Here is a 144179-nt window from a genome sequence, read left to right as displayed (position 1 = left end):
GATAAATGATTTTTGTAAGTGAAGGAGACAAAGGAGGAGAGACATCAAGCTTGTTCAGAAACTACTTATGGAATAGCCACTGGTTCTAAGCCCAAGAACAGTGTCTTAGGGAAATGCAAATATTAACTAAAAGAAAAATATAGTCTTAATTTCTAACCTTAAAACAAATACACACACACAAACAAAACACAGGGATTCTCCTATGTCAAAAATCCAGGTGGTTGTTCAGCACTGTATAGAAAATAAATGTTGGGGACCGATATTTTCCCCTTAGTTTTGTTCTTCAGATTTCCATCCAGTATGTGGTAAGCTATGCTATTTGGAATCATCATCTAATTATTGGTTTATGCAGCAGTTTAGATGTTTATCTGTGAACTTTATTTCAAAGAGTTTAAACTGCAGAGTGATGAAACCCTCAGCCATTGTTAATGGTAATGACTGCCATGGGGGAAAGAAGCTGCTGAGAGGAACTTTTACAATGCTTCTCCTACAGCTTCCCTGCTGAGAGCGGAGGAAGCATTAGCTGATCCCCAGGGAGAATCTCAGATAAGCCGGTTGGGGTAAGGGTAGGCAGTGCAGGATTTTCTATCTTATCTTTTCTCTCAGATACCTCATCCAACTCCTCATCAAAATGTTCTCTTTGAACATTTCCTCACACAAAAAGGAAATGACAGTTGCTTTCTTTGTGGGAGTAGATTTCATAACAGAGACATGGTTTGATTATTTGTCATGGGTTTTTATTCTCTAGCCTGATGGAAAAAATGTGCAAGTTTTACATTTTCATAAAACAATAGAACTGGGAGTTTTGCAAATTACATGGCAGATTTTATGTAATTTTTTCAGTTCTATTAGATACTTCTCAGCTCTATTTTTTTTTTCCTTTAGAGTCCATGAAGGAGAAAAGAGAGACATTAAAAGAATACACTCAGAGCCTAATAAGGCAGTAAAATAATGGGAAATTGACACAAGAAATGGTGGAGAGAACGCACTACAAATGGTCCCCAACTTACAAGGCTTTGGCTTACAATTTTTTCACTTTACAATGATGTAAAAGCAATGTGCATTCAGTAAAAACCTCACTTCCAAGTTTGAATTTTGATCTTTTCCCCAGCTAGTGATATGCATACGATTCTCTCTCCTGACACTGGGCAACAGCAGACAACCCGCTAGTTTGCCACATGAGCAAGACGGTAGACAATGGATGCTCTTATCTTACACTGTCTTTTTTTTCTCTTTCTCTACACCATTCTATGCCATACAGCCATTCTGTTTTTCACTTTCAGCACAGTACTCAATAAATTGCATGAGATATTTAACCCTTTATTATAAAGTAGGCTTTGTGTGGTTTTGCCCAACTGTAGGCTAATTATCAGTGTTCTGAGCATGTTTTAGGTAGCCTGAGCTAAGCTAGGTGAGTAGGTTAGATGTAGTAAATGCTTTTTTGACTTATGATATTTTCAGTCTACGGTGGGTTTATCAGGATGTAATGTCACCATAAGCCATGGAAGATCTGTATATACATACAAAAAGTCTAATAAGAGAACAGAAGAGTGAAAGAAATTTTAAAAAGATATGATTTTTCTTGTTATCTGCTTTTTTATATATATGTTATTTGTTTTTGCATTTAGTTAGATATCTGTTCCCCAATTCTTTCACGTTTCTACAAGATAAGGGAGGAGAACAGCTCTTTGCTGCATGCTAAAGTGGCTATGATTTTTGGAAGGAAGTAAAGAGAAATACATCCCTTCATCCCTCTTGTTCAGATAATTTTTAATTATTGGGAAAATCAAGCAAGTAGATAAACACAAGTTTTAGGCTTCTACCTGCCATACTAACTCAAAATGTGGCCCATAGATGAGTACCATCAGTATCACCTGGGAGCTTATTAGAAATTAAGAATCTCTGGGTCCACCCCAGACCTAATGATTCAAAAGTTCTGGAGTGGACCCAGAAATCTGTTTTACCAAAGTCTCCCTGGGATTTTGATGCACTTTAAATTTTGTAAAGCTCTGTTTAGATGTGTAGGAGCCCAAGATTCTGCATTTCTAACAAGTTCCCAAGTTATGCCAGTGATACTGGTCCATATGCCATATTTGGATATTAAGGTTCTAATGGATGCATACTAATTCTGGGATTTTACTCCTCTTTTTTTCCTCTTCCCCCCCCCCCCATTATTGGTTTTCTACTCCTCACACACAAGTGTCCTCACTCCATATATGTGCAGCTAGTTTATTGAACGACTGGAAGCCAGCAGGCTACAAGTATAAAATAGTTATGCTTTTTCATTAACTGCTGCCTTCAGATAAGCTCTTCTGACTCTCTCTTTCCTGGATCCATAATGGCATTCTGGCTAGCCACTGTAACTTTCTAGTCATTTTCAGCTATTAAAATGACCACTTCAAGACTACTTAAAATTTCATTGTCATCTCTCACCCTCCCAGCTCATACTTGACCTGTATCTTGGGTCCAATGTTTAGGAGAATGAATTTGATTGTCCATTCCATTTTCTAATTCTCTGGCATTGGAGACTAGGATGAGAAAATAGGCAAAATGGACTCCTATAATGGGGTTCCTTTCAGTAAGGTGAAAAAATCTCTGGTCTCATGTGTCTCTGTTGAGGGCATTTTCAGAGAGGGGCGGTCATTGGACTGCTGAGCCTCTCTTCTGTGCTCTTCAAAGTAACCAGGTTTCTTAGATGATGTGGAGAGATGCTGATGTCTTCTTCCCAGACGTATGATAACATGGTCCCTTACTGCTCGACTGGTGTGGCCTATGCCAACTGGCTTCCTCAATACTTTCCTGGAGGGAAACAGACATGAGAACTCTTTGTGAACCCAATTCTAGGACATACACATCTCAGGTACACAATAATTCTCTTCTGTGCAGTGTTTTGTCATTAGAGCCTTGGATAATCTGGGGTTCCACAGCGTGGCCAGTATCCCTCTATAGAGTGAAACACCTCATCTCTCCATCTCTGACTATCTGGAGACCCCTCTGAGGTTGAGGGTATGTATATAAATTCAGTGATTACTTTTTATTCTTTTTCCTGTGCCCACTCAGATTATATATACTGGTGTGGGGTCAAGAGGATGGGGTGATGGTTGAAGACAATCAAACTCATGCAACAGCTTCTTAACAAGCGTGGAGGGATTCAAGAATGTCCTTGGAAGCTCTCTATAGAGAATATGGTGACTTTATACCTGATATATAGACGTTGACTGCCAGATAACTGGGACTATCCTGTTATACATATACTGTTTTCTTTCCCGATCTGCTATTAGCATATAATACTCATCTTGTCACTTATTCTGGGGATAGCCTCCACCTTTACTTAAGTTTCATTAGTTAAAGAGAAAATTATAATGGAAGGAGCCACAGTAATGAACCTTACCTTGAGGCACTGGAAATTCAGAGGACTATAAAGGAGACAGTGGCAGAAAGAATTCTGGGGACAGAAGAAAAAACCAATTACAATCTCCCTTCTTTGGGAAATTATTCTGCTTCTAGCAGGATGAATCACTGTGCATAATTTCGGTTATACACTGTAGGAATCTACTTCCTTTTGAGCATTTATAGACAGCATGTGAGAATAGAAAACTATTAGACATTAAGTCCAATCCCTTTATTTAAAATAGAAATTAAGTGTATTCATATATTAATTTAATGGGCATTTATTCAGTGGCTTCTATTGGCAAGAGACGCAATTTTAAGAGGCTTTACCCAGAAATCTTAGTGGTTAATGAATGAGTTTACCACATTGACTCTGCCTCCTTTGTGGTTTCAAGTTTACAGAATGTTCCCAGATGACACTCCATAAAATAGAGACCCTTGCTTGCAAAGCAGATATAACCAGGAAAATTAAACAACACAACCTAAATATTATTAAGTGAATAGCTCATGTAAATTAGTCATCTAAAAAATGCCATTTCATTTAGAAAGAATAATGGGCTTAAATTGGAGTTGATATTCGTATTTCAAAATGCACCAGATTATTTCCAAATGTGCATTTATCACATCTTAGTAAGTCACATTGAGGCACCATTTCTCACTTGATAGCATTTCTAGTACAATTGAGGAATGCTGCAGCCATTATGCAGAGCAACCCACATTACTCTTGACAGGTAGCTGTACCTTCCAGGAACCAGGGCCTTCGCTGCCCCTGAAAGTGGCCACAAGGGCGCTCACTGTGATGTAAACACCTGCCCACCATGCTGGTAATGAGAGCTTATCACACCTGGCATCCTTTTAACAGCTGTAGGGTGACCTGTCAACCATGGGCCAAATCCAGACTGATTACCATGAGGTGAAAAGTCTCAAATCCAATCAGTCATCCCATGAGGTATTCAGCCACCTGTACATGGTTAACATCTGCTGTTTGAAGTTTGTGGTTGTTTTCTTTTCAAGCGATGCATTTTTTTTCATTGACCAATATGAAAAATGGAAGGTGATGATCAATGCAGAGAAACATTATTAAAACATCTCTAACAGAGTGAAATTCTCACTGTAAATATTGCTGCTTTTAAAGTGCACATTTGGCTAGAATATCAACTGTTCAATAATAAAGATTTTGGTAAGCATTGCATGGGAAATATTGAAGGGTAATTGAGTGTAACATAGAGTGACTGAGGAAATATTACAAAGTTATAACCATGGTCTGTAACTTAGTTTAGTCAAAAGGAAGAATTGTAATACAAGGGAAAATAAAGAGTTGAAGATTAGATTTGTGCTAATTGAAGATACCACTGCTTCAAAGTACAGTATAATGTTGTGAGCTGACATGGCTGATGAAGGCATTTTAAGGACAAGGGTGATTTGAATTAGACCTGAAAGGGCAGATCGGACTCTGAGTGAAGCAAAAAGCGAACAGGGCTGAGCAGCAGATCGACATAAGGGAAGCTGTGGCATGAAGAATTGCTTGGTTATTTGTGGGCATGAAGAGACGGGCCTCAAGAAAAAAGCTCTTGCTCAAGAGCAGTGCAAAGACCATCTGTGTAGGGGAGGGGGTAGTTAGAGGCCTTCAAAATTAATACAACTAAACGAAAAGTCATTGTGTGCTCCCAACAAATATGATGCTTCAAGAAAGATGAATACAGAAAGGGGGTAGGGATGAAAGGGAAATCAGTGGCACACTTCTTAGTTCTTCAGTTGAGAAGGTGGTAAGCAATATTTGTAAAGCACTGTAATGTTTCCCGTCTTGTAAGCGGCCATCTAAACCTGTCTACCAAAATACTTCTAGAAGCAAAAAGATACCAGGGTATGACTTGTTCCAAATGAGCCTGGAGATATGGCTTGAAGCAGCATGTCAAAAGCATGAATACATTTAATGTCTCAGATTTTACTGTAAAAATATACCAGGTTTTTTTTTTCTGATCTATAATGTATCCTGGCTGATCTTTTAAAATCTGAAAGTCTCAAATAAGAATGCAAAAATTAACCCCAAAACCTTATCTTTATCATAAATTCTGTATGATAAAGCATAAATATGTTCCTTCAGGACTTGGTTTCACACCTCACCAGCATCTTACCATCTAAAGCAGGTTTGGTGGTTGATCCCTGTGTGGTAATGCCATTCTTCATAGGTGGCTACGTTATCTCAATGCATCTCCCTGGCATTGAGAAGGGAGAAACCTCTCTTGGCTCCCATGCCTCAAGCAAGCCTTAGCCGTGATATCTGTAGTTAGACCAAACAAAGCAATGGGGATCTACTACTATGGATTAATTTACCTTGAACAGTGATTAGACTGGGGACGGGACAAGGGGCTATTGGCCTGTAATAATCCAGATTTTTTTAAAAGTATTTTTTAAAGTTTTTAATTTATTTTGAGAAAAAGAGAGAGAGGGAGAGGGAAGGGCTGAGAGAGGGAGAGCCAGAATCCCAAGCAGCCTCTCTGCTGCCAATGCAGAGCACAATTTGGGGTTCAAAGTCACGAACCATGAAACCATGGCCTGAGCCAAGATCGAGTGGGACGCTTAACCCACTGAGCCACCCAAACGCCCCAGATAATCCAGATGTTCTTAAGCACACATATGAAGTTTTGGGGAAACTAAAAACCTCTTTTGTCATTATGGTTGTCAATATTGCCTTTCTGATTCTATCCTAATTTCTTACCAGTGGCTGTCCTTTGAGTGGTCTCATACTGTTGCCCATTTCCATTTACAAATTACAACATTATATCCTCTTTATATGGTCATGTTTTTGTAACTGAGTGTCTATGTTTCCTTGTTTGTCTCCTGTGCAGTCATTCCCTGTGAAAAAGCTAATTATAATTTTTTTCCCCATCAGGGAAGTGAAAATCATACTGTGTTTTTTGCCCAAAATATATAAAGAGTCGGCATTTTTATTTTCAGTTGGTATTAAATTGATCTATGTGTGTTTTAAGGATCCTGGTGCTTGTGGTTGTGTTTTTGATCCAAGCTCGTATTCCTCCGATGGACAAGTCTACTTATTTCTGCAATACTACTTGAACTCCACATTTATAACCTCTTTTATTTTAGATTATGGGATGAGAGCATGAGCACATTTTAGAGGACATTTCCAGGTCAACCTCCAAAATGTTTACATCAATTTACAGTCCATGAAACAGTGTAGGAAAGTGAGAACAGTGTAGGAAAGTGAGAACATTTTCCTAAGTGTCTCTTCACTGGATATCATTTTTTAAAAAGTTTTTGCAAACCCTAGTGGTTTGCAAAAGATACTTAATTTATATTTAACAACTGGTGAGTTTTCATGCGTTTATTTAGCATTTAAAATTCTTTTCCTATAAAAGTTTCATTAGTAGCCTTCATTACCTTTTCTAAGTGATGCTTGCCATTTTCTTTTTGGTATATCGGGCCCTACATGACTATGGGTCAAGGAGATTTTCTGTCATATGTGCTCGAAATATTTTGTTTCTGTCTATAGTTTGTTAATTTTGTGTATAGATAATTTTTGTCATATGGATTATTAAAAACTTGGCTATTTTTTAAATTTCTCCTTAATGTTGGGTCTTGGTCAGATTTGTTATCCTTGTAAAGATATTTTAAAGTCATGTGTTTTCTTCTAATTAATATTTTATTTTTTCAAGTTTATTTATTTATTTTGAGAGACAGGGAGAGAGAGGGGGAAGTGGAGGGAGAGAGAGAGAGAGAGAGCAGGGGAGATGCAGAGAGAGGGAGGGAGAGACAGAATCCCAAGCAGCCTCTGCACTGTCAGCACAGATCCCAATGTGGGGCTCAAGCCCACGAACGCTGAGATCATGACCTGAGGCAAAACCAAGAATCAGATGCTTAACCAACTGAGCCACCCAGACACCTCTTAATGAAAATATTATTTATTTTAAATATTTACATATTAATTCCATTTGGAATTCTTGCTCATGTAAGGGCATTAAAGGGGCCCATATACAACATACACAACACTCATTGAGATATAATTAGTGAATAATTGATTGTATCAACATTCTATTGAAAAAAATAATCTCTTCTAGGAAGATTTGAGTCACCTTTATCATATCTTAAATGATCATATGTGCATAGTTCTTTTTTTATCTATTTGTCTAGACCTGGTAGAGTTTCTAATATCATTGAAGCAGATACCACTGTCTTATTGTTGACTTAATGGAAATGTTTTTATACTAGAAAAAACAAATGATATTTGATAATGATTTCATATAAATATGTCTCATAATGTTCAGAAATATTTCATTTATTTTAAGTTTATTACCAATTATGTCAAGAGTATTTGCTATATCTTATAAAGAACCTTTTAATATCTATTATATATTCAGTTTCTTCCTTTAATGTATTAAATTGGTGACAATTATTTATTTGTTTTCCCCCACCTTTATTGAGGTTTAATTGACATAGAATTCTGTGTAAGTTTAAAGTTGAAACATGTTGACTTGATACATTTATATATTGCAAAATGATCATCACCATAGCATTACCTAATACCTGTATCTTGTCACATAACTACTATTTCTTCTTTGTAGTGACAACATATAAAATCTACTCTCTTAGCAACTTTCATATATATAACAGCATTATTAGCTATAGTCACCATGCTGTACATTAGATCCCTAGACTTTGTTAATCTTATAATTGGAAGTTTGTACTTTTTGACCACCATCTCCCATTTCCCCCACTCTCCAGTCCCTGGTAACCACCATCTACTTTCTGTTTCTCTGAGTTTGGGTATTTTAGATTCCAAACATAAGTAATATCTTATATACAGTACTTGTTTTTCTGCTCTGGCTCATTTCATTTAGTATAATGCCATTGAGATTTATCCAAGTTGTTGCAAATGGCAGGATTCCTTCTTTCTCATGGCTGAATGATATCCCATTGATTATATGTACAACATTTTCTTTATCTATTTGTCTATTGATGGACACTTACGTTGTTTCCATGTCTTGCCTATTGTGAATAATGCTGCAATGAATATCAGGGTGCAGTTATTCCTTCAAGACAGTGATTTTATTTTCTTTGGATATATACCCAGAAGCTGGACTGCTGGATCATATGGTAGTTCTATTTTTAATTTTTTGAGGAACCTCCATACTGTTTTCCATAGTATGCATGTATGTGTGTATAAATGATTTATATATAATTTAAACAGAATAGTTATCAAAGGAAATAGATTAATGGATGAATTTTGGCAGAACATGACTCTCCTAAAGTTGTATAAAACGTGAAATTTACTTGGGAACATGCATTTTAAGGAATAACAGTAAGAAAAGCATCCTAAAGTATTAGCTTTGTGCTTAGACTATTCCAAAAAGGAAATATCCTAAGTCATGTTTCTTTGAGATTATGTTACAGTTGCGAGCTCTATTCACTTCTAGAATGCTTGATGATACTCCTTTCCTAAATAAGCCCTCTGAAAGGAGCTGAAACTCCTTGTCCTTGTCCTGCACCTGACTGCTTGCCTTTTGTTTATAAAATCGTTTTTGCTTTAGTAATCTGATTCTGATAAGTATGACCATAGGCAGTAATCAGACTGGACTCTAACAATAGGTTGTGAATAAGACCCATTTGAAGCCAGTAGAATGGGTTTGAAGGCCCATTTTGGGATCACGATGTCCTGTCAGAAAAGAAGGGCAATTGTGCATGGTGAGAAGAGTCATGACATAGGAGGATCTCTTTTAGGGCAATACTGGGCAAGGAACATGATCATCTTGAAGCATCTCATGACAGTGATCTGGTGTTGTTGGTAAGTTGGCTTACTTATTGTCCATTGGATCAATTTCCTTCTTCATATAGGCTTTAAACGCCTGATTCCTGAGGTGGTAGCAGACATGATCAGGGTTATATGCTGTTTCAATTCTGTCTCTTGAGATCCTTTGTCTTACTGTAGAAAATTTCACCCAAAGAAGAATAAGACATTTTTAGAGTATGGTAGAGGGCTAGACTTTTCTCACAGGAAATTACTTTTCTCTTTTCCAATTTTCACCACTGAGTTCAAGTGCTGAAAGTGTCCCCTTGTCTTCTAGAAAGAAACTTTTACCAGGATACTAGTCCTTTGTGTTTCACTGCTTATTCTTGAGGCTTCTGGGGATTCTGAAATCCTGTAGATGGTCAAAATAACTGTGATAACCTGATTCCATTCAAATAGACCACTTTCTTCTTTTTCAAAAACAATATGCAAAGATAAATTTATGCTTTTTCCATTGGAAGGCAATTTAAAGTAAAATAATAATGTTTTTACATTCCCCTGAGAAAAAGTATATTCCTAAATGTATTTTCTCTACCTTCTCTTTTTCTTTCTTTTCCCTCTCCTCTCTTTCTGCCTTCACCTCACTTCTCTTGTTTTTTTGTGTTTTTGTTTTGTTTTTTTCTCTTCTTTTCTTTCTTTGCTATAGTTGTAATTCAGCTCCTTGGGTAAATTATGATAATATGTATATTAAAATTTAGCTAAAATTTCAAATTAATCATTGTGAAAATATATCACAACTATTTTTATGATTACTTAACCTCATTCATTGTCCTTCACTCTGAATTCCATCATATATTCATTTTCTATTTTTTCCTTAAACAAATTGGTCAGCTACGGCTGTTTTATTAATACTTTGGAAGCATTGGAATTTATTTTATTTATTAATCGGCATGCCTTTTATTCTCTATTTTCTTAATCTTTCTTTTATCTTTGCTTCTTTCTTTTATGTTTTCTTTGATTTCAGTTTGAGTTTTATGAAGTGTATTAACCTCAATGTGTAATTTATTTTTCATCCCTTAAAAAAATGATTCTAAGACTACCAGTATTCCTCTATGTACATATTAACCGATTGTCAATGATGTAATTTTTTCAGTGTGTGTTCCTTGAACAACCTGGATGTTGTTCAAAGAGAGATGACTGGGAATCAGTTAAGAACTGCTGCTTCAGGATTTCGGAAGATAAACAATAGATGGTTTCATTAAAAAATACAATAGTTAACTAGAATAAAATCCTTATATATTTTGAGTTTAATAATGTCCATTATTTTCCAATTACTTGAAATTTCAGTTTAGATTTTTGCCTAATATTAATTTTAACAAGTGTTAAATAATTAAAAATGGTTAAAATTTCACTTATAAGACAATTTGGTGTAATTTACCTTTCTTTTTTTAAATGTTTATTTATTTGCTTTGAGAGAGATTGGAAGAGAGAATTCCAAGCAGGCTCTGTGCTTTTAGCATAGAGCCTGATTTGAGACTAGACCTTAAGTACTATGAGATTATGACCTGAGCCGATATCAAGAGTCAAACACTTAACCACCTAAGACACCCAGACACCCTTGTAATTTACCTATTATTAATTTATTAATAAATGATTAAATTATTAATTTATTTATAATAAATTTATAATAAATATAATTTATAAATTTATGATAAATTTATAATAAATAAATTTGTAATAAAGAATTTTTATTATTAATATTTTATTTGGAAAGAGAATACAAAAAGAAAAAAACTTTCTCTTCTTTTAGCAAGTATATTGTAACTAGTTTTATTTATTTAGCTAAAAACTTCTATGCGTTGATATTTTCTATTCACTGTCTAGCGCCAGGGGCTATTGGAAATATTTTTCAGAAAATATTTTATAAATTCAAATATGTCATTAAAATTTTTATCTTAGAAATATATACTATAGAAACACAAATAAGGAAGGGTTCCACAGAGATGACTGATCTGGGGCATGAAGAATGAGACACTGGAAAATAGTATTTCAGGTAGAGAGATTTGTATGGATGAAATAATAATTTTTTCAAGTTTTTTTTTAATGTTTATTTATTTTTGAGAGAGAGAGAGAGACACAGAGTGCAAGTGGGAAGGGGCATAGAGAGAGGGAGACACAGAATCCAAAGCAGACTCCAGGCTCTGAGCTGTCAGCACAGAGCCCGATGTGGGGCTTGAACCCACAAACCGTGAGATCATGACCTGAGCTGAAGTCAGACGCTCAACCAACTGAGCCACTCAGGCGCCCCTCAAGTTTTTATTTAAATTCCAGTTAGTTAACATACAGTGTAATATTAGTTTCAGGTATGCAGTATAGGATTCAACACTTCCCTACATCATTCAGTGCCCATCACAGCAAGTGCACTCCTTAATCCCCATCACAATTTTGCCCATCCCCTCTGATAATGATCAGTTTGTTCTCTATAGTTAAGTCTGTTACTTGGTTGGATCAATATATGAGTGTTTGCTGAACACTAACTGTGGTGTGGCCAGAATAAGACCTACCATGTAGGATGAGTCCAGACAGTAATGAGCTCTGAATGGCACACAGAGTTTGACTTTTTGAATGTAAACTATGAGGAATCTGCAGAATATAATTAAGCATAGGAGTGACATGAAGAGATAGATTTTGAGAGAGTGAGAGAACACTAGCAATATTGCGGAAGGTGAATAGAAGGAGGGAGAGATGGAAGATGATGAGACACACTTGGCAATAAAAGGAGGTTTTAGCTATGAGAGACATTTGCTTAAGTTAGAGCACAAATGATTTGTTTGCCTTTTGGATATTAAGGATGAAGGACAGACAAGTATTAAAATAAATTTGATTGATTACCTACTTAAGGATTATTTCTTAACACAACCATAAAAAATAGATACCATTGTCATCATTTTATGAAAGAAGATCCTAATTCTAAGAGAGCTGAGGTAAATTGTTCTGGTACACATTGCTTGTAAAAGAACTGTGGTTTCTCTCGGCAGTGTTGTGTCAAAACCTCACCACTGCAGAGGTAGGTGGCCTTGGAGTGCATGGTAATTCCTGAACCAGCTTGGGAAGTAGAGAAGAGAGATGTGCTTGATAGTGTTGGGAGGAGGAGGATATATATTTCTACAGATAAATTCTAATCTTTAACTCTCATAAATCCAACAAAATGTTTGTGAATTGTTTTTGTTTTTTATTTCTTTTTTTGAATGCTAGTAGAAAGCAAATTGACCCTCCTCTTTATACACATAGAGTAGGAGGAAGTGAAGAAATATAAACACATTAGTTTATTTCCTCCTCTGAACTAAAACTGTCTTCATTATATGAGTTGGCATTTTCAAAAGCTTATATTTTTGTGACAGGCTTTCTACTCATTCTTTGACAAGAGTTTCTTTACCAAAGATCAAAAATTATTGTGCTCTAAATCATCACTTGCATGGTGATGAAATATACAATCCTTTTTTTTTTTAAGAAAATGGAGAACTCTTAAGTGAGATTGACAAAAGAAAGATTTTTTTTTAACTTCTCAAATCAAAATTTAACTCTAAAAACATACCAGAAGTTATAGTTACACGCACATCACTCTGGGCTGTATCACTATGAAGTAAAAATCATTTTAGCTTGAAGCTGGTAATTCATTTTTAAGAATCCATAATTTATGACACAAAATGGTTTAATATTTATAATACTTTTAATTAACAAGAAAGCTTATCTTTCCCTTCCCCCCAACTTTTTTTTGCTAGGTTTGAAAATGTTTCATTGAAAGGACATTTTGCTATACAAGAAAAGTGCACTTTCAGAGCTTTTGCCAGTGTAATTAATGTCATTGCACTTAAATTTATCAACAAGCTCAAATTCATAGAGCTTGTACTATGAAAATGGAACATTTTTTATTATCAGCCACTTCCTTGGGTAAAAAAAAAAAAAAGAAGTGAAGAGTTATGAGTTAAATGTCCCCATATAAATTAAATGTATTTATCAAAGGGCTTGGCACAATTTAAAATTGATCTTCTGCCTTCAATATAAGCAAATAAAAAGACAAAGCAATGACACCAAAGATGGGTGATGGACATTCTCTTTGATTAATGTGTTAGTGTTGGCAGTTCCATTAAAACTGTAATGGTCTCTGGTTAGAATAGGTGGTGATCTACTTTTCTTTTTTAACATTTACTTGAGAGTTTTTAACAAGGCAAACTACAAGTTAACATATTTAAGCACATTTCAAATGACCTATAACTTTATCAACAGAGCATGACTAAAGTTCTTATACCTCCAATGTTTTATCCATTTGCCTATAAAATTTCATATCATTAAAACCATAGCATGTGTACCATGTGATAATTTAATATTTTGTAATAAATTAAAACTTCATTCACATTTCTACACATTCTTCATATGTTTTAAATTCCTTTTTAGCATACGAGTAATAAAAAAAGTAAGTTTAGGAGAGGAAGAGAGCTAAACTGTAAGCAAATTTGCGGACTTTGTTGCTATTGTTAAAGGATAGTTTTACTCAATGAAATATCTTTAACCTAATTGTTGGATCAATTTTATGGTTGTCACTGGTTTTGCCTAGTTTGTCAGAGCCATGACTCACATTGAAACTTTGATCTAGTGAGAATGACCCTGTTTCACCTTCAAATCCATTTTACCCATTCCCATAAAACCTTAAAATTTGTAGCCCAAAGTCAGTTTTTTCCCAACCATTTGCAACATATGTACTGTCTAATTACAGACAAGTTATATAAGATAGATTTGAGCACATGTATTTTGTGTTTGCCTAAGAAAACATGTACATTATTCTTGGAAACTTCTTGGTGAATTACTAGGGAAGTGGATTTAGTTCCTAAATATATGTGAAATCATAAAGGACTTCACGTGTCTTCACATACATATGCAATCACATACCCCTTGTGAATCTTCTTCCACCCCCACACACATGTTCCACCTTTTTTTTTTATGTTTTGTTGTTGACTCACTGGTTATTTTGTGTCATCTTAAAAAGGCTAAATTGCTTGGGAAAGTCTAGGATGTTATGGTTCATCTATTTGAGTACCTTAATACCAAGTTTGGGAAACAGTGGCCCAGATGAAATATGCAGATGGAAATTTCTCATTAAATCTCCTCATTTAAATTCATTGTTCAATTTAATATCATTTTATATTCATTAAGATTTACATAATAAATTAGACCCTGACGACCAACTTAATATTATTTCTAGTGCCATAACAATGACCCCCCACACCCACAATGCCATCAAATGTGTTCCCAAACCCTTCAATTGTCTCGTGCCATTCTCTAAAACAGATGGTCACACTTGGGGAGTAGTGATATTCATTATTCATTCTAGACAGGTTAGCAGAACATCTTCTAAATACTTAGCATTTTTCATGGCAGCATGGGAAATGCAAAGAAGATGAAATCGATGACCTTAAGGGACATAGAAATTAGTTGAGGAGGCAAGACATATTGACAGGAACACTTATATAACCAGACAGGGCAACAAAGTGAAGTGTCAGATCTACAAAAAACAAAAAAATAAATAAAAATTAAAAATTCTGGAGAGTCACCAAAAAAAGTATTGAGGTTCATGCATTCTAATGGAAGAAAGATCTAAGGGCTGGCTTGACCCCTATAATAATAATCACTCTGTTATGTGCTATGTAGAAACACCATGTATCTCAATCATCCACTAACTCTATAGATCAATGATTGGCTAAGTGTGAAGATCTATCACAGTCTTCAGAGGCTTGCTGTCCCATCAGTTTATTCATTTGCTGCCACTGCAGACCTTTAGATTACTTCTAGAATAGTGAGAAGAATATCTGACTCCTTTTGAGCTTCAAATGATAGCCTAATTATCATGTAGTGTCCTGCCTGCATTTGGTGTCTCGAGGCTCTTGCTCCAGCTACTTCCCTAGATCCTGGCTTACCCTACTTTTCCATTAAAAATAAAATTAGTCTTTTCTTTGATCTACATCTTTGATTTGCTCTCAAGTGACTGTGGTCTCACTCTGCTCACTCTCTTCCTCTATCTGCTCAATTTACTTTGTGGCTTTTCCGAAGAACTCTGATCGATTGAGCTCAGTGACTTGATTGACTCTCAGGTTTCCATGTATTCTCTGCTCTGTGCGTAGGTCTCTATTCTTAGCTGTTCTATTCTGCAAACTCTAAATGCCTTGGTCTCTCTGGAACCTCAGCTCCATCTCCTCAACTCATGAATTCCAGGGGGCCCTGCCTGACATCTTCTCCTTGCGCTGCAGTTGGGAGGCTTTCTCTGGGCTGTAAGTTCAGGCAATAAGTAAGCTGGTTGTCATACAGGGGAGAGGGGAGGTGCTGCTTGCATGTAGTGTAAAGTGGCCAGAAATGTTGCTAACCATTCTATAATATACAGGACAGTCCCCCCCACAACAAATCATCCAGCCTGAAATGTCAATAGCATGCTGAGGTTTTAGAAACTCTAGCTTAGGCTTATGCAACAACCAGAGTTTGAGAGCAGCAATATATTTATTCAGTTTTCCTTCTCTTTCTGTACATCTTAGTTCCAAGAGCTGATTTTGTGTTTGGTTTCAGTTTAATTTCTGCATATTTTCTGTTTTATCTGAGGGAAAAGTAAGAGTACTTTCTGTTCATGGTTGAATAAAGATCACAACCAGATCTTAGAGGAAAAAGGTAACAAGAGGGGAAAATCAGCAAGATACAAAGACACGGACAGTGAAAACTTCTATTAATCGAAAGCAAAAAATTCATTAAATAATGAGATTTACCTAAATTACCATATTTTAACGCTCTATGATGACTCTACAAGACTTACCAGGTAGTACTATGTTCATTGTGCAGATGAGGAAACAGAATTTGAGGGACTTGCCTGAGGTTATATGAGTGAGGAACAGAAGAAATAAAATTTGAACCCAGATCTGTCTGGTCCCATGCATTTGTCTAGCACTTCCCAGGCTGTGTGAAACAGCAGAGACAGGCTAATGGAAAACATCAAGCTGTTGATTGAAAATATTTCAAATTACTGTGTCACAGTTAAGATCTTTGTTGGCAGTAGGTGTTGCTCTGTTCTGACCTTGAGAAGAATGGAACGATATGGACCGGGCACTGAAAAGCCTGGAAGTAGTTTTTTTATCTCAAGGGTCTGTGCCATTCTCAGTAGAACATCTATGGGGAAATAAGCCTTATGAAGACAGCCTTTAAAAGATGGGCAAACTGTTTGAATTTAAGTCTATATTCATAGTTACAATCTGAAGAGCCACGTGACCCAAAGATGACAAATAACATTTTCAATGGCCAGTTGAAGGTGGGGAGGGTGGGATTTTATTTTTCTGTTTAGGGCTTTTTTTTCCTTCTTTTTTTTTTTAAGTTTATTTATTTATTTATTTATTTAGAGAGAGAGAGAGAGAGAGAGAGAGAGAGTGGAGGGCAGAAAGAGAGGGAGAGTGAGAATCCCAAGCAGACTCCACACTGTCAGCACAGAGCCTGACACGGGGCTCCCTCACAAACTGTGAGATCATGATCTGAGCCAAAATCAAGAGTTGATCAAGTAACCAACTGAGCCACCCAGGCACCCCGTTTAGGACCTTTCAATGCAGAAAAAACATAGCCTTGTGAGTAACTGAGCTTTCATTATTCTAAATTTGATAGTTATTTGAAAAAATAAGGTTAATATGCTAAAATGAACACAAAAGGATATGCTTTGGATTGTGATATTTGTCTATTCTTTTTTTTTTTTTTCTTAAATGAAATAATGGTGGTTTGGAGTGATAGAGGCGAGACACAGTCTGTGAGTGTCTTGCCTGCCCTGGTTTCATCTCATGGATTTCAGGTTCCTTGTATTTGTTTCTGGCTGACTCCTCCTTGATACCATCTGGAGCTAATGAAGTGTCCAGGTTGTGCTTGAGAGCTTTACAACCAGTCCCAGAGAGATTTTGGACTTTGCTTATGCCCTTGTGTAAAGTCTAATCTTATGTAAGACCTTGTCATTAACAGATTTATGGGGGAATATTTTTCTTCCCCCTCAAATACACTCTATAAAACCCTGCCTGCTTTATGAATTAATGAGATAGCTATTTAGAGCTGTGATGTTGGATACCTCTGTCTCCAACTGGAGTACCTTCTTTGAGTTAATTTTTGTTTCCTTTGTTGTCTGTGTGCTCCCTGGAATACCAAGACAAGATCATTTTATCCTGGTTTTAAAATAGAGAATACTTCCATATTAGAATAAATCACTTGCCAGATATAGTGGGCTGCTGTTTAACAATTTCACACGTGCTATGCTGTAGACTATAATGACACAGCCAAATATAAATCTGTATTGTTTGGTTAAAAAAGTATCACACTTGAAGGAACATCAAAGTTAAACAAAAGAACAGACAGACACACAAACAAAGAAACAAGAACAATTAAATTTCCTGTCAAAGGATATGGTCTAAGTATTGTCACTCATATGAACATGAGCTGAAATCCAGGTTATTTTCTCTGGTAACAGTCCTGTATAGTGTTCTATTTCCCAAAATCCTTTAGAATTTTAGAAAGATGGAATCCCATTCACTGATAACAAAGAGCAAATGTGAAGGGGAATGGTCATTTAAATTCAGTCTGACAGTTCTTGTGAAGATAAAATAATTTCATGTACTTGGCTAGGCAGGGAGGGGAAGTGGCAGTAAATTAATAGTGAATATATAGGTCAGTACTTTTCACACATTTTTTGATCATGAGCCACAGTTAAATATAATTTAGTACACATTTACTAATATATTCTGATTTTTTCCCTTCCTCTCCTCTCCTCTCCTCTCCTCTCCTCTCCTCTCCTTTCCTCTCCTCTCCTCTCCTTTCTTCTTCTTCCTTATCCCATCCCATCCCATTCCATTCCATTCCATCCTAATTTATTCTATTCTGTTTCATGTTGAAAAAGATGCTAGTAGAGTAAACAAACTATATTGATATTGTGACCCAGAAATGAATTGCAATCAATTGGTATAGATTGATTTATACACTTGCAGTTATTTTTAAGAAGCAGTTAAAAGTCAATATACTCTTGTTGCTAGCAGGTTTTTTTTTTAAAACAGCATTGTTGAGGGGTGTCTGGGTGGTTCCGTTGGTTAAGTGTCTGATTTATGATCTCATGATCTCATAGTTGATGAATTTGAGCCCCACATGACAATGCAGAGCTTGCTTGGGAGTCTCTCTCTCTATTTCTTTTTCTCTCTCCCTCTCTCTGCCCTTCCCCAACTTGTGCTTTCTCTGTCTCTTAAAATAAATAAATAAACTTAAAAAAAAAAGAAAACAGCACTGTTGAAATATAATGATATGCCACAAACCTCCCCTATTTAAAGTGTGTAATGAACTGGTTTTTAGTATAATCTTCAAGTTGTGCAGCCATCACCACAATTTGATTTTATAACATTTTCATCATCACCAAAAATAAATCCTTTATTTATTAAGAGTCATGCCATATCCAACTGCCTTTCCTTGTGCCAAGGCTGGCTAACCACTAATTTAGTTTCTGACCCTATAATTTGGTCTCTCATGGACATTACCTATAAATAATCTATAGTCTTTTATAACTGGCTTTTTTTCATGTCAAATAATGTTTTCAGGATTTAACCATGTCATAGCATGTACCAGCACTTCATTCCTTTTTATTGCTAAGTAATATTTTGTTTTAACTATATACCACATTTTCTTTATGCACTCATTAGTGGATGGACAGTTGGGCTGCTTTCAATTTTGGGTTATTATAAATAATGCTGCTAGGGACAATCATGTCCATCTCTGTGTGTGTGAACGTTTTTTTTTCTTCTTGAGTATATACCTAGAAGTGAAGTTTCTAGGTCATATAGTAACTCTTTGTTTAACATTTTGAGCAGCTGCCAGACTGTTCTCCAATGCGGCTGTCCCTTTTACGTTCTTACCAGCAATGTCTGAGTGCTCCAGTTTCTCCACCATTGTGTCAACATTTATTATTGTCCATCTTCTTTATTGTAGCCATCCTTGTAGAGTTGTTTTGACGTTGTGGTTTTGATTTGCAATTTTTCTAATGACTAGTTATGCTAAACATGTTTTCACACATTTTCATGTGATTATTGGTCATTGGTACATCCTTGGATAAATGGCTATTCAGATACATAACCTATTTTTTAAAATGGATCATTTGTCTTTTTATTACTGAGTTGAGGAGCTATTTGCATATTCTGAATACAAGTTCCTCATCAGATATGATTTATAAATGTTTTCTCCCATTCTTTGGATTGATTGCCTTTTCACTTTTCTAATGGTATCAAATGTAGCACAAAAGATTTTAATTGTAGTAACATCCAATTTATCTCTTTTTCTTGCCATTTTTTTACTGTTTATTTATTTTCAGAGACAGAGAATGTGAGTAGGGGAGTGGCAGAGAGAGAGAGAGAGAAAGAGATAGAGATAGAGAGAGAGAGAGAGAGAGAGAGAGAGAGAGAGAGAATCCCAAGTAGGCTCCACGCTGTCAGTGCAGAGCCCAACACTGGGGTTGATCCCATCAACCATGAGATCATGACCTGTGCCAAAATCAAGAGTCAAATGCTTAACAAACTGAGCCACCCAGGTGTCCCTTGTCATTTGTATTTTTAGTGTCATATCTAATAAATGATTACCCAAAAAGATGACAGTAAAAAACTTATAACTGACTGGAGAAAGAGTCGCAAGCTGATTAGGATAGTTGGGATTTTCCTATTCAGGGAGAGAGAAGCGGAGAGGAATGATCAGTGCTTCCAAGTAATCAGGATTGACCTCCCTTAGAAAGTAGCTAAGTCTTAAGGTGTTGAACAGAATGTTCAGATTTGACTGCAGTGTATTAAAAGAAATAACTGCTTCTTAGCTGTATGCAAATTTCTAGCCGTGAGCCATTGCTGTCCTTAATCCGCACTAGTTTTTGTAGTTGATCTCAACTCCTCCCCCTTCATCATATTACCCTGGCTTTCAAATCTGAAATCTAGCAGTCTTGTAGCAGCTCTTTAAATAGAATTCTTCAAACTTAGGAAGCTAAACCTATTCACTTTCAACTGTATCAATTCATTCTCCCTTCTGGTTAATAGACGAGTCGACAAGTGGCAGGAAAACTTGTAAGAGTTCTCCTTGTATTGAATTAATCACCAAAAGCAAATGACTCAGTGAAGTCTTCCACTTTCTCATGTTCTGATACGAAAACAAATGCCGCATTAGCAAACTGTAAGCCAAAGTCAGCAGCCCAAAGGATGGTGAGGTGGCGCACTCACTGTCCGTCAAACATGATCATGCTTGGATCAGTACAGCAGTGGCACTCCTTTGTCAGAACGTCCCAAACTGTGACCTGATTAAAACGAAAAGCCTAATGAACAGATTCTATGCAGCAGCCTCCCTTCATTATTCTCTCCTCACAGAACGTCACAGGCAGCATCTGGTGTCAGGAACAAATCATATTCTGACTTATATCCACACTAAACACTTTTGCAGCCATAAAACATGCTGCAAACTGGCTCAGAGGCATCCATTTTTAAACAGCTGACATTAATGATGTATAGAGAGAGAGCAAAAAAGCCGTATTTTGCCCATCTCAGTATACTATATTTTCTGGTGAAATTCTTTTGGAAGAAAAACTTGTGCATCAAACTTCCTTTTAAGAAGAAATGGCCCCTCTGGAATATGGAATGCTCTTAGAGTGATCTTTCCTTATTTAAGAGCCTGAAATGTGCCATAAGGTGAAATGCAATTACGTACCATTAACATTTTTTTGTAACTAGTAAACATCCCAAAATGTGGCCTTTATGTTTTACTGTACAAAGCTTGATTAATTAACTTGCCATGCAGCTTACTACTAGTGTTCTTAAAATATACAATGAAAAGCATGAGTGCAGAAAGACGCAAAGTGATATGAATTTTTCTCAGAAGCAAAAAAATAAAACCAAACCCACAAAAAACAATAACAAACCAACACTTCATGTATTGGGCACCAATGAACAAGCTGTGAGTTTATCTGAAAATGTGGCAATGATTTCATATGTACCCAATGTAAATGAAGTTTATCAAAAATAGAGAAATTAATTCAAAATTAGCTAAAATTATGGTAATTGTGATATTTGAGCAGTGTGTCAATAACAACCATGTAATATTGCAGAACATAAAACCAGTCCCACATATGTGTAGGACTTAGTATAAAAAGGACTATGGGGATTTCTTTATTATTTAACACTTATCTGTCTATTATACTCACAAAGTTTAGATAAAGCAAAATAAAGTTTATTTTTAAACTCAGCATTATTATCCACATGCTGTAAAATCCAGTTTGCATAAAACATGACATTCAAATGTGTTATATAAGGCAACGTTAGTTTCGTGTAACAGGAAAATACCCTAAGGAAAGTTTGGTTTTTGATATAAGCACACTTCATTTGTATTCCTATATTTGTTATTCTCTATTGTACCAGATCACATGCCTTATGTAGCACAGAGGAAAAGGATTTAAGAAATGCTCTATGGAGAATGAAATTAGCATTGCTTGGCCCAGGCTGCCTGCCTTTACAAGCCTAGAAAGATGCATTACTGAGAAGAGAACATGCGTTTGTGGTCATAGAAACCTAAAATTAAGTTCAGATTGCCAGTGTTTTCTAGGTATGCTGTCTTAGACATGTTAGTTAACCTTTTTATGTCTTCATTTCCTCATATATTCAATGGAAATAATAATATGTAGCTTATAGCATTATTTCGTGTTTTAGTCTTAGTTTATTTGAATACAAATGTTGAACCACTAAGTTGTACACTTGAAAGTAATAAAATATTGCATCTCAACTATACTTCAAAAATAAGTAAGTAAATAAATAAATGGCACATAATAAGTACCCAATTTTTTACTTTTAATTTTTAGTATTTGTTTATGGCATTCATATTTTATAACCCCAAATTGAGACTCATGATCTGATTGATATCTCACAAATGGTACAAGATTTGAAATGGTGGCAGTGCCAAATTATTTTGGGTATATATTTGCTTCATATATAGCTGTAGTCCAATAAGAAATGAAATCAAATAATGTCAAATAGTTCTGATACTAATATCAGATTCTAATAATACTGGCAAAAATCTCTTTAAAAGTTTTCATTGTGAGACCATTGTTCCAGATGGACTGTTAAATGAGATAGAGGTTTTTGCATTGCACGAATATAGGATCCCAGGGACAGAGCTGGATGGAAAAGATTCACTTTGGAGTATCAGAGGGTGGAAAACATGGTATCTACCCACTTTGTCCCCTAACGTGAGATAAAATTTGGGGGTCAAAGTTGCCAGGAAGTCTTTGATATTCAAGTCTGGAGCTCCGGGAAATATTCCTGGGAAGCCCTAAATCATGAGAGATCAACAAAAGAGATTTTCTTTTAGTTCGGATCCTTCTAAGCAGTTCTTGTGTTCTTATATATTTATTCTGTTATTTTATTCTTCAGATTTCTAGTCCTTTTTAAAAACCCTATTCCAATTTAAGTATTCATTAATGGTTTTATCTTGTTTTATCTTATTCCTCTCTTTTTTTTCTCCTACCTTTTAGATTTTTTTTACATTATTTTTTAGGATTATGAGACTAGCCTAGCTAATTAACTTTTTATAACTATAAAGTTTTGTTTGAATTCATTTTCTTTTTTAGTCTAAACTTATTCTTATTCTTCTTCTTCTTGTTTTTAATAATGAGGTAAGTAGAACACCTGGGCATGTTCAATTTAGCCCTAAGAGTTAAACCATATCTTGAACAACAAGACTGGTGTATTTTTCCTTCCTTCAATTATTCTTTTAGGATGCTCCTAGTCTCCTAGTCTTCCAAAGCTAAACCATTAATTCATCTCCTAATGAGATTGATAATGTAATCAAGTACCTGACCAAAATTCTCTCTGAACTAATAGTAAACTCAACCAAAACATCATTTTATGAGATTTGTTGAAAAGTTTCTTAATTCTCACATATTAAAACATTTAGTCATTTACACAGAGCTATGGGATTAGATCCAGTTTGTACCCAGTGGAATTACCCATTGTTCTTTAATACATGAAAACAGATGGCTGCACAATTGAGCAATGATTCAAAGGTAGATTTCTATTCAGGAAAATTCATTATAATTTTAGAACTCATTGCATTATAATAAACAATGACTTTGACAGAACTTCTAATAAGAAATGATAAGGAATTATCACGACCACTGAATTAGGGGGACCTGGGTGGCTCAGTCAGTTAAGCATCTGACTCTCGATCTCGGCTCAGGTCATGATCTTAAGGTTCATGGAGCCTTCTTGTGATTCTCCCTCTCCCTGTCTCTCTGCCCTTCCCCATGCTCTCTCTCTCTCTCTTTTTCTCTCTGTCTCTTTCAAAGAAAACAAAAAACAAAAAACAAAAAAAACAAAAACTACTGAATTAAAATTAAGGTCTTCTAAGTTATGATTTCAGAATGTGAGGAACTTGTTAAAATGTATGTTTTTGGTGTCTACTTCAGATAATTTACTTGGCCTTAATGTCCAGGAAACTGAATATTTAATAAAAAAAAAATGTCTCTGTGAATCCAAAGTAGGTGGTTCACAGACTTAAATTTAAGAAACACAGCCTGTAACACCGAAGGGAATTTTTCAATCTCCTTTCCCTAATTCTGAGCATCATGGAGATTTTATCCAGGTCAGAGATTTTGACAAGTGGAGTTTGTAAAAAAAAAAAGAGGCAGCCAGTTAGTTATCTAAGCAAAATGTCGCCTGGATTTGTCCCACAGGTTGCCATTCAGCTGTATTTGATTCTATCTATTGATCAACAAGACCTGTTGTTTTCCTCTTGGATTCACATAGCGAACACTGAGGCGAAGCCCTTGGGGAAACAATAGTCCCAGTCCAGATTGTCTATGAGCAAAGCTTTGGCAGTGACTTAATCAAGCTTGGCATCTAAATCCCCAGAAATCATCAGATGAGCCAATGAATACAAACACTATTTGAAAGACAGAAGTTAAATTGGGAGCAAACAACTCTATAGCATGTTGAATATTGGTACTCTTAATACTGAACACAAGTAGTGTGTTCAGACTTTCCCGATCACTACAGTATTATTTTCTGTGGAGTCAGAAGGTGAGGAGGGCTAAACCACAAATATGATAAAATTCCTATTCTAAAAGTCATGTATCTTAGATCTGAAATGAAGTTTATTCTAAGCAGGTCTTCACGTTTAGAACTCCCTCCTTCCAATTCTTGGATATAAACCTTACTTTAAGTTACTTAAATACAAGTTTCGGTCACTCTACTAAGTCATTTACTCTTGTTAGTTTCAGGTAATTCTATGAGATTTGGGTGCCTTTTTCCTCTAAATTCATAAATATTTGCATACCAGTATTTTAAAGTTGCTGCATTATAAATAATCTTCAACAAGGCACAATTCTTTGGGAATGAGTCGGCTTGGCACCTTTCATGCTATTGCTCACATAATGACCATCACTACATTATGCTTCATGGTCAAGACGTTGATAATTATCAGACAGCACTATAAGAACCAGCATTTAACATCATCTATCATAATAATCCAGATTTATTTATAATCACATTGCTATCCAAAGTTTGTATTAATTTTGAGTTCCATTTCTTTATGCTTTGGAGGTGTTAATGAGAAAGTGTCCACCCATCCCTATGGTATGAGCCCATAGAGCATGCATTTCTTAGAGTTTATTCTGAGGAGGGACCACTGTAGCCACTTTTCTAGTTATAAAAGCGTGGAGAATCACATATATCACTTTCTTTGCCAGTGTCTCCTAGAAATGGCAGTCAATGTGTTATCATTGGTTTTCCTTTTTTTTTTTTAAATGAATCTGCCTATGTATGTATGTATATATTTCTATTTTGTTAGTTTGGGGTTTGGTTTCTTTTTGTCTTGAGGCACCAAGCTCTAGATGAGAAGGATTGCACTGTTTTAATCAATATTCCTTAGTTGGTAGCATAACATCTACACTGGTCCAAGAAATGCCCCACTTTTTATTTTTGATTTTTATGTGCTTTATCCCTCATTCCCAGTTCTTTCTCTTTCTTCCAACAAACATCCATTATAATATATCTAAAGTAAATGTTTCTTATCCTTTCTCTGGCTGTTACTTATATGTGTGAAATCCACAAACCATGAATAATAATACTTAATGTTTAGTCTAAGATGTTATATTAAAATGTATCCCAGCACATGTTTCCTTTGGCAACTTTTGTCTTCAATATCATATTTTTTTTAAATCCATGCATGTGCTATTTACAAGTCAGTTTATTATTTTAACGGTTTATATCGCATTTCATCATACTTTTGTCGATTTATCTCCTCACTAATGGAAAGGAGGCTCTTTCTTTTTCTTTTTCTTTCTTTTTTTTTTTTTGCTATTATGATTATTGTGAATATCTTCTTATATTCATTTGAAAGTCAAAGTATAATAATTAGAAGTGAAGATATTTTGTTTTGTTATTTCCAGATTATCATCTATGTAGATAATCCAAAGAATAAATGGGTAAATTTAGGTAAATAAGAATTATTTTTTAAACAGTTTAACAGGGTAGGGCAGCTGGGTGACTCATTAGGTTCAACATCTGACTTTGGTTCCTATAATGATCTCCCGGTTCCTGAGTCCAAGCCCCACATCTGTCCCTGTGCTATCAACACAGAGCTCACTTCAGATCCTCTGTCCCCTCTCTCTTTCTGCCCCTCCCTCACTTGCACTTTCTCAAAAATAAATAAAACATTGAAAACAAAAACAACAACAAAAGTTTAACAGGGTATCTGAATACAAGATCAATATATTAAAAGTAGTAGTGATTGTATTAGTAATTCCTTTTATACTCTTTCTTTTCTGTCTTTAAATTCCACTTCCTGAGGTACCTGGGTGGCTCAGTTGGTTAAGCCTCTGACTCTTGGTTTAAGCTCAGGTTATGATATGATCTCACAGTTCCTGGGTTTGAGCCCCACACTGGGTTCTGCACTGACAGCGAGAAGCCAGCTTGGGATTCTCTGTCTCCTTCTCTCTCTGCTCTTCCCATGCTCGCTCTCTCTCTCTCTCTCTCTCTCAAAAGTAAATAAATAAATAAATAAATACTTAAAAATTTTTAAAATAAATAAATTCCACTTCTTTACCTTCTTCCTTCTCATGTTTATATTATACTTTTCATCTCACAATTCCTTTCTGATATGATACTTTGAAAAGTAATACCTAAATCCAAATTTGGCTTTGTCTGCTGTTTAGCACAACTACTGATTAGTTTTTAAACTAAAATGTTATCATTTTCTCAGGGCACCTGGCTGTCTCATTCAAAGGAGTGTGCAACTCTAGTTCTTGGGGTCATGAGTTTGAGCCCCACAATGAGTGTAGAGATTACTAAAAAAAATAAACTTAAAATGGTATCTTTTTCTTGTTTAAGATCTCTGAAAAGTTTGTATATTTATTATTTACTGTTGCTGACACTTCCTACCGATGTTCTGTTGATTAAGTACTTCTTCTCACCTTTCTGATATCATTAGTTTCATTTACTTTGACTCCTATTCTGGCTACTCAGTCATCTGTTTCCTTGGATATGATGTCTTCTGTCTGTTTTTAATTTCTTTAGGTGCTGGTGTTTCTTGGATGTCTGTTGGTCTTTTCTTCATTAATGTTTACAGTTACGAAATCGTTCTGTATTTGGGGTGCCTGGGTGGCTCAGTCAGTTAAATGTCTGACTTTGACTTGGGTCAGATCTCACAGTTCATGAGTTCAAGCCCTTCATTGGGCTCTCTGCTGTCAGCACAGAGCCTGCTTGGGATCCTCTGTATCCCTCTATCTTTGCCCTTCCCCTGCTTGTGTGTTCTCTCTTTCTCCCAAGAAATAAACATTAAAAAAAAATAAAGAAAGAAGTCCTTCAGTACTAAGGCCTCACCCAGGTGTCAGCAAGAGTCCCAGGCTGCTTTTCTCTTCCTGTGTCAGACCGCATTTGCCTGCAGTCTCTCGTGTCCTTAACAACACCTGTTGCTCAAGACATCCCCTTTTACTTATAGACATTTTCACATTTTCCCTTTTTATCCTCTATGTATAGTAATGTGGAGAAGAAAGACAATGAATGGAATCATCTCCCATTTGTGTTTTGATATAGGAAGAATTAATAGTGGGGTGACCATATGATTTATCATCAAACCATTCTGAAAGTTAAAGGTGACACTGTTAATAGTTAGGACTGTCATGTGCCCAATGGAACATATGGTCTGCTTTAACCTTTCATGGAAAAAGATTGGCTGTCAAAAGGTTTAATAAGTTTGTAAAAGCGTAAATCATTCTATTTAATGATTTACCATGTAACTATCTAGAATGTTTTAAAATAATCTTTTATATAAAAACATGTAAACTTATGAAGTTTAATTTTAAAATGATTTAATTTTAGCAAAAACTATATATTTAATGACATTTGGAGATCGTTTTGCCTTTTACCTTTTTTGCTTTCAAATGGGGTGAATGATAAATGAGTATCATTTATGGGGTGAGTATAAATGATTAGTGTATCAATGGCATGAGGGTGGCTTGAGGTTGGGAAAACTGCTCTTCTATCATCACAATTTCTTCTTCAGCCCTGTATTTCAAAGTTTCTCTCACATTAATTAAATCTATGGAGGAAAATGTTTTTGTTCCTCAATGATTACCAATATAGCTAATTTTCTTTATGTGCCTGTTTGGGAAGAATAAAACCATAAATTGGTATAAGAATTAAATTAGAAATGACTAATTGGGTTTTCCAAAAACCTCATGTTCTCTAAGAAGACATTAGATTTTGCTGTAAGATGCCAAATATACACCTTTGATTCTGATCAATGGTTTGTTATGAGGGTTATGCACTGTGCTCTGAAGTATACTGAGGTAGAATGGGCCACCAAATATGCCTCTTCTCCATCCCAGAACCTGTGAGTATGTTAATTTAAATGAGAAAAGTGTTTTTCAGACTTTGGAAATATTGAGATAGGCAGATGATCATGGAGCATGAGGCTGAGCCTCCAGGGGTCCTTGTGAGAGGGGGGCAAAAGGATCAGATTCAAAGGAGATATGACAATAGAAGCAGAACTCAGAGAGTGACAGAGGATTTGAAGAGGCTAAGCCGGGGACCTTGAGCATGAAAGGAATCAGTAGCCAAGGAATTGGACTCTCCCCTGGGGCCCCCAGAAAAAATGAGATCTTGCTGATACCTTGACTTTAGACCTTCTGACATGCCAAATAAATATGTGTTTTAAGACACTAAGTTTGTGGTCATTCATTACAGCAGCATTAGAAAACAAATACATGTAGCTATCCTTGGAAAACTTTCACAGAATATATTCTTTGGTCATTAGACACAAGTCCTGACAAATTATTCCCTTGTTTCTGTCACCCAAAGTGAAAGTATAATATCTGATAGGGACTTAAATACATATAAATTTATATTATAATATAATATAATATAATATAATATATAATTAATTATACTTTATATAAGATTTTATATTTATATATTTATTTTGTGTAGTAATAGGTTTTTATAACATTTTATAATTTATATTAAATATTCTATATTTAATGTATTTAATATAAATATATAAAATGTCATGCAAACATATACTTAATTATATATTAAATATAAATAGGTATATCATCCAGAGTCAGGTGTATTTTGGAAACTTGTTTTATGTCACTATAATTAAATTCAGACTAACCTGTGAGGCACTATTTAGTCCAATGACAGATAATTTTGTCTTCCCATTTCCATTTTTTGTTTTTTTAATGAAATTTTAAACAAGGTTTCAAGTACAGAGAACACATCGGTATTGATACAACTCCCTAATTGGTTTCTAAATTCTTTACCTCTTATCACTCAATCTTACTGAGTCACCTCTCTATGCAGAATCCTGAAGAGATCTTTAAAGTATCATTTCTTCGCTTGAGGTTGGGAAAACTGCTCTTCTATCATCACAATTTCTTCTTCACTCAACAACTTTTTCTTTCTTCTTTATGACATCATTTCAAAACTCTAACTCCTTTAGAATGTCCTCATAATACTCAAAGCCACATTTTGAGAATTCCAAAAATCTTTTACTCTATTAAAACCAGGCACTTGCTAATAAAAAGTGCTGTGACTTTTTTTCCCTATGCATTCAAAAAAAGTCGACTGCGAAATTACTGTGTCCTCTATGCTGTAAGCTGATGTACACTCCAATTTGAGGCAATAATACCAGTGGATGGAGTGTTCGGAACAACAAGCAATGATTACTTTCTCAAAAGATCCTGCTGTACTACACATGACTTGGCTCACTTACCCCACGAAAAAAGGCTCAACCCTGACATGATGATGTCCCTTCCCGATGAATTCTCAGAACTGAGGAAAACAACTGAGGACATGTCTCAGGGACCAGGAAGCTTCACGGCCTTTTCTCTGTCATCTCTTGTCCTGAGAAAATCTCTGCTTAAGCAAGTAAGCTGCTTCTTTATAGTTTGAAGCTATTTTCTTTTATTATAAGAGCTTTGTGAAACTATTTTTGTGTTTGCAAATGAAGCTATCAGCAGAAATTGCCTGTTGATCCAAAGTACTCATTGTCAGGTCTTAATATCTAACACTAACACTCCCTACCACCAACACCATCAGCACTTCAGTATTTTATTTTCGCTTTTCCATATAATCAATTTCTGATTCCCAAATGTGTGGAGCAGCCTCTCTGTTATAGACTCAGAGCCCTGGGAATGAGTTCCCTGGAATCCAACAGCTTTTTGTCAATCTGGAATAGTCATTATATATAAACCATGCTGGAGGTTTTCCCAGGAAGGTGTGGATCCAAATGTAGGGATTATAGAAAGATGAGGAGTATTTGTCTATAGAAACGGATGCAAATATTGCTGAAAGGCTGCTGAAATAAAATTCTCCACCAGGCTGTTCTATGTGGCTCAGTAAGATTAAGCTGTCACACAATGGGTATATAGTGAGAGAAGAGCATAGATTAAAGAGGGAAGTTTTGTCAGAAATGACACACTTAATCAAAGATCAGGCTTCGGCAATGCCAAAGATGGTAGATTATGAGAGTGGCAAGTCTTGGTTTGCTCAGGGGTTACACTAGACTACTCAGTATGCGGTGGAGGGATTGATAAAAGAGAAAAATAAAGCTGTTCAGTGAAGGCTGGAGAAATCCCACATTTCAGGCATCCAGTTGCTCTTCAAGCATTATGGGTTTTGATACGATGTGTTCCCCTAAAATTATAGAAAGGAAGCACACCAACACTAAATTCTCAAAGGTTATCAATAGTGTGGAAATGTTTTGTCATGAGCCTTCTCTAGGGACTGGATAACAATATGGATTGCAACTAATACAGGTTAGAGTCAGGAGCTCAGCTGAGCTGTTTGGTGTCAGAGTAGTGAAACAAGCCAAAAATGAAAGAGCCTAATCACTTTAATCATTTAGTATGATGGTATAAGAAAAGGTCTAAAACCAGAGATGACTCCAGCTTCTCCTCTTCCATTTTCTCCTATGGAATGAAGCACCAGGTGAGGGTCAGCGGATCAGCACAGACACAGGGTAGTCTCGCTGTAGAGGGAGCCACAAACAGAGGTTCTGGCTGTTTTAAAGACCTTGAGGTGGGAAATAGGGGGAAGAGGGAAGGCTAGAAGTGGGAAAATAAAAGGTAATGGTCAGAGTGGGGCAAGTGTCTTCAAGGTTTTCTTTTTTCTCCCTCACCCCCATAAGGAGATCTCAGCAGAGGCACCTGAACAGGACCCTTGCCAAAAGCTTCAGATAAAAAGACCTAGAAATGAGGACCTCAAGATTAAGAATGCAAATACAGTTGGTCCTTGAACAAAATAAGTTTGGGCTGCACAAGTCCACTTATATCCGGTTTTTTTTTTCATAAACACAATGCAGTACTGTAAATGTATTTTTCATATAATTTTAATAACATTTTGTTTCCTCTACTTTATCATAAGAAAATAGTATATAATACATATACAAAGTATGTGTTTATCTACTTTTTATGTTATTGGCAAGGCTTCCAATCAATGGTAGGCTATTAGTAGTTAAGTTTGGAGGAGTCAAAGGTCATCCAAGGACTTTTGACCATGTAGGGCGTTGGTGTCCCAACACCCATTGTTCCAGGGTCACCATATGTGTCGGAGTGTGACTGGCCGAGAGGTCCTGTGCCTTTTATCGTATCTCCCTTGAGAGACTGCAAAGCACTGGCCCACTGGCCATGCACAAAGTCTGTGTAGGGAAGAAAGCTTTCCATCGTGAGATCTGTCAGGTAAAGCCTTTGTACTTGCCTATTGTCAGGCCTGAAAAATCAGGGAAGGTTTTTAACCAGGAACAGAACTCCTCAAGTAGAAGGTGCCACTCAAACTAGTTTAAATTATCCCTTTGAAAGTCACTTAAAGTAAGTAATGTAAATAATTAATACCTTTTAATTTTATTCCTCTGGGTTAGCCTGGGAACGGTCTATGGGCTAAGAAGGGTGACACTTGATGCTTATCTTAGAATGCTACAAATTGCAGAGTCTCAGAGGTGTCTTTTGATGGGAGACATTTGAATGAAGAGAGACACTAACACAAATATTTTCCATACCTGGATTGAGGGATTTTGTAAACATTGCTTATAATGTTTCAAATTTATTTTTATCTCCATGAAAACATATATTTTTACATTTATTATTTCTGGAGTTGCCACCTCATTTCAAGCACCATTATAGGCAGTATGCTAAGTGTTCCCTAAAGTATATGCAGGAAGGAACATTAAATATTAAATGAACATACATATTGTCTGCATTTGCCTTTGTGTCATTCAGATGAACACTGTTCAAAGGAGGATAGTCAAGGGCAATGGTTTATTAGTTTAGGCTGCAAACTGCAAAGATTAGAACTGACAGAAACCCAAGTCTCAGTAGAGGACATTTTCTCTGTACGAACTGTTGACTTCAGTTGTGATTTATCTTTAAAGATTTTATTTAAACAGAGGGAGTGAGACTTTCATAACCAAGGGCTTTTTACTTGCTGTAGATCACTAAAACCCATTTTAGAAATACTTCTAGGAGAAAAACATTTTGCAAAAGTGGTAGTTGCTAAAGATGGAACATTAAGAAGGAGCAAAGTTCATATAGCTTTAACTGACATATTGGTCTTTGCAATATATACCTCAGTGGGTGAGCATTTTTTGGATCAAAAGCTGGAACAGTTTTCCTCATTTCTTTTAGTTTTAATGTAACATTGTATTGGTAAAACTCAAAAGCTCTCTGCTGTGCAAAAATCTGAAGAAATGTGCCATTTGAAATACCCAGGTTTCTGAATAATTAGGAATTGATGTCTTTAGTCAAGCTATAGTAGATATATATTTCAATCATTACAGTTGGGATTTTTTCTTTTTTCCAGATATAGGATCTCTGGTTGTTTTGTGACTCCAGGACGTACTGTGATGTGGAGCATTAGTGGTTATGCAGGGCCTGGGTTTCGTGGCTTTTGTAGGTTTCCCAATTCCTTGATTGCTCTTGGGTGTCATTTCTCATGGCAATCAAATAACCTGTATAAAACATCACCCCTTTCGCAGAAGTTGTAAATCTGAAAACGAGATTTCCAAACCTGTCAGAAGTGTGTGTAAAATAAGAATACCTATTTTCTGAGTGAAGGCTTGAGGGAATCCTCTATGACTAAGCGACACTATTTTGACTACCTAGAGGTCATTTTCGCTTTTCTTTGTCATATTTGTTAGACAGGTGAAGCTGCTTGGGATTTAGATTCTAGCCAGGAGGAATGTTACCATATTTCCTTGGATCGCCTTTCTTATTTCACGTTGAGATGAAAGGTTTTAAATGCCACAAGAGAGTTGGAAATAGGTGAACAGTTCCATTTCCTGCATTTGCATCTGATTTTTACCAACTTTCAAGACAGAGATTCCAGATTCTTGTGGCCCACTAGAATTATCTAGGAAGCTTCAAAATATAGCTTTACACTTGGCTTCATCTCATTTTCTCTAGGGATATGGCCTAGGCATCAGATGTTGTCAAAATCCCCAGGTGATTCTAAAATTCAGGAGGTGGAGAATCACTGGTCTAAGGCAAGTTACTTATACTCTCCAAAATCAAGTTTCCCATCTATATAACTAAAATGTTGGTTTACATAATGGTTTTCAATATTTTGGGGGAGAGAGACATAAATCTCAATTTATTCTTCAAATGCAATGTTAAATTTGTGGAAATAAACAAAGACCAATCAAATGGAAAAATCAAAGGCTATTTATTCTGAGCTTGCCATACAGCAAGGTAGTCAGCCACCTTCACTTGAATTCTGGTAAAGACTCAAGAGCAGGCAGAAGAGTGGGAAAGCTTTAGAGTGAAAAAGGGAAGGCTTCAGGTGCAGTCTAACTGTAGGCCGTTGTTCTGGAGAAGCTATAGGTGGGGTTAACTAGAAGTAGAGCATCATATGTGATTGGTTAGGGGTACAAGTTGATCTTGAGTTGGATACAGAGACAAAAATTAGGGAAGCTGTTAGTCATTAATCAAGTCCTGGACATTTGGGACCAATTGTTACAGAAGTTGTGGTTTAGCTTCTTGGATTGTCATTAGAGATAACAATTTGAATTCCTATAATTCTCATTTATAGCTGCCTGTAATTCTCATTTATAGCAGAATGCCTTCCTGGGTTGTTTATTGTAGATAAGGAGGTCGGTTTCCTGGTCAGGTTGCTACAGGTTGTGGGTCAGAGTTCTATTTTTATATATAATATGACCATTTTACCTTTGTATATTCAGTCTCTCACATTTACGGTTCAAAATCCTGTCACCTAAAAAAAAAAGAAAGAAAATAAAGAAGCAAAAATGAAGGAAAGGTTTAAGGTTTGCCCCACATAAAATTAGGATCTATATTCTCTATCTCAACTCCCATTGATTATCTTCTTCTTTGCTATCCTGGGAGAAAAGTGGACTTGCCTGGAGTCTACCTCCTGAGTGTCTGCAGTTTACTTTTCTGCAATTGCCCAGCTCATAGACACTGCCTCAACACCTCTGAAATATCCACTCCATACATCCATTTCACCCAAATTAGATCAGTTGTAACTTCTTTTCCCCTCTAACATAAATGTGGCTGTTAGAATCAAGCTATTATTGAAGTTTTCAGATCATGGCTGGTGGTGGTGGGATAATTTTAGCAAAAAATTGATAAAAAAAATAACATGAGTTTTTTGTTTTTTTTTTTTTTTTAATTTTTTTTTCAACGTTTTTAATTTATTTTTGGGACAGAGAGAGACAGAGCATGAACGGGGGAGGGGCAGAGAGAGAGGGAGACACAGAATCGGAAACAGGCTCCAGGCTCCGAGCCATCAGCCCAGAGCCCGACGCGGGGCTCGAACTCACGGACCGTGAGATCGTGACCTGGCTGAAGTCGGACGCTTAACCGACTGCGCCACCCAGGCGCCCCAAAAATAACATGAGTTTTAAAATTAACTGACCATTTCCACCACCAGGAAATTATTGGTCAACTTCTGAGATTCTACTTGGTTCTACTTGATACCTGATGTCGCGGAGTAAACTTCCCATGTCTACCCGTCCATTTATCCTTTTATTCTCTTTATGCACCCTCCCCCCCGACCATACTGGCCACATTCTGTTTCACAGCCATCACAGAAGGAAACTGAACACTTCTTGTATTATATAATGCAGTGTAATTTGCATATTTTGTATAAAACTCTCATTTAGATCAGGCCCAACCGCCCTCACTTTGTCAACCAAAATAACTTACTAAGGTATTTTCTAAAATAAACACCTTCTACTTCTAAGGCAATTATTACAATTCCTCTTGATCATGGAAGCAAATGTAGTTTACTTTCTTTTCCCATATTTTTTCCTGTACTTATATATTTAAATCCAATATGTAAAACAGATAAAATCACCAAATATGAGTGAAACTGAGTATAGGTCACAGGTGGGCAAAGCTCTTCTGGGCAGAGACGAGTTGTAAACATTTTTGGATTTGCATATTGTTGATTTCTGTTGCAAATGGTCTTAGCTGCAACTTTTCATAAGTACTGCTGAACCATAAGGCAGCCACAGACAGTATGTAAATAAATGAGCATGGCTGTGTTCCAATAAGAGTTTATTTACAAGAACTTATAGCTGGCTGGATTTAGATGACAAATCTTGGTTGTCTAACCCACTATCTAGATGAAACTGACTACAACTCCACCCAATCCTCTACCCCTTCTTTCCACATTACCCTTTCTAATTAATTTAGCGGACCTTGGAAGTTTCCCCCAACCCAACTAATTCCAAAGAGAATGATTTAGAAAAGCACATTAATAAGTGAGACACAGTAGAATTTAAAATTTTCAGTCACAAAATTCTAATGAAAAATTAAGACCAAAACTATTTCTAAGTCCCACTTTTCATAGGTCTGAATTTGAGATTGATGGAAGTAAAAACTTTCTGCAAGGCTTTTTTCAGAAGAAGAGAAGTTTGTAGCAGAGTTATATGTGTATATTTCTTGCCCCCACCTTGGATTGTGAGCTTCTTAAAAGTATATGTTTATCTTTCTTTTTCCAATACCAAGCATAATACATTGTATAGAATGTAGTTAGCTTATACAGAATTAGTGCTTTCAAAAATTTTTATTCTTCTTTATTTTAAGATTGTCAGGATTTTATCTGAATTATCAGGTTAGTTTCTGATAATAAAAGCAATTAAAGCAGCTATGAGACCTCATGTTCTATTAAAGTCATTGACATTCAGAGGAAAGATAGTTGCTTGCTTAATTAAATCTTAAATATGTTAGAAGTATTCCATGTCTGAAAAAAAGCCCAGAAAGCATTTAAAAGTAATTATTTATATAGCCATTTACATGCCCCAAACTCACTGAATTTTGTTTTCCTTTGAAAAGAGAGGTTGACTGCCAAGTTGACTTCAGTGACGGTAACCCAGCCTCTTTTCTTCTGATGAATTTTGCTCATGAGTGACTAGGGACTCAGGCTGATTGACAGACTTCCCCTTACTGAACACAGACTAGAGGCTCATGTCAATTTAGAACTTCCCCAAACCTCAGTTTTTAGTGTGCACCTCTAGCTCTTGGTAATTTACTTAAAACCAAAACAAATGAATTCCCAGAATTATCCATTTTCTGGTTGCATAAGGCATGTTTTCATTTGAAAGCAAGCAACAGAATAAAAAAGCAAACTTGAAAAGCAAAGCTGAAATACAGTTCTCCCACCGAGAGTACTTTTTATTTATTTTATTTTATTGCACTTTTGTTGTTTCTGTTCGGTAAGGGACAGCTTCATAACTGGGCACGAAAAAAGTCAAACCAAATCATGAACTGGCATTAAATATATGCCAACATTTGGGGCACCTGGCTGGCTTAGTCTGTGGAGCCCATGGCTCTTGATCTCGGGGTTGTGAGTTCATGCCCCACATTGGGTGAAGAGATTACTTAAATAAATACCAACATTCATTATTCTAAAAACTGAAGTGTTTGAAAAAGAAAATCAAACTGAAACTTCTATTTTAGGGTGAAAGAACAAGTTAGAAGTCTTCAACCAGGAAGAATTTGTGGTGTAATTTCATTTAGCTCATCGTCCCACATTTATTATATACAAAGGCGTACACACACATGCACTCAGTAGCAATATATGTAGTTTTTCTGTGGATCATTGCCACCAAATTAAAAAGTAAAAATATTACGGCTTGCAGCAAGCACTATTGGTTAATTACTGAATGTTTAAGCTTTTAATTTTTTTTTAATGTTTATTTATTTTTGAGACAGAGACAGAGCATAAGAAGGGGAGAGGCAGAGAGAGAGAGAGAGAGACACAGAGGCCAAAACAGGCTCCAGCCTCTGGACTGTTAGCACAGAACCCAACGTGGAGCTTGAACTCACAAACCATGAGATCATGACCTGAGCCAAAGTCGGACAACTGACTTAGCCACCCAGGTGCCCCTGAATGTGCTTAAGCTTTTAAAGAAATGACTGAGGGGCTCCTGGGTGGCTCAGTTGGTTAAGTAGACAAGTTTGGCTGTGACAACTCAGAGCCTGGAGCCTGCTTTGGATTCTGTGTCTCCCTCTCTCTCTCTGCCCCTCCCCAGTTCACACTGTGTTTCTCTCAAAAAAAAAAAATCAAGTTAAATAAATTTCTTTAAAGAAATGGTTGAAAGGTTAGTCCAGTGGGAGTACAATTTAAATAGAATGAATACAACTTTTGTGCACTCTTTATAATTTTTTTTCTTAGAAATAATTTTTAGAGAGCCAAGAAGGATGCAAGAGGAGAGTACGGTTAAAGTGGTAAAATTGCGGCTTCTGAGTCCATTATGAAAGCGGGGGAATAGAGAAGTGCCCAGAGATAATGGGTGCCTCTACCTCTCTCCAGCAGGGGGCAGAAGACTAAGCCAGGAGTATGATGCCTTCTGCTTTGCAGCAGGAACCAAGTATCCTCTCAGTAATGGGAAGGTGTGCTGTTACTACCTGTGGTAGACGGCTTCTGAATGGCTCCCCACCATCCCTGCCTCCATTCATTCATATCCTGTGTAATCTATCCCATTCCTCTGGCTATACATAGCATATATTAGTCTCACTATTAGAATTCAGTAAAAATGATGAGATTTCACTTCCAAGATTAGGTTATGTTATAGATGGGGTATTTATGTCCCCCTAATATCCCCAAAGTGGTGGTGTTTGCAGGTGGGGCCTTCAGGAAGTGATTAGCTCATGTGGACATCACCCCTTATAAAAAAGATCTCAGAGAGTACTCTCATCCCTTCTTCCCTGTAAGAACACATCCAGAAGATGGCCATCTATGAACCAGGAAGAAAACTGTCACCAGATACTGAATCTACTAGTACCTGGGACTTCTCAGCCTCCAGAACTGTGGCAAATGAATGTTTATTGTTTAAGCCACCTATTCTGTGTTATTTTTTTATAGCGGCCCGAACAGATGAAGACAGGTTATAACAAGACTGTGGTCTCTCATTGGGGCATCCTCTCTCACTTTCTCATTCACTCACTCTGAGGACAAAAGCTGCCGAATTAGAAGCTGTCCTATGGAGAGGCTCACCCGACAAGGAAATGAGCATCATCTTAGATAACAGCCCCCATGGACCTGAGGCCCTCATTCCAGGAGCCCATGAAGAATTGCATCCTGCTAATCAACACATGGGTGAGGCTAGGAGCAAATCCTCCCCAGGACAGTCATGTGACCACAGCTGGCAGCCTTGTGAGTGACCCTAACCAGCTAAGCCACAAGATCCCTTACCTACAGGAACTCTGTGAGAAGGAAATGCCATTAACACAGGACTTCAGTTGCATAAAGTTAGAGGGTAAACACTTAGTGAGGCCAGGGACAAATACTGTATGGTGTCAATATGCTTGTGCCATGTGGTCCAGAAGAGTCACCCAGACAAGCCTTAGAGAAGAAAGAGTATCACCTTCCTACTTCCATTTTTTACAACATTTTTTTGGAAGCAATGCAAAAGAAGGAATGTAACTTTGCATCAACAGTACATTTCACTGGGTGTTCTAACAGAAATATTTAACCACGTCCATATAAAGAGTCTTTCAAATTTCACTTGCTATAAGCTTCTGGTGTTTGGAAGACAAAAGTGAGAATTGCTATTCCCTAAGAAGTACTACAAAGTGAGAGTGGCTTGGTTTGAAAATTTTCTTGTACTCAAGAAGCAATTGCTCTTTGCAGGGAATTTCTGAGGAAGTGATAAATACATAATCCCATACTTAACCTCATCTCATTTATTTGTCACTCTTAATGTTTCAGAATAAACCCAAGGATCAACAAATTCCTCATAGTCTCACTCAAAGTCTGTTTGCACTTATTTAGATATGATTAAAATTGGTTCACAGTTGATTTTTCCACATTTGAGTAATACAGGGCTGGTAGGTGGAGGCAAGTGGAAATCATCAAAATGTGACAGCTTAAAAATGGAATATATATTCACATATATATCTCCCCAATATACTTCGAGGGTCTGGGGGTGTGGTAGACTGGAACTTTAGAGGTAAGCAAGACTGGCACATTTTCTATCCTAATGATGTTTTCCTTATTATTTAGTAAAAAAAGGGCACACGTTCTTTGACTCTCGTTCTGTTTTCTGAGCATATTATTTTGACTTAGGGCAAGTTTCTTAAGCTTTCTAAACTGTAATTTCTCCTATAAAATGAAGATAATAACAGTACTTGTCCCATGAAATTGTTAAAGAGAGATAACAACAGTAAAGTTCCTTATAAAAGTTCCTTTAAAAAAAGGGTAAGTACTATACTGTTGTTGTTCTTCTTACTGATACCTGTATCACCAAAGGCATCATAGTTAGTGAAGGAGAAACACCTTTTTACTTTGTTCCTAATTCCTAGAATTAGGAGTTGTCCCCGAGTACATTGTATGGAGATTTTACTCTCTCCACTTTTGGGCAATTGGGATGATTTATTGTTAAGTCAGAAATTGTGACAAAAGGATAAAAAAAATCCCTGGATCAGAGAGACAGACCACTTATTACAGAGAAGAACATCCAGAGCAGTACGTGTTCCTCACACCCTGGTTCCCAAAGGTCAATGTGAGGAAGGCAGGAAGTGCATTTCAGGACAGGAACCTTGCCGTGAGGAGGCTGAACTTGCATGGGGCTGGTGGCACATCCACCCTTTTCGGCCCTTGAGAGAGAATACTCATCACCCTGGAATGAAAAAGAATGGCTCTGGGAAGGGGAATGAGGAAACATTATAATTATTATCCTGGGATGTTTCTGGGGAAGTACGTCTTCAAATTCTTCTGGAAGAACCTGACTTCCAAAGCTGTTTGTTATTCAAACATGTTTTCTCTGAGGAGTCCCTAACTATTAAGACACATGAAAAACCCATGGAGAATTATTTCCCAACAGCTACCTATTGGTAAACTGGGGGAGAATAATTTACCATGTTGGGTTCAGCTTTGTCCTTTTTCTCAGTGTCGTTTCCAACTGGGAGCATTGAAGCTCTAGAGAAAATCCTAGTTGAGAGAGTTAATAAGCACGCCAGATTCTGGGGGTCAGGAAGTAGGTTCAACTGGCTCTAACACAAATTGACATCAGATACTTTAGCAATGATTGGTCATAAGGTTGATATTTCAGGCTTTCTTTCATGTCTCTGCTTTCTTACTCAAGTTTTTAGGACCTTGTCAAGAAGGAAGAGTAATAGTTCTTGGAGGATCCCTAAGAGATCCTATCAACTATTAGTATTCTCTATAACAGTTCATACTGTAGCACCAAATTACTGCAGCAATTAATTTTGCTCAATATGGTTTATTTTAAAGCACATGCAGTATAATTTAATTTAAAATGTACTCCATCCAAAATTATGAGAATAAAAGTCTGTATCATGTAAATCAACAAGTTGCAAAGGTTTAAAATGTTTGCCTATGTGTTACTTTGACTGATTTCCGGAGATTGCTCATTTTATTTAAAAAAAAATTTAAGTTCATTTATTTATCTTGAGAGAGAGAGAAGCAGAGAGAGGATCCCAAACAAGCTCTGCACTGTCAGTGCAGAGCCCAACATGGGGCTTGAACCCACGAACTGTGGAGATCATGACCTGAGCTGAAATGAAGAGTCAGATACTTAACCAACTAAGCCACCCAGGAACCCCCAGAAGTTGCTAATTTTAACAAGGGCTTTGGTATTGGATAACTGTCATATTAATGTTTAAGTCCATGTCACTTGCTTAACTAACTTTTTTCTAGTCATCTGAATGATTGCAGGGCCTATTATTAAAGCAAATGCCAGTGTGGCCTTGCCTTTTGTGTGCAAACAGGAAGTGCTCTCTGAATGTGTGATAATTAAACTGAAACATGACAAGTAGCTAAGGATGGCCACGCTGGTAGGGGTGGAGTGAGAAGAGGGTTCTAAGAAAAAGAAGAGTAAAGGTATAAGGCCTGAAGTGGGAAAGAACTTGGACCCATCTCAAAAACACCAATTTGTTTTTTGGTAGAATTTGGCAGAACTTAGGCAGAGGGAGCAGCTGGTGGGCATCACAACAAGGCTAGAGAACGAGGTGGGAGCCAGATACTGCAATAGCTCAGAGTTCAGGTAAAGAACAATACTCTTTATCTTAAGAACCATTAAAATGTCTGAAAGAGGACTTTGTGATTATTGGATAATGGATTGCAGGAAAATAGGAATTGGTGAGCCCAGTTAGCAAGCTATAGCAGGTGTCCAAGCAGGAAATTAAATTGTCCTGGGTAGAGTAGTTGCCAGGAGAGACAGGAAAGTGAGTAGATTCCAGATGTATTTAAGAAGAAGGATTGTACTTATTTTTGTTGCCCACACTGACTCCTGTGTCTTGTATACCTAAGAAGCACCAAGAAATGTTCATAGTCAGGTGAAACCCAAAATGCACAGAACATTTTTTTATTTACATAGCCTGCTGCTTTTTTAGAACGCCAAGAAGAGACTGCATAAAACATTATTTCTGCAGGAAAACATAAGCTCACACTAAATCACACAAAACAGGTAACTAATTAAGAAACGATTATTTAGGCAATTATTGTAAATCTACACTTTTCCCGATTAACAATCAGATGTGGAAGGCAGGGCATTTATTTTGATATGGATAATGTTTCCTGTGGGGAAAACAATAAAAAAAAGTGTCTGGAAGTCGTAAAGTTGTGTACCATTCGATGCTATAAGAGACACCGTTTCAACAATGCAAATGATATCCATATGACTCCTCCATTAGCTAACAGCTGTCGGGAAAGAGCCTAAGACTTGCTTTCCAGCACTGAGTCCAATTAAGTTGTAAAATCCTAACTTACTAAATTTGTCTATGGCCCACATTTTGAAGAGTTTAAATAATTACTCATTCCTGCTGGAGAAGCTTGGTTTTAGAGACATTTGAGTGATTTAATTTTGTGGCATTCATCCTTGCACTCAGAGTTCCTACAGGGAGCTTTGTGGTTGTGATAAATCCATTATAAGTTGATTCTACAAAGACAATTCTTAATAGTTCCTCTGAAGCTCCAGGGATTCACACCCATAGCTTGAGGAAGTGACCAGAAGTTGGAGCTTGGAATAATAAGATTTTAGCAGAAAAGGGTGTTAAATGATCCATTTATATATTATTTAATCACAAACTCTCATTGAGCACCCACTGTATGCCCGACATTGTGCTAGGAGCTGAGACTATAAGAAATTCAAGAACCTTATGGTTAGATGTATATGGATGGACATATTTTTAAACATCATGACGATGGTTCAAGAACAAAATCAGAAGTGTGTTGATGAAGTGTGCCACAGTAGTGGCACAAAAGAGGAAGTGGTCATGTACCTCTCAGGTAGAAATAAATATTTCTGGTGGTCTGTGATGTGAGCTGAGCATTAAAATGAGTGCATATTCCTTAAATATGAAAGAGAGTCAGGATGCATTCAAAACAGAGGGATCAGTATATACAAAAGCATAGCATTATGAACTGGTGTATACTTTTGAAGGGAAATGTAATTTTGGCTTGATTATAAAGTATACCAAAAGTGAAGCAATAGTTAGGACTAGGCCTAAGCAGGGGCAAAATCACAAAGGGTTGTAAAGCATACTGCCAGTACAGAGCTGGGTGAATGAGGTCACTGACTGAATACATTCAAATCCAATATTCTTAAAAAGCTAAAGGATGCCAAACGAAATGTATCTGCAGAACGAATGGACAGAAAGACTTCAACTCCTAACTGTTCTTAAGGAAAAAAATAATTTAATAAATAATTTCAATTAGAGGAGTGACATGGTCAGATATAGTTTTAGAATAATCACCTTTGTTGTAGAGTGAGGAACAAAATGAAGTGATGCATCCATGGAGGAAGAGAAACCATATCCTGTATGGTTAGTAGAACTTATTTTATTGTTTTCATTTTGCTATTTTTTTTAAGTTTATTTATTTTGAGAGAGAGAGAGACAGAGACAGAGACAGAGACAGAGAGTGCATGTGCATGCATGAACTGGGGAGGGGCAGAGAGAGAGGAGACAGAGAATACCAAACATTCTCCATGCTCTCAGCGCAAAACCTGATGTGGGTCCCGAACTCAGGAATTATGAGGTGATGACCTGAGCTGAAGTCAAGAGTTGGACACTTAACCAACTGATCCCCCAGGTGCTGGGGGGATTTTATTTTATTTTTTTATTTTTATTTTTATTTTATTTTATTTTTTAACATTTGTGTAAATGTTTTTTGCTTATTTATTTATTTATTTATTTTGAGAGAGATTGAGAGAGAGAGAGAGAGAAAGCACGCACACACGTGTGCACAGTGGAGGGGCAGAGAGAGAGACAGAGAGAGACAGAGAGAGAGAGAGAGAATCCTAAGCAAGCTGTCACTGTCATTGTGGAGCCCAATGAGGAGCTTGAACTCACGAAGTGGAAGTTGGACACTTAACCAACTAAGCTACCCAGGTGCCCTGTGTATGTGTGTGTGTTTGTGTGTGTGTGTGTGTGTGTGTGTGTATATACATATATATATATATTTATAGATATATATACATATATATATACATACATACATACATATATATACATTTATATATATTTATACATATATATACATTATATATATTTATATATATAATATATTTATATATATATACATTATATATAGATTATACATACATTATATATACATTATATATATAATATATTTATATATATATATTTATACATATATATACACATACATACATATATATATTTATACATATATATACATTTATATATATATTTATATATATGTATATATAAATTTGAAGATGTAATTGGCTTAATTAAGTGAGTCACAAATTGGGCAGCATTCCATCTAGAAAGTAGAGAGATACCCCTAGAATGATTTTTTAAAAATAGTACATATCATAATGTGTTACTATATAATTTAGAAAAGAAAAAGTGGTAAATTGAACTGAAGTAGGTCAACAGATAAAAAAATAAGTAGATATATTCAAGAGCTACTTAAAAGATAAAAGAATTTGGTGATGACATGGTTGGATGTTGTGGTGGGGAAAAGGAAAATTAAAGATAACTACCTGATTTATAGGTAGAATTCAGTCTGATATAGTATTTTTTTTTCTCAAATAGGCAATACTAGATTAGGATATTTGAGAAAAAAGAACATTGCCATAGGTTAGGTGTTTAAAATCAATACCAAATATACTCAGATAAAAACAAGAAAGTCAGATTTTAATTAACTTCTTTTTGGGGGATTTTTAATGTTTAAATGGTGTCTAGTTTGTTGTATCTAGGAGTGTGGCTTACAGAAGGAGGGCTAGGGTTGCTTGGGTGGCTCAGTCGGTTGAGCATCTGACTGTTGATTTCAGCTCAGGACATGATCCCAGAGTTATGGGATTGAGCCCCAAATGGAGCTCTGCGCTGAGTGTGGAGCCTGATTAAGATTCTCTCTCTCTCCTTCTGCCCCTCTTCCTGGCTCTCTCTCTATATATAAATAATAACAATAATAATAATAATAATAATAAGAGAGGGCTACATGGGGAACTTAAATTTGGAATTAGTGGGTTGCCGGGGTGGTGGTGGCAGTTAAGTGTCCAACTTTGGCTCAGGCCATGATCTCATAGTTCATTGAGTTGGAGCCCCACATCGGGATCTCTACTGTTATAGTGTGGAGCCCACTTTGGATCTTCTGTTCCTCTCTCTCTCTCTCTCAAAAGTAAACATTACAAATTATTTTTAAAAATTTGGAATTAATGGCATGAATACAGGTTAAGCCGTGAAAGTGGATGAGCTTCTCCTAGGCATGTTAACCAACTTGGACTGTGAAAGAGCTTAGTAGAGAAACTTAAGTAACAAAAAGCTAACGTGATATCTGGAGTAAAAGAACTCACAGAGCCAAGGAAATATGGTTCATTGAAACCATGGCAAACCAAGGCCATAAGGAGGCCAAGAGACTGCAGCTTCTACTAAAAGAGTATTCATAGTATCAAATGTTTGAGTCAGATTGAAACGTATCTATCATGCTCAGTAGCAAGAGAGTATGGAAGACTTCAGCAAATTTAGATTTCTGCAAGTGGTAGGGAAGTAAATCAGATTGTAATCCAAATGGGAATGGCAGGTGTGAAAAAAAGGATGGCAAATATCAGCATCTTCTGCAAGAAGTTTGGATGGACAGAGAAGAAGTTAAGACAGGAACAGGAAAGGATATGAAGAAGAGGCTTTGAAAAGATGAGATCATTAGTGGGAGGGAAAATATACAAAAAGAAATCAAAACCACAGATGTGCCTAGACCTGTATTCAGCTATTGGCTTCTTCTTTTTTTTTTTTTTAATTTTTTTTATTTTTATAAATCTCATGTGTTCCTCTTAGGAAGCAATAAGAACTGCAAACTACTCATTGTGAGATTAACTGAATCTCAAAGCCACCCTGTGGAGACTCTTCTACCATCATCACAGCACCAAAAAGGCATTCACATAACTGGGAGGGGATAGGAGGCTTTTAAGACTGTGATCACTGTATATAACACAGTACCTAGAACAACGCCAAAGTTTGGGTAGTTTACATCAGCACTGAATATACACAGCTGATGATTAGAAAGTCAGATTTTAATTAGAATCCTCATGGATTTGTGAAAATTCTTAATTATTGTTGCTGTTTTATCCTTAGCTAAATTTCACTCCATTTAAGCAAAGTTGAGCCTAAATCTCCCTGTGGAACGCATGTAACCCATGCGATTCATTATAAAGCAGTTTCTTACCGAGAGCTTAGAAGTGTCAGAATTTATGAACATCCAAGCCCATTTGATTTGATTTTGTCTCTGGAGCATGTTTGCTAATGCACAAATATTATTCATTAATGTGCTAAGGGGTGTTCACTAAAGCTGAGTTGTGGAATTACCTTGACTTTAGCAGAAAAGTCATCACTCTTCTCAGGCAAAGAATGCTGATGAGGAAAAGTCCTCCAAAGAATTGTGACAGCAGAGAACAGCCCCAATAAATAAAACACACTATTCTGCTTTTGTGCATGTACATGAGAAAAGAATTAAATCTATATATTTCCTATCAATCTGTTTAGGAGATTTTATCTCTAAGGGAAATGGTCGAGACATTCAAGAACGAGTCTGCAGAATGGTTAACTTTCAAATTCCTGTTGTTACTTATTTCTGTCATGAAGTTTATCCAGCCAAAACTCTTTGGTAGTATGGGCACTAATTTCATCATATTGTTTGGTGCTCAGGAAATGACCGTGCTTTACTTTGTAAGAAGATCGAATACATTTCTCATGTAAGAGAAGCCCAGAAGTGGTCAGTTTTGGGCTGGTGTAGCTGTTCCATGGCATCTGGGATATGGAGCTCCTCTCTCCTAATTCTGCCCTCTTGAGAATGTTGTCACATGCCTGCTGGCTTAAAACAGCTGCCTGGCCTCCAACCATCATATTTACATTGCAAGTAGCAGGAAGGAGAAAGAGGGAGATTGCTTGTGTAACATCTTCCTTTTTCATTTGCAGTTTATTAGAATATCACATACTAGGTAAACATGCTCATATCATAAAAATACAGCCTCATAAATTCACACAAAGTGAAGAAACCTTGTAATCAACACCCAGATTAAGATCTGGAATACGACCAGCATTCTACAAGTCCCCCTCATGCCTGTTCCTATCATTATTCCCCTTTAGTGACAACTCTTATTCTGTATTTTGACATCATAAATTAATTTTGCCTACTTTGAAATCTTTATAAATGCAATCATAGAGTATGTTTCTACTTTGTTTTTCTCAGTATTACATTTTTCAAGTGTATCCATCCTTGGTTCTAGCAATAGTTTGTTTTTTTCTCACTAATATATAGCATTGCATTATAAGAATATATCACAATTTATCAATCAGTTTTATTGTTGACAAACAATGGGTAATTGTTATAATTAAGGCAGTTTACAAACATTCTTTTATGTGTCTTTTTGTGAACATATGCATGCATTTCTGTTGCGTATATTCTTAGGAGTAGGAAGGTCATTTTATAACTTTTGCCTATGATCAGCTTTAGGAGACAGTACTGCACAGTATCAAAAGATGCATCATCTCCATAAGTGTATGGGAATTTCAGTTTTTCCACAGCCTCAGCAACACTTCATAATGTCTGTCTCTTTAATGTTTAGCAATTCTGATAGGTATTTCCCTCTACTGTTAATTTATATTTCTCTGATGTCTAAGGCTGAGCATTTTCATGTATTTAATAGTCATGAATATCTTGAATGTGTCTGGTAAAGTTTTTGCCAGTTTTTATTTTGATGGTCTGTACTTTTCCTACAGATTTGTAAAATTTTTTTTATAAATATACTGGACATGAGTCCTTTGTGAGGTATATATATGTGTGGTATATATATATATATCTCCACTCTCACACTGGCTTGAATTTTTATGCTCCCAGTGTTGTCCTTTATGAGCATAAGACTTAGTCTTAGTAAAGTTCACTTAATCAATATATTCCAATATAGTTAGTACATTTTGTGTGTCGTTTAAGACATTTTTACTTTCTTCAGACACAGGATGATGTTATCCTATTTCTATCTAAATAGCTCATTGTTTTACCATTTAAGTGTAGATCTACAGTTCAACTAGATTTTCATAGATTTTCATCTATGGTGTGTGGTAGGGGTAAGGACTTACTTTTTAAATTACTTTTCCATGTGGCAATCCTTTGTTGTTGTTTTTTTAATGTTTATTTATTTTTGAGAGAGTGAGACAGAGCGTGAGCGGGGGAGGGCCAGAGAGAGGGAGACACAGAATCGGAAGCAGGCTCCAGGCTCTGAGCTGTCAGAACAGAGCCCAACATGGGGCTCAAACCACGAACTGTGAGAATATGACTTGAACCGAAGTCGGACACCCAACCGACTGAGCCACCCAGGCGCCCCATCCATGTGGCAATCCTTTGTTGAAAGGTCATCCTTATCCCTATACAATGCAGTGTTCTAATACAAGTGACTTTATCATAAAACAAATAACTATATCTATGTGGATCTGGGTTATTTTTCTGTCTCTCTCTCTTCCCTCTTCCCTCCCTCCTTCCCCCTTTCCTCCCCATATCTTTGTTCTACTGTATTTTTTATGTGCTAATATTTTACTATCTTAATTAATGTAGCTTTATGATACATCTTGATTTCTGGTAGCATAAGTGCTCCAGCTTTGTTTCTTTTCAAGTTTGTTGTGGCTGTTTTTAGCTCTTTATATTGTCACGTACATTTTAAAGTAAGCTTGTCAATTTCCAAGAAAATGATGTAGGGATTTTGATTGGCTGTATTGCGTTTATAAATAAATCTGTGGGATTTTGGCATCTTTACAATATTGAACCTTCCAACCTGTGACCATGGCACTTCCTTTCATGTTATTTAGGTTTTCTTCAGTTAATCTCAGTTATATTTCTGGCTGCATTTTTGTTGTTGTTAGTTTGTTTCAGTGTAGATGGCTCATACTTTTCACTGGAAAATTAGTAGTCTTATTTCTTTTGGCATTATAAGTGATATCATTTAAAAGTAAATTTCCTTTTTGTGACTGATACATAGCAATATAATTAATTCTCTATTTTAACAGTGTGTCTAATGACCTTTCAATATAGTCAAATTAATTCTGTTGGCTTCACATATGCATCATTATGTCATTTATAAACAATTACAGGTTTTAGTTCCCATTCCAATTATTACTTGTTTCATATTACATTTTTTTTTAAATCTTGCCTTACTGCATAGACTTAAGATCTCAAATTCAAGGTGAATAGATGTGCTGATAACAGGTGTTCTTGACTTATTCCTCATGTCAGAGAAAAGTTGCTGATAGCTCACCTGAAGTTTGCTGCCGATTTTTCATAGGTCCTATTAAACAGATTAAAGAATTTTTTTTAATTTAATTTGATAAAAGTAGTTATCAGGATTTGGTATTTAAATTTTTCAAAAAAATATTGGTTATTTGTTAAGATAATCATGTGATTTTCTACTTTAATCGTTTACTGTGATAAACCATACTGCTCACTTTTCTATTATTAACCAAATCTAAAATTCTTCAAATTAAGTTGTAGTTTTTGTAAGTCCCCAATTTACCACTGGTTTGCTCTGTTCTTAAAATTCAACTTTTCAAGGATCCCTGCAGAGAGCTTAGTGTGCTTAATAGAGGCTCCCTATTTTTTGTAGATCCTGAACTTCAGTTTTTGCCTCTTTCATATCATAAGAATAAAGAAAAAGCTTTTCTGTTTCAACAGTTTTCCATTTAACTTCTTAGCTCGTTTCTATGCCAGCAGATGCTACAAGGAGAAATAAATGAATGTTGGACTCATTCTCTATTCCTCCCTTCTCACCAATGTCTTTGCTTCTCATCTGTTGGCTTCCATCGCAGTGATAACCTTTAATTTTTGATAAGAAAATTCCATGAGATTGGCAAAAGTGCTCTCTCCCTTGCTTCTACCTGGGCTCTTATTTTTTACATCATGGCCAAGAAATATGAAATCCCCATAGAGAGAAAGTGACTGACAAATTATTGACTCACTTCTCTGTGTTTCTTGTCTCTTTGAAATCTTGATTTTTCCAGTTTCAGTTGCTTTGGCAATCCCCTCTTCCCATCTCTGGGCAACCACTAATTTACTTTCTGACTATGAACTTGACTAATCTAGGTATTTTCTTTAAGTGGAATCAACTGTATTTGTCTTTTTTGTGATTGAATTATTTAATTTAACATAATGTCTTCAAAGTTAATCCTTGTTGTAGTATGTGTCAGATGTTCCTTTCTGAGGTGGGATCATATTCCATTGTATGTCTCTTAATTTTTGACTTGAAGTATATTTTGTCAGATATTATTATAGCCACTTCAGTTCTCTTTTGGTTATTTCTGCATGGAATATCTTTTTCTATCCTTTCAATCTATGTGTGCCTTTTGATCTAAAGTAGTTCTCTCTCTCTTTTTTTTAAACGTTTATTCATTTTTGAGAGAGAGAGAGAGAGACAGAGTATGAATGGGGGAGGGGCAGAGAGAGGGAGGCACAGAATCCAAAGCAGGTTCCAGGGTCTGAGCTGTCAGCACAGAGCCTGATGTGGGGCTCAAATGCAGGAACCATGAAATCATAACCCAAGCCAAAGTCGGTCGTTCAACAAATTGAGCCACTCAGGCGCCCCTAAAGTAATATACGCTACACAACTCCTTTATTTTTTATATTAATTTTTTCAATCTCTGTCTTTTGATTATGAGTTTAATCCATTTCCATTTAGAGTAATTTCTGGTAGGAAAGCATTTACTTTGCTAGCTTGTGTGTTTTTTCTTTTTAATGTCTTATTCCTTTTTGATTCTTATATCTTCCATTATGGCTTTTTGTGTGTGTTTAGGTGATTTCTTTAGCAAGATGCTTTGATTACCTTCGTGTTTCTTTTGTGTATAATCTATAGATATTTTCTTTGTGATTACCATGAGGATTACTTATAACATCCATAATTATGACAATCTCTTTTAAATCAATACCCAGTTAATTTCAAATGCATACAAAACTGTACTCTTTTACAACACAGACACCCTTACTTTTGGTAACTATGTCACAAATTATATTTTTATATATTGTAATCATTAAGATAAATTTATAATTATTTTTCTGCGTTTACATTTTAAATCCTGTAGAAAATAAAGTAAAGCAAACAAACCAAGTTTATAATAATAATAACATGAGTCCTCTGTTGGTACCTGCTGTTTCACACTCTGTTATTTTTTTTAAAAATGGTAATTTTTTATTTTCATTCTAAAAGATAGGCTGCTCTATTTAACAAACCTCCACTTCAGAATCCCATATTCTTCTACTGTTGACTTCTCAACCTTTTTTGATTACCTCCCTACATAGATGAAAATCATTATTCCTGAAGTCCTTATCAAGTTCTAATTACCTGCCAAACACTCTGCCGATTTTCATTAGTCCTGTGCCTGAATACACTACAGATATAAAATTCTTCCCATCGTTGTATCTGTTCTACCTGTGTCAATCCCAATACAGAAATTAAGCCTAGTTTTACCTATTTGCATCTTCAACTACCCTTAGTCTATTGTATTTCCTAGACTATTTTCTATCCTGGTCCATTAAGATTTCTGAAATCATACCACAAACAACATACTACATACTAGATACCCAAGTAACTTAATTACTTATCATTAGTTACCATTAAAAATCTATTTTTGCATTTGTAAACTTCCCTCATTAATTCTTCATAAGATGATGTGAGGAAGAGTGATTTTAAAAAATCTGCAATACAATGAGTATTGTTAGTATAATACAAATTGCAAGTTAATTAATCATACTATGACCAAAACCAATAAAACGACTAAATTCCAGATTTATTTTTACTTTTTTGCTATTGACCTGTTTCTAGCAGTTTGCACTGCTTCCTTATTTGAAGTTACAGTTTCAAGAAGCCAAAATGTAGGGGCATTCTGAATTAACCATATAGGTAATTGTACATGCAGCTAACCACTTTTGCTGTTGATAGGGTAAGTGGCCAATCATGCTGATAATTGGATACATGCAAGCACAATTAGGCAATTATAAATGCAGTAGCTTGCACAATACAATTTTTTTAGATGTCTAATTATGTTCACAAGTAATAGTATGCTATGCAAATTTACTCACTTTCTGGAAATAAGGGTGAACCTAGAAAAGAATATATTTTACTGAGCTTAAGGTCAATATTTTATGACAGTTAATATTAATAACGTAACAGGTTATTAGGCAATATTTGAATGTGGGATGAGGCTGGTTATACAGGCAGATAGATGATATAGATAGATATAGATGTATATCTTCCCTGCCCAGATAGATCAATGTGCCAGAATTATAGTGAATTGAGTGAATTAGAACCATGAATTTCATTTTTGTACTGTGTCTTCCCACTGTGGGAGTCGGAATCTGACAACCACCACTCACACACACACACACACACACACACACAAACACACACATCTGGGGCAGATACATCCTAAGCAGCATCTCAGTAGTCCCTTCAAAACAAAGTTGGCTTCAAAATATGATTTAAAAATCAAAGTAGAGTAATGAGAACTGAATGACAGATTAATGCATTTTCCAGAAGAATCTCATTTTTTTAAAGAATCTGAGTTATAATTATAAAAAAGAAAAAGAAGATGCAATTGATCTTTGAATAATAGGACTTTTCACATTTCATAAAAAGTGAAATACTCTAACTCTAAATTAGTTTTGAATTTGAATTTGTGAGTTTTGAAGACCAGAAAAATTCTCAATATTGTTCTAATATTGTGCCCCTGCCACTTAACAGTTATGAGGTTTTAAGAAGCCACTTTCTTTCCTACCATTTCTTCATCTATAAAACATGAATTATGTTGTCTAACTTTCAAAGAATTTTAGAGGCTTGGAAGCAACATATATAAAGTCTATCACAAAGCCTGGATATAATCATTACTTTATAAAGTGGTGGTTATTATTCTTATTATTCTTTATTTTAGGTATTTTTTTTTCATTTTTATTTATCTCTCCATTTCAACTTTCCACATAAAGAGAGAGTCTCTTCCAATTTATCTCCTCCTTGCTTCATCATCCCCAAATGATGTCTCTCTCATACAAGGTATTAGAAGGAAATAAAGAAATAACTGTGGTAGGCACATTTCTAAGATGGTTCTTAATAATTCCTCCTTGTATTCACTCCCCAGTGTAATCCTTTCCTCCTCTTAAATATAGGTAGGACCTAGTGGCTGGCTCTAAAACATTGAATATGTCAAAGTTTTGAGATGTCACTTTTTTTTTAAGCTTTTACTTAAATTCCAGGTGTTTAACACACAGTGTAATATTAGTTTCAGGTACGGTTTAGTGATTCAACAGAGATGCCACTTTCTAGATTAGGCTACAAAAGACTGGTGAATTCATATTGTCCCACTCTCTCCTTTCTTCTGGCTTGCTCATTCTGATGACATCAATTCCCATTTTGAAAGCTACTGTTTGGAATATCTCAACCCATAAGGAACTGAGGTACCCTTATGACCAACAGTTCATGAGAAACAGAACCCTTAGTCGAATAAACTATGAAGATCTATATCCTGCCAACAATCACTTGACTGAGCTTGGAAGCGAACTCAACGCCAGTTGAGCCTTAAGATGACTCTAGTCTCTGCTATTTAAAAAACACAAAGCCAGAGATTCTGAACCAGATTCCTGATGAAAAGAAACTGTGGTATAACAAATGTTACCGAGTTTTTGGTTAAACCACTAAGTTTGGGAGTAATTTGTTATGTAGTAATAGAAAACTAATGCAAACTTATCCACACCACACTTTTTTTTCCCAAACAGTTCTATTTGAATGGTCCTTCTCCAGGATATTTAAAAATACATTAGTTTCTGTGGTTAACGCATGTCTTCTTATTTACAAATGCCTTCTTACAGCTATTTCCTCTCTACCTCCACATCCTAGAGAGAATAATCAGGCAGTAATTTTCTTCAGGCAGAAAAAAAAATCTAATGCTGAAATGGAGATCTAAATTACTGTATTTTAATAGATCAATTATATAATAAAGTAGTAAGAAAATAGTCTTGAACATCTAATTTTGAAAAGCAACCCGAGAAATGCTAATAAGAATAAAATATTGTTCTGTTCCTGAGCAAGTTACAATCTAGTTTAAAAAAAATAGGACCTACACAGATTTAAAGCCTAATACACCAAGGTAATAAATGATAAATGGGTTGCATAGACAGTAAGCTATCTGGAAATAAAGACAAGAAAGTAGCTTCCCAGAGGGAGGCATAACATGCTTTAGTTCTTTAAAGTGATTAAAATTAGAAGTTAGCCCATTTTCCAGTCTCTACTAATCCTAGTGCCTCCTTTCTTGATAATTTATTTTATTGTTAATTATCTACATGATCATGAATAGTATTTCATTTTACTTATAAATCTAGAAAATAGTACAAAAAGGTTAAATATTTGCCACAAGGCTAGCGGCAATATTGGAATTAAAACCAAGGTTGTAAAACCCTGGAGGTAGGTGAAGAAATGCAGCCAACCAATGTAGTTATAAAATTTCTGAAAAATAAATAAAACAATCAAAATGCATCTATCTTATTGTTTGTAGGCTATTACATAAGCACAGTGTCAAAAATCAAAATTTATATTAAAAGAATTTTTGGTTTTCAATAAATTCTCTTATATCATGTTTCCATTTTAAACTCCTAGAAGACTTTTAGACTGTCTGATTCTATAGATATTTATTTAATGGTACTGATGAGATGCTTCTGGTAAATTACTTCTTAACAATTACAAAGGCATTGACATTCTAAGGGAAAGTAATACCTAAAGATCACAAAGAAGACAAAGAGAGTATGATGCCATGGAAGTAAGAAAGTATGACATTTTAAACAAAAAATAAGTAATTAAAAAGAAATTCAGTGAAGAGATCACGTGTGATAAAGACTTTGAAATGCCCACTGAATTTGGAATTTGAAAGCTCCTTGTGATTTTAGTGAGAGATAACTTTAACAGAGTCATGGGGCAGGAGCTGGAGTTTAACAGATTGCAAAGCGAATATGGGGTGAAAAAGTGGTATCAATGAGAATAGATGGCTCTTTTGACAAATTTAGATGAAAAGCGTGGAACAGAGATTCAGTTATTGGAAGATGACTTTAGCTCAGGGAAGGACAATTTTATAGGATGTTTATAAATTGCAATGAGAGAGAGCGATCTAAAAGCAAGACCTAGGAAGTGGAGTCAGGTGCTCTAGATAGAGAAGGGTAGATTGCCTTCAAATAGCAGGAAGACAATGTCTGGGAATGGAGAAAAGGGTTAAGAAGAGAAAAAATAGGGGGACCTGGGTGGCTCAGTTAGTTAAACAACCGACTCTTGGTCTTGGCTCAGGTCATGATCTCAAGGTTTGTGGGATCAAGTCCCCCACCTCAGGCTCTGTGTTGACAGCACGAAGCCTACTTGAGAGTCTCTCTGTCTCTCTGTCTCTCTCTTTCTCTGCCCCTTTGTACTCACACTCTTTCTCTTTCTCTCAAAATAAGTAAATAAACTTAAAAAAAAAGACGAGAAAAAATATAGTCTGGGAGAGGCTTTGTATTTGAGAAACATGATACATGATTGATTCAGTTTTCTGTCTGCTGTGTAGGAGGGTGGGGAAATAGAAGTCTAGAACACAAATGAAGAAATATTGGAGAAAACAGGCCAAAGACAAATAAAGGGCTTGACTATGGCCCACAAGGCACACCATCATTAATATTTTCTTAAAACCTGAAAAAGTGATACTATTAATGCTTTGATTTCTTGTTTCTATAGTTATTTGTGACATTCAGGTCTTTTGTCTGGAAAAGTTTGCTAATCATTGGCCTAGAAAGAACTCTGGGAAATCAAAGTCAGAAAATTAGCTGTATATTGGCCACTGAGCAACTTCTTTTGATTAAAGTTATACCATTTAGATCATGTAAAATTAATTGGCTGTTTTTATCCTCTGTGGCACAAGCATAAGGTGATGCAGATACAGAAGTAATTAATTAGCAGGACCCAAAATACATGCCTTATATGAATTTGTTGGAAGATAATTTCTGTTTTGGCTTAGAGGTGAGTGGGTGTAGTTAACATAAATGCCTTATATAAGACTGAACTTTGTCAGTCATGAAAACGTACACTCACCTTTACTTTTTGTCTTTCAGCCTCTTTGTAATACTCGTATTATTTTTTGTGATACACTATTTTAAATGAAGCAATTTTTCAATTTAAAGGCAAAGCAAATCGTTTGCATATAGCTGATGATGAAAAGCATGCTTGCCAACTAATATTAAAAATATTTTTTTCCCAAAGAACTTGTCTCAACATTCAAGTGAAGTCAGAGGCTATACTTGTAGTGCAAGACAATATGTGCAGAAAAAGCATCTTAGACCCTGAGTTATAAAGTGGGGATTTGAGGCTCGAATCTGACATTTACTAAATCTTTGGTTCAGGGCAAATGGTTTAAACTCTCTGAGTCAGAATTTCCTTATTGTAAAACAAGGAATAGGTCTATTTTCCAGGAAGATTATGTGGAAAAAAAATGATGTAATATTTCTGAAAGTATATGGTATAGTATAAAGTACTATAAGATACTGGTTTTTATTTGAGAAGCTCTGTAAAAAAAATTCCATCTATAATTATTTAAATCCTTTTTGTTTTCATACATTTCTTCTAGTATGGAGGCATTTGGTCCTAGCTTATAAAAAATTCAATGAAGGCAGGTCAAGACTAAGGTCATGTGAGGCATAATACTCTGATATTTTATTATATAGAAACTTTAAAAGTTTGGAGAACACAGAAGAGAAGAAATTTTAAAAGTTTTTTGTTGTTGTTGTTTATTTATTTTTAAGATGGAGAGACAGAGTGTAAGTGGGGGAGGGACAGAGAAAGAGGAAGACATAGAATCCAAAGCAGGCTCCAGGCTCTGAGCTGTCAGCACAGAACCCAACACAGGTCTCGAACCCACGAACTGTGAGATCATGACCTGAGCTGAAGTCAGAAACTCAACCAACTGAGCCACCCAGGCACCTCAGAGAAGAAATTTAAAAAAATAATTCATTGATCTGTAGACCTATCAATTAAAGATAATATGGGTTTTTTCAATCTCTCTTCCCATTTGCTATATTTTGGATTTTAAAGATAAAGATGATAGATAGATAGATAGATAGATAATAGATAGGTGAATTAGTGTCTATATATTAGTTGGTATTATTTACAAATGAAATATTTGTTTGTGTTATTCTAACCTTCATTGACATGAGTTCAAAAGGCTCCATTTTATGGACTTATCACTATTATTTGTCAGTTAGTAGTGTATTTCCAGTTTTTTACTATTATGTATAATGTCCATAAATCTTTGCTGTACTTAGCATTTTTTAAATCCCCATGGGACCATTTCTTACAGTTGAATTATTGGAAAGATTTACATGTTATTTAGGGGGCTCCTGGGTGGCTCAGTCGGTTAAGATTTACATGTTATTTTTATTATTATTATTCAGAAAACTGTATTCTTCGTAAGGCTTAGGCTATATCCTTCACCTTTGAAATCCTCCAGGTTACTTAGCATAGTATTTCAGACAAAGTTGGCACCTAATATTTGTAGAGTGTTTGTTAGTTTCAAAAGCTAGTTTGTTAGTCTCATTCTCTAAGCTGAAGCTTTTGGTCTCTTCCAATGGCTATGTAGAGAAATGCTGTCATGCAGCGCCTGTAATGCTTTGTCATATGAGAGTGATCATTTCAAGGCTAGTTGGGCAAATGATAATGTAGGCAGAGCACATCCACAAATTAGATAAACAGATGGGCTTTTATTGCCGGAAATAATTTGTTCTTGGAAGGAACATCTAACACTGGTGACTGTCATATTCTGACAGCAGAGTGACATTTAGAATTGGAGTCAGAACTGACCTGGCACATTTCTGAGGGATGGCATATTCCTGAAGCAAATGGGTATCAATTATTTATTAAATGGTAAATTTAGTCAATTATTTATCTTAAATCACATTTACTTAGTTATGTTATTTATTCCTGAATTTGGTCTCTTTATATAAGCAATGAGTACCGGAATGCTCATCGGTGCTAAAATTGGTCTTAGTTTATAGACAATTCTGTTATTTCAAATAACTATAATCAAGAGCATTTCATTACAGTGAAACCCAAGGGTTGTAGCACAAATCTGATGTGACTTCTTCATACTTACTTAAGAGTGGTCTAAAAGCAAGGAATGCCCTGCAGTCCTCAAAATTCTGGATAAGTGATGCAATGTTTATATTTGTAAGTATTATGAATAATTTGCTGTAAGGAACTACTTCCCATGTATTTTATATATTTCATTTGTATCTTTCAAAGCCCAGTACTAGTGACATAAACAGGTTCTCAATAACTGCTTGTTGGTTGATTGCTGGATGGATGGCTGGATGGATGGATGGCAAAAATAATCATTCCCCTATCTCTAGTTATTGCTAAACTTGTTACATGTTTTCTTTAGTGCCTGAGCTTCTTTGAATTCTGAAATCCTACTAACAGATAGATCATTCTTTAATTTACTTCTCCATTCACTCAATAGCTACGTTTTGAATGTCTATCGTGTGCTCAATAGTGCAAATGGGCTCAACACAGCAACATCACAAAATTTCAATCGCTGCCCTATGATTTTATATATAGATATAGATATAGATATAGATATAGATATAGATATAGATACTGATATAGATATATAGATATATAGATATCTACCAGAGTCATGGCATTGTGCCACTGAAATTTTAGTGCTACCAAAATACTTATCATGAATACCTAATTTGAATGGAAGAGAAGGGGGGGGAGGAAGAGTAAACAAGAAAGAGACAGAGAGACAGAAAGAGAGAGAACTGAATAAGGAGTGCTAGCTATGTGTCAGGCACTATTAATAGATCTCAGAGTAGTAACCATGAATAAGACACAGTTGTTAGCCTTGCAGACTTCACCATTTAAAGGGAAAAACTTATGCTCTGGTTTGACTAAAAGATTGGTTCGAGTAAGTTAGGCAAGGAGTGGTGGGCTTCAGGGGATAGAATGCTTGGATGTTGAAATGAATGGAATACTGATTGATATAATTGGAAATCAGTCTTTTCCATGTCCTCAATAAAATCTAATTAACCTGAAATAAATCCAACCAGAAGAAAGGAAGTTGAACATAGTGAGCATCTACAATATGCCTGACATTTTCTCAGGACTGTCTTTTTAACCCTTTTTGAAGTGACTGTATGTTTTATTTGCAAATGAGGAACCTATGTTAAGAAATAAGTTTTGCCAAAGTCACACTACAAGTGTATGATTTAGTAAAGGTTCAAAATGAGATTGCAAAATTCTGGTCTTGACTGCTTGTATTTATAACAAACCCTTTTAAACCAAAATGTTGTCCTGACTAGGATCCTGCAATTCAACTTTCAATTACAAACCTAAAATGCAATAAAACAAAGCAGTGAAAGTGAGAACTCAAGAGAAAATAAAAATACATTTACAGTTTTAAGAAAGTATTTATTGTTTCTTTCATTATAAATGCTTGACCTGATTTTCTCAGCAAACTCTTCTTAGTTTCCTATTAAACATCCCCATTCTCAGCATAACTCATTACACACCCTGTGCTTACTATAATTTATAGATGTCCATGATTCCAGGAAGGGAATGACCTCTGCCAATACTATATAAATAAGACATAGGGTTTCTAGGATTTTCAAATCAAAGGAATGAAATTCTTTCAGGGTTTATGTAGAAAGAGCGACAGATTAAAGATGTATTTATTAAAGCAACAATAGTTTGAATAACATGTTATCAACATATTGTCTGTAAGCTGAAATCAATGCTTAGAGTAATATTGCAAAAAAAAAAAAGAGCAGCACATTTGAACATTATGAAGAAATATCTCTGCCAGTTTATGTTGGGAGAAAGTCAATAAAAGTTCAAACCATAATGTGCTACTAAATCTCAATTACTCTTTGTGGTACCATTAAAACTATTATGTAGTTTCATTTATTTGAGAAAACATATTGATGGTTCCTCTCTTCTTGGTTCTGGTACCTAGCTAGTAGGGTAGATATAGAATAGAAAACTTTGTAGGTTATTAATTATTTCAAGGGTTTTGTTTAAAGCATCTTTGCCCTCATCAAATGATGAATTTGTCAAGCACATAATAGGAACTTATAGCTTAGCTCTTTGTACAATAAAATGCCGAGGCTATGAACAAATCATAGAAGGTCAAACACAGCATGAATCAAATTAGTATAAAAGGGTAGGTGAAAATTTAAGAACTATGTATTAGTACAGTTCTTTCTTACCAGCTATGAAAGGCCAGAAGAAAAACATGTTCCTGTGCTCACATGTCTGACACTAACTACCTAGAGTTAGCATAGACCCCCCCACCCAGGTTAAAAGCTTAGTCTCATAGGACTGCCCCCAGTTCAGATGCTAACCTCAACTCTGAGCCTCCTATACTTCTGCCTGATTGGTTATAAATCAGGGGTTCCCACGACCCCCTCTTAAGAGTCAATAGTTTGCTAGAGTGACTCACAGAACTCAGGAAAACACTTTTCTTTTTTTTTTTTTTTTTTTTTTTTTTTAATGTTTATTTTATTATTTTTGAGACAGAGAGAGACAGAGCATGAACGGGGGAGGGGCAGAGAGAAAGAGAGACACAGAATCGGAAGCAGGCTCCAGGCTCTGGGCCATCAGCCCAGAGCCCGACGCGGGGCTCGAACTCACGGACCGCGAGATCGTGACCTGAGCCGAAGTCGGACGCTTAACCGACCGAGCCACCCGGGCGCCCCAGGAAAACACTTTTCTTGATATGACTTATTTATTGTGAAGGATGCAACACAGAATGAGTCAAATGGAAGAGATGCATAGGGCAAGGTATGGGTGGAAAACGTGGCACTTTTCTGCCTTCTCTACACAGCTGTCTTCCCAGCACCTAGACATGTTAACCAACACTGACGTTCTCCAACCTGTCTCATTTAGGGCCCTGATGGAAGTTCCATTATGTAGGCATACTTGGTTAACATCTCTGGCCTTCAGTGATACACTCAATCTCAGCTCTTCTCGCCTCCGAGAAGTCAGGAAGTGGGGCTGAAAGTTCTAACCCTCTAATCTCACGGTTGCTTCCTCTGGAAACCAGTCCCCAATCTCAAACAGTCACTTCATTAGCATTCACTCAGATGTGGTTAGAAGGGGTTCATTATGAATAAGAAAAAATATTTTTCTCACCCCTATCACTTAGGAAAATCTAAGGATTTTAGGAGTTTTGTGGCAGGAACCAGAGACAGATACCAAACATATATGTCTTTTTATGTCACAGAGATTATTCAATTTAATCATTAATGAATGGGTATTCATGAGTTCCAGTAACCAGATTGTACATATAACTGAATATGAGCTTCTTGGTTTTCCTCTAAGAGTGTGACTCAAAATATTGACGCCTTGCCGTGAATATGAGATTTTTAAACTGCAGAAGAGAAGAAAAGTCCACGTAGATAGAGCCCAGAAGAAGGTAAATAAATGTTTTCATGATTAAAAATGTTTTTCTTTATTGGATATGCATATATTGTAGATACAAAGAATAAAGGGAGAGGGAAATTTAGGTCTTACTCTGGAGAGGTGCTTACATGCTACATCAATATAATGCCTACCATATGGTTAAAAATTCCCCATGTATTAATATGTATAAAATGTATGGGAGAGCAGAAAAAAGAGAAACATGGTCTCCAACCTTTAAAAATAGGAAAATATATGAGAAAGTAAGTAAAAATTGCAATATATACTCATGTCATCAGGATCATTTAAGAACTGTCTTCATCTATCACACAGAATTATAATTTCTTTTTAAACATCCAGAGAAACGGAAGTCTCTTATAACACTCAGATTTTCTTCATTTAATATCTATCAGAAATGAAAAATTGTGGGGCGCCTGGGTGGCGCAGTCGGTTAAGCGTCCGACTTCAGCCAGGTCACGATCTCGCGGTCCGTGAGTTCGAGCCCCGCGTCAGGCTCTGGGCTGATGGCTCTGGGCTGATGGCTCTGGGCTGATGGCTCTGGGCTGATGGCTCGGAGCCTGGAGCCTGTTTCCGATTCTGTGTCTCCCTCGCTCTCTGCCCCTCCCCCGTTCATGCTCTGTCTCTCTCTGTCCCAAAAATAAAAAAATAAAAATAAAAATAAAAATAAAAAAAATAAAAAAAAATAAAAAAAAAAAAAGAAATGAAAAATTGTGTCAGTAAATGTATCTGTCTTCTATGTTACAAGAAGTATTGTATTTCAGTTTGTGGTTCTTTTTTTAAATTGGTTGTTTTAATTATCAAAACATCATCCTGAACACAGAATGGAAAGTAATTAAACAAAAATACATTTCAGAGTTCACTGAAAAAAGGAAAGATGGCTATCTTTGTATCCCTCTAACTTTTTTAATACTTAATTATGTTACTAATACATTTTCATTATATAAAAATATGAAAAATATTATATAAAAATTTACATAAGCCAAGAAAGAATTGGGAAATTTATGTTCCTTTCTAGAGATAACTATTATTCACATTTAGTAAAGTTTCTCGCAGATTTTTTATTACATATTATTAGTTAAATAAATATTTTTATAAGATTAGGAAAGATTACTTTCTTTCCACTAATCCGTATGTCAAGAACGTGTTTTCTTATTACAAAAGTGCCCTCCATTATTGCTTGTAATAGTGTTTTATTAATCTGTTTGTGAATTAATAATGAGTTATTAAATTGTTATATTAAGAAAGAAAATTTATTTTCATTTTTCATTTTTAGAGGTAGAGAGTGAGCAAGGGAGAGAGGCAGAGGGTGAGAGAGAGAATCTTAAGCAGGCTCCACGCCCAGTGTGGAGCCAGACGCAGGACTCCATCTCACGGCCCTGGGGTCATGATCTGAGCTGAAATCAACAGTCAGATGCTTAACTGACCAAGCCACCCAGGCGCCCTAAGAGAGAGAAATTTAAATGCCCAAGAGGGCCCAAGCAAGTAATTTAAATCTCTGAATAAGACAGTAGGGGCCTGGGAAGCAGAACACAAGCCTAGCCTAATGGATTTTAACTTTAGTTTAAAATTAAAACAGTGATAAAAATCACAATGCCAGACCACCAAATTCATCACTGGTTAAATGTTGCCTGAGGACTATTGCTTTGTCACCCTTTAAAGTGACTAATGAACTAACTATAGAAATTTATATGGATAAAAGACAATTGAACAAAATTAAGCAAGTATAGAATGCCCAGATACCCCCATTTTACCCTAAATAAGAGGCAAAAAGAAATGAGTATTTCCTAAGACCTAAAACTGTTTTTAGTCTATTAAATTTTTTAGAGTTGCACAATTACTACTGAAATACATCTTTACAAAAAATAATAGGGGCATGGGGGTGGCTCAGTCGACTGAGTGACCAATAATTGATTTCTGCTCAGGTCATGATCCTGGGGGCCATGGTCTGTGTTGGGCTCTGCACTGAGTGTGAAGCCTGCTGAGGATTGTCTCTCTCTCTCCCTCTGCCCCTCTCCCCTGTTAGTGAGTGATCTCTCCCTCTCTCTCTCTTTCTCTCTCTCTCATATTAAAAAAATTACAAAATACAAAATCTATGAGAGGATATATATATATATATATATATATATATATGCACATGACACGGTAAAGCAGTTGGTCTCCAGGAGGAGAGGTGGGTAGCTATGAGACACAGTTTTCACTTACACTATTATTTTGGACAATGAGTTTAATCATTTTGTTTGCCTAGATAAAGTTTTGTTTAGTTGTCTATAGTTTTTTTTCTTTTTCTTTTTTTAATTTTTTAATGTTTATTTTTGAAAGAGAGAGAGACAGAATGCGAGTGGGGGGAGAGTCAGAGAGAGAGAGAGAGAGAGACAGAATCTGAAGCAAGCTCCAGGCTCTGAGCTGTCAGCCCAGAGCCCGACATGGGGCTTGAACCCATGGACCTCAAGACCATGACCAGAGCTGAAGTCAGATGCTCAACCAACTGAACCACCCAGGTGCCCCTAGTTTTCTTTTTCTTTTCACTGTCTAACATTGGTTATGTTTTTGAAATCTGAGAGTTGATAGTTTTAAAAAATTATTTCATTAATTTTGAAAAATTCGTGATCAGTGCACTAGTTTCATAGGGCTGCCATATCAAATTACCACAAACTAAGTGTCTGGAAACAATAGAAATATATTCTCTCACAGTTCTGGAAGCTGGAAGTCTGATGTTAACATATCAACACATTGGTTTCCTTTGGAAGCTCTCAGTGAAAATCTGTTCAATACCCCTCCTACTTTCTGGTAAAGCTCAGGAATTTTTGATGTTCTGTGGCTTGTAGAGACATCACTCAAGTTTCTGCTCTTGTCTTTGCGTGGCCTTCCTCTCTGTGTCTACTTGTTTTCTGTGTCTTAGAAGGACAGCCATCATTGGATTTATCGTAATCTAAAATGATTATCTCTCGAGATCCTTACCTTAATTACATCTTCAAAGATCCTTATTCCAAATGAAGTCACATATTGAGATTCTGAGAGGAATTATCTTTGGGACAGGGAACATGATTCAACCCAATGCAAGTATTATCTCTTCAAATATTGTCTCTTTCTTATTCTATTGCTTTCCTCTGAAATTTCAGTTAAATGAGTGTGAGATCGTTTCAGACCATCTTTGAAGTCTCATGGCCAACCTCATATTCTCCCTCTCTACGTCTTCTTGTCTCTGTGCTACACCTTGTGTAATTTGTTCCCATTTGTGTTAGTTAGCTTTTACTGTTGATCAAAGTACCCTGAGCTTGGAAGAATAATGTATTCAACTCAAGTTTCTGTACCTTAGCAATTTAGTGTGGACTCAGCTGGTTGGTACTACTCACATGGGATGGGCTCAGCTGATTGTGTCTATGCTTGTTCATGTGGCTGCAATCAACTGAAGGGTCAATTAGTGCTGGCCATTTTATGATAGCCATGGCTGGAACAGCTAGCATACTGGGGCTTCTCCTCACTCTAGTCTCTCACTGTCCGGCATCTTAGCATGGGCTTATTTGTGCTTTTGAGGCAGAATTCCAAGATTATGAGCAGTAGAATTGTAAGTTCTTTTTTTTTAACATGTATTTATTTTATTTTTATCATGTTTAATGTGTATTTATTTTTGAGAGAGAGGGAGACAGAATGTGAGCAGGGAAGGGGCAGAGATAGAAGGAAACACAGAATCCGAAGCAGGTTCCAGGCTCTGAGCTGTCAGCACAAAGCCTGATGCAGGGCTCAGACTCATGAACTATGACATCATGACCTGAGCTGACGTTCAACCATCTGAGCCACCCAGGTTCCCCAAAAGTAATTTTTGAAGATCATAAGTTCTTAAATTTAATGAAGTCTAATTCGCCATGTTTTGCTTTTGTGGGTCATAGTTTTGGTATCATAACTAAAAAATATTTGCCTAGCCCAAGGTCACAAAAATTTTCTTATGTATTCCATCCAGAAGTTTTATTATTTTAAGTTTAAAATTTAGCTCTCTCTTCTGTTTTGAATAATTTTGTATGTGATTCAAGTTATGGAGCAAATTTTATTTTTTATTATTGCAGACAGATATATTAGTTTGCCATCTGTTGAAAAGACTATCATTTCCCTATCGAATTGACTTAGCATCTTTGTTGAAAATCCATTAACCATTTAGGTATGAGTTTATTTCTGATATTTTATTTTATTCTATTGACCTTTTTAAATGTCTCTTGCCAATACTAAACCCTATTGATTACTATAGCTCCATAAAAATGTCTTGAAATCAGACAATGTAAGTTCTCTATTGTTTTTTCATGCTGTTTTGGATATTCTGAATTTATTTGAAATTCCGTATAAATTCAAAATCAGTTTGTTAATTTCTACAATAAAGCCTTCTGGGATTTTGGTTGAAATTAGTCTGAATTTATCTACCGATTTTGTGAGAATCAATGTTGTAACAATATTATAGTTTCCGGTCCAGGGATATACTATAACTCTCCAACAATTTTGGTTTTCTTTATTCCCCTTAGTAATGTTTTCTGGGCTTCAGTGTATAGGACTTGAATATATTTTGCACAGTTTATCTCTAAATATTTCTTTTTTGTTGCTATACAAATGGCATTAAAATTTTTAATTTCTAATTGTTGGTAGTGTATGAAAATACAATAGACATTTGTATATTAACCTTATTGCAACATGACTAAACATACTTATTATTTCCAGTAATCTGTTGATTCCATAAATTTTCAACATCAATGATTAAATTATCTACTAATAAAGAGATTTTTACATTTTCCATTCTAATGTGAATGCCTTTTATTTCTTATCCTAACTGATCATACTGTTAGAAATTTTAGCACAATATTTAATGCAGCTGGTGAAAGACAATATTTTTTCCTATTCCTAAACTCATGGAAAAATCACTTAGTTTTTCACCATTAAGTGTGATATTAGAAATAATTTGCGGTTTTGTTTGTCTTATGTGCTTGTTTTGTTTTTGTTTTGCTTTTCTAGCTGTAATTTATCAGCTTTAAGAAGTTCCCTTCTTTCTTAGTTCTCTGCGACTTTAAAATTAGGAATGTAGATGAATTTTCTCAAATTATGGAAGAATTCCTTTTATTTCTAAAAATGTTCTTTGTTTTGTTCTGAGATCTAATTTCTCTGATTTTAATATAGCTTTCCTTTACTTAGTGATAATATGCTATATCTTTACTAGTTCTCTTTTTTTAAACCAATTTTATTTTCACATTTAAAATAGGTCGTTCATAGGTAGCATTGAGTTTGGTCTCCCTTATTTATCCAGTAGGACAATATTTACCTTTTAATTCAAGTATTAAGACATATTATATTTTATGTGGTAATTGATATAGGTGATTTTAAAATACTGTCTTACTATTTATTTTCTATTGGTTCTGGGTTTTTTTTTTCCTTTTTTTTGTATTTTATCATCCATATTTTGGATTAATTAAATATTTTTTATGATTTTATTTTCTTCTTTGTTAGGTTACTAGCTGTAACTTTTTGTTGTTACTTTAGGTTTGCTCTGGGTTTTGCATCTTTAACTTCTCATCGTCTACTTTTAAGTTATATTATACTATTTCATGGACAGTATAAGAACCTAAGAATTGTATACTTGTATTTCTTCTCTCCTAAACTTTGTGCTATTGTTACCATATAATTTATTTCTGTATATGTTATAAACGCCAAAATATATTTATATAAATTTCATTTAAATTGCCCATTCTTTTAAAGGCACTTATATAATTAAAAAGAAAAAGAAAGTCTTTCGTTTACTCACATAACTACCATTGACAGTGCTCTTAAGTCCCTTTTGTAGGCCCAGATTTCCATCTAATACCAATTTTCTACTCCCTGAAGTATTTTCTTTAATATTACCTTGTTATAAAAGCCTGCCAGTAATGAATTATTTAATTCACTAATTCATTAAAAAGAAATAAAATATAAGCTTTCATATTTCTGTATGTCTTTATTAATCTTGGTTTTAGAAAGATATTTTTATTGGGTATAGAATTTCAGGTTGACAGTGACTTCTCCCCCACACACGTCCGTTTGAATATTAAACATATTGTTCCACGGTTTCCTGGCTAGTGTTTTCTCCCAAAGGAAATTTGTTTCCATTCTCATCTTTGTCTTCTGTATAGAATGAGTCTTTTTCTCCAGCTCTTTTTAAGACCTTCTTTTGATCACTGATTTTAAACAATTTGAATATGATGTAACTTCATGTCATTCCTTGTCCTTTGAGTTTGTGGAGCTCCTTGGATATGAAAGTTCTTAATTTTTGTTGAATTTGAAACTTTTTCTGCAATTTTTAAATATATTTTTCTTTTTTTTTAATGTTTATTTTTGAGAGAGACAGAGACAGAGCGTGAATGGGGGAGGGGCAGAGAGAGAGGGAGACACAGAAGGTGAATCAGGCTCCAGACTCTGAGCTGTCAGCACAGAGCTCAACATGGGATTTAACTCACGAACTGAAAGATCATGACCTGAGCTGAAGTCGGATGCTTAACTGACTGAGCCACACAGTCCCTCTAAGTACATTTTTTTCTATCTCAACTACCCCTCCAGTTGTGCACTCCAATTACACATACAGTTGGCTGCTTGAACTTATTGCACAGTTCATGGCAGCTTTTATCTTTCTTTCTTGCCTGCTTGCTTTCTTGTTTTCTTGCTTTCTATCTCTTCTATGTCTCTGCTTACCATGCTCAATTTTTCCTCTGATTCTTGAATATATGAAACCCCTTTCTAACAGCTGTTTTAATGTTCTGGTGTACTAATTTTATTACCTCTGTTATTTTCTCATTATAGGTATTATTTTCTTGCTGCTTTACATGCCTTTATATTTATTTATATTTTTCCACATATGTTTTCTTTCCTTCCTTCTCTCTCTTTCTGTCTCTCTCTGTTTCTTTGTCTTACTCCCCCTATACATATAAGTGATATCTTGGCCTGTGGTTTTCTAACCTATTCATTTTTAATAGCACCCAATCTTAATTTAAGCCAAGAATTGCATATACGTTCCCTCAAATGTTTTATTTAAAGCAGAAAAAAAAATTCCTTATTATCTTACTTTTCTGTTTTGTTTGTTTATTTTACTGGTAGATTTTTTTTGAATTACACTTTTTACTGAAAATATAGGGGTTTAAGGATTACAGATATATGTAGGATCTCATTTCTGTTGGCCAAGCCCTTTTCTCCTCTCCTTACGTGATGATCAATACTCACAGTCTTAGGTTCGTGGTATTATCATATGTCTATAAGATAGCTGTGGTTTATTTTTTGTATATCACCTTGATTCCAACTTTATTTTCATCTTTGCTTTCTTTGAATCTTACTTTAGCCTATGAGAGCTCTTATACATTTAAAGATATGTTTGTCAAAATTTATTCTGCACTTGTAGATGTTTAATAGTACATACTTTTCTAACATCGAGGATGCCATATTGCCAGAACAATTCTAAATAACAGTTTCAAAGTTAACATTTTCAATTATTCCTTCAAATATAATTTGCATTATTTTCTTTCATGAATCTAGAGAATAAAAATTAGCAAGAACTTATCATTCTTATTGTTAGAGACTCTTCTTCCCAAAGCACTGATGAAACCAATGTATCTCAATTTTTGTAATATGAAATAATTGATTATATTGCTCTTCTTTTCCACTGATTAAATTGAGTATTTCCTCTGAAATTTTGAAAACAAATCTTATGTTGGGTATGCAGATATTTTGTTGTTTTCCTAACATTCAAATACATTACCACATTTTTTAAATGTTTCTTGTGATGTCATGCCATTTTTTAGACAGAACAAATGACAAATAATAAATGTTTGAACAACATATTAAAGAAAATGAGTGTTTAAGTGACATTTGATACTAACTGAGAAATAGAGAAGTGAGTTGATCAGAATAATATTGGTAAGCCTAGAAATGAGTTTTTTAACAGAAAGCAAATTTAGCAGTGCCAACTCTGAATATGATATGATTTCACATTATAATTATTCACCTTATGCTCTTTGTACTAATTCTTTATATTTAGTAAGTAAGCTTGTCTTTATGTCTTGGCTTCCTATGTGGCTTCCTGCAAGAAAATAAGTTGGTCAAAGAAACCATAAATCTTGTCTGCTTAGCAGTTACATTTCTTTTTGTAAGTTATTAAATTAGCATTCAGTTTTGCATTAGTTTTTATGAGCCTTGCTAATATGAGATCATCTGGGAAAGATTGAATGAAATGAATGAAACCTGAAATATTGTGAACACATAGACTTTGGGATGCTATATATATTACCTGTTAGTCAACCATCCTTAAATTACTCCTGTGCCTTAGTTATCTAGGTAATAATTTATTTCTCCCATTATCTGTTTAATAATACAACTATCCATTCATCCATGCATCCATGCATCCATCCATCCATACATCCATCCATCTGCCCCTTTGTCTATTCATTAAATGAGCACTTACTAAGTATCCTCCCTATGTGCAGCTCTGTCCTATTTGCTAGTAATAGAGGACAAATAATTATCTCCTACTATCCTTCTTTATGAGAAAGATTTTTAAAACATGTAAGCATAATCATGTGTTATAAGAAAAAATATAGAAAAATTTGTTGTATTCAATGGAATCACAAAGTAGAGAATGATCAATTCTACTTAGTGTAACTTGTAGTACAAAAAAAAAAAAGAGGAAACAAATCTTTGTATTCTTTCAAAATCATTACTTCTTTTCACTCTCTCTGAAATTATACCTGTGGTTATGAGAAGGTATGAACTGATCCTGTAAATATTTTTAAAAATGGGAAATATTTAAACAAGTAAAAATTAAATGAATAAAAGTAAGTAAAATTTAAAATGTTGCACCACAATAGCAATACATTTTGAAACGGTTCTTCATTTCATAAGTATATGTTGAATACTAATGATGTACAAGACACACTTTTAGTCACTGAATTTTGTGACTAAAAATGATGCATTCATAGTTTTGAACCGGACTATTTTTTCAATATGTTGTAGGTTATTATTTATAAGGCTTTGAATTTCTCATGTTAAATTTTAAATTATTGGAATTAAAAATTTTAAATTTGATAGGCTTATCCTCTATGAGTCAATTTAGAAACAACTGTAGTTTATCATATAGATCAAGAAGAACTTTAAAACTGTTTCATAGTACTTACACCAAAAAAGGCACATCTATGTTTAACAATTGAGTTTTAATATTTAAAACATATATATGTGTGTGTGTGTGTTTGTGTGTGTGTATCTCATACAGATCTATTTATCTCTGTATCTATCTACTTATCTATTCATCTATATTTCTCTATCCATCCAAAAATTTACTTTTAAAAATGTGAAGGAAAAATATTTGTTTTTGACCATGCATTAAAAATTTTGGATGTTTATTTACTTTATTTAAGATTACTGAGAAAATATATTATGTCATCCAATTACAGTACAGAAATGTACTTACCACTCTTGCAGTTTTGACTGTAGTGGCTGATACTTAACAGTCAAACAGTAGTTGATTGTTTAAAAGTATTTACTAAGTTGACTGGCCCAAATCCTATGCACATTCTCAAATAAGTTTATTAAGTTAAATAGAACAAAGGTGTATGTTTAAAGTGTGGCCATCCAAAAATCACAAAGTTCAAGGATTTAAAATTCATTTACACTTATTGAAGATTCCTTATGCATAAGGCATGGTGTTAGGTAATGTATATAAGGACATATAAACCTTGTTTCATGGAGAATCAAATATGATAAGCCTGATAAATACAAATGACAGAACCAAGAGGTATGAGACAAAGGGATAGTACAGATGAGGAGGTGATTAACTGTTCTTGAGACCAGACAGTTTTTGCAGAAGAAGACTTGCTTGAAATGGGCTTTTGATTATAAGTAGAAATTTTTCAGGTAAATGGGGATGGTGAAAAACAGGTGTTGACAACAGAAAAATGTAGAATAGCCATTCAGGAAACCATATGTAGTTCAATAACCTGGAGTACAAAATGCAGATTTACAGCAGGAGGGGGTAGATGAGTCTGGAATGTAGACCTGATCTGATTCTACAGGATTCTGTGACCCGTGCTAATACTTTCTTTCATCCTGTGGATATCGACAAGCCACTGAGAAATAGTTAAAGCTAGAAATTGAGGTAAAAACAGTCACACAAGCACACACCTCACACACACTACTTGTCACCTTAAAAAATATATTATTTAAGGGGGCTTGGGTGGCTCAGTTGGTTAAACGTATGACTCTTGATTTCAGCTCAGGTCATGATCTCACAGTTTGTGAGTTTGAGCCCCATGATAGTATGGAGCCTGCTTGGGATTCTCTCTCTTTCTCTCTCTCTCTGCCCTTCCCCAAATTGTGCTCGTTCTCTCTCTCTCTCTCTCTTTCTCTCTCAAAATAAATAAATAAAAATCTAAAAAATACATTATTTAATTTGTATTTCCAAAAGAAAAAAAGAAAACAACTGAATCTTCTCAAAGACATAAATTTTATTTTTAGAAATCACCATAGGGATTTTCTAGACCAATTTCCACATTGTGCAGAGAAAGAAATTGTGCTTCTTCAAAACTAAATGAGATTTTTAAGGTCTTAGCACTGACCAGATAAAGACCTGGACTAGAATACAGGTTTCCCCAATTAATTGTCCAGAGTTATTTTGGAATCGAAATCATTGTGATTTGGAAAGATTTTTACAAAATACCAACCCTGGGTACTGATTGGTCCCAACCATCATTGCCCTCCAATAGCTCTTATCTTAGGTTTTATTAATACAGGCTTTGAGGCTTTTTGTCTTTCAGATGAAAACTTAGCAAATGTTTTGTTAATAGGAGTAGCATTTGGTTTTTTATATGGCTTTCTAAAGTCTGGATCTGATTGAAAACAAAATGAATGTCTCTGAATATCTATCCCTCAACCCCAGCACGGAAGTCCACATACAGAATAACTGTGTTGGCAAAGGCCCAAGATTGGAACAGAAGGAGATGCCAAAGGTCTGATGACAGAGTCAAGGTTTTTGGCTTATCTGTGAAGGAAAATTAACACATGGGCTTTAAATGAAAAATACCTCATCTCCATGCAAAATGCAGCAACATTAATTATAAGAGTAAGGTCTATTCATATCTTATTTCTGAAGAAGGTGGGTTATTTTTCATTCTGGATGCACTGATTGTTATTCAATAACCTTGTTGGATTTTGCCCTTAACTGCATTTATCAACTATGAGAGTTGCTCAGAAAATTAGTTTATAAGGTTAATTATCAACACATTATGCAGAATGCAGAAAATTTGGTGATGGTTTTATATTATGCTGGCATGTAAAAGAATATTTCGAAGGGCTTAGCGCTGATTGTGACATGATATTTCCTTAATTATGAATGGCTGTTCTACATGTATGCTCCCCACACAAGGTATATGCCAAGATTTAATTTGTTTTAAGTCAAAATTTTTCAACTGCAAAAAATCAAGATCAAATTTGTTTATTTGATAAGGGAAAACACTAGTATTTAATATTTTAAGTTACCATTTTTAAAGCTTATTTTTATTTATTTTGAGAGAAAGAGAGTGAGCAGGGTTGGGACAGAGAGAGAGAGAGAGAGAGAGAGAGAGAGAGGGAGAGGGAGATAGAATCCCAAGCAGGCTCTGTGATGGCAACACAGAGTTTATTAAGTTAAATAGAACAAAGGTGTATGTTTAAAGTGTATGTTTAAAGCCATCCAAAAATCACAAAGTTCAAGGACTTTGTGTGCATGACTCAAACTCACAAACCATGAGGTCATGTCCTGAGCTGAAATCAAGAGTCAGACACACAGAGCCGCTGGGTGGCTCAGTCAGTTAAGCATCCAACTCTTGATTTCAGGCTCAGGTCATGATTTCAGGGTGCATAAGTTTGAGCCCCACATCAAGTTCTGTGCTGGCAGTGTGGAGCCTGCTTGAGATTCTCTTTCTCTGCCCCTCCCCACTTGTTTGTTCTCTCTCTCTCTCTTAAAAAAATAAATAAAATTTACAAAAATAAAAGAAATAGGGGCATCTGGATGACTCAGTCAGTTAAGTTGCTGACTAGAGCTCAGGTCATGTTCTCGCCCTTTGTGAGCCCCATGTCAGGCTCTGCACTGACAGCTCAGAGCCTGGAACCTAGTTTGGATTCTGTGTCTCCCTCTCAGCTCACACTCTGTCCCTACCCAGCTCCACTCTCTTTCTCTCCCTCAAAAATAAATATTTAAAAAATTTTTTTAAATAAAATAAATTTTAGCATACAATTGGGTTCTATATTTTTAATTGTGTATAGTTGTGTCATTATTGCCAAAATCAAGATATGGAATAATTCTATCACTGTAAAAAGTTCCCTTAAACATATTTGCATTTGTCCCTCTCTTTCAATACAAAGTCCTAGATGACCACTACCCTGTTTTCTGTTGCTATAATTATGCCTTTTAGAGAATTTCATACAAATTTAATACTATGGTATATTGTTTACTATGTTTGACTTTATCCACTTAGCATAATGAGTTTAAAATTTATCCATATTGTATATATCAATATTTTGTTCTTCTTACAGTTGAGCAGTATTGTATATATGGATATAAAACAATTTGCTTATATATTTGCCAGCCTGCGGACATCCGGGTAGTTTACAGTTTGGGGCTATTAAGCATAATGATACTGAGCATTCACCTGCACGTCTTTCAGGAAATAAATCTTTGGGCGAACATACATTATCAGTTCTGTTGGGAAAATTCCTGAGAAAGGGGTTGTGAAGTCCTGTAATGGATGTGTGTTTAACTATATAAGATCCTGGTATTACTGATTTCTAAAGAGAATGGGCCACTTTGCATTCACTCCAACAGTACCTAAGAATTTTGGTTACTATACATCCTCAACAACACTTGGTGTTATTAAATTTAGCCAATTATGATAGAGGTGTAATCCTTTTTATCGTGCTTTAATTTGCATTTCTCTAGTGAAAAGTGGTGTTCAACTAGTTATTTTAATTCCACTTGTTATTCATATATCTTCCTTGTGAAATGTCTGTTCATCTTTTGCCTGTTTTTTCCTTTTTTTTTTTTAAATTTCACTGGGTTATTTTTTTAACATTACATTATAAAAGTTCTTTATATATTTCGGATTGGATACAGGCCCATCACTTACTTATATGCAGTGTACACATTTTCGATAAGTCTGTCTCTTCTCATTTTTTTTAACTGTGTCTTTTAAAGGGTTTTAATCTGGATAGATACCATGACTATAATTTTATCATTTTTTTTCTTTCATATTTTGTACTTTGTGGGTCCTGCTCAATTTCTTTTTCCTAATTTACCACCACAAGGATTTTCTTCTATGCTTTCTTCTAGGTGTATAATGGTTTTAGCTCTTTTCTTTAAGCTTATGATCAACTTCATGCAATTTTTATGTATGATTTGAGGTATAGGTCAAGGTTCATTATTTTTTTCCTCTCCTTACAGATATTTAGCACTATTTATTGAAAAGAATATACATTCCCCATTGTATTGCTTTGTCAACTTTGTCAAAATACATTTGATTGTGTTAAGCGTGAGTCTATTTCTGTGGACTCCATTTTGTTCCATTGGTATTGATGTCTATCATTATGTGAATATAGTAATGTAGCTTCACAGTAAATTTTGGAATCAGGTAGTAAAGTCCTCCAATCCTGTTCTTCATTTTCAAGAATGACTAGGTTTATATATTATTTAATTGTAATCCTAACAACATACTCTGCTGTAATGTTATTGCTATTCCATTTTACACACAAGGAAACTAAATCAGAGAAATTATATACTTAGGTGTCTGAACCAAATTTGAACATTGACAGGATGACTCCAAAATCCATACTTTTAACCATTATGCAGCTCTGTCTCCCTGCATGTGAACAATATGATATTGGAGCTTATGGATGAACACAAGAGACCAAAAGGCAGTGAAGGCCAAGGTCTGTATCTGTAGAGTGCGCATGTGTGTGTATACATATGTGTATACACACACACACATATGCAAATTCAGAACAAGAACTTTTCCTATTATTGAGAAAGAGAGCATTGCCTCATTATCCTCCTAGATTGAACTTCACAATTTGTGCTCAATTTCAATGTTCTCATTGTCCTTCCTGATAAAGATGGGCCTAAATCCTTAATTTTATTTCCACATAGGCAGTGTTTTAAACTTTTATTCAGTGCTTATGACCTCTTTAAAGTGCCTGAATAGCTACAAATTTATACCATAATATCGGTTTGAATATTTACTTAATACAATGATCAAAATTTTATTATGAAACCACTGTGTGCCTGACCCAATATGAGAGTCATAAGGTAACAGTCATAGGCTGTGGTGGAGGAGAGTAACAAACTTTAATTTTAAAAATTCAGAGGGTTTATCTTTTTTATATAATTATGGTATGAAAAAGAATACCTTATGTGCCTAAAATAAAAGGTAACTAACTCTGCCTGGGCTCTTAGACAATATATCCAAGAGTAGTTTTACCAGGTACACGAGGGGAGGGAATGATATTGCAGAACAAGGTGCCACCCAAGAATGTGGTTTTGTATGTACCTAAAGCAGAGATGCATGTGTTCAATCACTTGATAAGGGTATAGGTATTAGAAATATTTTCTCTAGATCCAGGAATTAGTATATAGTTACATTATTTGAGTACTTACCAAAATCACAAAATGGAATAGGAAATAATCATTTTCTGGGGCCAAATGCTAAAATGGAGTTGGTAATATGTATGCTCCTATAGATAAAATCTTATGAATTTGCTTCCCAATATTCGAGCTGTTTCCTAAAGAATTAATAGAAACATTCTCAACTGGAAAAGGGAAAGTGAACATTTTAGTCATATACAAAATCTGAACCCAGGAAAGAGGTTGTCCCAGGCATGGAGCCCACTTCAGTGACACACCTTGACATCCATGCGCAGAGGCAAAGCGAGGAGGGAAACGGAAGTGCACCTTTGCAGTAATCCATGCAGGAAGTGTTGAGGGTCTGTCTATACTAGCAGTGCAATTGGAAAGACATTTCTGAGGTAGAATCAGTGGGATATAGTCATAAGTTGAAGAGAACAGATGTTTGAATTTTTCAAATCATAATTCTCCTTGCAGCATAAACATGTTTCTTTAAAAAAGAAAAAAAAAACTGCATCAAATGGGCTTTTAAGGACAGCACTTCTTTATTTTTAGCACTTCGTTTAATGTTAGGGAAAAGCTCATGAGAACCATAGGATGGGAGAGAGAGTGGATGGTTTTCCTAGTCCTGTGTTTCATGATGAATAAAGGCCCATCTGGTCCCAGAACCCTCATCTCTACCTCCAAAGGAATGTCCAACAATGTATTCATGAGTTCTAACTTTAGTGTGTGAGGAACCTGTCACCTTCAAACTGGCAAGCAGACCACCAAAAGATGAATTGGTCATGTATTTTAAAAAACCCAGCATCTTTCAATCTTGAGAAAAAAGTGATAGTGTGAATAAGACCATATGCTTGTTCTCTGAATGCAGTTATTACAGGCTCTAGTTAATATCCCCTAGTCCTAGATATAAACTAATAAAGATCTATAGCCTCAGCATGTGCTGAGAAACTTCCTAAAGGTGTAACTATCTGAATCAGGAAGCAGGAAACAGCCTTAGCCCTCTCTGCTCAGTATGATGAAATTAACAATTATCCTATGTGTGAAATGATCTTTTAGGGTGTACATGTGTTTCTGAATGATGAGTTGAAAAATAAAGGAAAGGAAAAACAGTCATTCAACTGGTTAATGTCTCTACATGATACCAGGCTATTATTTTGATGTCACTGGCACTCAATTACCTGGGCTGACTAGTTGTTATGGTATTGCCTAGACGTATCTTAAAGATGGTTATTGAGTCTCAAAATAGAAATATACATAATAGAAAAAATCCACCAAAGATTGCATGTCCAAATATTGGGATAAGATGATTTGCATTTTGAAAACGAGCCATTTTCAGCCACATGGTATCAACAGAGAAGTTTAGAATTGTAAAAAAGAAAAAAAATCAGCAACATCTGGCTATTTAGCACTGTTAGAGTCATTCAGCTTTCTTGTGATCTTGAAAATGTTCTTAAATTTTCTGTACTTCAATTTCCTCATTTGGTACCCGAATATTATACTTCAAAATGTCTTACTAAGATAAAATACATTTATTTGGATTGTGCTGATCCTCTAGCAAGAAAAAAAAAAAGTGAATTGATTTTTTTCCCTAGCTCTTCCTTTTGTAACTAATAGAAGTTAGATATATAATTTTCTGGGAAGAGAGGGAAATCCCCGCCTGGTTTATTCAGCACTGATTCTGGCCACAATTGTTCTGACTGATGCTTTTGGGGAGAAGGAAAGATGCACGAAAGTGCTGTTTTGGAAAAAATAGAGCTGTCTGGTATATAAGAAGAGAAAGCTGAAATGTGAAGGTGATTAAAAAGTAGCTTAGCCAGAACGCAGCTCTCAGCTTCACTTGACTGAGAAGCCACCATTAGGGATATTCCCACAAATTAGAGGACAGAATCATAAAAGTAGCCTTCATCAAATAAAAACGATCACCCGATATAAGTCACCATTGACATCCTTGAACATCAACACATACTAACTCATAAGAACTAGAACTCATTTGGCAGAGAACACAAATTCTTTCCAACCCTCTTACCTTTCTCCGTCCTCAGAGGATCCTTTCATATACTCAGGGTTTGTTTGTGTTAGAAAAAAAAAAGAATCTTTGCTTGCAACCTCTTCATATCTCAAGCTATTGCTCTCTCATCCCTCTGCCTTTTTCTACCTTTCTAATCACACCTTCATTTCTTACCAACTTTTTTTTTAATGTTTATTTATTTTTGAGAAAGAGAGAGAGAGAGGAGGGGAGGGGCAGAGAGAGGAGGACAGTGGATATGAAGTGGGGTCTGTGCTGGTAGCAGAGACCTGGATCTTGCAAACCAGGAAATCATGACCTGAGCTGAAGTCCCACACTTAATGACTGAATCGCCCAGGTGCCCCTTTATAACTTTTGTTTGTTTATTTATTTATTTTGAGAGAGAGAGAGAGAGCGTGAGAGAGAGAGAGAATCCCAAGCAAGCTCCACACTGTCAGTGCAGAGCCTGACCCAGGGCTTGATCTCACAAACCATGACATTATGCCCTGAGCCAAAATCAAAATCGAGTTCGATACTAAACCAACTGAGCCACCCAGGTACCCCTTAACAACTTTTAATCTGGTTTCTGATTGTACAACTCTACTGAAATATAGCCACTAATATCCTCCTTTCTAAGTATTACATCTTTCATTTATATTTCATTTTCTCTACCAGCTTGGTAGCATTTAGCATTTTAAATATTCCTCTTTACTTGAAATTAATCTCTTTTTGCCTTCATGGCCCTCAACATGGCCATTCTCCTTCTACTTCTCTGGATCATCTTTCTGTCTCTTTGAGTAGTTTTGCCTTCTCCTGACCCCTAAACTAAGCATTTCCCGAATCAGATATCTGTCCGTTTGACATTTGAAGATTAGGGTTAACTTTTACAAGATAGATTCTGTCTACACTGGCGGCTGCAAGTTTCATAGAAACTGGAGACACTGAATACTTAAGGGCAATCAGTCCTGGAAGAGGGCTGCGAGGTAAGTTCAGGGCAATGACTCCGCCAAGGTGCATAGTTAAAACCATATAGATGCTCACTGGCTTGAACTTCTGTCCCTAGTAATACCAGTGGAGCAGTTAAAATGCCCACAAACACAAATATTGGAGTGATAGAACAGAATTCTACTAGACTTACAACTGTATCCTCAAGACTCAGACCTCTGTTTTGTGATCACCCCAGAGGGAGGGAGCCCAGGTATTTCCTCAGACAATGAGTGCTCAGATGCTAGATTAGGCTTGGAGCCAAGGTTCCACCATATCACATTGTGTTTGGACCTCAGTCCCTGATCATGCCACAGAAATGCTGGCATCTCCCCAGTCAAGGAGCTTAGAAGCACCCACAACCAACAGCCAGGGTCCCTCTCCAGGAGTCTACTGCCCAGCCTGTTCAGACTTCTGTGTGCTGCCACAGAATGCAAAAAGCCCCAGAGCCCTGCACACCTGTTTCTACTCTCATTTCAGTGAGTTTTCTCCTCTGATGCTGTTCCAGAAGGCTGCTGTGTTTGCTTCCTGATAATTCACATTTGCTTGATACGTAGCGTTTTTTCCTCAAGGAACTCATCCACTCTCATGGACTTCCTCTACTTATACTGACTTCAAGGGCAGAAAATGATTTATGAAATCTTGTGTCTCCACTCTTTAGCATGACGGCTGATACAGGTAACAGTGTATCCCTAAATGCAATAAGCAGGCAGCAGAAGTCATGGGAATTTTTTGAGTAGATGAGTGAGAAACATTGTTTGAGGAGTTTTATTAGAAATTCATTTTCCCGTCAAAAATACCTCCTTCGTCTTCTTCCTCTTTGTAAAGAATGCAATAATTGTCTCTCATCCAAACCCAATACCTTGGGGTCATTTCTGAATCTTCTATCTGTTTCCATGTTGGCGACAGAGGGATTAGGCTATATAATGCTAGCTATAAATTTTGATTGTTTTACATTGTCCTTTCTCACTGGACATCATCCAGACTTTGGTCAAGAGCCCAGCTGCCACACAGCTACCTGACAGTATTATTAAACCTCCTGTTGTTATTATACTTTTCTTTCCTATATGTCTTGTCTCCTCATCTAAACTAACAGCTCTTTAAGGGAAATGACCTTATTTTACCACAGTAACTAGAGCAGTTTTGTGTATAACTGCTACTTAAGAAATACTGGTTGATTTTGATTAGATGATAGTGCGAGGGCAAGCACCCTTCAGTTATGTAAGAGAATAAAAACACGAGGGGGAGGGGAGGGTATGGAAGAGTGAAAAGAAATCAGGAGGTGTTTAAAGATGTGTCATCTATTTTGCAGTTTTTTATTGGAATGGGATCTTCTTAAAGAGCTTACATACCGCTCTGACCAATTGTCCTGAAAGCATATCAATAGCTCTCCCGCAGACAGCTGACACCTTCTAGCCAAATGACAATCTGCTCTCTAACCAAACCTAGGAAACGTTCTGCTTTTTCAGTTGCTGAGAGTCACAGACAGGATAAAGAGGCGCATGTTTTCCTGGAGGGCTACACCTCTTACAAATGTCTGCCCTTGTTTGCAGAGTTCAGGACAGCATTACTGGATCTCCCCATCTGAAACCAATCCATCCATCTACATACTGGCAAGTGTCTAGAGAGGCAGAGCCCAAGGAGTCAGCTTGCAGGTTAAATGGGAATTGAATACCCAAGTTACCTGGGTCTTGGGAGCAAGATATTTTTACATGTATTCATCAAGTGGACGCTTGTTCTCTAAGCAATTTTGTTTTGTAAACTTGCTGGGAAATTTATTGGAATTATACAAAAAAATTTATCCAAAAAAGGCCTGGAGTCACTTGTGAAGATTGCAGTGTTATCACACGTGTATGAGCCTCTGCTCCCAAATCTCTATGTATGGAAATAAAGTTCAGTACATAGAAATAGCATTGCATCATTTTAGCTTCTTTTGTCTTACCTCAAAATTCCAAGGCGCTGTTTTGTTTGTCTCTCCAGATGTATGTATGGTTGTTTAATGTGAGTTTATAGCACACACACACACACACACACGCTTTTAATGGTGATTTCCAGAACTCTCCTTTGTAAAACCTTTGAGCGGATTTATATCATCTACAGACAAATCTAAGAAGATTAGAACACCATAAAAGGAACCCATGAACTAAACCTCCTCCCCACCTCTCTGGCTTCATCGGCAACTACACTTTTTTGGTACCATTTATTCTAGAAATCGAATTTTATAGTTTTCTCAAATGCTTGGCCATCACACACAGACATGCCTTTGCACTTACTTTTGCCTCTGCCTGGAATGCTTCATACTTTTTGTGTGAATAATAAAATGGCAAAATCAAAGATACTTAGAATTAGGAAGATTCCTGGTCTTTATTCTGAAAGGCAGAAAGAGAAAGAGAAAAGGTACAGACTCAGGCTCCCCCTACGTTATGGAGGAAACTTTTACTTCACCACTTTCCTCCATGCAAGTTCTTAAGCTTCTTGAATCTAGTTTTTCATCTGTAAAAAAACAGATAATAATATATATGTCATATGGTTGTTACAAGGATAAGATAAGGTCATATGAAATGTTATAAGCAAAGTAACTACTAGTTTTTGTTTTCATTTCAGACCATCAATTACATGGCTTTCTGACTTTCTTCCCAGCTAAGGCTTTTATGATTCTGTCAGTGTTATTTTTTTCTTTAAGATTGTCAGAGAGCTGTCCCCAGGAGGCATCAATCTTCTATATATTTACTTTTGGAATTTGTCATGAGGAGGTTTGTCTAAATTAAGATTATTCATCATTAAAAGAAAATGTCATCCAGTTTAGCTGAAGAGCTTTAGCAAATATGTATAGAGTAAGGGTAGAGATATTTTAAGAATTTAGAGACCTCAGTACAATTCTATTTTGTAGGAAGGAGAAAATCATTGGACAGCCCCTTTCTCCACCTTTTCTTCCAAGATAACAAGATCCCTTCTCCTTACTTTTCTATGGTCTCTTCTTTATTGTTTTCTTGATAGATAAATTTCTTCCACCAAGTTTGTAATTTCTGCTGTACCATGACTTTAGCTCCTCAGCATCTCTACTTGGTGTAACTTACAAATCTGGTTTCTAACGGCATAGAACGTGGTCCCTTAGTTCCAATACTTATTAGCTGGATAAAGTATTCTTGTTCCAGCCTATTCTGTTCAGGGATTAAGGTTAACTGGTACGATATGGTCTCCGATGAACACTGCACATCACAGAAGCAGGATTGTAGATGATGATTAAGGGTGAAGCTAATATCCCTCCCTACTAAAGAGGGATGTTCAAACCTTATTAGGATCGAGACTGCCTGAAACCCTAATGAAGCTTCAAGATCTATCGGACTCTGGCTGGCCAGGGGACAGGGTAGAGAATAGATCCCAGGATTGACCTCAGCTTTCAGATTCCAAAAACTTTTCCTATCCTATTTGGCTTCCAGTCCACTATCCAGAAAGCTTCTTTCTATATACAATCATCCCCCTTTATCTCATTTAAGTTTATCTGAGTTGCCTGAAGCTTTTGGTCAGAGCAAGGAGAATAAGGATATAGAGCAAGTGTGGGTGTCCAGTTTGCCCCCCAGATTTTATCTACAGCTCTCGAAGAGGTAAGTGAAACTGTAAGTGACATATTCACCTGGTTGTGAGGAGCATTGTGGTTGTCTTTCCAACACTTCTTTCATCTCCCTCCCACCTCATTATGTATACCCATGTAAGGAAGGTACACTGATCCACTCCAGCAACTGGGTGGATGAGATCAGATTTTTTTTTAAAACCACAAAACCACAGTTAATGCTTTAGGAAATCTATTTCTAAGCCTACCAGCATTGGTATTCCTTTGGATACAGGGGTTGTCTGAGAATAAGTATTGCACAAAACTTGGTCAATGGGACAAAAATGTGGAATTTTATTTTTAAAAAATGCTTTTCTGACAGATTTACTAGAAATATAGATCACTTTTGCCTTGGACAAGAAAACATACAAATCAAATTTCACTGTCCATCTTATTATTTTAAGGAAGAGAGTGTTTGTATGAACCTGTTATTATGGAAAAGAGATAAGATACATCAACAGAAAGTGGGTTTTGACACCACTGACCACCAAAATGAAACAAACCTAAAACTCTTCCTACCTTTATACTTTTAAAGTAAATGAGTCAATAGGTTGTATCTATTATTTAAATTATTTGCAGCAATAGTTTTTTTACTCCCATTGAAAAACATCCAAACTGATACCCTAGCTACAGCATAAAAAAGCAGTTGTTGGCTTACACAACTGAAATTTTCCAAAGTATTCTATCTTCAAGCATGACGGGATATAGGAACTCAAATGATTACATCAGGATTTATTTTGTCTCTGTTGAGTCTCTCTTTTGCTTAGCTGGGTTCATTTTCTGGTTTCATGAATAGACCCTGGAAACTCAGTAGATTGCTATTGATTTTATAAGTTCTTAGTCTCAAGTCCCATGGAAAAGACAATGTCATGGGACATTGCCCAGAATTCCTAGGCAATGCCTCATTATTTCCTGTTTACTCTGATTGCATCTTGTACCTCTCACTGTACAATCAGAGCAAATAGGAAGATATGCTGCTCAGTCAAACGGCTGCCTCTAAAGCAAAGTGTAGAGTGAACTTCCTCAGCCGAACATGGTAAGTGTAAAGTAAGGGGAATGAGAAGTTCTCCAGAGGAAAACTGGATATGGTGATAAGAAGAAGAGTGGATGAACTCTGGAAAGGAATAAAAAAATCTACTAAAGGTACTATCACGTCGAATTAAGCAATATTAAAATATAAATAAACCTTGAAGTTTGATAATGGTAGCTTCAACATTGAAAATCAAGGTTCATATTCATATTAGTGAATTACAGCTCAACTTGTACTAGAATTCAGGCCCTTAAATGTAAGAAAGAGGTGATATGTCAGGAAAAAAAAGTAGTTTAAGTATTTCAGTCAGGTTTCTTATGCAGAGTCACACTGGGACTATTACCTCACTGAAAGGAGGGTAACATTTTGCTCCTAGGATTCTTGAAGGAGAAAAGAAAAAGGTGTTTATGTTTAACAAACAATAAAAAAAAAACACACACACAACATAATAATCTAGGGAGATAGTCTATTCAAATGCATCACAGTGTATCTCTGTGAAGGCCCTTTCTCTGTTTCTGGGCATATCTACATTCTAATTAATTTAACTGTTAACAGTTTTTTTTTCATATTTATTCAGTTTTGAGAGAGAGATAGAGTACGAGTAGGGGAGGGGCAGAGAGAGAGGAGACACAGAATCCAAAGCGGTCTCCAGTCTCCGAGCTGTCCCCTCAGAGCCTGATGCGGGGCTCGAACCCACAAACTATGAGATCATGACCTGAGCTGAAGTCGTACACTTAACCGACTGAGCCACCCAGGCGCCCCATAATTCATTTAATTGTTAGATTATTATTTGGATTTCTGCTGCTGCCTGATAGTCATCAGAAATGAAGGAAGTTGCCTTGATCCTACAAGAACATTTTCTTCACAGGAAGAGTTAAGTCAACGACTTATACCTGGCTTGTAGAGCATCTGAAATTCTGACTCTCATCTTTATTAAAAAGGCACAAAGAGGAAGAGGAATGTGTATATGACTTATTATTTTCCATGATAAACAGTCACATTTCATTGAAACTCCTTCCAATGAAAAGTAACTGGTCTTTTAATAACAACAGGCAAAGGAAAGAAGGAAAGTAGTTGTACAATGACTGCAGGTTCAACAGCTTAGATTCAGAGAGGAACAAGGAGCAAAAAAGAAATATTTCTCAGAGTTCAAGGGCTTCAAGAGCCAGAGAGACAGATTTTGAAACCATGGGGCTTGGCCTTTGGCTTCCAGAGACATTGCTTAGTGTTTCTTTTCTTCATCTGACACTGTCAGAAAGCATTCTAAGTGTTTTGCAAGCTACTCACACGTTGGAGTCCCACAGAAGTTTGGGAAGTATCATAAAAGTGGTGATAATGCACACTTTTTTCTTATAGAATAGGCCAGAGGTTCTATTTTAAATCTTCTTTAATATGAAATGAACATAAGAAATTCTCAGATAGGAACTCTAGGCAGAACAGAGAAAATCTAACATATGACATAGGATTTTGTCCCAACAGAGGAGTCATATAGCTTTGATGTATTATTATTTCCAAAGCAGTAATTTTTTGTCACTAATTTTCCATTAGTGGAACTATTCAGGGAGCTGTGGTTGCAAGCAGAAGGAACACATTTCTCAGATTATTGACTTTATCTGTAAATTATGTGAAAAAAAAAGAGTCATGCATCAATACAGGTAGATGTGGAAGGTGACAGAGAAAAAGAAAAAATATTAAGATGGTATGAATTTCTGACCAGTCATTGTGAACAAAATCTTTTCTTTCTATATCCATTTATTAATTATTCCTGAAATATTTCTGAATATTTCCTATGAGCCAAATACAACATTACTCATTTACTTATTTTAGGAGTGTTCTTGTAGGACACTAACTACATTTATTGAAAGAAATAATCAGAAAAGTGTAAGAAAACACCCAAGTAATTATGTGTGTGTGTGTGTGTGTGTGTGTGTATGTGTATATATATATATATATATATATATATATATATATATGTAATTTGACATAACTTTCTTAACTTTTTATTTTGAAATAATTTTAGGTTTATCCAAGGTTTGCATAACATATAGAGAGAACTGCTTCTAGGTATGTATGGCAAAGAAATAATCAGGCACATGTACACAGTTTCATAAATAAGGATGTTCATTTCAGTGCTATTTATGAGAATAATTATGAAAATGATTTAAGAGAACATCAATTGAAGAACAGTTAAATAAATTAATATATACTCATGTTATCAAATATTGATAGCCATAAAATGGTAAAAATATTCATGTCTATATCATAACCTCAATTTTATCATATCCTCTTATAGACACCTATAAAATTTGAAGGAAGTGCATACCTAAATAGTAGTTACTTTCAGGGGATGCCTATGGGTGTTTCCTATGTGGTATTTCCAAAGTAATTGAGTTTTGCCACACTAAAATCAGGATTTGAGGAATAAATATCAGCTAAACAACAAATCAGAACTGTAGGGCCATGATCCTCTGTTTTTTAATAGTATTGTCTCAACTAATTTTAGGTTTACATATTGGCAGAGACTATGACTCTTTGGGCACTATGATATCTTCAGTGGAGTAGAAAGGTGCTCACTGCATAGAAATCCCATCCACCTTCTTGCAGATGACTTAAAGTCCACAGATGGGGATGGGGTTTAAATATTTACACACTATGAAGAAGGAGCATAATGACTTAAATTCACATTGTGTGTCAATACTAATAATATATCCCTTTTTAAGAGGGGAATTTTGAAAAAGGCAGAGAGAAGTGGATGATGAACCTGCCTCTAAGGGGAGAAAAAGCAGGAAGAGAAGTTGCTGGACACTAAGACAGCTATCGCTGATTTCTGACTTTACAGCTTTCCTGAGGGTTGACTTATATACACTTAGACATGCAAAAGGCCTTGATTTTTGATCTCATGTCTGCTTTTCCTTTTATTCCAAAATACAAGAATATATTTTGAATTTATTCTATTCCTCTTGTTGATTGATCGTTTTTCCTAGTAGATTGGAAATTCCTTCAGGGTAGAGGTTCCATTTCCTATACCATTACAATCCCAGTTTCCAGAATCTTTGCAAATAATATATACCTAAAATTATATATTGAGTCAATGTACATCTTTGAAAAAAAAAAAAAACAAGAGAAAAAGCTTTGAAAACAGATCTGGTTGGTACACTGGCTCTGCTACCTTCTACTTCTGTCATCCTTCCTTCCTTCCCTCCCTCCTTCCTTCCTTCCTTCCTTCCTTCCTTCCTTCCTTCCTTCCTTTTTTCCCTGCTTCCTTGCTTCCCTTTGTTTTCCATTCAGAAATATTTACTTCACAGAATAATAACAGTATGTGAGGCCCTGTAATAAGATTCACACAAGCAAATAAAAAATCTCTATTTTTATTATTGACACAATGAAGATAAAATAGTTCTCATCTTGTAAGGTGGTTGAAAATATTCAATTCCATGAAGAATAATGGATTTCAGGCTTCTTGCCCCATTTTCACAGTTCGTTAGCTTAGTAAATAATAAATGATAGGGGTGCCTGGGTGGCGCAGTCGGTTAAGCGTCCGACTTCAGCTCAGGTCACGATCTCGCGGTCCGTGAGTTCGAGCCCCGCGTCGGGCTCTGGGCTGATGGCTCAGAGCCTGGAGCCTGCTTCCAATTCTGTGTCTCCCTCTCTCTCTGCCCCTCCCCCGTTCATGCTCTGTCTCTCTCTGTCTCAAAAATAAATAAACTTAAAAAAAAAGCTGCTGAGGATTCAACTCAGTTTTAAAAAATAATAATAATAAATGATAAATATTGATGGTATTATAGTAATGTATAATAATGTATTCTTTTTGAATTTATTCATTTATCCATTATTCATATCACAGGCATTTATTAAGTACTCACTGTAGTCCAGAAAGTGTTTTATAGTTTGTGACTATAAATGAGTAAGACAGTCTTTGTTCTCTGGGATCTCATTCATCACAGTGAAAAATATTTCATGGGGGAACTAAGTTACCAGTATGTGTCCTTTGTCTGACCATGTTAGATGACCCTCCCCCAAATATTATATTTTCCAAAGTGCAGTGAAAACTCCTTAAAGCTAACTTTGTCCAAGTCACACAGAGGTTGCAAGATTATCCTGAGTAATTCACTGCTTGGCTGACCTTAATGTGACACAATAAAGACCAAATGAATGAAAGCAAGCGAGATTTTTTTCTTCAAGACCTCAACTTTTTAAGGAATGATATTGTCTAGTCTTGCTTTCAGTTGACCTAACTAAGCTACTGGCCAAATACCATGTGCACTGGTGCTAGGGTGTGTTTCTCAGAGTCTAGAATAAATATGGCTTCCCCAAGCCTTCTAGGAAGTGAAAACCAGAGGTAAATAGACCTCAATTCCAGCAGGAGTCATGGAAACAAACAATATTCAGGGGATAAGAAGACAAACAAAACTTTGAAATAAAATTAAACTTTACAGTGAACAAAATCAGACTGAACTAAGTAAAATATTAGAAACAGTTTTGGGCGGATCTTTTTCCTCCTTACTGGTCATCTCTCACATAATATATAGATGGGTCTTTCTAGTTCAAAGATAGAGCATTGAGGCAGACTCTCAATTTCTATAGAGTCTTGAGGTCCCTGGAATAAGAACATAGAGAGTGTGGATTGGAGAATGGAACAAGGAAAAGCTGCCTCAAATCTTCAGATGGGGATTCATGGCAACCGCTTCTAGATAAGTCCTGCAAATTGCAGAAAATTCCTGCTAGCTCTAGTGGGGGACATGTCATCTACCATTCTAGTGTGAACCCAACTGACTTGAAATTAAAAATTCAGTCAAAATGTTTGAGGACCTCTATAATACACAAATTGGAAGGAGAAATATATGAGGGGTTTTACTGGTTATAGAGAAACTTGTTGGGTATAAATAAAGACAATTTGGTCTCAATGACAGGTCCTTCTAATTATGTTTCAAAGAAAATTGGGATTTTAGGAGGCAAATCTATGTATGATTTTAAGTACAGGATTCCTGGATGAAAAGCTTTCCTTTATGCATAAGTAGTTCAGAAAGTGGGAGCCAAAGAGAAGCAGCTATTTGCTTCCCCTGTTTCCTAGCTACAACAGTGAAGTAAGCTTTCACATAGGCAGCCAGAAATGAGTTCTGACTGGGGCAATTATATAAATGTCATTGTAAGCTGTTATCTTATCAGATTTTTTTTCTTTCAGAGTCCCAGCATCATCTTTCAGGGGTACTGGATTACTTAAGATAAAGAGAGGACTCAGATATATTGCCTCAATAAAAACAAAGATGTCTCAGACACTGGCTTTATAACATTAGCTACAGATGGAGACTGATCAAAAGGATATGTGAAAATAAAAACAAACCTAGCTCACTCATTGCTCAGGAAATAATGACAGTCACACTTTCCAAAGCCCCTGGACACTTACTGATTTACCCATTACACTCTTTGCATCTTATTTGACTCAATTATTTAAATACATGGCCACTACAATGCATGCCACAATGCATTCTAAAATATATTAAGTGAAGCATCTAGAATTTACCAATAAATCTGGATTCTGTGAAGCCCACTCAACTTTCTGAACAATAATATGCATATCCAAGACGCAATCTCAGGGAATGAGCACATGCCTGCCCCCTTGTCTGACTGAAAGATGGACTAGGAATGGACATTAGCCTCTGATGTGCCCCATAGAAGGGCAAGCAGGTAAGAAAGGTAATTGCAATTTTGTACATCTGTGAAATAAAGGTGGCCTGAGAAAAGTGCAAATAGCATGTTGGTTTTTGGTTATCTATTTTCCACTTCAGAATGGGGGCAAAATAATTGTAGGTTAATTCTTAAAGAACCTTAATTCAGAAATTTGTGGTCTGTCTAGATTGCATTTTTGGTCCTGATTGTTCATTTTCTTCTTTGTAGGAGGATCATATGTCATGCTCCATTGACTTGAAGTGTCCCCTTGTGGCAGGAGTGTATGTCCCTGCTCCACATGACCTTCTTTGGCCTGTGCAATGTAGGCAGAAGTGCCCAAAACACCCCTGTTAGTAGAACATGAAGGGCAATTGTATTGAATGGCCTTAACTCTTTGCCTTTCTGCCACCAGACTGCTTCCACAACTTGGGCCCCAGAATTAGAACACAAATAAAGTGAACTGAAATCAAACTGCAATGGATAGATATGAGTGGGAAATAAATACTATTGTAAGTCTAGAGATTTGGGGACCATTTGTCACCGCAGCATGGTTTAGCAAAGCTAATTAATACGTGACCTCAAAATAAAAATAAATGTATACTGAACCAATGTATGCCTTTAATATATCAAACACTCTTACTGAATTCACGTATCTATTCATTCAATAACCCATAATCAATCGCCACTTGTATTTTTTCTTCTCTGTCTTTATCAATTTTTTGGCTCGATTGATCTGTTGGTCTGGCATTATGCTGGCATCACCACAACCAGCTCAAGTGAATTCAACAGATAAGAAACTAAGGATTCAAAATTAGGTAGAAAAATTGAGAAACTTAGATTCCATTGGCAACTCCACAAAGACGTGAGCATCAGTTTAGGCAGGTCATATTGGGTCTCTATGATGCAAAAGAAAATGTCTTCTCCTCACTATAGCTCACTGTCTCAAGTGATGATTCTTCTTCTTGAGCCAGTCTAGCTTCTGTACTCTTCTCTAAGTATGATATTCTTGTTACCACTGTCATGTCTTTCCTTCTATGTTTGCCTCCTCCTGAATTGAACAAAGCATTGAGTACCTGATATGTGCCAGGCACAGCACTAGCCTCTTCTGTATGCATCATCTTGTTAAATACTCTCAATTATTTTGTGAGGTAGTTATCTTTTCTTCTTTTAATAAATGAGAACATTGAATATCAAATAGTTTTAAATGACTTTTCTGTACAGCTAGCAAATGGAAGAGTTGTTTTCAAACTAGTGTTTACCTCAATGTCAGTATAGTTTTCATCATCTCACAATGGCCTCTAGTCTCACCTCAGAAAATTCTACCAAGAATTAAAAACACAGACTAAGTCCTGTTCTTTCATGAAGTCTTCCCCCATTTATTGAGCTCAGACTTGTCCCTTTTTTACAATTTTACCTTGCAAATAAATTTCCTTGTTATGGAATTTAAGCAAATATTATATGACAACTTGTACAAATTTCATATGTGCATGCTGTAATGTTTAACTCAATTAAAATTCATTAGAATAAAGTAAGAGCCTCACTCATGTGTGCTTAACCCTTTGTGGCTGAATAAATCACTTCCCTTTTCAGGAAAATTCCTGTATGGAGAGAGATTGGGCAGGATGGATTCTTATACCTTCTTAGGGTAAAAAGAGGAAACAAGCTGAGAAAAAGATGACATGTCTATGAAGTGGTACAGTCAGCATTCTAGGATTTTAGGCTACATCTTCAAACTCAAGAGTTTAAGACACTTTCCACTATACCATGCTGCCCATGTGGTTGGGTTCTATAACATGTATTTTATTTTCTAAAGCAGGAAAAGTTCTATGGTTTGTCCTCAGTCCCCAAATTGCCCAACAAAAATATGTATTGAAAAGAAAACTTCTAGATTTGCTATACATCACTTGTGAAAAATCGTTCAAGAAATAATTCCTCAACTCATTCAGTCTCATTAGTTTTTTCCTTTGAGGGATGGAAAAATGGATCTTTCTAGCAAAAATCAAATTTGTGCATGACAGCCAGTTGAGCTCAGAGGTCAAAGGATGAATTTGGACTGCTTCAGCGCATTCCCATCCATTCAATCTTTTGTCATGCTTGCACAGCAGGTAGGATTTGAAAGAGAATCTGCCCTTGTCTAGAAGAATTTTTTTTTAATGACTGAAAATAATCAGGTCTATACTTGAGAGTAGTCACAGCCAATGCCACTTTTCAGGGCTCAAGTAAACCTCTGCTAATACTCAGGAATCGTGAAAATGTTTCAAAAGTCATTTTCATGGTCAAGGATAGGTCTAATATGGTGGAGTTTTGTGTTTATACTTGGGGATGGGATAAGTGAATAGGGGAAGCAGGAGAGAGTTTTTCAAGGGAAAGTCTCAAAAAAGATTGAGCACTTCCAAAAATGAATAAAAGGGAACAGAGACAGATAAGTCCAAAGTCAGTGTCACTAAATGCCAACATCCCTTTCAAGCTCTAAGGTCCGAGTGACTTTACTAGTGCAATTTCAATTTTAACTCCCACGCTCATTTTTCCCTAAAGCTAAGTAAAAAGTAAAGAACAAGGGTCAGAAATAGGAATAAGCATTTGAAATAAAAATCAAAAGCAGAAACCTCTAATTGACTCTTGTCCTAACTTCACTTTTAAAAAACTGTTTCAATGTATATATGATGCACCTACCTTTAGGAAGAAACTGCTTGGCAGATTCAGAAAAGAAGGTGGTAGTATCAAATGACTGCACATTTTCGAAGTTCCAGACTTCAAAGTCAGAGCGGTGCTTGCTGCTGAGACTGTGAAGTGCAGATGTTACATAAGCATAGGGAGTATCTCATCTTCCTGAAGCACACATACTTTTATGGTTTGGTACATATTAATAATGTTTAATTTTGAAGAAATAAAAGACATGGTCAGATTTATTTTTGAGATTGTGGTCTTCCATTTCTGGGTGGGCCACACTGTCTCCCTCTCTTTATGTCAGATAAGATAGTGCCCTAAAGGGTTTTCAACTGCTACTTCTTTCAAAACAATTCTTTGGGACACCTGACTGGCTCAGTCAGTTAAGCATCTGACTTGATTTCAGCTCAGGTCATGATCTCAAGTTTCATGAGTTTGGGCCCCTTATTGGGGCAGGCTAATGGTGCGGAGCCTGCTTGGAGTTCTCTCTCTCTGCCCCTCCCCATGCTTGTGTGTTCTCGCTTTCTCTTTCTCTCAAAATAAATAAATAAACTTTAAAAATAAAATAATTCTTTGTTCAGCAAAGCAGTCTTCACAAGACTTAATCTTAGTTTGTGTGTCTTATTTCCTTCCTTCACAGAACCCAGGGCTTGGTCTCTCTGCTGAAGGATGTGTCATCTACCCTAAGACTGAAGCCACTAAACCAACTCCAACCATCTCTGCAGCAAGAGTAGGAGATGTCTTAGAGTCTTCAGCACTGGGGAGTGACACAAATGAAAGCAGTTTTTCTACCTGAAGAACTTTAATCCAGTATCTGCTGCCAATGAGGGGAGAGGGTTTTAAGTTGCCAGTAGACTAGAAAAATAATTAAAAATACCAAGACAATACTTATGTGGTAAGGGAGAGAGTTGAGAATGGTAGTATTGTCAATAGTCACAAATACTAGAAGGCTATGAAAATATTCTTTAAAGATTACATTAAAAGAAACCTAAATGGAACTGTAATTCTGTAACGAGATTTTTTTTTAAAGAGAAAAGCTGAAACATTTCTTTTATATTCCATTAAATGCTTTTTTCCTATTAGAATTATAAACATTTAATTTGGAGAAACAGTCTTACTTTGATGGGAGCCTCTAAATGTTTAATATTTCATATCTCCAATGAGACAAAACCCAAAATCTAATCAGATCATTTGTATAACTCAGTGCTCAGACTCTCTGGACTGTCTCTGGACTAGCTCTGGAATAGATGTCCATTTCTCTTTAGATTTCATGATACTATCTCAAATTTTGTAACCTATTTTCTGGCTACATTGTAGAAATAATCATCAATACACCTGATATAAGGCCGTGGGAAACAAGGGGAAAAGTGCATTGAAAATAAAATGAAAGTGGGTAGTGGCCGAAGTCATTATTTCCACAACTGGTCTTGCGGGTCTGTCCATGTCTTGACTTCACCACATCCTTTTCCATGCATCTGTTGCCTTCTCTTCAGTTAGCATCTCAGTGGGTTGTGGGCTCTTCTTGGTGAGTGACTCAAACTTTAATTGATGAAGGTTGCAGACATTGAACAGTCTTGACTCTGTAGGTGAGTGTGGCACAATAAGGTACACTGAAGATCACTTTGGCTCACATCTTATTTCTCTTCTTTGTCTCACTGTACAATTTTTTGATGATCATAGTCAATCACCTCCACCCGCGGTGATCTCCTGTCTGACTATTCATGCTGTCTCTGGAAGATCCCAAACTGGCCAGAAAGCAGACTGAACTTCCCATTAAGAGGAATCATTGGTGGTCCTCTGGTGGAAGTACTCTCCTTCTCAAAAACAAAGAGTCACATATAGACTGCCTAATGGGAAACAGAAGTCTTGCGAATTATAAGACTAGATCAACCTGGGTCACAAAGTCACTTTTGAATTAATGTGTCTGTTGCCTTTTTTGAGAGATACACATTTAGTATTCTTGTATATATACTCTTCAGAGCTGCTTCCACATCCCCTTCCCGTCTTCCTCCTTCTCTCTCTTCTTGGATGTGTTAGTCAAGGTCACTTTTGGAACATAGTCAATATGAGTGAAATAAGACAGGGAGGACATTATGGAGTTTAAGTTCCATAATGGGAGGTAATAAACTCATTACCTGTTTGTAGTAGGTTTACAAACAAATGTCTGTTATCAGAAGACCTATAAGAAAAGCAGAGGAGAATGAGGACAAACTGGAAATGGCCAAGCAGTCTGTGCCTGCCCATCACTGCATATGACCTCAAAAAAGAATTTCAGAGCAGAATGACTGCTTCTTCATTTCTGCTTTCCAAATTTGCTTAAATTCCTCTTTGTCAAATACTAAACTAGAACCACATAGTTCCCAGTTAAGCCAAATTGTCACAGCACAGTCCACCATACTGGGTATCTATATTTGTGGGTATGTGTAAAATTATTATAAAATTAGATTAGTATAGTAATTATAGCTTTGGATATTTTTTTTTATTTTAACACTTAAATTATGAGCATGTGCCCATGCCATCAAGTTCTATATGAATCTACAAAAAAAAAAAAAAATCCAAGAAAAGTCACAGTGGAGCCAAGAAGTGGAAGTAACATTTTAATTGTCCCTTGATGGATGAGGGGAAAATGTAAAACAGAAGGTGGCATTCAGGCAGAGGAAATAACATAAACAAAGAATGAGGAGAATGCATAATGTATTTAGGGAACAGCTAATAGCTTGCACTAGACCAAATAGAGGGTAAATATAATATTTAGAGACATAATAGAAAAAGAGATTCAACTAGATTGAGACTGACCTTAGATTTCATGTCAGAGAGTTTAGACTTAATGTTATAGACAATGGGGAACCAATTAATATTTTTAAGCTTGGGGGTGGCGATGAGGTTTATTTTTTAGATAAATCACTCATGAGGAAATGTAGGAACTGGATTAGAGATGTCCTGGGAGTAGAGCAGAGAGAACTGTTAAGAAATAATTGGAAGAGCTTTGGAAAGGCACAAATCAGAATTAACTAGGGCAGGGGCTATGAGAAATGAGATAAAAGGAGAATTTGAAATTCATGATGGTGGCCAAATCAATGGCTTCATGACTAAATATGGAGACTGGGGCATAAAAATGTGTTAAAGTTGTTTTTGAGTAGTCTATCTTGGGTAGATGTATGGAGATCAAAGCTAATTTAAATTCATACTAGAGGCATTTTAGGCTTGAAATAGAGTGAGCATTACACAATATAGCCAGAATTGTTACAGTGATCTTCTAGGGAGTCCCCATAAAGCTGACCATCAGCCGCTTAAAGTAGAGGTTTCCAGACACAGTGGGTCATCAAAATCATGAGATGGGGATGGAGGGATTGAAAGGATAGAGGGAAGGGGGCATGGCTTTAAAATACATCATGTATCAGGTTATATTCCAGACATACCAAATCAGATTTTTAAGAGATGGGGTCAAGAGATCTGTAACTTGAAGTTCTCCTGGTGATTCTGATAGTCTGCTAAGTTAGTAAGCTTAAATGTTGATTTGTACAACTTCAAGAGTGCCAATCACAACACAGTCTTTGTGAATGTGAAGTGCACAATGTACACAGCAATAAACAGTGGCCCTGTTTATGAAGAACCAAGAGGCTTCTCTTTTTTTTCTTAATATTTATTTATTTTTGAGAGAGAGAGAGAGAGAGAGAGAGAGAGGCAGAACACAAGGAGGGGAGGGGCAGAAAGAGGGAGACACAGAATCCGAAGCAGGCTCCAGTCTCTGAGCTGTCAGCACAGAGTCCAATGCAGCACTTGAACCCACCAAACATGAGATCATCACCTAAGCTGAAGTCAGATGCTTAACCAACTTAGCCACTCAGGAGCCCCGAACCAAAAGGCTTCTCAATGAGACAATAACCATAGGAAGATCACAAATGGAGTAGCATGTAAATAAGCAAAACCAATCCTACATTAAAGTAATAAAAACATAAATTTTTCAAGGGGTGATCTAGGGCAGTTTACAAGATACTGAAAGAATAGCAGTAGCAAAGCTTCTGTTTTGCAAATTTGCAAACTTCCCACTTTATTCTTTAAAAACTGGAGTGTTAATACCCATGAGGGCATGAACTTTGTTTTTCTTTACTGTTGTATCCCTAGAACCTAATACAGAGACTGCCATATAATGAGTGCTCAATAAATATTCACAGATGACTTGTCATTTATTCAACATAAAACATTAAGCTCTGTGTATTTTTAAGACTTTTTCTAAGTGTCATAATCACATAAACAAACAAGATATTGTCTTTGCCTAAAAAGAGTGAAAAGCTTAAGAGTAGAAGATAGATTTATATGTGAACAAATAAGATGAAGAAAGTGTTGCAGGTGTATGGAGTACAGAGGAAGCAATGAAGCCTCGCAAGGTCAACCACAAGTACAGAAGCCTAGCTGTAATCGGTCATCTGAAGACCAAAATGACATTACACTAGAGATGTGAAAGTGCACAATAATAAAAAATTATATAATTCAATTAAGAATGCACACTCAAAGCTAAGTCATTTTTATATTAGCCTTTACTACATGGCTTTTATTAATGTGAATATGCTCAGTTGTTGATACAAATCTGGAAGGGCCACAGAGATGTTCTGTTAGTGTACTCTCTGCACACTGTGTACTTGGCTTTGGTACACATTAAGGAGAGCTTTTCTGGTACCTAAATGAGTGATTCTCTTGGGAATCAAGACATGCCATGATTCTGCTTTTTCCTACTATACCTGCATGATTTCATGTCATAAACTTAATTCTATAAATATCTTTGGAATGGTGTTTTGTCCTGAAACATGGTGCCACAATAGAGGAAAGTTCATAATACTAGAGGAACATAGAAGATGGAGTTATCCATTCTACAAATCTGAGAGCTCCATGATTCTTCCACCACTTTTTTTTTTTTTTTGCAATTTATCAGCCCTTTTTTATTTTCTGGAGAAGGTATTAGTTAATCCAAGTCTTAGAATATAATTAGAGGTTGAGTAGGTAGATGGATCTGTGAATGAGAAAAATATCACATGAAGAAGAAGCATGTGACCACAGACATTTTGCAGATCATGTTGCTTTTCAGGGATAGCAGAGATTTCAGCATGGCTGGAGCGAAAAATGCAGGAAAAGGAAGTCTAGAGATGTAAGTAATGGTCAGATTTATGATTTGTTCATTTCTATGTCCCCCGAATCTAGGACAGTGCCTAAACATAGAAAATGCCTGCTTTATTAAAAATAAATTAGGGGCGCCTGGGTGGCGCAGTCGGTTGGGCGTCCGACTTCAGCCAGGTCACGATCTCGCACTCCGTGAGTTCGAGCCCCGCGTCAGGCTCTGGGCTGATGGCTCAGAGCCTGGAGCCTGTTTCCGATTCTGTGTCTCCCTCTCTCTCTGCCCCTCCCCCGTTCATGCTCTGTCTCTCTCTGTCCCAAAAATAAATAAATGTTGAAAAAAAAAAAAAATTTAAAAAAATAAAAAAATAAAAAAATAAATTAATAAGCCAAAGCATTGTAGAAACAGTTTGAAATTTATCCAATAGAAAACAGGAAATCACTGAAGGATTTAAAATAGATGAATAACATGAGATGGTTTTTATTTAGTAAAGATCAACTTAGCAGCACTGTGGTATCTTCAGCCATTAAGAGCAAGAAGACCAGTTAGGTGATTATTGCAATGGCCCAAACAAAAGTAAATTAGAGTCTCAAAAAAGAATAACATTTGAAATATAGAAGTGCCTAAGAAATCTATTTTAAGCCTCGGGTATGAGTGAATGTGAAGCCTTAGAGTTGAAAATGACTGTTAGTAGGAATTCACCAAGATAAGAAATGGAGGAGAAATGGAGGTTTGGGGAAAGACCATGAGTAGAGTTTTGTGCATAGTCCTTTTTGAAATGTCTGTGTGATATTCCTGTAAAGATATGTAGAAAATACTAAGGATTTAGATATCAAAAAAGAGATCTAGGGGTGCCTGGGTGGCTCAGTCGGTTAAGCGTCTGACTTCAGCTCAGTTCATGATCTCACAGTCCGTGAGTTCGAGCCCCACGTCAGGCTCTGTGCTGACAGCTCAGAGCCTGGAGCCTGCTTCAGATTCTGTGTCTCCCTCTCTCTCCCCCTCCCCTGCTCATGCTCTGTCTCTGTCTCAAAAATAAATTAAATTTTTTTTTAAAAATTTAAAGAAAAGAGATCTAGTTTGGAGATACAGTTTTGACAGTGATTAGTGTACATGTTCTGTCATTAACACATATGTGATAGGCAAAACATGTGAGTGGATGAATCTTTCAAGAATACTGAGAGAAAAAAGAAACTGGTAAAATATTTAATATTGCAGGGTGATAGAAGAGAAGGAAGAGACTTCAAAGGAAGTTGAGAACCTCTGAGAATAACAATGAACTCAAAAGAGAACAATAAAACCTTGAATTGCAAGTAACTTGTTATGCAAGTGTTCCCAAGATGAGCAAACATTTCTAATAAATTTTAACTTGATAAATGAGCGACGTCTTGCAATACAAGTAGTTGATGCTGAATGTTACATGATCACAATTGAGTCAATGGTTCTTGAAATTCACTGTGGTATATGAGTGCTTTGGATTATAAACATGTTTCCAGAACAAATTATTCTCGCAAACTAAGGTTTTACTCTAATCAGAAAATAGCGGTTCATGCTCTAGGTTAACCAAGTACGAAACTCTGTGAACCCATGACTGAAGAATAGCCAATATTTTGAAGAGCAGATCTGTTAACTGAAGAAAGCAAGCCTGTTTGTCAGGTTAGTGTCATCAATTAATATGATTATGAAACAAGTTGTCAGTTAAGCAAGTTTATATGTAATCTTCCTAAAATTGTTTTATCTTCTCAAATCTTTTTTTACTGGAATTTTCCTAAATTATTGAGTTAAAAAACTTCTTGAAATATTCTAGGCTAAAATTCCCTAAAATTTCTCAGATCCAAATAACTGAAGTTTACAAAATAAGTAATTGCCTCAGGACTGTTATACACCTGGATATCTTTCATAATTATTTGGATAAATAAACATTTTTATATCCCAGGATTACTGTTTATGGTTTGAGTATTACAAGTACAAATTCTATAAACACAGGGACTTACATATAATAGCTACTCTGTAAATATCATGGTAAAGACAGAACTGTACTAGCACAGAATCTCAGATCTTGAGATGCTGAGTTATAATATGAGTAAAAACAAGAGTTCTGACATTAATTATAAATAGAACTGTAAGATCAGACGATTTAAACAAGCATTTTGAGCCCCTCCCCCTCCAATACACATGTACACTGGCCTTTAAAGAAAGGTGACTTTTAATGGGTATATCTGCATAATGGCTTTTCTATGTTACTTTCACTTAGAGCTACTTGAATATGGATTGAGAAAGATTAAAAACAGATTATTATGACCTGGGTGCCAAGGAATCTGACCATCATTTTGTGGAATATCAAATTTCCCAGGTAATGTTTCCAAAAGCAAGTTACCTACTAAAATATTTTACCACCCACCCACCTTTATGTTGTTCTGATTATTGTGGTGAGATGGAAAAAGCAATGGGACTTTATTACAAGCTGGAAATTTATAAAAAATTTTGTAAAGTCAGGAATGGATAAGAATATTACCTATTTCCCAAGACCTAAGGTCTTCGATATCACAAATTTCCCCAGTGTTTGACTAGCCTTAGAACCTGAAAATCTTTTAAATTATAGCAGGCTCCTGGGGTAATGAGTTCTGGTAGTTTTAATAAGTAATGTAGAAAATAAATGGGAAATATCAAATAATGTAACTAGAGACACTTAATTCATTGGGAATATATGTGGGACTAGAATTTAAAACTCCAACCTCCACAAATGATGCGTGTCTATTTGTATGTTATTTATTTTAACTAATCTTTACTGTTCTTGATAGCCAACCCAGGTAATCAAAGGTGCCAGAGGACACTGATCCCATGAAATAGTTCTGTTGTACTATGAGCAATATGGTTGAAAATTGACCTTCATAAACCAAATCAAAAAGTTTTTTTTATACGAACTCAGATTGTGATAAAATGAAGTTAAAAAGAGACATAATTGGTTGCACACATACTAATACATCACTGAGCTCTCACTAATCTTTTAATCTATTTAATTCAGAAACCTTAAATTAGATGTAGAAGAAACTCATGCTATTAACCACCGCAGTGGAACAACCCATTAGCAATGGACCATGAAGTAACATCTCTTTCCCCTCTTGTAATAAAGAGCAATCAAGTGCTTTGATTGATTGGAACATCTTCTGTGTTTTCTAATTGCACAAAGAAGTTGAATCCCATTTACCTTACTTTATGGGAATCATATTAAAATTATGTGAAGATAAAAGCAAATCATATAGATCACACCAGCTTATGGTATGTTCCATGATTAACATGAATGATTATCTTGAATAGTTTTAAATGATTTAGAGTGGAAATAGAAAAAATATCCCCTAATTTCAAGCCCTTTACTGATCATAGTCTATAACATACACACACACACACACACATATATGTATATATATATATATACATATATATATATATATATATATATACACATATATATACACACACACAAATATTATCCTATCCAAGAGTCCTTCTGTGGCTAACTGAAAAAGTAATCCCAAAGGTTATTACACAAATTTATTTTATTAATTGCACTAAGCCTTTATAAGAAAACTTTATGTATCCATTTGCTTTTTTTTCTTTAATCATTCTGCATAATTAAAATGGAAGCTCTATCAGTCCTGTAGCCTTGACTCTTTGTCACTTCCAAATTCTCTTTGCCAAGAATGTTACGTGCTAAAAGGGAGGAGTTTAATAAATATTCACTATACATTCATTACCTAGTTGAATAAATGAACAAACTTTTTATTATGATGATATTGCCAAAATGTTCTAAAATTCATGGCTTATAGCCATATCATTACTAAAGTCAGATTTACAAACACAAAACATTATTTCTAAAATCAATCAAAAGTCTTTTGACAGATGAATAAGCAGAAACTCAAAAACTAAAACTAAATAAACATGAATACATTAACAAGTATGAACATCAACAAAATCAGGAAAATGTGGCAAGTAGTTTACCTTTGACTGAAATGTCCATTCATTGCATCACTGGGCACAAAGACTAAATTGATGGTTAATTGATAAAGGTAAGTACTATCCCTGTCCTCCTTTCCAAGTCTATGCATAGATTCAACTAAACATATAGTCTTTAAATGCCTATCACCTATCATCTAGTTATCTGTCCCTAATTCTTACCTATATCTAACTAAGCAACCTAGGAAAAAAATGTTCTTAGATGGACAAATACTAATAATAATTCCCAAGCACATTTCTATTTTTTCAGTTTACTTATTTATTTTGAGAGAGAGAGAGAAAGAGAGGAACAGGGGAAGGGCAGAGAGAGAGGGAGAGAGAGAATCCCAAGCAGGCTCTGTGGTCTCGAATTCATGAACCATGAGATCATGACTTGAGTAAAAACTAAGAGTTGGACAATTGACCAGCTGAGCCATCCAGGCGCCCCCCAATCACATTTCTTAAGTTAAGAGCACAAGTAACAAAAACAACACATAAGTCCTTCAGAGAAAGTAACTTAAAGACACTTGAAAGCCGTTTGTGGGAATGAAAAAAATCAAGGGTTTTGGGAGGATTTCTGGTTTCCTCTCAGGGATCTAGAAAGTAAGAAAGAATATCACTTCCACCCATACAAAGAAACAAAAAAAGCTGGACATATGCAAGCCATGAATTTTCTTGAACCCGAGTCTAGATTATTGGCAGCTAGCTCATCCAAAATCTAGAGGCAGGAACCCAATGTAGGGGCATATGAGACACATATTTACTTATTTGGGGTACACACAACAAGATGCAGATAACAAGAGTTAAGTAGAGAGGTTGGAAAATTTGGTAGAGGCCCTCCATGTACCGGCAAGAGGGTGGGAACCCTGGGGGCCACATAACTTGGGGAATCTGAGCCTTTTTCAGGGTTTTTCTTCATAAACTCCATTGAGTACTCAGAGAAAGGATTGGAGAAAGTTGTAAGAAAATGTGCTGTTGTGGTACTGTCCTGGGAGAGGGAAATGGCAGCCATGCAGCAGTGAAGGAGGGACACAGGAAGTGCCAAGACCCTTTTCTTTTCTTTATTTAAAAAAAAAAAAGTTTATTTGTTTATTTATTGAGAGAGAGAGAAAGAGAGAGAGAGAGAGCATGAGCTGGGAGGGGTAGAGAGAGAGGGAGAGAGAGAATCCCAAGCAGACTCTGCAGTGTTAGCGCAGAGCCTCACACAGGGCTTGATCTCAGGAGCCATGAGATCATGACCTGAGCCGAAATCAAGAGTCTGATGCTTAACCAACTAAGCCACCCAGGTGTCCCAAGACCCTTCTCCTCTGTCTCTTTTATGGGGCAAATTTTACATCTCTGTGGGTGGGGGGAGGAGGACAGGTAACAAACATTCATCCTAGAAACCCACTGCAGCTGGGAAGAGGGAAAAACAGGAGGAGGGAGGAGGAGTTTACCCCCTCTGAGTGGGAAAGAAATAGGTGTGAGCCCAGAGAAATCACATGCAGAGAGGCAGGAGAAGTGATCAGGCCACACCCATGACCTATGGAGGTGGTGCCTACCTACTCAACCACACACACACCACTTCAGGTTAATAAGCATGAAAGTAACAAATGACTATGGGATAGTGCTGAGAAAGGGCAAGGAGGACAGGAGCGTGGGAAGGGACCCATTCTGAATTATAGTCCCTAAGGCTGAAGGTGAAGCAGATGTTAAGAAAGAACTCTATGGGGCGCCTGGGTGGCGCAGTCGGTTAAGCGTCCGACTTCAGCCAGGTCACGATCTCGCGGTCCGTGAGTTCGAGCCCCGCGTCAGGCTCTGGGCTGATGGCTCGGAGCCTGGAGCCTATTTCCGATTCTGTGTCTCCCTCTCTCTCTGCCCCTCCCCCGTTCATGCTCTGTCTCTCTCTGTCCCAAAAATAAATAAAAAATGTAAAAAAAAAAAAAAAAAAAAAAAAAAGAAAGAACTCTAACAAACTAGCCATCAGTCTAAATACTAGGTAACGTCAGAAAAACTTGAAGTTTCTGGTGAATTGAGGATAAACAAGCAACAATAAATCTCAAACAGAGCACAACTCCTAACTAATTCCACAGGCTATACTTAAGGCTTAGAAGAAAGAAGATCATGCCTATATTCAGGAATAAAAATTGTTTACCTCAGTCTCTTCTGTTCTGCAGAAGATGTTTGGCTTTTAGAAATTATATATACATTATATAAGTATATACACAGACTTACATAAGTATACACACACACACACACACACACACATACATACACAAACCAAACCCCAAAACTACTTCCTAGTGACAAAGTAATCATTAGAACAAGATTTAACAAGATTTAGATATGACATATATATTGGACATTTCTAACATGGAACTTAAAGTAACTATAAATAATGTATTGAAAGCTCTAGTGGAAAATCTATAAGATCAAACAGGTAATTTCAAACAGAGAGATGGAAACTATAAGAAAGAATCAGATGAAAATGCTAGAAATTAAGAACAGTGTTATAGGGGCACCTGAGTGGTTCAGTTGGTTATGCATCTGACTTGGTTTTGCCTCAGGTCATGATCTCACGGTTTGTGCTTTTGAGCCTTTGTGAGACTCCACACTCACAGTGCGGAGCCTGCTTGGGATTCCCTCTTTCTGCTCTTTCCTGGCTACTGCTCCCTCTTTCAAAATAAATAAATAAGCTTTAAAAATTAAAAAAACCAACAAACAGTGTTTGAAGTGAAGAAGGTTTTTGATGCATTCATCAGTAAACTCAATACAACTGAGAATAGAAACAGTATACTTGAATATAGGTCACTAGACATTACCCAAGCTAAATACCAAGAAAAAAGATAAGGCAGGGGGGTGGAGAACAAAGTAAGACCTGTTAAACAATATTCAGAGTTTAATATATGCATATTTAGAATCTGAGAAGAAGAGTAAAAGAAAAGAAAAACTATTTGAAGACACAATGGCCAAGAATTTTCCAAAATTGTATAATTATTTTTATGCAACATTCTGGAAAAGGTATAACCAGAGGGAAAGAAAAATCATCTGTGATTGTGAGGAATTTGAGTAGAGGTGGGAGTAGGATTTGACTAGAAAAGGGAAGCATGCAGGAATGTTAGTGGCAATGGAACGGTAACATGAATAAAGTCGCAGTGCAGAAAACAGGCAGATACTACTCTATGTGATCAGGTGAAGGTCATCAGTAATAAGACATAATGCAATCATGTACCTCCAGGTATGACACTGAGAAAGCATGGTATTCACCTTGGTGGTATGCATCCCAGAAACACAAAATTTGAAATTCATCATGAGAAGACATCAGACAAACCCATATTGAGGTACATTGTACAAAATGGCTGACCAGTACTCTTCAAAAGTATGAAATAGGAAATACAAGGGGAAATTGAGAAGTTGTCAGATTGATTTAATTATTTCATTATTTTAATGTTAATTTCACAGTTTTGGTAATTATGCTATGCTTATATAAGATTTCAGTTAGGGGATTCTTGATGAAAGTCATATAGAACATCTCTAGAATATTTTGCAAGCCTTTTGTAAGTCTAAAATTACCTTAAAATGTTTTAATGTCTGATATCACTATAGCAAAGATATACAGTATACAGGATGATTTTGCAAAATTGTGGTGAACTGAGAGTAAATTTTGGAAAATTGTGGTGAACTGAAGGTAAACTTTGCAAAATTCTCCTGTATACTGTGTTTAAGAAGCATACATATAATAATATATGTATTATTATATGTAAATATAAAATAAAACATAAATAGGAAAATATGTACCAAAATAAAGTTAATTTAGCTATATTACTATCGGACAAAAGAGACATTAAAACAGAAGCAATACTAGAGATAATGTGGTCACTACATAGTAATATAAACGTAACTGACCAAGATGATTTAAAAATTTAATAAGATGTCATCCATGTATGGCTATCTGAAAGAAGATATGGGAAAAGTATGAAAACATTTTTTTTAATTTTCAAAAGTCATAGTTAAATACATTTTCTTCTGCTACATTAAGCACCATAAAACTCAATGGGCTACAAGTCAGACAGGAGAGATCTAGAACAAAGTTTGGAAAACATAAGACAACTTATATCAGACAATTAGAACCAAAGTGATACATGGATGGAAATCTAATGTACTTTATTTGTGTATGTTAAAATTTAGAAAATAGTGTTACACACACTAACACATACACACACACACACACACAGAGTAATGTGGGAAAATAATATGGGCAAAATTTTCCAACCTTACAAACTGGAGAGGAGAAAAAAAGTTATATGAGAGCTTCAAATATCTATAATCTTATTCTATTAAAAATTAGAGGTCTAAAAAAGTGATCAACTCTTTAATAGAGACATAAGCCTGTGGACTCTGAAGTCAGGCTAAGTCACCTTGGTCTTAGCAGCACCATTTATTTGATTATGACTTTAGGTATATAATTTAAACTTGCTAAGTCTCAGACTGAAAGATAACTAACTGAGGTACAGTTCAGAGAGGTAGGGTTTTTTGGGGAGATGTGCAGAAATATATGTTAAATGCTTAAAATATCTATGGCACAAAGGAAACATTCCTATAACTATTATTCCTATAACTATTATTATTATTATTACCCTTATCTTACAGTATGTTAATGAAGGAATACATTTATATATGGATACTTGACTATTTTTCTTGTTGAAGTATAATTAACATACAGTGTTATATTAGTTTCAAGTATAAAGTGTATACATGGATACTTTGAACAAATGAACTCATTGATACAGTTAAAGTCAAAGGAATGTTGGTTTAAAAAAAACAATGCCATTTGAGAATTCTTAATATCCAAGGAAGGGAATACTACTCCTATTCAGGGGCAGTATCTGTGAGTTTAGAAAAACAAATGTCGTTTCTTGGAGAAAAAAAAAAGGTGTAATCCCTTAGGTAGAGACTTTATAAGGGACTAAGACTCAGGGGAAATGTATTGCATTCTAAGGAAAAAAAAAAAAAGCAGGTGATGTAATCACTAGCGATCAGAGTATGAAAAGTTAGAGCTACACGCATCATTTTACCCATTAAAAAAAGAAGAAGAAGAAAGCTTTCCAGTGAGCTTTGAGTTCAAAAAGAAGGGATATCAAGCAGGTAGTAAAAAATACAAAATCATGTTGTAGAACTATAACACTAGGCAAAGAGGGTTCCAAATCCAAGAATGGGCTAAGACAAAACACTAAGAAAAATAGAAAGATTTAGGAGGCTGTGTTCAGATTAAAATGAACAAGAAAGGAATAAATCTAGAGATTGAAGTTAAGGTTAATAGCCAATAGATATCAAGCGGAGGGACCGAGCTTCTATTTTGCTTTCATTTTCCTTTGGAAGGAGAATAACCTTTAATCTGAAAGTTCTTACTAACTGCAGAAGTTATGAAGTAGAATGTCTGAAGTCTCTAGAAAGAAACCAGGAAAAGAAACCAGGAAACTACAGATGGAAACTTTTTAGAAACTCCTTGGTTTCTAAAAAGGTAAACACTAAGGATGGCCAAAATTATGGCACCTAATGTAAACTCCCGAAAATGTCTAGTCCAGATTACAAAACAGATGGTCTGTGAACACTTGCAAAAGGAAGCACATAACATTTGGGCTCAGCGTGATCTCAGTAAATGAAACATGACAAACTAAATTTATTTTCTTTTTTGATACAGCTACCAGACTGCTAGATGAGAAAAATGCCCTAGGCATAATGCATCTGGATTTTAGAAAGCCATTTGACAACTTTCTCAGCTGTCTTTGAGGACGAGCCAGAGCAATGTGGGCCAGCTGATAGTGCACTGGATGGACGTGAGCCTACTTATGTGTCTATACCCAGGGTGGTGATTTATAGATCAGTGTCGGGCAGGTGGAAACCATCTAGTGCCATGTTCCAATGCTCTGTGATTGGCCTTGTTTTGTTCAACCTATTTATCAAGATCTGCTTGAGGTCTCACTGCAGCTGTTTGTAAGCACATTGAAGCAGAAGAAAAATTTACTAACATTTATTCAGCATATGATTGTCATAATAAATATCTTATCTAAATTTATTTTTAGAACAGCTCTATAAGCTATGGGGTATTATCCCCATTTTACTGGAAAGGAAATTAAATTCAGTTAAAGTACTTGCCCTACAGTTTGTGCATAGCAGAATGACAAGATAGGTTTGCATAATTCCAAAGTTTATGGCCTTACCACTGTATTATGCTATCTCAAAATAAAGATCAATTGCAGAATGTGATCATCATAAAAACTATTGCTGGCTTCTGCTACATTAATAGACATTTAGTGACCAGATTAATGGAGGCAACTATTCTACTGTGCTCTGCAGTGATCTGGCTATACCTCGGGTTATGTGTGAGGTCTATGATACATGTTAAGAGAGACAGATAAAAAATGTAGACTGTTAAAAGAACAATCAAGGTTTGAAAACCAGTTATGACTAGTCTAACGAGTGGAAGACATTTAAAATTATGATAGTAGTTAAAAAACAAACAAACAAAAATAGAGGGACTATGAGACAGAAGAAACATCCCATACTAAGTGGTCAGATGTAGACCCAACAGGGGCTTACAAGGAAGGCCACTATGTAAAAATGTTTTGTAGGGGCACCTGGGTGGCTCTGTCAGTTAAGCATCTGACTCTTGATTTCAGCTCAGGTCATGATCTAGGGGTTGTGAGATTGACCCCCGCATCAGGCTCTGCACTCTGTGGAGGCTGCTTACAATTCTCTTTCCCCCTCTCTCTGCCCCTCACCCACTTGTTCTTTTTGTTTTCTCTCTCTCTCTCTCTCTCTCTCTCTCTCTCAAAAACAAAACAAAAACAAAAACAAAAAAAAGTGCTTTGTAAATAATGGGACATCGCAAAGACACGAATAGTCTACCTTGTGAGGTAGCAAACCCCCTACTGTCAGACAAAGAATAAGGAGGACCCATTTTCTGGTCCGTTGTGGTGGGGATTTTTTGCACTGAATGTGAAGTTGAACCAAATGACTCCAAGAAACTCTAAATTTCTATGTATTTTTGTGTCTGTTTTCTGTACTATCTTGTCCTCTTAGACCGTTACATTATTTTGGACTACACTACCAAGAGCAGTATTTATTTTTAGAAGTATTTTTATATTATATAATATGCTAAAATAGGATTGGCAGGCCACTCATTTTATTCACTCAGATGAGGCCAGCATTTTCCTATTACTATGCCCAATCTACCTCCTCACCCTGTCCCCAATCTTACTCATCACAACCCACACAGAACTCCCTCCTTCTAACTGTCTTTTTTAGTTTCCCATTCATACTTTTCTATAGAAAGTCCACTCAATGTTTTTCGTTTCTTTTGAAACCACTTCAACCTACAATGACCTCATCAGGCTGAAAACTAACCCTTATATCTGGTTTATATTCTCTATCACTTAGCTACCATGTTATATGATGTCTTGTACTTTCTTGATGTGTCTTTTTACTTCTTAAGGATCAGGATAGTGACCTAAACTCTTGTATCACACAAAAAGTGTATTCTATCCATTAATCATATAGGTAGGACCTAAATTCTTCCAAAGGCTTACAAATACTGAGTTGGGAAAAAATTGTCTCCAACCTACCAAAAGAAAATTTGCATATTAAAAATTAATAAATGTTTAATGAGTTATTTTAAAGTATATTAGAAAATAAATTTCACTCCATGTAATTATTTAGAAATTTTATTTAACGTAATATATGGATGTTTGTGTGTTACATGTTGTGAGTTGAGACGAGTATTTAAAAGAGAGGGTTAAGTGACCTTATTTTCCATAATACCTCATTCTAGGTTAGCATTCAGCTAACCTTGAGCATTCAGCTGAGTACAGATTAGCCTGTGTTTGAGAAAATTTAATCAAGTTCAGGGAAAGAACCAGCAATAGAGATAATAGTGCTCAGAGCTCAATAAGGGAGCTGGGAATAGTACTTGTTTCCATCATCCAAACTGGCTATCCTCCTGACTTATGGGGCACTAAGGAGAGGAAGCAGGAGAGATTTGCCTCCGGAATAAAGAATAATTGATTCTAGTGGGAACAATGCTCCAGTCCTACCTAACAAACCTTAAAAGCAAAATCTAACAGGATTAAACTGTTTCCAAGTACATTAACTGTGCATCAGAACAAAACTTAAAATATTTATGGGAATACACAAATACTCAGTACCTCGCAAGGTAAAATCACAACATCAAAGGTTACCAGACATACACAGAGGCAGGAAAATATGACTCATAATGAGGAGAAAAATCAAACAATTGAAACTAACTCATAACTGCTACAGATGGTAGAATTAATAGATGAGAACATTAAAACAATTATTATTGATTCTACGCACTCATAAAATTAAATAATACATAGAAAATATTTTTTTAAAAATCCAACTTCTGCAAATGAAAACCAAAAACTGTGAGATGAAAATAACTTGGATGGGATTAGCAGTAGATTCAATATTAAAAAAGAAAAGATTATTGAACTTGAAGACATAGCAAGAGAAACTGTCTAAAACCAAACACAGTACAAAAGTAAAATTAAGAAAATAATAATAATAATAATAATAATAATAATATATAGAGCATCAGTGAATAGTGATATAAGTGACCTAACAGACATGTAAGGAATGCCCTCAAAGGATGGAGGGAGACAAAAATTATGTGAAGAAATAGTTTCCTATTTGAAGAAATTTGAATAAAACTGTAAGTCCACATACCCATAAACTCAAGAAACTCCAAACACAAGAAATACAAGGAAAATTCCAATAAGGCATATCATAATCAGATTTTTCAAAACCATTGATAAAGAGAAATGGTTTTATTTTTATTTACTTTTAAATGCTTATCCATTTATTTTGAGAGACAGAGAGAGAGAAAAAAAGAGAGAGAGGGAGAGAGAGAGAAAGTGCAAGCAAGTCCAGGAGGGATAAAGAGAGAGGAGAAAGAGAATCCCCAGCAGGCTCCGCTCTGTCAGCAAGGAGCCTGGCATGGGGTTCAAACTCACAAACCTGAAAGATCATGAGCTGAGCTGAAATTAAGAGTCATATGCCTAAATGACTGAGCCACCCAGACACCCATAAAGAGAAATGATTTTAGAACAGCCAGATAAAAGATACCCAGAAAATCAAATATGACATCAGATTTCTTGTGGAAAACAATGCAAGTGAGAAAGCAATGAGCAAGATTTTAGCACCAACAAATGAAAACTGTCAACCTATAATTCCTAACCCAGCAAAAATATCTTTAAAAAGAAAAGAAAAATGACATTTCCAGACATAAAAGCTGGAAGGAAGGACTCATTCATCAACAACAGACCCATACAACAAAAACTATTAAAGGAAGTCCTTCGGGCAGAAGAGAAATGTTATTACATGAAACTATGGATATACATAAAGGAAGGAAGAGTGTAAGTTGCTGCTTATGGAATATGCCCAGAGCACGCCAGCCTCTAGGCCTTTGCCCTTGCCATTCCCCCTGCTTGAGACTGTCTTACTTCAGATTTAAGAATGAATTGCAAGTATCCTTTGTTCCATCATCATTTCCTTAGAGAGACTTTCCCTATCTGAATGAAAATAGCACCCCCATCATTGTCAAATCTTTATTCTTTTTTACTGACATCACTTATAACTTCAACAAATTATCTTTTATTTATTTATTTTTAATTTTTTTTATGTTTATTTATTTCTGAGACAGAGAGAGACACAGCATGAGTGGGGGAGGGGCAGAGAGAGGGAGACAGAATCAGAAGCAGGCTCCAGGCTCCGAGCTGTCAGCACAGAGCCCAACACGGGGCTTGAACTCACAAACTGTGAGATCATGACCTGAGCCAAAGTCGGTCGCTCAACCAACTGAGCCACCCAGGCGCCCCACTTCAACAAATTATCTTATATGTACCCTAACATAATCCACTTTTTTGACCTGGCTGGTCAATGGTTATATTATATGTTCACCTTATGAAAATTAATCCCACTGTGTACTTAACACTTTTACATTTTCAATATGTATGTTATACAGTGATAAAATGTTTTAAAAAATAAAAGAAAAACAGAGTGAGTTACCACCATATACTCATTAGAAGGGCTAAAATGATAAAAACTGAGTATGCCAAGCATTGATGTAGATATAGAACAATTGTAATTCTCATTCAATACTGGAACCAATTTAAAACTGTCAAAAGCTTTAGAAAATTAACTGGAAGTTTCTTAAAATTGAAATCTATTTAATATGTAGGCATTTCCCCCAATAAATTAAAACATATATTCATGTGAAGATTTGTATATAAATGTTCCTCAAAGCTTTGTTCATGATAGCTAAGAAGTAGAAATAATTTATCAAATGGTGAATGTCTATTAAGAATTAAATGGAAAAATACATAATATCTACATGATTGAATTCTACTCAACAATAAAAAAGCAACAAACCACCACTGATACAACAATGTGAATAAATTTAGAATTTATTATGCTAAAGGAAAGAGGCCAGACACAAGAGAATGAATACTCCACTTATATAAAATCATAAAAAACCATAATGTAATCTATACTGACAGAAGCAGATTGACAGGTTGTGTGTGCATGTGTGTGTGTTGTGTGTGTATGTGTCTGAGAGCAGACAGAAGGATGTACTGTAAAAGAGTATAAGGAGGCTTTTGGGATAATATAAACTATTATATATCTTGACTTTTCTGTGAGTAAATACATGTTTTAGAACTCATTAAACTGTGCACTTTAATTTTTTTTATGTCTATTTACTGAGAGAGAGAGAGAGAGAGAGAGAGAGACAGAGAGAGAGGGAGACACAGAATCCAAAGCAGGCTTCAGGCTCTGAGCTGTCGGCACAGGGTCCACCATTGGGCTGGAACTCACAGACCGTGAGATGATGACCTGAGCCTAAGTTGGACACCTAACCAACTGAGCCACCCAGGTGCCCCCAAACTGTGCACTTTAAATGAATGGAGTACATTGTACAGGAATCATACCTTGTTGAAGTTCATTCAAAATTTAGTTTTTCGTGCTACTTTTTTATAGAGGGTTTCTATCTCTTGCACTTTTACTTGTCTTTCCATGCTTTTACCCTGTCTTGGCACTAGAAAGACACAATAAATTATGCAAAGAACTTTCTCGCATCTGGTCTCGAATTATGTACTAACCCAGGTTAAAAGCTTGAATGTGCAGTAGTCAAGTTATTTTCCCTCCAAACTTCTACTATATTAAGAAATGTATTTCTGTAGCTTCCAATATGTGACACTGCCTGGGTTTAGCTTTCCCACTTTACTGGGGAAATGAAAGCAATATGCTAGTAATGGATATTCATTGACTATGTGCAATTACCATTCAGAGCCACACGGATAGGACTGAATTCCATCACCTTCCCTCTGCTATGTATGTGAAAACCATAAAATGGTAATTTAAAAAAGGCAGAATTTAGTAAGTTTTGAGGAAGGGCCTGCTGTGGGAGAATTATTATGTAATGAGAGTTTGTTCTCCAAAAGTAAGGCCTTTTAACTAGGAGTTTCATTTGCCAAATATGGACTCCCACTGGAATGCTTGGTTAAGACGTTGCAATGCAATCATAGTTTTGGGGATGATGAAATGTGTTGCAGAGGCAGTTCCGTAAGCAGCCTAAACAATTTGGTACTTCCTCTTTTTTTTTTTTTTAATTTTTTTTTTTTTAACATTTATTTATTTTTGAGACAGAGAGAGAGAGAGCATGAACAGGGGAGGGTCATAGGAAGAGGGAGACATAAAATCTGAAACAGGTTCCAGGCTCTGAGCTGTCAGCACAGAGCCCGACACGGGGCTCGAACTCACAGACCCCAAGATCGTGACCTGAGCCGAAGTCGGACGCCCAACCGACTGAGCCACCCAGGTGTCCCAGGTACTTCCTCTTTTAATCTACTGGTAGTTTCCTTGTGACCGAAAGCATCTTTTATTTGTAAAACACAAACAAAAAACGTGTAGAGATGTGTTTCATTTTATCGGAGCCTCACCACAGTCTTGTCTATTAAATAAAATGGACATTATTTTTATTTTGGTGGATAAAAAATAAAACCGAGTCACAGAAAGAACTGCGTGAAGGGCAGTGAATGCAAGTTTAGAGCATTCAAGCTTGGATTTGGATACTAGTTCTGCCAGTTTGCAAAGCAATTCTGAGTAAAGCACCATCTATTATGTTACAATTTTTAACCTTGTTAGTTAAAAAAGGTTTATTAAGTTTCCATAGGCAAAAACAGTATCCTACTGAAAAGATCAGGAGATAATCTACTGTTTTGAAAAAAAAACAAAAAAACAAAAAAACTTTCTAATCCTATGCATGCTGCCAAAGGCTGTGTGTGGGCAAAGCCAAACACATGTCAGGTAGGATGATAAAGCACTACATTTTTAAGACAAATGTAAATGTAACACCACCTGAAAAATTCAGATACCTTAGACTCACTTAAAGCACTTGTGAATTGACAGAAACTAATGATTGTAATAATCCTTAAAATTAATGAGTGCTACATAGAGTTCATTCTCTGATTCAGCATGAACTCTGCGGAACCTCGTTCTATAAAATGATGAGAGGTAATTCCTAGCGTATTTACATCATGTTACATTTCAGGAGTTATGGGAGTGATCACCTTGATAGAAGATTGAATTCTTTTGAACCTAAGTTACCACATAGGGAAACCTTATTCTGGATTATTTTGCTTTACACCAGGGTTAACCATGTCTCATTTTAACAGCAAAACAATGTATTTTCTAATATACTTTCAGAGTGTCTCTTACAGTCAGGCCAATTATTTCATTGGGTTTAAAGGGATACTGCAGGCAAGACTTCCAAAACAAGATGGCATATTTAAGAGCATTCATGGGCTGTGAACTCAGATTGATGCTGGATTGATTCCCAACTCTAATATATTCTTTGTGTACATTCACAGATCAAATGCTTTGCTTTATCCAGAGTCTTTCTTTACCTGTTAAATAGAAAAGCTAATACTTACCTCGTAAGGTTGTTGTAAAATTAATATTTGCAAATTCTTTATAACAATGCTAGTTCTCTTAGGACATGGAAGACAGATAGCTACTTTTCAATGTTCCTTCGTCCAATATTGTTTTGCTGAATATCACATTTATATTTGTGCCTGCTAATTTGTTACAAATATTGATTACTGTTGACAAGATAAATAAGTCCCCTAGGACTCTGTAAAATTTCCACAGGACAGAAAATAACTATTGGTCCTCATGTTTCTAGGGACACAAGACTCCTAGTGTACTTGACATGTTATTTAATGTCCAATGAGGTAATCCAGACTTAGAACCATCAGTGGTCCCTTCATGGGAGGGGTTATGCTTTGCAGAATCAGCAAAATATCTTGGCAAACTGCTAAGATTACATTATTCCTTCAAGGCTCAGTTTGCTCTAAATGTTTTGGGGAGAAAAGTCTTGAGGCTTTATTAGAACAGTAGATGTATTCTTTCTGCAAAAACACAAGAAATCTTAGAAAGACTATGCTAGAAAGAGATCATGACCTCCGAAGCATGTTTCTCTTCTGAAATCCAAAGACACAGAAAAGGAAATAAAACTTTTTTTTTTAATTTCTTCTTTCCTCTTTCAACCAACATTTTTTGAAAACGTATGTACTCAGTACTGTTCTAGTCAGTGAGGATATAGGAAGACACAAAATAAATGGGGAGTCAGGAAGTAAATAAGTAATTAGAATTTCAAATGGTAATAAATGCAATGGAGAAAATAAAGTAGGATCAGGAGGATAGGGATTCCTGAGATGGGGTTGCTTTTGTTGCTATTTTATTTTATAAAGTGTAGAAGGGAAAGTTTCACTCAGAAGACAGTATGTGAGTAGAAGTGCAAGAGGGCGAACTGTAGAAAAAGCTGGGAAAGAACGTTCTGGAATTTATAGATGAAGAGACTGTTCTTTTTGAGGTTAATCAGGAAGGCCAGAATGACTGGACTGGGTGAGGAAAAGAGTCTGGCAGATGGGGACTGGAGGTAATGAGAAGCCAGATCAGTAGGGGTCTCCCTGGCCATTGCAATGACAAGAGCTGTTATTTAGAACACGATGGAAGGCTAAGAAGTCTTCCATGCCGTGGCCTGATGTAATCTGGTTTGTTTCTAAACTATTTCCCTGATTTGTCATTTGAGAATAGACTGTAGAGGGAGTCTACGTGAAAGCAAAACCACTCAGGACAATTGCAAAAAATCCACATGAAATTCAGTGATGACTAATACTTTAGAGCCAACAGAAGATTTGATGAAAATTAGTAAGACTCCACTATTTTGAAGGTATTGAAAGGACTAAGCTTTTCATTTGGTTTTGGAATATGAAATAAAAAGAAAAGTAAATTTTGCTCTTAGTAACTGGTAGGGTGAAGTTCACATTTACAGAGACTGGAGGGGGAATGTTTTTATTTGAGTAGTAGAAACATTTCAGATTTATGTTATTAGACATCAAGTGAACCTAAAAGTACAACAGTGCATTGAATTTATCCTGAAAAGGTTATATGTCCATTTTAGAAATAAATACTGCTATAGTCTCTAAAAACAGCATGAATGACATTAAATACTGTTTTAAATTTTCAATAAAATATTAAAATATCTTAAAAGAACTGTAATCTCTAAAGGATCTCTTACTAGGGACTCTACAAGTCATCCAATATGTAAATCTATAGGACCAAAATATTAAATTTGTAAAATTACTTCAGGACTTAACTCCTGAGGCCTTTTACCTTGACTGTATGAGCTTCCTTTTTGCATAAAAGAAGAAAGAACTAATATTGAGTTTCTACTGTGAGGCTAATAGTTTATAAACCCAATTGCCTTTAATTTTCACAAGAACTCTATGAGTAAGAAATTATTATTTCTGTTTGAATAAGGAAACAACGTTTCACTCACTAAGACACTTATGCAAAGATACCCAAATAACAAATAGAGTGCAGGTTCAAACCCAAGGGCCCTTATAATTTTTGAAACCATCCTACTAAAACCTTTCCCATTTGGTTGCCCATAGAGTGAGGACACTAGCCATGCAGTTAGAAATAAACCAACCACTCATACTGCATTGACAAAGACTGATGGTATTGAATGGGAGCTGAAATGTGACTTTTATTTTTCCAACTCCCTTTGATCAGTCTTCCTCATAGACAAGGATTTGTGTATTATAAAAACCTGTGTTATTACGGAACCAGTTTCAGAGAGGTTTCAATCCACTATTCACAGACAATTTAATTTGTATATTCAAGATTTGCGCCACAGATAATCTCTCCCAGTTGTCTCCTTTTCCCACAGGACTCTAATTGTTCTAGCACTTCCATGTGGTACTTCTCCAGCCATGACTCAAACACTTTAAATGACTGTATTTATTTTAAGAAAAACTTTAGTGCCTATAAAAACAGCATGTTCTCCCGCAGCACATCTGTTCTCCCTCTGAGTTTTATACTATCACTTTGCCAGAGGTTTTACCTGCTATTTCAAGGGAGCTTGGTTGCTCTGATTCAACTGGATCCTTATCTGCACTGAGTATAATTAGCTTAAATACGTAGGACCAACTGATATATTTATAATTATATGATCCTTGCCAATGTCTAGAGTCCTCTGATCCTAAAGGCCTTCGTCTGTGAAAAGGAAACGGTAGTCTCTGCTTTGCACGATTCATGTTTATTTACTTTGCAAAAGCTTTCCCTTCCCTTTCGGTTGTAACCGTGTCCTTTCCTGGTATTCTCCTTTAGTTATACTTCAGATTAATGACACATTATTGTTTTCCTCTATTTACATTGGTACCCAAATCTGTGTACTGTATTGCTTTCTTATATTCCATTTCCTTCATTCAGGACTCTCAATGACGTAGGGTACTGAAAATGAAGAAAACTGGTTTAATAATTTTGGGTGGGATACTTATATTTGCATCAGATTTTGAGAAATGACTCCATCTTACCTTAATATGTGTTTTTCTAGTCAAATCTCTTGGCAGAGCCTTGATTAAATTTAATGACTGTGTCACTACCTTAATATGTGCAACTTCTAGTAAGTTAATTGCAGGGCTCATATTAATTCTAAAGCACGGATATATTGGGTCAGGTTTGGTCTGCTGTGGAGTCAAATAAACCTCTAAAATTTCATATAGATCGGCTTTCCCCATCTTTTAACTTGGCTATCTGAAGTTTGCCGTCTCCACGGTTATGACAGCAGGGACAAAAGAGAGATGTAAGAGGTTCTTAACCACACCTGCCAAGAAGTGACATGTTAGTTCTGCTCACAGTTCATTGGCCAGGAGTAATAACATGGCTCCAATCTACACTTGATCTTAGCCAAAAGGCCGAGAAGCGATAACATGGCTCCAATCTAGTTAACGACCTTCAGTGAGTACCAAATTTCTATTTCTCCTCAGTAATTGAGTATCAATTCCTCTATATGCCATCTGGATTCTACTGTTTCAAGGAGGCCAAATCCCAGCCTAGCAATTCTGTAACTTAGGAATTTTACAGCAAACAATAAAACCCTAACAAAGAAATTCATAGCTGGAACGTAATATCAGCAGAAGTTAACCTATTTTAGAACCTGAAGAGTACACAAATATAAACGAGCTTATGTTTAATGATAAGAAACATATTATCCTCCTTCTAATAAGTATGCAAAAAGTATCAATGGTTTTTATAATGGTGCATCATGGGATTTGTTTTTATTTTAGTAAATAATAACTCTTAATTCATTAACCTCCATTAACTCTCAGCTATCACTAAGTGATAGTATTTCTAAGGATAAGAGTTTTAGTTGCTAGAGAAATACCTTGCTTGTAAGCTCTGTATGGGCACTTAACATTTTAAAAAATAGATTTCTTAAAGTCACAGGAATAGATTTCAGAAATCTCAAAGATTTTGCGACTTCCGCCTCGAACAATGATGTCTAGACACCAAACTGCACTTTCCTTTGCTGCTTTTGTATCTTTGCAATAAAGAGAACCCGCAAATTGATCGTCTCTAAACATTTGGAGTCTTCTACAATAAAACAGATTCGACAAAGATTGTCACAAAATAACTGAACAATATTGGAAGGTAAAGAAAAGAAAATAAAGAAAACTGGCAAATGTTTGGTCTCTTTAGTGATAGTTTGGATTGTTTGGATTTTTAATGCAAAGTGAATTCACTACAAAGATGTTTTGCCATTGGCATTACACAGACAAAGAGGTCACAATGAAAGTGAGAGATGAAGCAATTTCTGCATAATTGCAGAAAATAGTCCAGATAATATACATGTATCTATAAAAATATACTCTGTGGTATGAATAAACAAACACTGTGCATTGGTGAAAGCCGAAAAAATTATGAGTGAGACCGTATTTGTGTGTTTTTACTAATGACAAATTTTTTCTCATATTATTTTTAATTCTTTAAATATTTATTTATTTATTTATTTATTTATTTATTTTTGAGAGGGAGAGAGAGAGAGAGAGAGAAAGAGAGAGAGAGACAGCAAGCAGGGGAAGGGACGGAGAGAGAGAGAGTGAGAGAGAATCCCAAGCAGGTTCCACACTGTCAGCGCAGAGCCTGACACAGGGATCAAACTCATGAACTGTGAGATCATGACCTGAGCGGAAATCAAGAGTTGAACGCTTAACTGACTGAGCTGCCCCTTTCCTATTATTTTTAAATTGAAATTGGATTTTCTTTTCGTTATAAAAAAGTACATGTTTACTACAGAATATTTGGAAAATAAAGAAAAACAGGAAAAACAGGAAACTACATCTGCAATGGTATTAAAACAGTTCCTACGTTGCATGTTTGAGCTATATCTAAATTTTTTACTATTATAATGAACATCTAAATACATGCCTTTATCCATATATCCTGTTTGTTTACTGAGCTGATTGTTGGTCCAAGGTAGTTTTTGATTCTTACTAAGAATTGCCAAGTGGCAGTGGCAATCTATAAAACAAAGTGATGTTTTCGTTCTTTTACATTAATGAAATATACACATTGCTCATGGAAAAATTAAAGCTTGGATTTATAAAGAATACTTTATGAAGGAAGGAGAATCTCACTGAATGGAGAAACTCAAGGTACTTCTTACATCAGAAGTCACTGAAGACACAGCATGGTTAGTAGAGCAGGGACAATGCAAAGGCTTTTAGGCTGGTAATATATTCCTTATGGAAGCAACTGTGAGTAACTTTGATGGTAAGGTGAGAAAAGCAACTCTGATTTATAGGATGTGAAAAACAATTAGCATCTTAAGGAAGGAAATTACTGAAGATTGTTCTTAAGAATAAATGAGGATATTGCAGAAGTGTTTAGAGTTTCTAATATGATTGAAGTAAGAAGTTTAAGAAGCATTTTTTAAGAAATTGGATTTTTTTTCACAGGATTGGTTAATGAGACCACCCAATCAATACTGGTTGAGGAAAGAGCAGAACATCAGGGAACGTGAAATATTACACCAGAACTGTAAATGTGTTCAATTATTCATTCAGATTCCATATGTCTTATCAATTTTTTAGTAAGGGACTGTCCTGGGCAATATAGATACAAAGATTAATAAGAGCCAATTCCCATGCTGTAAGGATTCAGAATAAAGGGGGAAGGATAATTAATTACTTACCAGGTTTATATAATAATAATAATATTTAATAATGTAACTAATAGAAAAATAACAATGGAGGTCAGATGGAGCAAATAAAAAACCATAAAGATCTTTGTGAAGGGACATCAAAGAGTCAATGCAGGTGATATTACAGGGGTCAATTGAAAGGTTTATAGGAGTCTGTCAAGAAGAAACTTTTCTGAGAAGCATTCCACGCAGTTGGGGTAGCAGGGGTGGCGGGGGTGGGGGGGGGGAACATGTGGAATCATGGAGCCATAGAGAATGATGCATCCAGGGAAATACCATTCATTTAGTAGGGCTGTGGTTCTGGAATAACACAGACTCAGATGGAAAGTTATGCAGATTCAATTTTGAAAAATCTATTAGGAGCTTGTGTTTTATCAAGTTGTGTCAGAAAGTCAATGAAAATTTTAAGCAGGGAATTAATAAGCAAATTGTGGATTTGTCCTGTTTCATGTGTCATACAAGTACTACATCACATATATTCATAGATAAGTAGTTCATCTAAGCTGTTAGACTGAATTCATTTGTACAGTCCCCTTGATTTTCTGCCTTAATATATTTATTTCCTGAATTTTGAGAGAAACATTTTAAGTGACAAAGTGGATGAACTGCTCTCTAAATGGCTTGATTTAGATGCTCCCTACCCCTTACTCTATAGTAGATGATTATGATTATGACATAATATGTAATGAAAATCTATGGGACACCTGGGCGACTCAGTTGGTTAAGCATCCCACTCTTGATTTCGTCTCAGGTTATGATCTCTCTGTGGGATAGAGCTCCACATTGGGATCTGCCCTACAAGCATTCTCTCCCTCTCTCTCTGCCCCTCCCCCATTTGTGCTCACTCCCAATCTCTCTCTCTCAAAATAAATTAATAAACATTAAAAAAATATGTAATGAATCCCTATTCAGCTATAAAAACAATAATACGTGTGTATACACAAAACATATTGTGCAAATTGCTTTTTTTCATCTAAGATCCAACATATATTGAAATATCAACATATGTACATAAAGTATATATATATATATATATATATATATATATACACTTTAAAAGAGGGGTAGTGATTGAGAGAGTATATATATATATACATATATATATATATATATATATATATATATATAGGGCATACATATATAATTATAATATATATACTATATCTTAGGTAAAAAAAATATAGAGTTATCATTTGTATAAAGTGACCTGTTTTCAACGTTTTTTATTTATTTTTGGGACAGAGAGAGACAGAGCATGAACGGGGGAGGGGCAGAGAGAGAGGGAGACACAGAATCGGAAACAGGCTCCAGGCTCCGAGCCATCAGCCCAGAGCCTGACGCGGGGCTCGAACTCACGGACCGCGAGATCGTGACCTGGCTGAAGTCGGACGCTTAACCGACTGCGCCACCCAGGCGCCCCTAAAGTGACCTGTTTTTATAAAAATAAAGGAAGTCAATAAAAACTTACAGTGTGTTATATTAGTTCTTAGCATACAAAATTATACATTTCTGAAAAAATACAGCGGGAACTACTCATATTATTTACCACTGAGAATGGCAACAAGGAGAATTTGAGAATCAGAAAATATTTACTGCTGACATTTCACTCTTCTGTACATCATTTTCTATTGTAATCATATAAGAAATATTTATACTTAAAAACTGTTTTTCTTCATTATTACTATTAATTAATGTTTACATTGGAAGTATGTGTATATGATACCTCAAATCCACTTGTAAATATTCCAAATGTTCTTAAGAAAAATGTGTATGTCAATATTTCAGTAACAAGATTTTATGTCTATTGGATCAACCTTGTTAATCATGTTACTGAAATTTTTTCTACTCCTACTCATCTTTTTAGACTCTATGACTTATTAGTTTAGGAGAAGTATGTTAAAATATCACCTTATCATGTCAATTTATCAATTCTATTAATTCTGTCAATTTTTACTTCATGTGATTAAGACTGTATTGTTGGGTACTGCATATATAGGATAAATATATATTTTTGACCAGTTGTTCTTTTTATCATTACAGGGCTCTGTGTTGACAGCTCGGAGCCTGGAGCCTGCTTTGGATTCTGTGTCTTCCTCTCTCTCTACCTCTCCTCAGCTCACTCTGTCTGTCTCTCTCTCTCTCTCTCTCTCAAAAATAAATAAACATTAAAAAAGTTTTTTTTTAATGTACTTAACTCTACAAGTGCAAGTTTTGCTATGGACATGAGCAGTTGGAATTCTCATAAATTGCTGATGGGAGTGAATATTTTATAACCACCTAAGGAAACTATATATTTGAATGAACCAACTAAAACTGAGTGTATGTATTTCTTAAGATCCAGCAATTCTATTCCCAGACATGCACTCACACACATGACTACCTAGACAATGTATATAAGCATATTCATAGTGGCATTTTTATAATATCCTCAAATTGAAAACATCCCAAATATCCATCAACAGTAAATGAGGTATATCAACTGTAGTAAATTTATAAAATCAATATTATAGAGCAGTAAAAATGAACTCAACCACATGCATGAATCCTACAAATTTAATGTCAAGAAAAGAAGTAAACCCTAAAAATTACTTATAAGCAATACTAAACCACACAGTTAGAAGTGAGAATAGTATTCAACTTTAGTAATAAAAGAGGGGTAGTGATTGAGAGAGTATGTGAACAGTGCTTTTAAAAGTTGGCAATTATTTTTCCTTTGACCCTGCTGATAGTTATATAGGTTTTGTTTTGTGGCAATTCATTTACCAGCACATGTATTTATGTTTTTGTACCTTCTTATATATTTGTAATACTCAATAATAAAAAAGATAAAATTTTCAAGAAATAGAAGTAGATAAATCCTTCTAAACCTGTAAAACATATTTATCTCACTTGCCAAACCAGAATGCTTAATGAGAAAACAATGGAACATTTCCTAAGAAAAGTAGGATCCTAACACTGTTATTTTATCACTTTTTATCAGTGGTATTATACAATGCATTCAGATAGGAGAATGAAGTTAAAAATTAAAAATAAATGCAGAAAAAAAATTAAAACTCTTATTATTTGTATAATAATATAATTATTTCTAATTCTGTAGGTGTGACATCCAAGTGAAGCACCTAAATCTAACAAGTTAGACTCAACTATTAAATTAGCATAGACATCAACAGCTTTTCTGTGTACCATTTAGAAGGAAAAATGAAAGACAATTCACCATTTACCCCAACAACAACAAAAATCAAACTCCTAGAAATACAGTAAATAAGAAAAGTGAAAGATATATGCATGGAATGTTTTAAAGCACTACTAAAGGACACAAAAGAATTCTTGAACATATGGAAATAAATATAATATTTTTAGCTAAGAAGATTCACCATCATAAAGGTATCAATTTTCCTTAAGTTATTTTATGAGACCACAATAAAATGCTATTTTTGTTCTTTTAACTCTATAGTTCATATGGAAAAATAGACTAATAAGAAAAACTTGGGAAATTCTGAAGTAGAAGCAAAATGAGGGAAAGACTGTATCTTCCGGGGACTGACATGCCTATTAAGGCTCAGTGTACACTTTCATTAGCAAACAGAAAAGCCAATGTAAACACATAGAATTCCAAAAATAGACCAAAATATATACGGGTATTTACTACAATATAAAAGCAGCATCTCAACTTAGGTAAGAAAATGCTGGAATTATCCAATAAAGAGTATTGACAAAACTGGAATTGCATTTGAAACTAATTTTGATCTATGCCTCACACTGCACAGAGGAACAAATTCCAACTAGACTAAAAATTTAAATGTAAAAATAATAAACCTTTTTACATATGAGAATAAAACATGGGGAAATTCCTTTATGATCTCAGAGAGAGAGAGAAATGTATTTCTATGTCTCAGAATCCAAAAAGCATAATATAATAAATTGATTAATCAACTGAGACCATGATTCATTGTAACAATTAGAAAACTGGTATGTTACCAAAATCACATTTTAAACCCGTTTAAAAACACACCTAGGGAAAGGACTAAATAAATTAAAATTCCACTTGATCAGGGCAATGACAATAACCAACCGCTTTCTTCACTGGAGGCATCTGTCAGTTCTGGGCATGGACTAAGGATCAGACATGACCGAAGTAGTGGGCGTCTGCTAGGGAACAGAGAAACAATGGGATCCATGGTTGTGAAAGCTGGCATAACAGACTGCTAACTAGAGGAGCCCCAGATGCACACCTGGCATTCTCCATGAGAGATTTCTTAAGATTTGGGGTAGAGCAGAATGCTGGAAGGCTAGGTCTGAAACATTTAAAAGGGTAAAGTAAAATCCCTTTCAGCCTTTGGTGCTTAGGAATCAAAACCCCATTAGACAAGGGGACTTGCTTCAAGTACAAAATGCCTCCTTAAGATATGCGCCAGACTCAAAGGCCTGTGGGTGGAGGCTAAGGAGCTAAACTCTAAATCCAAAAGGCAGAACCCAATCTGGAAATATTCATGGCTAAGGAGATAAAAACCATTGAACTCAACAATCAAAAACCCAGAAAGGCCATGGATGAGGAATAGGGAAAAACCTAAGTGAACAGAATCTTACTAAAACTACAACCCAACCTAAGCTCAACTCCTAAGTGGCTAAAGTTACCATCATAGCACCTTATTTGCTAGCAGTGGCAAAGAAATCACTTTCCCGTGGAAAATAATATTACTGCAGGTTCTACAATTCTCTTACACACGTATCTGACATATAATTAAAAATTAGATAAAATGTGGTGGAACTTATAAATGAAGATTATAAGTAAACAATAGAAATAATTACCACAGTTCTCCAAGGCTCTTGCAGCCAAACCCAGCAGGGTTACACCTCTGGCCCATTACTGCCCAATGAGAGGTTCTACTGAACAAGTTTTGCTTGCTGATTTACCATCACCATGACTGAAACTTTCTCAGAACTTTGCTGCAGCCTAAGGCTCTTCCTACTTAATCATATCACTTTGCTCAGTCTTCTATACAGGGATACCATAGACTAGGGGGCTTTAACAGCAGGAATTTCTATCTTTGCTTCCTTCCTTCTTTCCTTCCTTCCCACTTTCCCTCCTCCCTCCCTCTCTCTCTCTTTCTTCTTCTTCCTTTTTTTTTTTTTTTTTGAGAGAGAGAGAACACAAGGGTGGAGGGAGGGAGAGAGAGAGATAGAGAATCTTAACCAGGCTCCATGCTGAGCATGGAGCCTGACACAGGGCTTGATTCCACAACCCTGGGATCATGATCTCAGCAGAAATAAAGAGTTGGATGCTCAACTGACTGAGCCACCCAGGCACCCACAGAAATTTACTTATTATAGTTCTGGAATCTGAGAAGTTGAAGATCAAGGTGCCAGCCAATTTGGTGCCCAGAGGAGGCCCTCTTCCTGTCTTACAGATGGATGCTTTCTCCATATATCCTCACATGATGAAGGAAGCTCTGGTGTCTTCTTATAAGGACATTAATCCTATCACAGAGACCACATGCTCATGACCCCTTCTAAACCTAATTACCTCCCAAAGGACCCACCTCCAAATACTACTACATTGAGAGATAGGGCTTGAACATATGAATTTTTCAGCAGTAACCTTTCTTTCCCCATCTCCCTTCAGGAGAGTTAGAGTCTTACTGCCATCTTAAACCATTCCCTGTTTACTTCTGCTTCTTCCACAAGTGTCTCCCCCAACAAATACCTTGCACATCGAATTCCATCCTGGCATCTGTTTCTCAGAGGATCCAAAGGACATAGATAGTGCAATAAATATCTAAATAAACTATCACTATGCTTAATTTGGAGGCCAGTATAAAGGGGCCAGGAATGCAGAGCTCATTTTAATATTTGTTTTAGAAAATGTCAAATTATAAGTAAATCTGTTTTTTTTTTTTTAAAAGACCGCTAAGCTGCTGGTAGTCCTTATCTATTTCTGATTTTCAAAGCCATTACTTCCCTCCAAGGCTTAGAAATCTGAACTTCTTAAGCAGTAAATGTGAGGACCAAATCTTCACAAATGAGTTGTTGAAGGTGAGTGTAGTGTAAGGCCTTGTTATGCCCAGAATCCGTGATCCCCAAAGACCACCAGGGAGCCGTGTCCAATGCAAAGGCAGAGAGCCTTTATTCGAGCTACCTCGAGCTCAATGACGCAGCAGTGAGATACCGGAGGGAGAGAGGGAGAGAGAGGGAGAGAGAGGGAGAGAGAGGGAGGGAGGGAGGGAGAGGGAGAGAGGGAGAGAGGGAGAGAGGGAGAGAGGGAGAGAGGGAGAGAGGGAGAGGGAGAGGGAGAGGGAGAGGGAGAGGGAGAGGGAGAGGGAGAGGGAGAGGGAGAGGGAGAGGGAGAGGGAGAGGGAGAGAGAGAGTTTCAAGAGCACAAAGGTTTTATAGGGATCATGGCCTTAGCCGATTGGCTGGGGAAGGGTCGTGGCCTCAGCCGATTGGCTGGGGAAGGATAGAACAATGGCTGCCAAGGTGTGGTCCCAGATCAGCAATTATCAGCTCACCTGGAACTTATTAAAAATGCAAATGTTGGGCCTGGTGGTCACAGACCCACTGAATCAGAAACTGTGGGGGTGGGGCTCAGCAATCTGTGTTTGAACAAGGCTTCCAGGAGATTCTGATGCACCTGAAGTTTAAGAACCACTGTGTCTGAGGGTCTCTAACATGTTTGGGCTCAGTGTATACAGAACGTTTCTCACTGGTCACCTATTAACCATTGGCTGTCAGCCTTGCTGTGCTATATAAATACCTAGCACCAAACACCATCCCCAGAGACTCTGATTTAATTGGTTTGGGGAGGGGTAAAATGCTCCCAGGTCATTCTAAGCCTGGACAGGGTTGAGGGCTCCTGCCTCTGGCCCCTACCTGAGAGAAGCCCTCCCTCTTCTAGTCACACTTTCCATGCCTCTCACACTCCCCTTCCTCCCACCTTAGACTTTGGAAGAATGCATCAATCGGTAGTCTGCTTTCTTAGAAAACGTAAGTTACTCAAGGGGAGGAGGCGTGGTCTGAGGTTTGAGTGGGAACTTCTTTCTGAGGCCATGTCGGGGACATAGTTACTAGTTGGCTGGCCTAGGTCTGCTCTTTCTGCCTGACAGTTGTTCTTTTTCTTTTAAGAGGTATCCATTTCAAAAACTACTATCTCAAATAAACACTTGCCAGCCACACAACTAAAAAAACCCAAAAACAACAACAATAACAATAACAAAAAACACCCAAGTCCTCACTGAGTTTCCTTTGTTTTAGGGTCTTGGTTAATCTTGAAAACTGAACATTTGGATCACTTGTTTTCTTTTGTTTCTCTCTCTCTTCTGAAGCTTAAATTACCACTCTTACGTTCTAAATTCACCAATGAAGAATGAACTCTTGAAACCCTAGGCCCCCACCCTCCACCCCAATAAAATCACAACCACTGGCCCGTTCTCTCTCTCTCTCTCTACCTGCAACTTCATTGTGTGGCCCCAGGGGTTCTATGCAATTTTCAGGTTCTGTAATTAATATATTTTTATTTTTTTCAAAGTTTTATGATGGTTGGTGCTGAAGGACATCTTGCAATCAAAATAAGAACCATGAAAGCTGGTCCAACCACAGCATTGGTTATTGATAGGCTGAGACTGACCCAAAGCAATGAGCAATGTAGTGAGCAGTCTACTCACATCATATTTGCCAGAATCCAATTCCCACTACAATAAAATTGAATAGCTCTAAGGTGCCTGACTGAAATTTTCTTGGAGCTTAATTCCACAATGTTGACTTTCTTCTGCCATCCGCTGATAGGGATATGCCACCACTTACTTAGTCTACCAGCCTACAATCCAATGGTTGCTACTGTATAGAATCACATAAATTGAATTTTCAGAGACCCAGCCTTGGTGTCGAGGGATGACATGGAAACAGAGATGCAGACACACCAGTCATCCATAATTATAGAATTTGTACAACTACTCTAGAATTCCCAATCTACTAGTTCTTCCCCATTATACTCTACCAACTATGGGTATATGTAAATAATAGTCAATTTGGTGAGTAAGATAATACATGGGTTTAGAATATCAACCCAGACACGAATTAGAAATGTATATTAAGTTTTACTTAAAATTTCCAGAATATTTGCTACCAAGAGGCTCACACAAAGCAGAAAGAAATCTTTAACTTCAAAGGCAGATCCCCACATAGTTCCTTCCTGTATTGGAAATGTGCTTCAGGCCCAGAAAAGATGAGATTTGTAAGTCAGGTTCATGGAGTTCCTCAGACAGCAGAAGGCATTTAAAGAGAAGTGTAGGCTTATAAAACATTCTCTTCAGCGCCATGCCTCATAGTTCCTTCATCCTATTTAATAAAGATAATATGTATCCAGAGAGATCCTATTAAGGGCATTTCCCACATAAGTCTCTTCTTCCTAGATAATATCATTGGTCAATTTACCTGAAGGTCCAGATGACAAGGAGATTAGACTTGGTCACCTGCCTTCTATTTGTCCCCCTTACCTGTCACCTCTCTAAGACAATGAATAGATCAAGATTAACTGGCCTAACCCCATTCTCCTAGTGAGTAAAATATGTAAAAATGGGGTCTGGGAAGTAAATTCAAAGGAAATGGCTAATAGGAAATGAGGACTAGATCTTGAAGAGATATTAAAGACAAAAGACTGGGAATTCAATGCCATTCAGAGGCAGTGTGGTTTATTCACAAGAGATGACATCTAGACTTCACACTTAGGTGGTAATAATGATCGTTCTTGTTCTTCTTTTTTTCCTTCTTTTTCTTCTCCCTTTTCTTCTCCTCTTCCTTCATCTCCTTCCCTTCCTCCTCTTCTTCCTCCTCCTCCCCTCCTCCACCTCACCTGTCTTCTCCTTCTCCCTCTTCTCCTACTCCATTGCTGCCTTCTTTTTCTTCTTCTTCTTCTTCTTCTTCTTCTTCTTCTTCTTTTTCTTCTTCTTCCTTCTTCATCTTGTTTTTAATCTCCTCCTTCTCCTATTCCTTCTTCTTCTTTTTCTTTAATCTCTCTGGGCTTGAGCTTCCTCAACAGTAAAATAGTGATGATATTTCTCCACAGGAATACTGAGGCTCTAATTGAGGCAAATTATGTGACAGTGCCTAATACTTTGTAGGAGCACATTAAGTGTTATAATTTGTCTTATTTTTCTTTAAAAAAAGCAGGAGATAATTTTTGGCTGTAGTTTCTCTTTTTAGTGTACATACTACAGGCATCCAAAGTATTTGCCATCTCTTCTTGTATGCTTTACCAGTTCTCTAAGTACATTTTATATTCCTTTGGGGAGAGTGTAGTTGGTCTTACTGACTACAGAAGTTTACAGACTAAAGAGGTCAGATGTCAACTCTACTGCAGACTATTTCTATAAAACTAAGTTAGATTTATATGGTGTTTTTAACTAACGCTGCCTCTCTAAAAACTAGGACAGCATTAGGAAAATCATAATTTATGAATTAGGGGTCAGGGAAAAGTCCAAATAATTAATTGACTTCTTTTTAGCCCTCAACCCTTTGGTACAGATGATAGCAATACTTGTGAGACTTGATAGCATATATAGAGCCATACCTAAGAAAGCTCTTCTCTCAGGCTATAAAACTTTCCTACTAAATAACATAGACTCTTCTTGAATGAAATAAAAAAGGAACCTCACTTGCTATCACTGATGGACATAAGTCAGATACTAATGTCGCTCTGTGCATTATGGCAAGGTCTCCAACCTGACAACTGTCCTTATGCCATAGGGAAAAATAAAAGGCAGTGCATGAGGTGCATATCAAATTGCTGCTATTTTCCAGAGACATATATCCTAGGCTGAGTCACTTTGAAAAGCAAGTAGTTGGTCTCTAAGAATGTGCATTTTTATGTGCATGCATATCTGCTTTTAATCTTATAACACTGCTCATCTAATTAAATTTTGTATCAGGGTAATAGAGATGTCCTCATGAAGATAAAAAAAACAAAACAAAACCTAACAATGTATACTGCATCTGTCTCACTTGAGGTTTCTGAGAATTCCAGCACAATGTTGTGATTCACTTTATGTCTACAAAAAGTTTTTTTTAATGTTTATTTATTTTTGAGAAAGAAAGCATGAGTGGTGGAGATGCAGAGAGATTGGGGGACAGAGGATCCAAAGCAGGCTCCGTGCTGACAGCAGAGAACCCGATATGGGCTTGAGCCCACAAATTGTGAGATCATGACCTGAGCTGAAATTTATATTGGAATCAGTCTTGCCACTAGTAATTTTGCACTGACCTCAAGCTATATTGGACTTGAAGTTATTTCCTTGCCTGGTTATATTTTAAATATTTTAAAAGTTAAAATTATTTCCGGGATGCCTGCGTGGCTCATTTGGTTAAGTGTGTTAACTGTTGATCTCAGTTCAGGTCACGATCTCACGATTTGTGGGGTCAAGCCCCACATCAGGCTCTCTGCTGACAGCATGGAGACTTCTTGGGATTCTGTCTCTCTCTCTCTCTTTCTCTCTCTCTCTCTCTCTCTCTCTCTCTGACCCTCCCTATCTCTCTCACTGTCTCAAAACAAATGAACTTTAAAAATGAAAATTATTTCATGGTAGGAATCTTACAAAGAATAGAATGTTATAATTTTTTTTTTTTTTGTCAGAGTCCTTGTATATTCTACTCACTTCAAAGTATTGGTCTCCCATGGGGCGCCTGGGTGGCTCAGTCGGTTGAGTGTCCGACTTTGGCTCAGGTCATGATCTTGCGGTCTGTGAGTTCGAGCCCCGCGTCAGGCTCTGTGCTGTCAGCTCAAAGCCTGGAGCCTGCTTCAGATTCTGTGTCTCCCTCTCTCTCTGCCCCTCCCCCGCTCATGCTCTGTCTCTCTCTCTCTCTCTCTCTGTCAAAAATAAATAAAACATTAAAAAAAATTAAAAAAAAAAAAGTATTGGTCTCCCAGTAAATGATGCTCTTCTGATGAGTGTAGCATTAGAGTATTGATTAACCGTGGTAACTGAGTGTCATGATGAAGAAACCATGTTCTTTTGAAGAAATGAGACTATAATATACTAACAACTTGGGCCTTTGGTTGGACCCCCATGCTTTTGTTTTATTTTATTTTAAAAGATAGCAGTCTTTATTTTTAAAGCAGTTTTTGTATTTACAGAAAATTGAACAAACAGTGCAAAGAATTCCCATATACTCCTTCTCTCCCCTCTCAGGCTTTGCCTTATTAATATCTTGCATTATTGAAGTACATTTGTTACAAATGGTGAACCAATCATGATACACTATTAGCTGAAGTCCAGAATGTCCATAGGATTCATTTTTTTGTGTTGTCCAGTTCTATGGGTTTGACAAATGCATAATATCTACCAGTACAGTAGTATACAAAATAGTTTCACTGATCTAAAAATTCTCTGTGTGCCAACTGTTCATTTCTATTCTCCTTAAAACCTTTTATAACTACGGATCTCTTTACCGTCTCTAGTTTTACCTCTTCCTGAATGTTATGTAGTTGGAATGACAAAATATGTATCATTTTTACTATTTGTTATTAAGCAATATGCATTTAAGTTTCTTCCCTGTTTTTTATAGCTTTAATAGATTTATTTTTATTGCTAAATAATATTCTATTATAGGAATGCAACACAGTTTGTTTATCCATTTCCCCTTTTGAAGGACATCTTGATTTCTTACAGTTTTTGGAAACTGTGAATAAAACTGCTGTAAAGACTCATGGGCAGGTATTTGTGTGGATAAAATTTTCAACTCATTTAGAGAAAAACCTAGGAGCATAATTGATGGATTATACTGTAAGCCTATCTTTCACTCTATAAGTGACTGCCAAACTATCATCCAAATGCTTTTTCCATTTTGCATCCCCAACATCAGGGGGTGAGAGTTTTTGCTACTCTACATCCTTGTCAGCATTTTGCATTATCAGATTTTTTTTTTGATTTAGCCATTTAAGATAGTTTATAATGGTATCTCCTTGTTTTTTTTTTTTAATTTGCAATTCCCTAGTGACATATGATGTTGAACATCTTTTAATATTCTTATTTGCCATCTGTATACATTCTTTGGTGACATGCCTGTTCAGATCCTATGCTCATTTTTTAAAAAATTGAATTGTTTTCTTATTGCTCAATTTTAAGATTTCTTTGTGTATTTCAGATACAAGTTTGTTATCACATATATGTTTTGCCAATATTTTCTCTCACTCTCTGGCTTGTCTTTCACTCTCTAAACCATGTGGGTTTGTTTGCAATTTAGAAGTTCTAATTTTATTGAAGTGTAACTTATCAATTATTTTATTCATTGATTATGTTTTAGGTGTTATACCTAAAAAGCCACTGCCAAACTTAAGGTTACCTAGATTTTTTTCCTAAAAATAATGCTTTTTTTTGTTTTACACTTAGCTCTATGATCCATTTTGAGTTAATTTTTGGGAAGGGTGTAAGGCCTGTATCTAGATTCATTTTCTTTGCATGAGGATGAAAAGTTGTTCCAGCACTATTTCTTAAATAGACCGTACTTCCTCCATTGAATTGTCTTTGCTTCTTTGGCAAAGATTGGTTGACTATATTTGTGGGTTTATTTCTGGGCTTTCTATTCTGTTTCATTGTTCTATTTTTTTCTATTTTTTTTAATTTTTCACATTATCTTGATTACTATAGATTTATAGTAAACCTTAAAATCAGGTAGAGTCAATTTTCTAACTTTGTTCTTCTTCCATGTTACATTAACAATTTGAGGTCTTTTGTCTTTTTCACATGAACTTTAGAATTAGTTTGACAATAGTGACAAATTATTTGGTGGAATTTTGAGTAAAATTGCACTGTATTTATAGATCTTGGAAAAAGCTAACAGCTTGAAAATTGTGAACTTTCTTATCTATGAACATGGAATATTTCTCCATTTATTTAGTTCTTTGATTTCTTTCATCAGAGTTTTGTACTTTTCCTTATATAGATCTTGTACATATTTTGTTATATTTATACTTGAGTATTTCAGTTTGAGGCAGGGATGCTAATGTAAGTGGTAAAGTGCTTTTAATTTCAGATCCCATTTGTTTATTGCTGGAATATGGGACATTGATGGACTTTTATACATTAACTTTGTATCCTGCAGCATTACTATAATTGCAAAGTAGTTCCTGGAGCTTTTTGTCTTTTTTTTTCAGATTTTCTACATAGACAACCATGTCATATGTGAAAGTGGATCATTTTATTTATTCCTTTTCAAATTGTATGCTCTTCTTTTCTCTTTCTTTCTTTCTTTCTTTCTTCCTTTCTTTCTTTCTTTTCTATCTCTTTCTCTCTCTCTTTTGTCATATTGCTTTAGCTAGGATATCCAGTACAATGTTAAAAAAGAGTGTGAGAGGGTACATCATTGCCTTATTCCTAATCTAAGGTGAAAGTATTTAGTTTCTCACCACTAGGTATGTTATTAGTTGTAGATTTTTTTGTAAGTGTGCTTTATAAATTTAAAGAAGTTCCCCTCTATGTCTAGTTTGCTAAGAGTTATTATGAATTGGTGTTTGATTTTGTCAAATGTTTTTTCTGCATTTAACAATATGATCCTATGATTTTTTTTCTGTAATCTATTGATATTATGGATTGTATTCATTGATTTCCATATGTTGAACAAGACTTGTATACTTGAGACAAATCCCACTTGGCCATGGTGTATAATTATTTTTATACATTGTATTTGATATGCTATAATTTCATTAAGTATTTTTACACTATATTCATGAGAGATATTAGATATTAGATATTAGATTTTCTAGTAGATTTTAGGGTAATATGGGCCTCATAGAATGGGTTAGAAAGTATTCCTTCTGCTTCTACTCTCTATAGGAGATTATGGAGAATTGGTTGCATTTTTTTTCCTAAATGTTTTAAAGAATTCACCAGTGAACCAGTCTGGGCCTAGTACTTTCTGTTTTTGAAGCTCATTAGTTATTGATTAATGTGGTCCTGTTCAAATTGTCTATTTCTCTTTGTGTGAGTTTTGATAGATTGTATTTTTCATGAAATTGGTCCATTTTGTCTAGCTTAGCAAATTTAAGGGCATAGTGTTTTTCATAATATCCTTTTATTATCTTATCTAAGATAAGTAATGGTGAATCCTCTTCTGCTATGATAATTTGTCTTATTTTTCTTTCTTGGTTAGATGCTCATTTTATCTTCTGGCTTTTTTTTTTTTTAAGCACAGTTATGTACTTTTCCCCATTCTTGAGAGAAAGGACAGTCATACATGTTGTGGAAGAGCATTGATTTTGCCTTTGTTAGTGAACATTGTGAACAATAAATGGGAAAGAACCTTATTATTGTTATCAAACCCAAGTATGCACTGTATAAAAGTGAGAATACTATTAGCTCCCAGGTTATAGATGAGTCTACTCTGTACCCAAAACAACAAATGTGTTGTTATGCCCTTTCTTTTAAATTCCAACAACTACCCAAATTGGAGATTAAGCTTATTTTATAGAGAAAACTCATACTCAGATAATATTATCAATTGAAAATCAAATGATATTTCTTAAATTACAAAGGAAAAAGAGTAACAAGGCAAGATTCTGAATCCATACCTTTCAGACCTCAAAAGTATCCTCTTTCAACCCTTCTTTGTTTCTTGAGATGATTCAACTTCTACTGTCCTGAGCTCTGAATACTGAGGAGGAAAAAAAGTAAAATGATCCCTGTCTTTTAGCATAATATAAAACAGATGACATATTTTATATTGTGAAAAATATTGTTACTTACCTACCTATTAAATTGTTTTAATCTTTATGGCTACTCCAAAGGCAAAAAAATTGGTGAAAAAAAATCAGTAAATTGTGAATACACTTACAAAGCTTATTTGAAAGTATAAATCATTATTACTAAAGCTGACATATGTTATAAAGAAATCAATAAACAAATACGTTTGATATATTTGATAAAATATATTATTGATATGTCTAGAATCCTTTCTAGATATGTGCTATTTCATGTCATTAGTGAAGCTAGTGATTATAAATTAGTCACAGAGAGGGGGGCCAGGTGTCTCAAGGTCATTGATTTTACTGATATGTTGATTATTATTATTATTACTATTACTATTATTATTTTGGTTTATGACAGCTACAGAATTAGTGACTATTAGGTACATCCTTTTAAATCACTCCTAGATACACAGTCCATTCAGTAGATATAGGTTTGGGGTGTCTTTTTACCAAAAATCTCTTAGATAAATTTGAAGAAAGGACAAATTAAAGGCCACAGAATACATTTTTAGCACAAAAAGTATGGCTTCAAAAATATTTCTGATAATAAAAAATTATTATGATTATTTTTCATACATGTCTATCTTTGCAAAAATTAACAGTGGCTTACCTAAGTTCTTTATCAATTTTATTAATTTCCCTCCTATAGATGTATGGGAAATAGGGGAATCAAAGGCCTTAGGCCTAAGGTCTAAGACAATATCAAGTATCGAATAAATATTTTATTCAAAGCCATTCTCCAGGACCATACTTGTCAAAAAAACTCCCAAGAGAAGGTTAACAGAAATTGGCAGTATATGTTGGGAGAAAGGCAGAGAGAACCAGAACAAAGAGAGCAGGAAGAAATGGGAATTAAAAATGAACAAACAAGACAGCCTCAGAAGGTGTGCCTCCTTCCTCGAGGAGTCAAATCTCCCATCTGATTCTTGTTAGGCTTTCCTTGTATGAGATATGAGCAAGTTGGGTGGGGGGAAGGTTCATGAGGGAGCATGAGCAAACTGTGACTAAATGTTTCAGGGAGGGGACAGATTCTTGAATGAGGTATCGTAGACCTCTACATCATTTACCACTTAGACTTCTTCTCTATTTGAATTTTCAGCCATGATAAAAAGTTTGCAATTTCTGTAGTGTCACAGGAAAATCCCCCATGGCATTTTGTAATTCCCAATTTCCATAGCTGATTTCAACAGTCTGTCAAACTTCTGACAGCTGTAGCTTTTCTCTTCCGGAACACTGGAAAGACACTGTGTTAGAATATTATTTTGATAAATTAATGGGCCTTATAAGAATTCTGAAAGGCAAGAGACCAAATTTCTCTGCAGCTACACATATGGGGCTGATGGTTAAAGCTTAGGATCCCAGGTTTAGGATCTTTGGGAACAAATAAGTCTCAGTGTCAGATTGATGTAACCATTCTTAAGTAGAAAAAACTTACAAATCCCCATACTTGAGGGTCCACCTTAGAATAGTAAAATACGAATCTCTGAGATAAGACCTAGATATGCACATGCGTGCATGCACACACACACAGATGTATTTATAAAATATTTGATCTTAATATATAAAATCATATATGGTTTTAATATATAAGCAAGGTTTAAAACAATTATTCCAAGACATTAAAGAGAAGAAGATATCAGGTTTTTTAATGTTTATTTATTTATTTTTGAAAGAGAAAGAGAGATTGTAAGCAGGGGCGGGGCATAAGGAGGAAGAGAGACAGAGAGAGAGAGAGAGAGAGAGAGAGAGAGAGAGAGAATCAAAGCAGCCTCTGCGCTGTCAGCGCAGAGCTGGAAGTGGGTCTCAAACTCACAGGTTGTGAGATCATGACCTGAGCCGAAACCAAGAGTCAGAAGCTCAACTGACTGAGCCACCCAGGCTTCCAAGGGTATCAGTGTGATAGGAGATGAAGGAGACTGGGAGCTGAGCCCAAGGTTTATCAACTAAAGATTTTTTGTCTACTATCAGGCACCATTAGGACTCTTAGCAGGGATCCACATATTGGTGCTTGGGATGATCCATTGAGAAATTGGGTTTGGAGGTACAAGGCATCTCCAAAGAAGAAAAGGGTCAGACATTGAAACCAGTTTCCAGACTGAGTAGAATCTGCATTCCCAATGCTGTCCCACCTACACTTGTCATTATTCTACTATACTCTAGGACAAGGATTAACAAACTACCATCTGCAAGCCTAATTTGGCCTACTGCTTTTTTTTGCATGGTCAACAGGCCAAAAACAATCTTTGCTTTTTTAATGTTAAAAAAAAGCTCAAAGAAAGAATATATTTTTTTGACATAGGAAAATTCAGTTTCTATAGATGAAGTTTTATTGAATCACAGCCATGGTCATTTGTTTGCATATTGTCTGTGGCTATTTTCACACTATGAGGCAAAGTGCTACAGAGACTGCAAGGCTCATAAAATCTAAAATATGTACAATTTAGACTTTCTACTAGGTTCCTAGCACTGCTGTAACAAATTATCACAAACTTGGTGGCCTGAACAACAGAAATCTATCTTCTCCCTGTCCTAGAGGCTAAAAGTCCAAACTCAAGGTTTCATCAGAGGTATGCTACTTCCAGAGGCTCTAAGATTCCATTCTCTGCCTCTTTCAACTTCTGGTGGTTCCAGGTATTCCTTGGCTTGTGGATGCATCACTCCATTCTCTGCCTTGGTTTTCACGTGGCCTGTGCCCTGGGTATTCTCCACCTGTAAAACATGCACTTGTCACTAGATTTGGAGAATAACCCAGAATGATCTCATCTTAAGACTCTGACCTTAATGACATCTACAAAGACTTTTTTTTTTCCCAAGGGGACACTTCATATCTTACTAGACTCCCTTATAGAAAAATTTTGTCTTGGTCTAGAATTTTAACTCAGCTATGGGAAAATGAGACTCTGGGAGAAAGGGGTGGTAGACTGTAAGAACGTTTACATTTTGCTAGTGTGGGCTTCTGTTTTATTCAAAAGGGACAGGAAAGCCTGTTGGCTACTGGATGACTTTTACAGACAGTGAAGAGGATGCTATTGGTGAAATAAGGATTAATTCCACCCACACATAATTCCTTATTTTCCAACAACTACTACTTAAAATATGCCAAATGTCGGGGAATTGATAACCAGTCCAGAGATTTGCCTTAGGTTTCAAAAACACCAGGAAATGCAAAGAAACAGGACCATGTTAAGCCGAAACTGCATAAGTAACTGACCTAGCTCAATTAAGACAACCCACTGACAGCCATATTCTCTTTTTATTGCTCTTGTTATGACTTTACAAAATTGAATCCTTGCTAGAAATTTGATCAAAGGAAATATGATGAAGTCTCTTCGAACACCCAGGGGGTGTCCTGCTGGCTTCCTAGAAACACGAGGTTGGGATACTGTCAGAATCTGATGGCATGCCTTCCTGAGCCATGACTGTTTCTTTAAAGGCCCCTTTAAGGGAGGAAACACACTGAATGTTCAATTATGATTACAGCACATCAAAGATAGTAAGAGCTCAGCCTGGACTGTGGTGTCACTGTGGGCATCTGGATAGCCATAAGCCAGGAATCCTGCAGATGGAGAAAAACAAAAGACAGCCTTGGGCCAAAGGGAAGGGCTGGACCAGCACCCAGAATTCTAGACAAAAGAATCAGACAGTTTGGACGTCTGCCTCGTCCATGGATCTGTGATTAAGAGGGTGGGAAGACATTTGGCTTTCTGGCTGATTGTTGGGTAAGGAGAATAGGAGGCAGAAATGCTGTCTCTTTCATGGTGTCACTGTAGATACCAAAGAAGGTTCAGCCCTAGAATCTGGAGGCATCATTAGGGAGTAGAGTACCTATCAAAATGGAAATTGTTTATAGTGAACACAAAAGTCATCTAATTTTCCTCAGAAGAAATCATTTTAATAAGAAATGGAATTTAACCTAAGAGGTATTTCTTTGTGAGTGATAAGATGTGAGAGATAATTGAAGCATAACTGAGGGCTTTATAATATGTCCTAAAAAAGATGACACTTTAATGTAACTGTGTAAAAGTAAATATACAAATATGCATATGTATGTATGAGTATGCATATAAATGTGTATATACATACAAACATGTATATATAAACACATAATACACATTTAAATATGTGTATACATGTATACATACTCATAATAACCATATAAACACAACTGTTCAAATGCATAAGTATATATAATGGAACTGTAAGTGTAAATATATAAATAAAATATAGTTAATACATATAACTATAAAATCAGCTAGATAGAAGGAAATCATACCTTGACTGCTATGAGATTGTTTGGGTGAAGGGGTCAATAAAGCACTGATGTCTAATGAAATTCACAGCATCATCTGAATATTCAAGGCATGAGGAATCCTGATCAATTGACATAATCTTGACATTTTTGTTGTTCTTTTAGGGTATCACTTTAACAGGATCTGTAGATGTGAAAATGAAGGCACGTATTTACTGTTTTTTGTTTGTGTGTTTGTTTTTTGCCTTAGAGCAATGAAGACATCTAAAATAAATTGTTTTAATCGTGATATAATATTCTACATAGAAATAGAAAAAATGGACTAATTTTAGTGGAATTTTACTCATGCAAGTTAAATAACTTTTTTTCTAGATCTAGATTTATTCTTTTTCTGCCCAAAGGTTATTTTTTCACAAGATATATATCTTTATCTTCTTATGTAGGCATTCGTTGCAAGACGTTCCAGAGCCAGTGATAGTTTATGAAAGTGCAGTCCTGGTTTCTATTTCCAGCTAAAGAAAAGAATGTAAAAAAGTAAACGAAATCTCTGGCTTGTGTTGTTACCTGGGCTATAGTACAAGCATCTCTGTCCAGGTGCTATTTAAAAGTGAATAATCTAGACTTCCTAAGCACACAATTGTCCCCATCACGGGGCCATGACATACTGTTGTGGTGAGGATGAGATTTCATTTGAATGAGAATTCTTTCTGTCATTCTCAAGCAGGAAATTAGGTCTGACTCAGACTAGAAGAGGAAAAGATTTGCTTCTATTCAGCACATGGGTAAAGTTGAACCATATTCTCAGGCTTGTAGATTCTGGGAGAATTTGCCCTGGTTGGAGTGAACTGGCCCTGCCACCTTGAGATTGGGAAGGTGAGGATGAATATAGAGGAAAAAATCAGGAAAGGAAGACCTTTAATGATTCTATTATTAGAAAAACCAGGGGAAGCAAAAGAATAGCCCCAGCTGGGTGTTAGTATAAAACGCTTAGTGAATGGACAGAGCGGATGAGGAAAGAGAGGCAGACTAGCTGTGGATTGTGAGAGCTGGTGATTCGAGAGAGGTGGTAAAGCAGTACTGACTGGCTTTATGTTGGATCTCTCGAATGGTCGTAAAACGTGTCTGTAAAAAGACGAATGATGAACCAGTTCTGTTGCTGGTTGTGCTCCTGTGAAAGTACAATTAGAAAGGGACACGCGTCTGTGCTCATATTCAAATAATAGACGACCACTAGTCATGTGAATATTGTGCAACTCAAGGTTTGTGGGTCATCTTGCTTGCTGGTTAACACCACCTTTAACTGGAGAAGGTACAACTTTATCTGTGTCTGGCTAGAGGATTATTTGACCTTCTTGGATTATAGTACAGCAAATTGAGGGATGGCATAGAATTGATTAGACTTTGTAGGAGGCTGTGTATACTTGATGAGAGTTATTGGGGAATAATGGCTTTTGACAAGTGGAAAAAAGAGTGGTTTGGAGCACTGCATGAAGTGTGGGTATGTGAGATGGCTGAGAGACACAGGCATTGCAGTGTGATGTCCCTGCCCAATTAAAGCTGTATCTTTAGTAAATCATGGTCAAGCTGCATTGGATTCTTTCAGAAGCAAAAGAAAGAGGCAGAACTCTGTTTCAGGTTGGCATCATCAGGGAGGTAGGGTGGGTCTGGGAAGAACTGAAATATTCTTCTGTGGTTTAGGAGCAAAAGAGGGGGGAATAATAAGGGACTATGTTCAGGAATTTGAAATAATACAGTAGACATAGGATTTATGCCTGAATTATGTAATCAAAGAATCAAAGCAAGATTATCTAAACTGTGAAAGGGTTAAAATGGGCCCATTACAAAAACAAAAACAAAAACAAAAGAAAAAAAAAACAAGAAAAAAAGGAACAAAACAAAACAAAAAAGTTAGAATGGAAAAACCCCAGAGAGTAAGGGCACATAGGGAATGAATTACTTCCCGCAGGAAGAACTAAGCATAGCACACAGTTCAAGGAAGATTAAAGCATAGACTTTCTTTTATAGATAAAATAAAGAAAGAAAAATAAAGCAGCAGACCCCTAGGTGTAATGGAGAATAAATCAGTATCCTGTCAATGACTGCATATATGAGTGGTGAGTAATTACTGTCTAAGAAAGAAAGAAATTGAAAATTTCAAATAAAAAGATGGGGAGGTACCATGGTGCAAAGCAATTTTGTTTTAAAAGTAATAAACTGACACACCAAGATCTAGACACTTTTTTTCTGTCTTTGCAAATATCAGAAGGAGGCTTCTGAATCGATAACTATGTTTGTTTATCTTGAACCTGAGCCAAACAGTAGCAACAGTTGGGAGAGGACTGTGCATGAAAAAGGAGACTGGGGAATGAGGGACAAATGCTTTTTGTGAGAAAATGCTATTGTCCATGCACTGGGCTTCCCCCTCCCACCTCCCCTCCTTCCCTCCCTGCCCCCCCTCCCGCCCCAGGGATCTGGAGACCAGGACAAATGAATCACACAATGGATTCCCTCCCCCATCATTTTTACAGAGCTGAACTGGGATTGAACAGACCAACATTCTCCCTCAAAAGAATACACACACACACACACACACACACACACGCACACACACACACAGGACAGAGCCTCAAACAAGCTGTTCATAACTTGAGTAAGTGCGGCAGTATGGTAGAGAAGAATTTATGTACTGATTAAAATAGCAATAAAGCTAACATTTATTGATTATATATGTCAGGCAATGTGCTAAACACTTTACATGCATTGTTTCACTTAATGCTCATAAAAAAATTGTAAATAAGTAATAGCAATATCTCTATTTTACAGAAAAAGAAACATGTAAAAGAAACAGAAGTAAAAGTACTTTGCCTAAAGTACAAGATTACCATCACTAGTAGTATTAAGTCTATCAAAGAGTTATTAAACACTTATTTTATATCAATCAGTATTCTAAAAATTCTTCCTATATTCACTCATTCAATTCTGCTAGTAATATTATTCTCATTTTGCAGATGATGGTACAAATGTCAGTGCCGGTGTCTAAAACTAATAGGCAGATCCTACTGCTTATTTAACTTTTGGACTAAGCTAGTCATATATTTAAATTTTGGACTAGGCTAGACATGTACTATTTTCCCATGGACCTACCTGCGAAAGATACCCTCAAATCTCTGTGTGCCAGTCAATCTACCTGATCATCAATTTAAGGTCGTTTCCATGGCAGTCCTGATTGAAGAGGTTTTGATAAATAAAGAATAATGGTATCAAATCTTGCAGTTAATTAATATCCTTAACATATTACTAACTCTTACAGATATTGTGAAAAGAATGATAGTTAAAGCAAGGGACAATTTATGTGAAATTTATATCTTTAAAAAAAGAAAAAGATAACACAGTTCAATATCAATTTTGAACATTAATATTTTCTTTTTTTTTAAATTTTTTTTTAACGTTTTATTTATTTTTGAGACAGAGAGAGACAGAGCATGAACGGGGGAGGGGCAGAGAGAGAGGGAGACACAGAATCGGAAGCAGGTTTCAGGCTCTGAGCCATCAGGCCAGAGCCGGACGCAGGGCTCGAACTCACAGACCGCGAGATCGTGACCTGAGCTGAAGTCGGATGCTTAACTGACTGAGCCACCCAGGAGCCCCTCAATTTTGAACATTAATATTTTCTAAGGTTATTGTACACAAATAAAATTTTTTAATGTAGTTTTAAAATATATGGAAATTTTCTTTTTTTAATGTTATTTATTTTTTGAGAAGAAAGAGACAGAGTGCCAGTGGGGGAGGGGCAGAGAGAGAGGGAGACACAGAATCCAAAGCAGGTTCCAGGCTCCAGGTTCCAAGCTGTCAGCAAAGAGACCAACGCAGGGCTCGAATTCAGGAACTGTGAGATGATGATCTAAGCCAAAGTCAGACACTTAACCGACTGAGCCATCCGGTGCCTCTATGGAAATTTTCTTAATAGAAAGCCAGAATTTGTGGTACTTATATTTTGGTTTGCATTATTCTTAAACATTTTCATCAATTCAGAGAAGCATAAGAAAAATAAGAAAATGTGATGAGATTTTACGTGAAATCCGAAGTATCAAACTTAAAGCACTAAGCTAGATCCTTCCAAAATTTTTTGGTGTTAAAATGTTTTTTTTTTCCTTTTAATGTGTAAATAAATACATATACAAACACATACACACAGCAATTTCCTTAAAGTTTTTTTTTATTGATGAAATCCAAACACCTGAATTCACTGATAGAGTCTATCTCCTTTTCTTTGAGTACAGTGATGTAAACTTTCCACTGCACTTAAGAAATATGACAAATTCTAAATGATGTTTTGGGAAAGAAAATACAAGTATCAAAATGAATTGTTTGTTTAAAATGTATTGTTTTGCAAAATATATACATATTTTTATATAAAATGGTAAAATCTGTGGTCATTCATTAGCTGACATTCATAAACCTTCAGTGAGAACCATGCTACATGCTAGCTATGAAGCAGCAAGAACCCATTCCCAGCCCAACTCCCCCACCAAGAATCATATTGAGCATGTACTGAGTTCTAGGTGTTACGACCGGGGGTTTGAAAGTAAAGTTCATGACCACTTGGGGTTCCAAATCTACTGGAGAGGCAAGCCTTCACACCAATAAGTACAGGAAGGTCATTCTGAATGTATAAACAAAGAATTAGGGCCAGAATAATTGACAATTATATAATTAAACTGATATAGTTGAAAAGTATCCTATTTGATAATAGAAACCTGATGCTATGTCTAATAGGGGCACAAAATAAATAAAGCCTATTGGGGAGTTAGAGGTTGATGCAAGACAATGAATATTTTTAAATGTTGCATTTCCTGATGCTGGTTCTAAGAAAAAAAAAGTTCTGTGAACAAAAAAGATTACAAGATGGGAGGGCCTGGGTGGTTCAGTCGGTTAAACATCCAACTTCGGCTCAGGTCACGATCTCATGGTTCCTAGGTTCTAGCCCCGCACCAGGATCTGTGCTGATAGCTCAGAGCCTGGAGCCTGGAACCTGCTTCAGATTCTGTGTCTCCCTCTCTCTCTGCCCCTCCCATACTCACACTCTGTATCTCTCTCTCTTTCTTAAAAATAAATAAACATTAAAAAAATGCAAAAAAGATTGCAAGAGATGGAGGCATGGGTTTCTAGGCATATTCAGACATCAGAGTATCTTTAAGGTGTTTGCAAGACAAACTTCAGAAGCAATAGATTTTATTTATTTATTTGTTTATTTATTTATTATTTTGTTTTTATACATCTTTTTAAATGATGGATGACAATTACCCATCTCATTTTTCAACAGATTAATAAGCATCTGACCTTTAACTGGCTCATTTCTCTAAGGATTCCAGTCTTGCTGAAAGAGCCAAATGTTGGTGTAGATCCATCAAATCATTTGCTATCATTCAAGACTTTTGATCAGTATTTGTAAAATTGTGTCAATAAGGAAAAGTTACTCAAGACATTACCAAAATCCTGAAGATTTCTGCAAAAATACTCCACGGGATTTTTTTCTTCCTTACATCAAAATTGTAAATTCTCCTGATCATAGAGAAGTCATCTAGTGAAAATTCAGACACAAGGTAAAAGCATACCTCACAATTGCTAATTTTCCCTGTCTGTACAATTGATCAATATGTTTATAGTCCCTGATAAAAACACTGTCTCATCCTAGATATGAGTGAGGATTTATCAAATACGATTGGGTCAGATTTATCAAT

The 144179-nt window shown here is 36.0% G+C and overlaps 1 long non-coding RNA gene across 1 annotated transcript; it reads right to left on the bottom strand.

Moving 5' to 3' along the window:
- Positions 1 to 81140: 81140 nt before the first annotated feature.
- LOC131493074 (uncharacterized) lies at positions 81141 to 134071 on the bottom strand. Its single transcript, XR_009252448.1, has 4 exons — positions 134013 to 134071; positions 93887 to 93930; positions 91758 to 91867; positions 81141 to 81270 (listed from the first exon to the last, which is right to left on the bottom strand). It is a non-coding gene; the product is annotated as an uncharacterized LOC131493074 (long non-coding RNA).
- Between the last annotated feature and the right edge of the window lie 10108 nt (positions 134072 to 144179).

Source organism: Neofelis nebulosa, chromosome 2 (genome assembly GCF_028018385.1).
Source record: "Neofelis nebulosa isolate mNeoNeb1 chromosome 2, mNeoNeb1.pri, whole genome shotgun sequence".
In the NCBI taxonomy this organism is placed as follows: domain Eukaryota; kingdom Metazoa; phylum Chordata; class Mammalia; order Carnivora; family Felidae; genus Neofelis; species Neofelis nebulosa.
This window is presented reverse-complemented; position numbering and strand designations above follow the sequence as displayed.